Below are 144,179 nucleotides of genomic sequence, written 5' to 3' on the forward strand. Positions count from 1 at the left end.
GCCTGTTGCTCCGGGGTAGAAGTTGCAGATCAAGGAACGGCTTACCTGCCCAAATCCTATTCTTAACCATTCGAGAGAAAAACAAAAAAATAGCCATAGATCAGTGTCTAGGTGCAACTTCACTCGACTCAGCAGCTGGCTGCCGCACAGTGTATGCCACTAGGCCAATCATATCCCACTGAGCGGCTGAGAAAGGTCTTTGACTTCGTCTCACACCTGGCCTGCTCTACCTGTCAAAACGTATCGCACTCTGCCTTTTATCTCCCCTAGTGCCTCTACAGCTCTCTGGCACTCTAAATGTAATATAACAAAACAGCCGAGTGTACAAAATATGGCAGGCTAGCCTAGATGATGCTGAGGTGTTATTTGAAGCAAAGCATGGTTCACAAATCATGGCAGTGAACACAATCATGCCATACACTGAGGACTGATAATGTGGTTTCTTAACCACGATAGCAGGGTTAGCAGGGTTTACAATGTTTATATAGGTCATGTCTTTGGCTGGGTGTTTTCCGACCACCTACTGTACAGGCCAACGCAATTAATTGCATGACCTAAACCACATGTTACACAGACATTGAGCTAATGTGTATTGGCAAGATCATTAGGAGGATAACTAGAGGGTGAGTTTGCAGTGTTATCAGATCAAAGGCAGCGGTGGAGAGGGATGACACACATATGTACTTGTAGCAGCTCTCTGGTTCCCATGACGACATTACGTTTATGGTTATTAGTCACATCGGGAAACATCCACTCAGGCATGGTGAAAGAGAAAGAGAAACTCACTGAGATGACTTTTGAATATATTATTCAGCATATTACAGTGCCTTCAGAAACTATTCTGACTTTTTCCACATTTTGTTGTGTTACAGCCTGATTTCTTTTTTTATCACTGGCCTACCTACACACAATACCCTATTATGTCAAAGTGGAATTATGTTTTTGGAAATGTTTACAAATTAATTAAAAATGAAAAGCTGAAATGTTGTGCATCAATAAGTAGGCAAACCCTTTGTCATGGCAAGTCTAAATAACTTCAGGAGTAAAAATTTGCTTAACAAGTCACATAATAATTTGCAAGCAAATAATAGTGTTCAACATGATTTTAATTTGACTACCTCATCTCTGAACCTCACACATACCATCATGTGTAAGTTCCCTCAGTCAAGCAGTGAATTTAAAACCACAAAGATCAGGGAGGTTTTCTAATGTCTCGCAAAGAAGGGCACCTATTGGTCGATGGGTAAAAATAAACAATGTTCCTTTGAGCATCGCAAAGTTATTAATGACACTTTGGATGGTGTGTCAATACACCCAGTCACTACAAAGATACAGCTGTCCTTCCTAACTCAGTGAAGGAGAGGAAGGACACCGCTCAGGGATTTCACCATGAGGCCAATGGTGACTTTAAAACAGTTACAGACTTTAATTGCTGCGATAGGAGAACACTGAGGATAGATCAACAATATTGTAGTTTCTCCACAATACTAACCTAATTGACAGAATGAAAAGGAAGAAGCCTGTTCATTGTCATTATGGGTTATTGTGTGTAGATGGGTAAAATAATTTTAGATTCCATATAAAATTCAGTCCGTAACAAAACAATATGATAAATAAGTCAAGTGGTATGAATACTTTCTAAAGGCACTGTGTATATACAGTATATTTATGTTGATATATATATGTACTGTGTACTGTGTATATATATTTATATATGTTGATATTGTGTTTCTCTTTCTTAAAAAAAAACAATGCTGTATATAAATAAATATATCGAAAGCATACTATCTGTAACACCTGATCGACACCTGTCATAAAGCATGATAGCAATGTTATATGATTAATGTAAAAGCCATCATCACTCCTGTAACATGAACCATATACTGTACATTGTACTAATCTTGGTCAGTGTAAGACAGCATTGTGTTTAATACAGCTGGAATTAATTTACTAGATTTTAAGGAATACCCCTGACAAAAACAATGCCTGAGGGCTTAATTATTGAAATACTAGCTAGACTAAGCCTACATTTAATGTATATTATAGTCTGAGAACAATAATAAACTATTCCAGATTAGAAATAGAATAAAATAGAGACTGCCAGGGTTAGAGTAGGACAGAAAGTGCTGTGTGCCAAAGCAGTGAAGAGAGTAGAAGAAGATGGTATAGGGTGAGGGATACTGAGAGGATTCCTGTGAGTTGGCAGAGACCAAGAGAGAGTCATGGGAAGAATATGTGCTTCATTGGTAGTCAGGGCCTATTATGATGAGGGAGGACAAAAAAAATCTCATGAGCATGGCCTTACTTCTATTACAGCATTTTGGATGGCTGTCATTCATATTCCATTCTCCCAGTTCAATGTAACATCGATAGGTTTAGGCTACTACATGATACTCAAATTTCCCCTATACCCATCATGAGGTTGCTACAAAGAGAACCATTTGAGGTGACAGACAGTGACACATTCAATACCGCCTTGCACACTCTTGCATGCATCTAGCTGTTATAGGTGTAATCATTTGTCCAACCTTTGCAAACAAGAGTTTCTATTGGTCAAACTCAGGTATGTTTATCCCTGTTTCGTTACGTTTGCTTCAGTTTAAGAAAAGTTTTTCACCAGAATCGGCGGAATGAATACACCACTGAGCACACAGTTCACTTTCATAGCAGCCATGTTGAATTCCTTCTCACATCTATGCACTCTCCTCCTCTTCTCATCTTTTCACTTTCGTTTGTGGACTTCAATGCACAACACATCAGCTGTATGTGACCAGGTGAAGAAAAAAAATCCAAGCAAACCATATCATAACCGCTACACACGGCATACATTGTTGCCACCATATTATCTAAAATAATGTCATAGACAACATAGCTAGCTAATAGAACTAACTCGTTAGCAAACCCGCTACAATCATGCAGTAATGTTTCAGTGTATAGTCAGTAACCAGTTTAGCAGTTACATCGGTGGGCCCTGGTGGCAATATATTAGTGAAACCAAAAGCTTACACTACCTTGGCTTGGAAGATTTCAAAGTGTTGTGTTGAATAGTCATAGCCAGCTAGCTAACATAGCGTCCCTCTGTTTGAGCAGGGTGTTTGAGTAGGCTAAACTAGCTAGCGGCATTTGCTAGCTAAGTAAGTGAAACTGAAACTGAAAAAAATCGATCGCTCTCTTGCTTCTCCTTCATTTTGATCAAAACTGTTAAACTATTGTTTTTCTCTCTCTTTGAGTCAACTACTAACCACATTTTATGCACTGCAGTGCTAGTTAGCTGTAGCTTATGCTTTCTCTGATTATTTGATTGGGTGGACAAGTTCATGCTGCAAGAGTTCTGATGAGTTGGAGGACATGAATTTCCTCACACACCAGTATATTAGGTGTTAATTGAAATGCATTCCAGGTGACTACCTCATGAAGGTTGAGATAATGCCAAGAGTGTGCAAAGCTGTCATTTGTTTAACACTTTTTTGCTTACTACATGATACCATATGTGTTATTTCATAGTTTTGATGTCTTCACTATTATTCTAAAATGTAGAAAATAGTAAATTGTTTTTAAGAAAAACCCTTGAATGAGTAGGTGTGTCCAAACTTTTGACTGGTACTGTATATCTATATGGGGGGGTACTGTATATGTACCCTGTATATGTACCGCCCCCCCCCCGTAAAATCCATGTGCCCCGTGTGTGGGATCGAGACAGAGATAGTATGGCAGTCCACTGACTGTGGGGCTGAGACAATATTTTGCTCTTTCTCTTACTGGTTGGTGGCCACCCATAAAGACAAGAACATTGTGCACTACCTGGAGACCTGGCAGGTAATTATCATTGACAATGTTTCATCAGTTAAGTGAAATGGTCAGTGTCTGAGGCCCTTGCAGTTGCATTTAAACTGATCAACAAAATGTATTTATTCGCTGTCTTTCTCTATCTGATACATATTTCCACCCACAACTTACTTATTTTCACCAGGTCATGCTTTTTAGCCATTGCTAAATCATTGAAACCAAGCTCAAACTCTTAACCTCCTCTTAAGGATGGTCAATTTAAAAGGACCCTTCCGTTTGCTTTCGAATGGCACTGGAGGTGAAGAGAAGGCCATAAGTGCTCACTCTACCACAGTAGACTTCTGAGGGTATTTGATGTAAGTAATATCAAATCAAAATGAAATCAAATGAAATCGTATTTGTCACATGCGCCGAATACAACAGGTGTAGAAATTCCAATGAAATGCTTACTTACAAGCCCTTAAACAACAATGCAGTAAATAAAAATCGTTCAACTTAATCTCTACATAAGCTTTTAAGTGTTTTTCAAGGCAATTTTGTTCAAGGCTATTTTGTTTGCATTTCTAAATGATATACACCGAGTATGCAAAACATTCCATTTCTTTCCATGACATAGACTGACCAGGTGAATCCAGGTGAAATATATGATACCTTACTGATGTCAATAAATTGCAATGTCCGTACTGTGAGACGCCTAAGACAGCACTACAGGGAGATAGGACAGACAGCTGATCGTCCTCGCAGTGGCAGACCACGTGTAACAACACTTGCACAGGATCGGTACATCCGAACATCACACCTGCGGGACAGGTACAGGATGGCAACAACAACTGCCCGAGTTACACCAGGAACGCACAACTCCTCTATCAGTGCTCAGACTGTCCGCAATAGGCTGAAAGAGGCTGGACTGAGGGCTTGTAGGCCTGTTGTAAGGCAGGTCCTCACCAGACATCATCGGCAACAACGTCAGCCATGGGCAGTACTTAATGCAGCTGGTGGCCACACCAGATACTGACTGTTACTTTTGATTTTCACCCCCCCCTTTGTTCAGGGACACATTATTAAATGTATGTTAGTCACATGTCTGTGGAACTTGTTCAGATTATGTCTCAGTTGTTGAATCTTGTCATGTTCATATAAATATTTACTACACATGTTAAGTTTGCTGAAAATAAACGCAGTTGACAGTGAGAGGACATTTCTTTTTTTGCTGAGTTTAATTATGTGGTTGGCCACCCCTTTACAACTCGGAATAAAGGGTTTTGCAGATATTAAAAGTGAACAAGACAGTTTTGGTAAGCGATTGCCCTCAAATCATTAAAGGAGAAAACATAAAACATCCGTTTTGAGTTACAGCAGCAGATGTTTTTTATTTAATGCTGAATGCACCCATCAACTCAGTGGTCTTGTCGTTAGTGTCAGCCCTGAGATTGGAAGGTTGGGTTCGATCCCCAGTTTTGTCATACCAAATACTCTAAAAAGCGGGACCTAATGTATCTCTGCTTGGCACTCCACATTAAGCAAATGGATTCGGGGTAAGGCATTGCGGTAGACGAGCGTCCTGTCCAAGGGGTATACTGTACTTGTATATCAAGTTGCCTCACACTACTGAACAGGAGATAGGCTTCTGCCCTATGGGCTGTTAAGACTGGGACAATGCTAACGATAGTGCACTCAGAGGTAATGTTATTTCTCCATGTATTTTTCACCAACTAAACTTCTTAAGCTTGTTGGGTATGTTTACTTTGTGAAATGCAAAGTGTTCTATGTTGTTGACCACGAATGATGGTGAAACTGAATTCCTGACCGCGGATTGTGCCGTTAGGCATCACAAATATGTCAAAGAAAACAATTTATATTTACATTGGAAAAAGTGTATTATTTGCTCCATTCTTTTTATTGGAACTTTTCATGACTAACTATTTTTGTTCTTTCAGGCCGAGTGCATGATCAGCAGTGGTCTGCTCACTACTCAAGCGGATAACCAGCCTGTCATAAAATGTTCCTCATAGGACAATAAGTAATCACTTTTATAATCTGATTCTATACTATGTCTACTTTGCCTGCAAAAGTTAATAACCAAATTCCTGTTTTGATGTACAGATCTGTCACAGAAACCATGTGCTACTTGTATGTGAAGATGAATTTGCTATGTCGGAACTTGATATGTTGCACAGTCTGGCCCCAGAAATTGCAGATGGAACCCAGTACCCGCTCTGTCCCAAGGTTTGTTGTATGTTTTGGGCCTATTTAATTTGTTTAACCACCCCAAAAAAACACATTTAAGGCCTAATATATCAATTGTGATGTCTCCCTCTTTAATAAACAGAAATGATCTATTAGAAACATCTCTGTTCCATTTTTGTCAAACAATTATACAGACTAACAGACCTCCAGTCTTTCATTTTATTTGTTTACTGGGATCCCCGTGGTCTGTTACAAAGCAGCAGCTACTCTTCCTGGGGTCCAAAAACTATAAAGCAAGTATATTTGACATCTCTTTAAAGGACAATGGAACAGTGGTGGTAGCAGCGAAAGGGCTTTTAGGTTTGCCTAGGAAAAAAATAGTCTGGATCAAGTTATCAGCAACCAAAACATAAGGAAAAGTACTTTGCAAACCAAGCTGATGTGGATCGATTCATTTGTAAGCCCATATCACCAACAGGGGTACTGCCCGAACGTAATATGCACTACATTTTAAGGATAACTTCCATTGTTACTTTATGCACGACTGGAAGAGAATGTGACAAAATCTAGAATTATTTGAACTCATGATATAAAAGGTCGCCACTAATTCATATTTAAATGGTGCAGTTATCCCTCCACTTCATCTGTTTGGAGACAGTATTTTGGTATTGTGTATGTTGAATGCAATATAATCGGTTGTCTCATGCAACATCCATTTAGGCACTGAACCTGGCACCACTGTGTGTGATCTGCTTCAGGCAACAGCCCAGTGCGTTATACCTGTACTATACTTGATGATTTTTATTTTATTTTTAGGGTTGCCATGGATTTCAAGCAGACAGCGCCATCAGGTGCAAACCCAAATTGGACGAGACAGGAGTGTTGGGCGTTTCCTGCGAGCATGAGCACCCGGTTCACTTCTTGAACATGAAAAGAGGGGAAAGGTGGGATGCAGTAATGAGTTTTTTTTTCATTTTCCTTTCCAGTGTTTGATTAATTTAGTTTGCAAATAAAGGATATATCTCTTCTGTAGTTTGTCAAATGCAGTCTACCTGCTGCGAGCGATGAAGGAGCGGATGAGAGGCAAGAACATCAATCTCATCTTAATGTATGACATTGCATGCAAAATGAAAGTATATTTCTGTTGTTGAAGGTGCTGGCCTGGCAGATGGGGAGCAGATGGAGAGGCTGTGGTTGTATCTGAGGCGCTTTGGGAAGGTCCCCAAAGAAATGACGTCGTCCCATCGGATTGGCCTCCTGACTGATGCACTTCTTCACCGTGGGAAAAAGATACGCCAGAGGCAACGTCAGTACACCTGAAACTGTTATTAATTTACTTGATGCTGGTTGACTCTAGCGATGTTCCTAACATTTCCTGTTTTCTTTGTTTTAGTGGACACTGCCGCAGAGGCTTTCCCGAGCAACAGAAGTTGCAAAAGAGGCAGAACATAGAAAAACAAACAGACTGCCCACCCCAACTCACGCCCTGACCATACAAAAACAAAGACAAAACAAAGGAACTAAGGTCAGAACGTGACACCGACTAGACTACTATAACACTCTCCTCACCAGATCCCCACCAAACTCATCAATAGACTCCAACTGGTTCTGAACTGCTGACAGAATTCACACCAGCACCAGATCAACTGAACACATCAAACCAATCCTGGCTCCCTGTGGTATCCTGTATTAACTTTAAAATCCTCCTCCTCACCTACAAAGCTCTCCACAACCTACCTCTCTGATCTTCTCCGAGTCTATGCCCCCTCCCGCTCCATCCGCTCCTCCTCTGCTGGTCTCCTTGTCTCCCCCCATTCCACCATGGGTGCCCGGGCCTTTAGCTCCTATTCCAAACTCTACCACCTTAAACCAAACCCGTACCTTAAACTGGGTACCTCTACCACCGTAAACCAAACCCTTACTCTAAACTGGGTAGCCTATCACCTTAAACCAAACCCTTGCCCTAAACCAGGTAACCCACCACCTTAAACCAAATCCTTACCCTAAACTGGGTAACCGACCACCTTAAACCAAACCCTTGCCCTAAATCGGGTTTGTATCCTCTTCCCAACCCCTCCCTCCTCTTTTTATCTGTCCTATTTTGTCTGGTCCTTTGATTTTAGATTGTTTCTATTTTATATTGCACTGTTGATTGACACACTTCATTTTATGACTTTATGTACCACATTTCATTTGATGTAGGCCTACTTTTAATGTAAGATGTCTTTGAGTGTCCTGAAAGGCGTCCGCCAAATTAAAATGAATTAATACCATTGTTTAAATAAAACTCTTACTTAAAACCCCCTTTAAAAACATCCAGCAGGAAACAGTCTTATTTGAAATGAGGAATATATCATATTTTTCTGACTAAAATAGGACAACTGTGGAAAGACGCATTATGGAATTGAGAAGTGAAAGTGATAGAGCAATTCTCAACATTTCACATCAGAATGTAGGACTAGATTTTTATGTATAAACATTAATAAACATTAATCCGAGAATACATACCTTTCCCATTCAGCAGCTCTGCGCAAAACAAGTTATAGGCAGACACTGCACTTATAACCAGCAGCTTTGCGGCGCCAGGTGTTGCAGGAGGTATTAAGTGAACACCCATAGTTACAAATCCAGTTCTGTAATGTCAAAGGAAAGCATTGTCATTAGATGATAGTCAACTAAAAACATTCAAGCATAACACTGTATAACTTTTATGTTGATAAAATGCTGTTTACAGTACAGTAATTAAACATGAGTTAACACTGTTGCCTGATCTTCCCTAATCAGCAGTGTTTTAGGTAGTGGATTGGTCCCCCCCCCCCCCAATATTCTAATAATACAGGGGGTTAGGAAAGAAAAAAAATTGGCCTGGGGTCAGTCAGTAATTTTGTGTGCTATGGTGGAATGTCTCCCATTATGCTTGCACCAATCCAATGCATTTAAATGCAGTGGGTGAAATGAAAGTATGAACACTTCTGGATGCAGGGTATTTCTTTCCCCACTCTCCCCAAAATCAATTTGTCCCCCCAATCCCCTCTTGCCACTAACCCCTCAAAATCCACCAACCTTATAGTCACGTCTCTAATTCCACCTCCCTTCGTCTCACGCCCCACCTCTTCCCTCCATTTCATACCTTAACTAAAGACACAGGTAGTCCTGTAGCTGCAGCAGCCTCCATCACCAGGGCTAAGGACCTCCTTTTCATACCCTGTTCATGATAATACACAAGGATGCCCCTGATGTTAGCCATTATGAGGTGTCTTCCTACAACAACAACAAAGATATGAACTATTAAATTGTACCATGGGTATAAGTAAGTGTTTCCTAGTCTTTGAATAAGAGCCTTCAGGCCATTTGGTCTAACTGACAGGGGATTAGCCTTTGCCAGCAAGACCAACAGCCCTTGGCCAGGGTAGTTGGAACCAGTCTTTTCATTGTACTTCACTCACATAGATAGCCTACTGCAGGTTACAATATGAAGTTAATGAAAAGCACTAAAGCTGCAATTAAGTTTCTTCCATGTCTCTGTGTTGGTTAAAAAAATAATATATATACTGTATTTGACAGGGCTGGAGAAATGTTACCACTCTCAAATTCTTAGACAGAGCAATGGAAGCTAGGACTGACCATCCACGATATTGCTTGATGCTATACAGTGTTTTCATTTATTTTGTTTACAAACATTGGAGTAAAACAATCTTAGAATGGGGGTATGACAGTTGAACTAAACTCATAAGGCATTAGTTATATTCTTCAAGAATCAATGGGTACATATAATTCATTTATAAGTCCAAAGATGTATGTAGAAACTGCTGATTTCCCAATTAAAAGGCTAATGACAAGTAGCTAGCTAATCTGATTATATATTTCACCCGTCAGTGTTTTACTTATTATTTTGAGACAACATTGAAAGGAATTATTGAACACACCCGAGTGATGGGAGAAGTCAGAGTGGGCACAGACTAGAGTGGAACAGAGAAATTACATCTAACGTTAGCTAGTTAATCTTTAAAAAAAACAGTTTTTTTTATAGCGAGCTGCCGTAACTAACATTCTTTTGTCAATACTTGCTAATTTAGCTAGCTCAGAGACTACGAAACTATTACAATCAGGGTCTAAACAGCTCACCAATTCATAATTCAAGCATGCTTTTATAAAAATCATGCTAAATCTAAATATGAAAACCCAGGAAGTTGACACAAAATAAATCCCGGGAAATGTTTTGGCTTCTATGGTGAACATGCGCACGCGGTCTCAAGTTAAAATCACCATTGAAAGGGTCCCGTACAATGTGTGGTTGGTTCTGAATTACTATTCAAAAGGTAACGCGTATCATACATGCGGCGTGCCACATTCATCACGTGAATGGTATGATATTTCCCTCCTTTTAATGGAGGGATTGTAGTCTAATCCTGTGTCGAGAATGCTTTTCACTTCCTCACCACCGATAGCAGATATAATGGATGCAGCTCGCGTCGTGCAATTACTCGGTACTCTCTTGGCTGGGCCTGCGCGAGCAGAGTGGGGAGAGGGAGGGAGCGAATAGCGGCGGCAGCAAGCCTCCAGCCCCGTAATCGAGAAAGAAACGCGAATTTACGCAAGAACGAAGTGCTGTAATTTGCTTAGTTGGTGGGCTACATCGGCTAAACTAAGTCCACCAGAGGTTCAGGCGACAGAAGGGGCCGTTTGTGGTGGCAACCTAAGACATTTGGGAACTCCGTAGGAGCAAAACAACAACAGCACAATACAGGATTGCACACACAGGCAGTGACAATAAAACAATACTTACCGACAAGTAGACTGGTGGCTGCCGAGGGAGCAGGCAGGACTAGGGGAAAAAAGGAATTAAATACGTCATCTGCCTCTCCCTTCAGGTATTTAAACGTTATTTTCAAAACCGCAATTCTAGTAGAACTTTAAACTCATGAAAACTCGTGTCTTCATAGCTAGCTACTGTAGCTAACTAGCTTTGGCTAGAGTTTAGCTTACGAGTTTGCGTTATTAGCTAACCACTAGCTAGTGCTAGCTGGCTACCGTTAATGTGTTGTTTTCCAATAAACTTTTGGTGTTGTTTTTACCAACCCAAACAGTGAGGGGGTGCTGCAAGACTAGAGGGGAAGGGCAGGTTCCCTTCTCGACTTATTCCCCTCTACGTATTTTCCGAAAATGATGGCAGCGGAGGTCAGTAGCGACGATACGGGCTCTGTCTCGGCAGGGAAAGGGGTGGCGGGTGGTGGAGGCCCAGAGACGGCCCATTTTCCGTTTTATCCCAACCCGACCAGAATGCGGGTCACTGATTTGGGCCAGGGAGCTGCAACAAACCTCCGCCACCCGTTGAACACCTCCCCAGACTCCCCCCCTGATATAAGTATGATTTACCCCGTGTCTGGAGGAGATACTGCCGGACCTGCCTTGTCCGCTACAGGGAGTGGCGGACATGCAATTATTATAGGAACAAGTTCAGGGACCATTGGCAGTGTGTGCTACTCCCCCACCTCGGAGGGACCCGGCATCCGGATGTCACCCACCTCGGTGGGTCCCGACGGGTCAAGTGTCTTCCCCCCTCTGCCACCACCTCCCCCACCGCCCCCAGGCTACGGGGGACTCGGAACTGTGGATGAAAGCGACATGCAGGATGGACCTGAATACGAGGAAGAGGAGGTGGTCTTCCCCCTCTCAGCGCCGCCCACGAACCAGTAAGTATTTGTTTTATATACACTCAAATTGTTCTGTGTATTGTTCATTGACACTTAGTTCGAAAACCAAAATAGTATGTTTAAACGACCCGGGTATATTTCCTTCCTGCTGCGGCCATCACCAGTGCTCAAGTTTCTATTATACTTGTTGCAGCTGATGTCGCTAATGGCAGCAAGTCAAATTAAGGAGGCAGATGTCAGGGTGTTCCATTAACCTAGGTTGTTGTTAATCACAAATCTAGCGAAGTAATGAATAATGTATATACCTGAGAAGAATTACCATTAATCTCTCAATGTAGAGAAATATTTGCATACTTATTTTCCCAACTAAACCAGTTCGTTCACTTGCTTACAATTATGAATGCAATATGATTCCCGGAATAATTGTAATGCGTTTCTTTCAAGGCCACACTAAAGTTATTTGGCCAGCCTGTGAAACCTATCTAGCACCTGTCAAAAATATTTTTGCTTCATCATTCTGAGCACCGATTATGATCTTCTTTTAATCCACATTTACATTACATTTAAGTCATTTAGCAGACGCTCTTATCCAGAGCGACTTACAAATTGGTGCATTCACCTTATGACATCCAGTAGAACAGTCACTTTACAATAGTGCATCTAAATCTTAAAGGGGGGTGAGAAGGATTACTTATCCTATCCTAGGTATTCCTTAAAGAGGTGGGGTTTCAGGTGTCTCCGGAAGGTTGTGATTGACTCCGCTGTCCTGGCGTCGTGAGGGAGTTTGTTCCACCATTGGGGGGAACAGAATCATGTGGTCATCTTTTTTACATTTTTTTTATTGACTATGGTTTTCTAATTGGTGTTCTCATGAAATAATTAATCTCACATGTCCCCCTCCTGAATAAGGCTAGCCCATGCCTAGCCAAGAACTCCACAATGATTTCATCCAGAGTTGGGCTCAGACTACACACAAAATTATATTTGGATCGACAATAACATTTTAGGACAATAGTTTACACCTAATGGAAACGGATCATTTAATGTAAAAAAGTATTAATACAGATCTACTTTTTAAAATTCTGTTATTGAAACACAAACAATTGAGAAATAATAATTTTAAATGATTGTCCGATTGATAAAATGTATTCATGTTTCAACTCAATTAGAACCAGTACCTCCCAAATGAATGTTGTCAGTTTAGCACTTTGAGTTGTTTGTTCTAACTACTAAATGAAACATTCCCTTTACATTCAAAAGTTTTATTTCCAAATAACTGGTATAGTGAAGGGAGCTTTGTACACCCATCTGCTTATTTCTCTTCTCTGAGGTTCTCTGCCAACTCCTAAGCCAGCAGTAAACAGTGTAGTGCAGGGAACAAACCAACAGGCCAGTTTAACTACAGTGACAGTTACATAAACTTTCAACTTTTTACATGTGGTTGTTTATTTAACTTAGTTAAAAAATATATACATTTTTGACAGAAGGAAATTTGATTAGTTAATTTCTACATGAATTAATCTGCTGCACATCAAGTTCCACTGAGTTAAAGGGATAATCCACAGCCAGACATAAAAGTGATTCAAATTTTTTTTTACGCCTAGATTCAATCCCTATGATTTCACTTTTAAGTGGTCCATTTGTGAAATCAGGAAATTGTGTAGGAACGCGTCATAGCTACATGGTTCTCGTCACTGGAGATAACACACTATCACATTTCATAACGCTTTTAAAACAATTACCTGCACTACAGATCGCCAAATCAATAGAGGGTATGGGCATACTTGTCTAAAAACATCCATCGGTCTATATCATCTTGACAAAGTATATATTTCGCTTAGATGTGCTCAATCTAAACGGTGTCTAAACGGCTTCTCCTTCAAGTACCATATCGCACAGCACCCTGTGGGTAACCTGGGGAAGGGCCATTGTTGCATTAGCTGTGTATTGTGCACTGGGCAGAGGCGAACTGCAGTTGAACTCTTGTGAAATAGACGCCTAAATAGATAGTCCAGTTTGTTATGCGATTTTACAGCTCGCTAGCTAGCTACTTCACATGCTGATATTGACTTTGGTATTATTGTGTGTAACTACGTTTTGTAGCTAGCTAGCCACCCAGCCCAGAGAGAGCATTGCATTGTGTAGTTGAGCTGCAACAGATTTCTGCAATGATTTTCACATGTTGCTACCAACTTTATATAAAGACAAAATGAACAATTTCTTCACAAATAATTATTTTCACATATTAGTGTTATTTAAGGCTCTTTACCACTGTTAATCATAGGAATTAGTGGTTTGTGGTGGATTATCCCCTTAAGTAAATTCTACCACAGACAGTATAATTCCGCCATGAAACATACATTGATCGTGTAAAGGTACAAAATATGATGGCGTAGAAGTCCTTTTTTTTAAAATGTAGAGTTTAAAATAAAATAAAAACAGACTCTTTGAGTCAATATGCAGTCGATACTTCAAATGTAAATTATTTAAACTGTACATATGTTTGTTCTCTGTTGCGTGTCTGTTTGCTGAAATCCACATTTCTTAGATAAAACGTTAATCAATTAAAACCACTGACTATTTCCTTCTTGCAATTGAATTGGCATATTCACACTGAGTTTCTATCTTAGAGCAATAGCAATAAGAACAGTCGGTGGTTGTAATTTCAGCAAACAAAAAAGCACGCTACAACAGAGGACAAACATAGGTAGGCCTACATGGTAAATGTTTAAGAAATTTAAAAGTCCAAGTTTCCCTACACAATCATATAGCCCTATGTATATTTTCTTTGTAGTGTGTGTGCTTGTGGCACTCGCGTTTGTCACAGTCTCATTAGAGAAGTGCTGAGCTTTATCATTTCTGGCCTCACGCTGTGAGATATGGAAGTGACTGGGGCTGAAGTGTGGAATCAGCTCTTATTTTAGGAGCTACATATCTCCCTGTCAGATTGCAGAGGAAGGGGGAAGGCCAGCTTTTTAGCTCCCATTCGTCTCTACATTTGTGATGAACAACGCTTTGGAAGCAGCCCAACTGGAAATCCACTGCTTACAAGCAATGAAAATAAATGTTTAGCCCAACGCCAGTGGTTTCACCACAATTTCCTTTATATCCCTTTCTGTAGGGGCGCCAGTGACACAATGTCACGTGTAATGAATGGGACATTTTTTTTTTACCCTTGTTTTTTTTTTCCACAACGAGAGACGTCAGAATTGTTTTTTTAATTTATTTTTTAATCAACTACAGGGACATTTCACACAACTGGAATCTGCTGCAACACAAGTCCTCTTTATCTGGTCTGTGGGTTGAGTTGTGGTGACCTGGCCACTGTAAACTAGCATGTTAAGGCTTTGTGCCTGGTGTGACATGCTGTGCCAAAGGTTACAAATTACCCTACCGTACGTACACAGTCTCGTCAGACAAAACAAAGTGCGTTGCAATTCAACATCAAGACTCCGATAAACTATTTTGCATTAAGCATTATGGCTTCTTTGGCTAATTTCATATTTATTGTTGTCAATGTAGCATAGCACTACAGATCTGCTACAGTCAGCAATTTTCCATCATCACTTATCGTTGACACATAGTTGAGGCCCTAACACATTTTAGCTCATGCCTTAAAAGTCTCTATCTTATTCTGATAAAACATTAAATGCTACATGACCAAATGTATGTATACACCTGCTCGTCGGACATCTCATTTCAAAATCATGGGCATTAATATGGAGTTGGTCTCCCCCTTTGCTGCTATAACAGCCTCCTGGAAAGCTTTCCACTAGATGTTGGAACATTGCTGCGGGGACTTGCTTCCATTCAGCCACGAGCATAAGTGAGGTCTGGTACTGATGTTGGGCGATGAGGCCTGGCTCTGTCAGCGTTCCAATTCATCCCAAAGGTGTTCAATGGGGTTGAGGTCAGAGCTCTGTGCAGGCCAGTGAAGTTCTTCCATACCAATATCAACAAACCATTTCTGTATGGACCTCGCTTTATGCAGAGGGGCATTGTCATGCTCAAACAGGAAAGGGTGTTCCCCAAACCGTTGCCACAAAATTGGAAGCACAGAATTGTCTAGAAAGTCATTGTTTGCTGTAGCGTTAAGATTTCCCTTTACTGGAACTAAGGGGCCTAGCCCAAATCAAGAAACAGCCCAGACCATTATTCCTCCTCCACCAAACTTTACAGTTGGTACTATGCTTTCGGGCAGGTAGCGTTCTCCTGGCATCCATATTTGTCCATCGGACTAACACATGGTGAAGAGTGATCAATCACTCCACGGAATACATTTCCACTGCTCTAGAGTCTCTAGTTACGGTGAGGTTTACACCACTCCAGCCGACGCTTGACATTTTGCATGGTGATCTTAGGCTTGTGTGCGTCTGCTCGGCCATGGAAACCCTTTCATTAAGCTCCCGACTAAGTTCTTGTGCTGATGTTGCTTCCAGAGGTAGTTTGGGACTCGGTAGTGAGTGTTGCAACCGAGGACAGACAATTTTTACGAGCAACCTTCAACGGCATTGTCCCGTTCTGTGAGCTTACCGCTATTTGTCATTATAGGGTGTTATGAGGGGGACTATTTAATCAATTTTAAAATAAGGCTGTAACATAACAAAATATGAAAAAAGTCAAGGGGTCTGAATACTTTCCCGAATTCACTGTATAGTTCCCCCCCTAAAATGTAAGAGTTTTTTTTTTTTTCTCATGTTAAACTACCAGGAAGTCCGAAAAGACAGACTTGAGTGGGTGGTGAGCTAGTAGGCTGAGTGGATGGGGAGCTCGCCTTGACTGGTGGTTCTTTGAAGCAACATGGATGCAGTGTTGCAGTGACATTTTCTCAAACAATTTTGCCAATACACAAAGCAACTCAAACAACATTGAAATTGCATGCAACATCCAATCCTGTAATACATCACGGTTTCACCAAAACTGTTTTGTTGTTGTAACAGCATTAATAATGACAAAATGTTGTCTGTAGGCTAATTTAGCTATCTAGCCCAAGTGGAATTATCAGCACTGTTTATCAAGTTGATTGATGTGCACACCTTCGCTGATTGAAGTGCACACACTGTCGACCAGGGCCTTAGAGTGGTGACACACCATCCGTCCACACACCAGGTCCATAGGTGACTCCTTACACTGTCACTCTCAGGGCTGGACATCCTAACATCCCTGGCAGTGTAATCGACGCCTCTTGAGGACATTGTAGTTGAGAGGATTCCGCCCTTGCCACGAAATGATGACCCAGTTAAGACGCGGGTCTTATCCACATGCGCCACTAATCCACTGTGGAGAGGTGACTGTCTGAAGCAGTGGTGCCGTCCCATGGATGATGCATCATCTGAAAAACAGGCAGACAAGTGCACAGTTAAGATGCTATAAAATCTCTTATTCCATTTTCTCTGTTTTAGTTTTTCTAGGTTAACGTTCTTCGCGCTCAAAATATGTATTTTTTTTTAGAAAAACAACTAAATTGTTCTATTAAGTCCACAACTATGCTTAAACCACATCAGCAGACCAATTTTGAGCCCTGGAAAAATAAATGTTTGTGTATAGTTACCCTTTTAATGCAAGTGTGCACCAGCAAGAAACCATTGTTTCTGTAGTGTCATGTGATTGCAGAGTTTGAAAAACAAATGGCCACTGGATTGATGCAAAATTCTGGATATAATTCTGCCAAGCAGGCATAGACTACTTTGTAGTTACCATTTTAATTAAGAAGGTTTTTGGTAGAGCCTGACAAATATGGGATTTTTGGGTCCGATGCCGATTATATCTGAAGCTATATTGTAGAATGAAAAACACACTTTTAACACATTATGCTCCAAGGGGTTAACAAATACTCATGCAGGGAAATGCTTTCTGCTCTCGTTTTAGTTACACACATTGTTTTTAGCGAGCTAAATTAGAATCTTATCTCATCATGAACACATGGTCCAAATGATAGATCTGCGCCAACTGTCTTGCAGATTGCATATCTCGGAAAACTAATGAAATAAGCCCACTAACATAATAGGCCCAGACAGTAATGGTGTCTTTGTATCAAGTGCGTGTGTTCATTTTGGCACCAGTCCAGTGTTCGCACATAGCACTGGCTAGATGGAGACTAACTACATTCCTATACCGCCTTATGCGGTGGGCTCTTATTGTACAAGCATACAATGTACAGATTCACAATGTGAAGGGTTCGGCGAATGTGGTTGCTAATGCTCTATCACGGGTTTAGTAACTGAGGATTGTAACTGTTGGGTTTTGTTATTGCAAACTGTAAGTTTGCAGGTTTTGGGGTGGGCGTGTTAGGTTCCCCAGTTTCTGTGTTGTGGGTTTGTTTGTATGTATTTCAGGAAATGGCTTCCTGGATTCCCCAAGCAGCTGATTGGTTGGCCCCATTGCAGAGTGGAGCTGACCCCGCCCTCTCGTCAGGGGATACAGCTGTCTGCAATTACATAGTCTTTCGCCAGCTGTATAAAAGCCAGTGTTGCTTTGCTCAGAGAGAGCTTATTAGTATGTCCTGTGTTGGTTGTTGCGCACAGTTTTTTTTGTAAAGTATTTTGTAGCCGGTCCTGCTGAGTTATGTTTTTATCATAAGGACTGTGTTTTGATTATTGAAATTGTTCACATTAAGTTAGTATTATTCTCTTTTTGTTCCCAGGGGGGAAGGGGAAGGCACCTTGGGAGTGTTTAGGCAAGAGGCCTGTGGGCATACATATACCTTTATTATATACTCTGTCTATGCACCCTAGGTAAGACCTGGGCGGACCATCCCCTGTATTTTGGTTAGTGCGCCAGGTGGTGCTAGTTAGGTATGTTGTGGGTAGGTAGGAGAGTTTAGAGTCAGAGTCCTAACTTCTACTTTCTTTGCTTTGGTTCTGTCCATACCTCTTTTCCCCAAATTTCTGTGTGAAGGAATAAATTCCCTGTTAACGGTAAAATTCTCTGTCACCCTTACCCGTAACTACAGTCACATACCTCTTTCACTCCACGGGGAGTTGAGTGTAGCAGGGCATTGTGTTCCCTCCTCCAAGAGGCGTGCGTAACACTGATATTGACTTTGGTATTATTGTGTGTAGCTACGTTTTGGTTGCTAACTAGCCATCCAGCCCAGAGAAAGCATTGCATTTTGTAGTTGACTTGTGCTGCAACAGATTTCCTCAATGATTTTCACATGTTGCTACCAACCTTGTATAATGACAAAATGAACAATTTCATCACAAATATTGTTTACTAAGTAAGAACTTGATGAGGACAACCTTTGGAAAAATAAAAATAAATGACCGCAACTGAGCAGATGTATTTGTTCACTCTACGTATATAGACGGGCATTCCTGTGCTGTTTCAGAAAGTTGCAGGAAAATACAAAACATTTAAATCGACACATTGTGTGATATCTTAAGCCTCAAGCACTGAGATGCAGTGCCTTAGACCGCTGCGCCACTTGGGAGCCCCCAGTGCTTTCTCTCTATATGCAGTAGGCTTGGGCGATAAACCGTATACTGGAGTATTTCGGAATACCCACGGCATGATTTTCAAATAAATTATATCCAGGGCTCCAGCTACGCATTTGTCAGTGGCGCAAAGTACTTAAGTAAAAATACTTTAAAGTACTACTTAAGTAGGGTTTTTGGGGGGTATCTTGACTATATTTTTGACAACTTATATGTTTCTAAAGAAAATGATGTACTTTTTACTCCACACATTTTCCTTAACACCCAAAATGCTTAGCAGGACAGGAAAATGTGTCATTCACACACGTTTCAAAATAAAATCCACTGTTATCCCTACTGCCACTGATCTGGGGGACTCACTAAACACAAATGCTTAGTTTGTAAAGATGCCTGGGTGTTGGTGTGGCCCTTGCTATCTGTAAATTTAGAAAATAAATGGTGCCATCTGGTGTGCTTAATATAAGGAAATTGAAATGATTTATTTTTTACTTTTGATATTTTAGCAATTACATATACTTTTGATACTTATGTATATTTAAAACAATACTTTTACTCAAGTAGTATTTTACTGAGTGACACACTTTTTTGTGAGTAATTTTCTATTAAGCTATCTTTACTTTTACTCAAGCATGACAATTGGGTACTTTTTCCCACCACTGGCATTTGGTTCGCAAACTAAGTTGCTAGATATCAAGCTTCTAGGTTACAACAGAGACATCCAATCCCCTCCTGGATCAAGAGCCCTGTTGCCCTAAAATAGTTTTGTGCATAATTTTTTTAAAATTATTTTGTAGGATTTTGAAAATCATACCGTTGGCATTTTGAAATACGCTGGGAAACAGTATATCACCCAAGCCTAGTCTGGCCATGACCAGATTCAAACCCTTTGAGCCCCCCCTTCCGTCCACCATATGGCGGAACCAATCAACTTCCTCAGATAATCAACGAGTGGCACCTGTACTGGGCGCTGAAGTCAAATTATAACAATGGCTGCTCTTGAGGGGGTTGGTGTTGATGCTGCTATAGGAGCAGTTAATGCAAACAAGTTTCTATTGGACAAATTCAAATAAGGCCCCCCCCCTGTTTTGTTCCATTTGGTTCTTAAATGGTTTACGTAATGAATACGCCCCGGGTCTAGTGAGGGGGACCACAAAACAAGACCCCTTCTTCCTGTCCAACATACAGGATGCAGTAAAGGAGGGAGAGGTTGAGGTTTTACACTGTAGCTCTGTTCTACAAGGCCTATGGTCAAAGCCATTATGCCTACAGTACCCGTCTACTGACCTTGCAAGTCTTTGCCCTTGGTTGGCACAGTCTTACTTGGTTCTGGAATGGGAAGGGAAAGAATATCACTCTTGACTTGGAACACCTCAACTTCTTTTAAGTCAATTTTGAAGAGCCTGGGTCCAAACATGACTGAGCAAGCAGCAGACAGTATTAGCAAGTCCATTGGTGTACTCAATGACTTGATGGAAACCAGATGTTGAGTTGGAGGCATTCATTTTTCACCTCGTCTGCTCAGGGATTTGAACCAGAGACCTTTTGGTTAAAGGCTCAACACTCTTAACCATTAGGCTACCTGCTGTCCATCATGCTGCTTTACCGACCAGGGACATTTGAGCTTTTGTGGAGGTTGTCAGGGAGGCAGAGCTGTTCAAAACCAGACCTGGCAGATTTCACAGCATTTCCTGGTTTTAAAAGAAACATTCTCTCAAAAGTGAAGTACAGTGAGTTGTGGGGGTGGATGAGGTCCAACTTGGAGTGGAGAAATGCTCCCGTTGTGATTTGAAACAGCTTTAGGCGCCAGGCTAGCTTGGGATGTGGTTGGCTTAGTCTGACAGTCAAACCCTGTCAGGATTAGGCTCAATCAACTGTTGTCACTAAACATTTATTGTTCTGTTTGTATTTATCAGTACAACTTTTTATCTGCTTTTATCTGTAGAACTTCCCCATGTATCATTGTTCTACTGTAACAAAGTAAAAATAACTTTTAATTTAGCTTCTTGATGAATTAATAATTGGAAAAAAAATCCATAATGTTAACAATTGAAATTAAACACCACTGACTTACTTTTCTTATTCAGTTGCATTTGGACATGTAACACATATACAGATAGTAATAGCCTAATTTCTGAGCAGTCATTCTTTCATGTCCCTCACAGACCTAGAGGTGATTAACCCAGCAAGACATAGAGATATTGTCCTGTTACATGACGGGAAATCAGCTGGCTAGGTTTCTTCTTGAATTTGCTTGCTTCAGGATAGGGTTAAGAATGAAGTGAAAATTACCACAAACCATATTTAAGAAGTTACAAACGGGGGGGGGGTCTGATTCTTGATCAGCACTCCTACTTTAAGACGCTTTAGGAATATGGATCTAGAAGATGAACTGGCAATGGTTTTATTCAGTGACAATGTTTATTTATCCTATTTGGAAAGCTCTATTTGGAGACTGGCTCTCCCCTGGTTGAAATAAAATAAGATCCAACATAAGTCTATAAAAGAAAGTACAACAATATCCATATATATGGACTTGCAAACTAAAGTAACATTGTAACGTTAGGATAAGGCATATAGCTAGCTAAGGTTAGCTAGCTAGTTGAGAAGGTCTGTTTACTTGGCTAGCAACGTGGCCCTTAGTTCTGCACTGCCTGTCGTCAAGCTTTCCAATTTTGAGGTGACCTGCTATTTGCAGCTTATCTACTGTTCCGTGGTCTGTCACATTCTATGATTCTTAGCCCCCCCCCTCTCTGTGAGTCCTGTGATCAGGCTCCATGACTGGACGTGTAGGCTATTCCTCTGTGTCATGTTAGCTGGCACCAACATGCAGGCCGGGAGTGAGGTGGTAATCATTCACAGAGTTGGACATGGTTCCGTACTCTTTCTTCCAGAGTGTGAGTCTGCTAAACATAGCACTTTGTAGCACACCACGGAGAGGGCGACTCGATCACACCTCCTGTACAACAGAGGCTTATTCATCAACAATGGTGGGATCAGTGTTTCACGCTAACAACTGCTTAGCGAAGAAGGCAAGGGAGGCGTCAGGAGCCCTAATGCCACACTCCCCACCTCCGAGAACACCGTCCATGTGCCTGAACTAAAACAAATAGGGCACTAGGAAACATGCTGTTGATTTTGAGTTTCCATGAAGATTAAAGAGGATTTTGAGTCGTAAACTGTTTCCCCATAGGGGGGGGGGAGTGCCTTCAGAAGGTATTGGTACGACTTGACTTATTCCACGTTTTGTGTTACAGCCTGAATTCAAAATGGAATTCCATTTTTTTCTCTAAACCATCAACACACAATACACCATAATGATGATGTGAAAACCATGTTTTTGAAAATGTTTGCAAATGAAATGCAGAAATATATCTTACCTAAGTATTCACAGCCCTGAGTTAATACTTTGTAGAAGCACCTTTGGCAGCGATTATAGCCGTGAGTCTTTCTGGGTAAGTCTCTAAGCGCTTTCCACACCTTGATTGTGCAACATTTGCCCATTTTATTATTTTCAAAATTCTTCAAGCTCTGTCAAATATGTTGCTAGACAACCATTTTCAAGTCTTGCCATAGATTTTCAAGCATATTCAAGTCAAAAGTGCAACTTGACCACTCAGGAATATTCACTGTCTTCTTGGTAAGCACCTACAGTGTAGATTTTGCCTTGTGCTTCAGAAAATTGTCCTGCTGAAAGGGGTATTCTTCTCACAGTTTCTGGTGGAAAGCAGACTAAACCAGGTTTTCCTCTAGGATTTTACCTCTGTATTATTTTATCCTGAGTTTCCCCAGTCTTTAACGATTACAAGCAAACCCATAACATTATGCAGCCACCATTATGCTTGAAAATATGGAGAGTGGTACTCAGTAATGTGTTATATTGGATTTGTCCCAAGCATAACACTTTGTTTTAAGGACAAAATCATTTTTGTCACATTATTTTGCTGTATTACTTTACTGCCTTACATGATGCATGTTTTGGAATATGTTTCACTCTGTCAATTAGGTTAGTATTGTGGAGTAACTACAATATTGTCGATCCATCCTCAGTTTTCTCCTAGCACAGCAATTAAATTGTAACTGTTTTCAAGTCACCACTGGCCTCTTGGTGTAATCTCTGAGCAGTTTCCTTCCACTCAGGCAACTAAGTTAGGAAGCACACCTGCATCTTTGTAGTGATTGGGTGTATTGAGACACCATCCAAAGTGTTATTCTTAACTTCACCATGCACAAAGGCATATTCTGTGTCTGCTTTTTTAAATATATATATAAATAGGTGCCCTTTTTTGCAACGCGTTGGAAAACCTCCCTGGTTTTTGTGGTTGAGTCTTTTTTTTTTCACTGCACGGGGGAGGGACCTTACAATTATCTGTATGTTTAGGGTACAGAGACGAGGTAGTCATTCAGAAATCATGTGAAACCCTATTGCATACAGTCCATTCAACTTATTATGTGACTTGTTGAGCACATTTTTACTCCGGATCTTATTTAGGCTTGCAATAACAGTGGTTGAATACTTATTCACACAAGACATTTCAGCTTTTCATTTTTAATTATGTTGTAAAAATGTCAAACATTTCCTCTTTGACATTGAGCTATTGTGTGTAAACCAGTGAAATTTAAAAAGTATCTATTTTAAATCCAGGCTGTAACAAAAAATCAAGGGTGTGAATACTTTATGAAGGCATTGTAGATCAGCGGGTGTGTGATTGAGTTTGCCAGATAAGCAGTTGGTCATGAAAACGTTGCTTGCTGAAGGGCTAATTGAGCACCTACACTCTCTAATTGCCTTTTTGACATGTGGTGCCAGTGGAATTCCTAAAGGCGCAAGTATCCAGTCACATACCTATCCCCTTGTTGAGACAGTCCTTTATAACAATTCACTTTTTTGTCTGTCGTTGCAAAGATTTGGTGATTGGTAATCCCAACAATTAGAATTAGTGTAGGCCTCGGAGAGCCTTATTAAGAATGTAGCCTAATTTCCTGGGCCTTAGCGTTTGAAATTTCTGCAATGCCACAACTGAAAAACCACAAGCCGTGCCACTAAAATTAAATGCAGCTTGTATTGCAGTGTTCAGCTTTGTCTGGTTTTGCCTGGATGCTGGTTGAAAGTTCTTTAGTTGTTGCTAAATGAAGTTTGTTGTCTGAATAAACGGCATGATCATTACACAGATGCACCTTGTGCAGGGGACAATAAAAGGCCACTCTAAAATGTGCAGTTCTGTCACACAACACAATTCCACAGATGTCTCAAGTTCTGAGGGAGCGTGCAATTGGCATGCTGACTGCAGGAATGTCCACCAGAGATGTTGCTAGAGAATGTAATTCTCTTTTATCTACCACTTCCAGCGTTCTGTTAGGGAGTTTGGCAGTACGTCCAACCGGCCCCACAACCCCAGACAACGTATAACCACGCCAGCCCAAGATCTCCAAATCCTGCATCTTCACCTGCGGGATGGTCTGAGACCAGACAGCTAATGAACAGTCAACAGCCTGATAAACTCTATGCGAAGGGGAGAGAGTGCATTTGGAAAGTATTCAGACCCCTTGACATTTTTCATATTTGGTAAACTTACAGCCTTATTCCTAAAATGGAATAAAAATATGCGTCTTCCCTAATCAACACAATACCCCATAATGACAAAGCGAAAACACGTTTTTAGAATATATGTACAGTACCAATCAAAAGTTTGGACACTTCATGCCAGGGTTTAAATGTATTTTTACTATTTTCTGCATTGTAGAATGATGGTGAAGACCAACTATAGAATCATGTGGTAACGAAAAAAAGTTTTAAAAACAAATATATTTGATATTCTTCAAAGTAGCCACCTTTTGCCTTGACAGCTTTGCACACTCTTGGCATTCTCTCAATCAGCTTCAAGAGGTAGTCAACTGGAATGCATTTCAATTAACTTGTAACAAGGCACACTAATTTGTGGATTGGTAAAAGACCAAGTCCATATTATGGCAAGAACAGCTCAAATAAGCAAAGAGAAATGATAGTTCATCATTATTTTAAGACATGAAGGTCAGTCAATCTGGAAAATGTCAAGAACTTTGCAAAAACCATCAAGCGCTATGATGAAACTAGCTCTCAGGACCTCCACAGGAAAGGAAACCCAGAGTTACCTCTGCTGCAGAGGATATTTTCATTAGTTACCAGCCCGAGAAATTGCATCCCAAGTAAATGCTTCAGAGTTCAAGTAACAGACACATCAACTGTTCAGAGGAGACTGCGTGTTGAATTAGAGACTTGCTTGGGCTAAGAAACACGAGTATATGGACATTAGACCGGTGGAAATCTGTCTTTTGTCCTGATGTAACCAAAAATCTCAAATTTGGACTCAACTGCTATATTGACATACGTTTTCAGACCCTTTGCTATGAGACTGGAAATTGAGCTCAGATGCATCCTGTTTCCATTGATCATCCTTGATGTTTCTACAATATGACTGGAGTCCACCTTTTTGTAAATGTAAATGAATTGGTCATGACTTGGATAGGCAGACCTGTCTATGTACAGACCTGTCTCCGCTCTCTCCACTGGCTTCCAGTTGAAGCTCGCATCCGCTACAAGACCATGGTGCTTGCCTACGGAGCTGTGAGGGGAACGGCACCTCAGTACCTCCAGGCTCTGATCAGGCCCTACACCCAAACAAGGGCACTGCGTTCATCCACCTCTGGCCTGCTCGCCTCCCTACCACTGAGGAAGTACAGTTCCCGCTCAGCCCAGTCAAAACTGTTCGCTGCTCTGGCTCCCCAATGGTGGAACACACTCCCTCACGACGCCAGGACAGCGGAGTCAATCACCACCTTCCGGAGACACCTGAAACCCCACCTCTTTAAGGAATACCTAGGATAGGATAAAGTAATTGTTCTCACCCCCCTTAAAAGATTTAGATGCACTATTGTAAAGTGGCTGTTCCACTGGATGTCATAAGGTGAATGCACCAATTTGTAAGTCGCTCTGGATAAGAGCGTCTGCTAAATGACTTAAATGTAAATGTAAATATGTAAGGTCCCACAATTGACAGTGCATGTCAGAGCAAAAACCAAGCCAGGAGATCGAAGGAATTGTCCGTAGCACTCGGGAGGGATTGCATCAAGGCACAGATCTGGGGAAGGGTACCAAATCATTTCTGCAGCATTGAAGGTCCCGAAGAACACATGGGCCTCCTCCATTCTTAAATGTAAGAAGTTTGGAACCACCAAGACTCTTCATGGAGCTGGTCGCTCGGCCAAACTCAACAATCGGGGGAGAAGGGCCTTGATCAGGGAGGCAACAGAGAACCCGTTGGTCACTTTGACATGGCTCCAGTTCCTCTGTGGAGATGGTTGTCCTTCTGGAAGTTTCTCCCATCTCTGCAGCACTCCACTGATCCGGCCTTTATGGTAGTGGCCAGACGGAAGCCACTCCTCCAGTAAAAGGCACATGACAGCCGCTCAGAGTTTTTCGAAGGGCACCTAAAGGACTCTCAGACCATGAGAAACAAGATTCTCTGGTCTGATGAAGCCAAGATTGCATTATTTGGCCTGAATGCCAAGCGTCACGTCTGTAGGAAACCCGGCAGTATCCCTACGGTGAAGCGTGGTGGCAGCATCATGCTGTGGGGATGTTTTTCACCGGCAGGGACTGGGAGACTAGTCAGGCTCGAGGGAAAGATGAACGGAGCAAAGTACAGAGCGATCCTTGATGTAAACCTGCTCGGGACCTCCAACTGGAGCGAAGGTTTACCTTCCAACAGGACAACGACTCTAAGCACACAGCCAAGACAACTCAGTAGTGGCTTCGGGAAAGTCTATAAATGTCCTTGAGTGGCCCAGCTAGAGCCTGAACTTGATCAAACATTTCTGGAGAGACCTGAAAATGGCTGTGCAGCGATGCTCCCCATCCAACTTGACAGAGCTTGAGAGGATCTGCAGAGAAGAAAGTGAGAAACTCCCCAAATACAGGTGTGCCAGGTTTGTAGCGTCATACCCAAGAAGACTCTAGGCTGTTTTCGCTGCCAAAGGTGTTTCAACAAAATGCTGAGTAAAGGGTCTGAGTAGTTGTGTAAATGTGCTATTTTGATTTTGTGTGTGTGTATGCCACATACACAGTTGAAGTTTACATACACCTTAGCCAAATACATTTAAACTCAGTTTTTCACAATTGCTGACATTTTAATCCTAGTAAAAATTCCCTGTTTTAGCTCAGTTAGGATCACGTCTTTATTTTAAGAATGTGAAATGTCAGAATAATAGAGATTTATTTCAGCTTTTATTTCATCGCATTCCAATTGGGTCAGAAGTTTACATGCACTCAATTAGTATTTGGTAGCATTGCCTATAAATTTGTTTAACCTGGTTCAAATATTTTGGGTAGCCTTCCACAATCTTCCCACAATAAATTGGGTGAATTTCGGCCCATTCCTCCTAACAGAGCTGGTGTAACTGAGTCAGGTTTGTAGGCCTCCTTGCACGCACATGCTTTTTCAAATCTGCCCACAAATGTTCTATGTGATTTAGGTGAGGGCTTTGTGATGGCCACTCCAATACCATGACTTTGTTGCCCTTAAGCCAATTTGCCACAACTTTGGAGTCATTGTCCATCTCGAAGACCCATTTGCAACCAAGCTTTACACTGGTGTTTAACACTTGTATGATTTGTGAATTATAATGAGTATTTCTGTTCATGAATTTGGCACGCTGCTATTTCACTGGGTCTTGTCAAATCAATCCCGTTAACGGGATTGGCGCGTGAAGGGATCACTAAGTCGCTCTGGATAAGAGCGTCTGCTAAATGACTTAAATGTAAATGTACTAAGGTTTTAACTTCCTGACTGCTATCTTGAGATTTTGCTGAAATATATCCACATAATGTTCCTTCCACCTCGCCAACATCCAGTGAAATTGCAGGACGGCAAATTCAAACAAATCTCATAATTAAAATTCAAACATACAAGTATTGTACACCATTTTAAAGATCAACTTCATGTTAATCCAGCCACAGAGTCTGATTTCAAAAGGCTTTATGGCAAAAGCACACCTTGCGATTATATTAGGTCACGCCTAGCCACAGAGAACCATACAGCCATTTTCCAAAGAAGGAGAGATGTCACAAAAGACAGAAATAGTGTTCAAATGAATCACTAACCTTTGATCTTCACTGGATGGAACTCCCAAAATTCCATGTTAGACAAAAGTGTGTTTTGTTCGATGAAGTTAATCTTTATGTCCAAAAATCTCATTTGAAATTGGTGCGTTATGTTCAGAAATGCATTGTCTCAAACAAACATCCGGTGAAAGTGCGGAGAGCCACATCAAATTACAGAAATACTCATCATAAACATTGATTAACCTGTTAAGCCGACCCACACCGCATGCGGTCGCGTAATCATAGCCTCAAGCTCATTACCATAACGCAACGTTAGCGATTTCTAAAAATCGCAAATGAAATGAAATAAATATGCCTGCTCTCAAGCTTATCCTTTTCTTAACAATCCTGTCGTCTCAGATTTTCAAAATATGCTTTAGAACCAGAGAAAATCAATAATTTGTGTAAGAGTGGTGATAGCTAGCTTAGCATTTAGCGTTAGCATTTAGCACGCAACATATTCACAAAAACCAGCAAAGGGATCAAATAAAATAATTTACCTTTGAAGAACTTCAGATGTTTCAATGAGGAGACTCTCAGTTACATAGCAGATGTCCAGTTTTTCCTGAAAGATGCTTGTGTAGGACACAACGTTCCGTTTTGTTACTATGCATTTGGCTACCGAAACTGACCGAAAATTCAGTCACCTAAACGTCGAACTTTTTTCCGAATTAACTCCATAATATCGACTGAAACATGGAAAACGTTGTTTGAATCAATCCTCAAGGTGTTTTGTCATATCTCTTCATTGAAATGCCGTCCCTGGAAGCGTGCATTCTTCTCTGATTCGGATGGAAAAATACTGGTAGCTGATTTTTTGAGCACCAATTTCCACGCAGACACCGTGCGGGACACTTGGCAATTGTAGTCTCTTATGGTCAATCTTCCAATGATATGCCTACAAATATGTCACAATGCTGCAGACACCTGGGGGAAACGATAGGAAGTGTCCGTTCATTCCTGTCGCATTCACAGCCATATAAGGCGATCATGGAAAACGTGCCGTCAGAAATCCTGTTGATTTCCTGGTCACTCAAATATCTTGGTTTTGCCTGTAGATTTTGTTCTATGGCACTCACAGTGAAAATCTTTGCAGTTCTGGAAACGTCAGTGTCTTCTTTCCAAAACTATCAATTCCAAGCATAGTCGAGCATCTTTTCGTGACAAAATATTGCGCTAAAAACGGGCACGTCTTTTTATCCAAAAATGAAATACTGCCCCTATAGGTCTAACAGGTTAAAGATACGAGCGTTAAACATATGATTAAAGATCAACTTCTCCTTAACTTCTCTAGGATAGGGGGCAGCATTTGGAATTTTGGATGAAAAGCACGCCCAAATTCAACTGCCTGCTACTCATCCCCAGAAGATTAGATATGCATATTATTAGTAGATTTGGATAGAAAACACCCTGAAGTTTCTAAAACTGTTTGAATCATGTCTGAGTATAACAGAACTTATGTAGAAGGCGAAACCCAGAGGACAAACCATTCAGCTTTTTCTTTTTGAGGTCACTCTTTTCAATGGGTTTTCAGATGGGAATCAAATCAAATCAAATCAAATTTATTTATATAGCCCTTCGTACATCAGCTGATATCTCAAAGTGCTGTACAGAAACCCAGCCTAAAACCCCAAACAGCAAACAATGCAGGTGTAAAAGCACGGTGGCTAGGAAAAACTCCCTAGAAAGGCCAAAACCTAGGAAGAAACCTAGAGAGGAACCGGGCTATGTGGGGTGGCCAGTCCTCTTCTGGCTGTGCCGGGTAGAGATTATAACAGAACATGACCAAGATGTTCAAATGTTCATAAATGACCAGCATGGTCGAATAATAATAAGGCAGAACAGTTGAAACTGGAGCAGCAGCACAGTCAGGTGGACTGGGGACAGCAAGGAGCCATCATGTCAGGTAGTCCTGGGGCACGGTCCTAGGGCTCAGGTCCTCCGAGAGAGAGAAAGAAAGAGAGAATTAGAGAGAGCATATGTGGGGTGGCCAGATTTCTAAGGGACTTGCTTGCAGTTCCTACCGCTTCCACTGGATGTCACCAGTCTTTAGAAATTGGTTGAGGTTTTTCCTTTGTGTAATGAAGTAGCCCTTTTCAAAACAAGGGTCACTTCATGTGTACTGTTTGATAGAGGCGCATGACCAGAGAGCTAGCGTCAGTTTGTTTTCTTCCTGTATTGAACACGGATCAGCCCATCTTCAATTTTATTGATTATTTACTTTTAAAAAATACTTAAAGTTGTATAACAAAAGTAGTTCTGAAATGTTTTGGCAAAGTTTACAGGTAACGTTTGAGATATTTTGTAGTCACGTTGCGCAAGTTGGAACCGGTGTTTTTCTGGATCAAACGCACCAAATAAATGGACGGAATTAATCGAACAAAAGGACCATTTGTGATGTTTATGGGACATATTGCGGTGCCAACAGAAGAAGCTCGTCAAAGGTAAGGCATGATTTTATAGTTTTATTTCTGCATTTTGTGTCGCACCTGCAGGGTTGAAATGTGTTTTCTCTCTTTTGTTTACGGAGGTGCTATCCTCAATAGCATCGTTTGCGTTTGCCGAAAAGCCTTTTTGAAATCTGACATGTTGGCTGGATTCACAACACATGTAGCTTTAATTTGGTATCTTACATGTGTGATTTCATGAAAGTTAGATTTTTATGGGAATTTATTTGAATTTGGTGCACTGCATTTTCTCTGGCTTTTGGCCAAGTGGGATGCTTGCTACCTTCCTATATATATATATATATATATATATATATATATATATATATATATATATATATATATATATATATTTTTGATGACGTGACTCTCCGCCAATCATTTTAAATTAATTTAAAATCCACCAATCCTCTAAATCGAATTATTGGCAGAGAATCACGTCATTGAATTTGTGTATACACACACACACACACACACACACACACACACACACACACACACACACACACAGTGGGGCAAAAAAGTATTTAGTCAGCCACCAATTGTGCAAGTTCTCCCACTTAAAAAGATGAGGCCTGTAATTTTCATCATAGTTATACTTCAACTATGACAGACAAAATTTGAAAAAAATCCAGAAAATCACATTGTAGGATTTTTAATGAATTATTTGCAAATTGTGGTGGAAAATAAGTATTTGGTCACCTTCAAACAAGCAAGATTTCTGGCTCTCACAGACCTGTAAGAGGCTCCTCTGTCCTCCACTCGTTACCTGTATTAATGGCACCTGTTTGAACTTGTTATCAGTATAAAAGACACCTGTCCACAACCTCAAACAGTCACACTCCAAACTCCACTATGGCCAAAACCAAAGAGCTGTCAAAGGACACCAGAAACAAAATTGTAGACCTTCACCAGGCTGGGAAGACTGAATCTGCAATAGGTAAGCAGCTTGGTTTGAAGAAATCAACTGTGGGAGCAATTATTAGGAAATGGAAGACATACAAGACCACTGATAATCTCCCTTGATCTGGGGCTCCATGCAAGATCTCACCCCGTGGGGTCAAAATGATCACAAGAACGGTGAGCAAAAGTCCTAGAACCACACGGGGGGACCTAGTGAATGACCTGCAGAGAGCTGGGACCAAAGTAACAAAGCCTACCATCAGCAAGGGCATTGAAGATGAAACGTGGCTGGGTCTTTCAGCATGACAATGATCCCAAACACACCGCCCGGGCAACGAAGGAGTGGCTTCGTAAGAAGCATTTCAAGGTCCTGGAGTGGCCTAGCCAGTCTCCAGATCTCAACCCCATAGAAAATCTTTGGAGGGAGTTGAAAGTCCGTGTTGCCCAGCAACAGTCCCAAAACATCACTGCTCTAGAGGAGATCTGCATGGAGGAATGGGCCAAAATACCAGCAACAGTGTGTGAAAACCTTGTGAAGACTTACAGAAAACGTTTGACCACTGTCATTGCCAACAAAGGGTATATAACAAAGTATTGAGAAACTTTTGTTATTGACCAAATACTTATTTTCCACCATAATTTGCAAATTAATTAATTAAAAATGTGATTTTCTGGATAATTTTTTTCCCTCATTATGTGAGTCATAATTGAAGTGTACCTATGATGAAAATTACAGGCCTCTCATTTTTTAAGTGGGAGAACTTGCACAATTGGTGGCTGACTAAATCATTTTTTGTGTGTGTGTGTGTGTGTGTGTTACTATAGGCCGACATGAGTCGCATACGGTACTATTAGCAGGACAATAGATCATTTGCAAGGCAGTTGATCAGCAGTAACTTTGTGGATGGGGCCTTCTTAGTGGTTCAGTGGTCTAAGACACTGCATTGCAAACTGCATTGCTACAGATGCCGGTTCGATACCCGTGCCGGTCGCAACCGGGAGACCCATGAGGCGACGGTGGGTTTTTGGTTTCTCTCCCTCTAAAATCAGAAATAAATAATTCTAAATGACAAACTGGCTTTATTTACAAATTTAGGAATTGTCCCACCCCATTTTCAAGAATGATCTTTTCTCCCCTACTTTAGGTTATTTGAAAACGAAATCTCAAAATATAATTATTTTTAAGCAAAGTGATTATTATTTAATTAATTTAGAATTATATAAAAGCCCCTTACATATTCTCACAGATCAGATTTGCCCTAATGAAAAATACCCCTTGGATTTAGAGGATTGGAGGATTCTAAATTAATATCTAAGGGCATTTTTTGTTAGGGCAAATCTGATCTGTGAGAAAATCTTAGGGGCTTTTATATAATAATGAATGAATGAATTAAATAATAATAATCACTTTGTTAAAAAAAAGATATATACACTGCTCAAAAAAATAAAGGGAACACGAAAATAACACATCCTAGATCTGAATGAATGAAATATTCTTATTATTATTTCTTTACATAGTTGAATGTGCTGACAACAAAATCACACACAAATTATCAATGGAAATCAAATTTATCAACCCATGGAGGTCTAGATTTGTGGAAAACCACACTACAGGCTGATCCAACATTGATGTAATGTCCTTAAAACAAGTCAAAATGAGGCTCAGTAGTGTGTGTGGCCTCCACGTGCCTGTATGACCTCTCTACAATGCCTGGGCATGCTCCTGATGGAGTGGCGGATGGTCTCCTGGGGGATCTCCTCCCAGACCTGGACTAAAGCATCCACCAACTCCTGGACAGTCTGTTGTGCAACGTGGCGTGGTGGATGGAGCGAGACATGATGTGCTCAATTGGATTCAGGTCTGGGGAACGGGCGGGCCAGTCCATAGCATCAATGCCTTCCTCTTGCAGGAACTGCTGACACACTCCAGCCACATGATGTCTAGTATTGTCTTGCATTAGGAGGAACCCAGGGCCAACCAACATATGGTCTCACAAGGGGTCTGAGGATTTCATCTCGGTACCTAATGGCAGTCAGGCTACCTCTGGCGAGCACATGGAGGGCTGTGCCCCCCCCAAAGAAATGCCACCCTACACCATGACTAACCCACTGCCAAACCAGTCATGCTGGAGGATGTTGCAGGCAGCAGAACGTTCTCCACGGCATCTCCAGACTCTGTCATGTCTGTCACGTGCTCAGTGTGAAACTGCTTTCATCTGTGAAGAGCACAGGGTGCCAGTTGCGAATTTGCCAATCTTGGTGTTCTCTGGCAAATGAAAAACGTCCTGCACGGTGTTGGGCTGTTTCTGATCGTTTGAGCAGACACATGCACATTTGTGGCCTGCTGGAGGTCATTTTGTAGGGCTCTGGCAGTGTTCCTCCTGCTCCTCCTTGCACAAAGGTGGAGGTAGTGGTCCTGCTGCTGGGTTGTTGCCCTCCTACGGCCTCCTCCACGTCTCCTGATGTACTGGCCTGTCTCCTGGTAGCGCCTCCATGCTCTGGACACTACGCTGACAGACACAGCAAACCTTCTTGACACAGCTCGCATTGATGTGCCATCCTGGATGAGCTGCACTACCTGAGCCACTTGTGTGGGTTGTAGACTCCGTCTCATGCTACCACTAGAGTGAAAGCACTGCCAGCATTCAAAAGTTACCAAAACATCATCCAGGAAGCATAGGAACTGAGAAGTGGTCTGTGGTTATCACCTCCAGAACCACTCCTTTATTGGGGGTGTCTTGCTAATTGCCTATAATTTCCACCTGTTGTCTATTCCATTTGCACAACAGCATGTGAAATTTATTGTCAATCAGTGTTGCTTCCTAAGTGGACAGTGTGATTGACTTGGAATTACATTGTGTTGTTTAAGTGTTCCCTTTATTTTTTTGAGCAGTGTATTTTGGAGATTTCGTTTTCAAATAACCTAAAGTGAGTGAGGAAAAAGGCCGTTCTTGAACATGGGGTGAGGCATTCTTACTCATTTGTAAATAAAGTCAGTTTGTTATTTAGTTGTTTGTTTCTGTTTTTAGAGGGAGAGAAACCAAAAGCCCACTATTTGCCTCATGGGTCTCCTGGTCGCGGCAGGCACAGGTATCGTACCAGTATCTGTAGCAACTCAGTTTGCACCGCAGTATCTTAGACCGCTGCGTCACTCGGGAGGCTCCATCCACAACGTTTTTAATGCTGATCAATTGCCTTCCACAAAGTATCAAAATACAGGGAGGTGTTGGCAAGAGTCTATTGTCCTGCTGATGGCCCATAATGGGCTATTATTATACATGGTGTCCAGGTCTATTTTGATCCAAATCCATGAATGAGTCACTCAACTTTATGTAGGTGCCGAGGCTATATCCCTGCGCCGTCAACTTTATGTATTTAGCCGACATATATATCTTAAGAATATAATTGAACATTTTAGTTTCTCTTAGAATAAAAACCTTAGTGTAACAGTTTTTTTTAGTAAGTAATACTGACAAGTAGAAATACCATTTATTTTTTATTTTTCAGGGTGTGTGCATGCCGGACAGAGGAATTGCAATTCTTACATTATTGTTCTAAATACAATTACCTTCATCCTCATCATTCAGTTAATTGAAATTCAATTTTGAAGTCATGCACAATTATCAGTTTCTTTTTGGTTTATGTCATCCATTCAATCATTGTCAGTTAGACACTTGCGCCTTCGGACCCAAAAGCATAATCAGTGCTCTAACTCCACCTTGCGCTGGTCTGGAGCAATGAAGCAGTGACGCAAGGTACCGTACTAAACCACAAATGACCTAAGTCGCGCAGCATAATCTCAATCTTTAGTTGAGCAACCACTGTAGTAGGTGCCAGGTGCACCGGTTTGAGCCATTAACTGCTATGCTTCTGGGGGTTGCCTCTGTAGTAGTAACAACTTTATCATAATCCCACAGTTCTTAAAGTACTAACAGTACTAAGCAGGTTTTGGTAGGACTTGTAGTTTTGAAACCATAATGTACCTGGAGGGTAGTATACAATATTCTGCGTTGTTTAGAAAATGCCATCAAAGTGGGTCAGAGTTCAACAGGTTAAATCCGATGGAACATGATTGCTAGTCATTTTTGAGGAGCAAAGCAGTCAGAATTCCCATAATGGCCCTCTGATTAAATGAGTAGCTTTTGTAAGGAACCTGATTGGCAACCATAAGGTTGGAGATTTGTTCTCTGTGTGGGCACTGTGATGGAGATGGGGGAACATTCTGACTGGGCTTTAAAGTCTTGGAGGATGCCCTTAGCCCTCCATCTGTATGCGTCAGCTAGTCCCTGTGTGCTGTCACTCTCTCCCTGACTGAGGGTAACAAGCTGTGACACTCCATCTGTGAAGACAAATAGAGCCGTAATCAAGCCTTTGCTTTTTCCAAATGTTTTGTATGTGAAGTGGTTGAAAAATGTACAGTGCCTTGCGAAAGTATTCGGCCCCCTTGAACTTTGCGACCTTTTGCCACATTTCAGGCTTCAAACATAAAGATATAAAACTGTATTTTTTTTGTGAAGAATCAACAAGTGGGACACAATCATGAAGTGGAATGACATTTATTGGATATTTCAAACTTTTTTAACAAATCAAAAACTGAAAAATTGGGCGTGCAAAATTATTCAGCCCCCTTAAGTCAATACTATGTAGCGCCACCTTTTCCTGCGATTACAGCTGTAAGTCGCTTGGGGTATGTCTCTATCAGTTTTGCACATCGAGAGACTGAAATTCTTTCCCATTCCTCCTTGCAAAACAGCTCGAGCTCAGTGAGGTTGGATGGAGAGCATTTGTGAACAGCAGTTTTCAGTTCTTTCCACAGATTCTCGATTGGATTCAGGTCTGGACTTTGACTTGGCCATTCTAACACCTGGATATGTTTATTTTTGAACCATTCCATTGTAGATTTTGCTTTATGTTTTGGATCATTGTCTTGTTGGAAGACAAATCTCCGTCCCAGTCTCAGGTCTTTTGCAGACTCCATCAGGTTTTCTTCCAGAATGGTCCTGTATTTGGCTCCATCCATCTTCCCATCAATTTTAACCATCTTCCCTGTCCCTGCTGAAGAAAAGCAGGCCCAAACCATGATGCTGCCACCACCATGTTTGACAGTGGGGATGGTGTGTTCAGGGTGTTGCTTTTACGCCAAACATAACGTTTTGCATTGTTGCCAAAAAGTTTGATTTTGGTTTCATCTGACCAGAGCACCTTCTTCCACATGTTTGGTGTGTCTCCCAGGTGGCTTATGGCAAACTTTAAATGACACTTTTTATGGATATCTTTAAGAAATGGCTTTCTTCTTGCCACTCTTCCATAAAGGCCAGATTTGTGCAATATACGACTGATTGTTGTCCTATGGACAGAGTCTCCCACCTCAGCTGTAGATCTCTGCAGTTCATCCAGAGTGATCATGGGCCTCTTGGCTGCATCTCTGATCAGTCTTCTCCTTGTATGAGCTGAAAGTTTAGAGGGACGGCCAGGTCTTGGTAGATTTGCAGTGGTCTGATACTCCTTCCATTTCAATATAATCGCTTGCACAGTGCTCCTTGGGATGTTTAAAGCTTGGGAAATCTTTTTGTATCCAAATCCGGCTTTAAACTTCTTCACAACAGTATCTCGGACCTGCCTGGTGTGTTCCTTGTTCTTCATGATGCTCTCTGCGCTTTTAACGGACCTCTGAGACTATCACAGTGCAGGTGCATTTATACGGATACTTGATTACACACAGGTGGATTGTATTTATTCATTAGTCATTTAGGTCAACATTGGATCATTCAGAGATCCTCACTGAACTTCTGGAGAGAGTTTGCTGCACTGAAAGTAAAGGGGCTGAATAATTTTGCACGCCCAATTTTTCAGTTTTTGATTTGTTAAAGTTTGAAATATCCAATAAATGTCGTTCCAATTCATGATTGTGTCCCACTTGTTGTTGATTCTTCACAAAAAATACAGTTTTATATCTTTATGTTTGAAGCCTGAAATGTGGCAAAAGGTTGCAAAGTTCAAGGGGGTCGAATACTTTCGCAAGGCACTGTATATGCCTTAATTTATAAAAAAAAGTATAGACTCTTCGCTTTCATTTGACACAATGTGACATGCTCCTATAAACTTCATGTTGGTGCACATGGGTCATTTTTAGATCACATTTTGCATAATGATCCGGTTGGTACATAAACCCATGTAGTGTTTACATTTGAAGATGTTGTGTTTTTGTACATTTACCAAAATAATCCTGGAGTTTGTAATCAATATGGAATTTAAGGGTGAGTGTGTCTTGAATCACGCGCACAGCTAGTTACAGGTGACATGTGGTTGTATGTAAGACCCCCACAGAAGCCCCACAGAGGTTATGGCAGCATGCTCACGGCTCGACATACAGGGCTGCTCACCGTGCCAGTGGAGGTTTGGGAATCCCTCTGGGCCAGTCAATCATCCACATCAGTGGTCTGCTTGGGCCAGTGGGGGAAAAAAGATTATCACAATGCTATTTTTAATCTGGGCTATATAATTTATAATTTAAAAAATATTTAAAAAAATCCCAAAGCTGTTCGTTATATAGATTATTTATCACATGCGCACATACCCGAGTTTGAGCGGAATAATCTGTCAGGCAGCAAGAGCGCGCAGCTCTCAACTGGTTGTTGCATGACAGAGCTCACAGAATGAAGAATGACAGCGGTAGGTAGGAAATACATTTAAACTTATCTACCAGTAAATGCTTAGACAACAATCGGTATTCTAAAAGTTTAGTCTGAAGTCATAATAATAATAATATATGCCATTTAGCAGACGCTTTTATCCAAAGCGACTTACAGTCATGTGTGCATACATTCTACGTATGGGTGGTCCCGGGGATCGAACCCACTACCCTGGCGTTACAAGCGCCATGCTCTACCAACTGAGCTACAGAAGGACCACGCGCCGTTTGAATTAGAGGTCGACCGTTTGATTTTTTTTCCTACATCGATACTGATTTATTGGAGGACCAAAAAATCCAATACCGATTTTTATTTTTTATTTATTTATTTTATTTTTTTCATCTGCCAAATTTTTAAAATGTATTTGTAATAATGACAATTACTACAATACTGAATGAACACTTATTTTAACTTTAATATACATCAATAAAATCAATTTAGCCTCAAATAAATAATGAAACATGTTCAATTTGGTTTAAATAATGCAAAGAGAAGAAAGTAAAAATGGAATATGTACCATGTAAGAAAGCTAACGTTTAGGTTCCTTGCTCAGAACATGAGAACATATGAAATCTGGTGGTTCCTTTTAACAGGAGTCTTCAATATTCCCAGGTAAGAAGTTTTAGGATGTAGTTATTATAGGACTATTTCTCTCTCTACCATTTGTATTTCATTAACCTTTGACTATTGGATGTTCTTATAGGCACTTTAGCATTGCCAGTGTAACAGTATAGCTTCCGTCCCTCTCCTCGCCCCTACCTGGGCTCGAACCAGGAACACATTGACAACAGCCAGCCTCGAAGCAGCGTTACCCATCTCTCCACAAAAGCCGCGGCCCTTGCAGAGCAGGGGGAACAACTAATCCAAGACTCAGAGCGAGTGACGTTTGAAACGTTATTAGCGCTCAGCCCGCTAACTAGCTAGCCATTTCACATTGGTTGCACCAGCCTAATCTCGGGAGTCGATAGCGAAGAGCTGCTGGCAAAACGCACGAAAGTGCTGTTTGAATGAATGCTTACGAGCCTGCTGCTGCCTACCACCGCTCAGTTAGACTGCTCTATCAAATCATAGACTTAGTTTATAACATAATAACACACAGAAATACGAGCCTTAGGTCATTAATATGGTCGAATCCGGAAACTGTCATCTCGAAAGCAAGACGTATATTCTTTCAGTGAAATACGGAACTGTTCCGTATTTTATCTAACGGGTGGCATCTAAGTCTCTAAATATCCCGGTTACATTGCACAACCTTCAACGTTATTTCATAATTACGTAAAAGTCTGAGCCAGGCGGCCCAAACTGTTGCATTTACACTGACACTGCGTGCAACGAACGCAAGAGAAGTGACACAATTTCACCTGGTTAACATTGCCTGCTTACCTGTGTTTCTTTTAGCTAAATATGCAGGTTTAAAAATATTTACTTCTGTGTATTTAATTTTAAGAAAGACATTGATGTTTATGGTTAGGTACACATTGGAGCAACGATACGCACCGCATCGATTATATGCAACGCTGGACACGCTAGATAAACTAGTAATATCATCTACCATGTGTAGTTAACTAGTGATTATGATTGATTGTTTTTTAGAAGATAAGTTTAATGCTAGCTAGCAACTTACCTTGGCTTACTGCAAGGCAGGCTCCTCGTGGAGTGCAATGTAATCATGTGGTTAGAACGTTGGACTAGTTAACTGTAAGGTTGCAAGATGGAATCCCCCTAGCTGACAAGGTAAAATTACGTCGTTCTGCCCCTGAACGAGGCAGTTAACACATCATTCCTTTGCCGTCATTGAAAATAAGAATGTGTTCTTAACTGACTTGCCTAGTTTAATAAAGGTGTAAAAAAGAAATCGGCCAAATCGGTGTCCAGAAATACCGATTTCCGATTGTTATGAAATCGCCCATAATTAATCGGCCATTCCAATTTAATCGGTCGACCTCTAGTTTGAATGAAACTTTTTATAGGCTTTCCCTGTAAACCTTAACAATTTTAAATGTTAACTGCAAAGTAGGCCTACCTGGTGGAGTGATATCATGTGGATTTGTATCAATTTGTTTTGCAACCTGCCGTCACACTTAGCCTATGCTGTACATTGTACAGAAACGCTGCTCGCCAAACCCAATTTTCTCTTGGTAAGTGCACAAATTAATTAGAGGGCAACTTTTTTCAGACCTTATAAGTGGTCCAATGTGGTGTAAGTATTGTTGTGGACTTAGAACATCAAATGTGTATTTTTTAATATTTTGTATGTATGCATGTATGCAAAAGTGTGAGAGTGAACTTGAAAAAAACAAACTCTTGAACCGGGAAAATCAAATCTGGAAAAATTGAACTTAGCAAAAATAAAACTGACTTTATAGGGCCCTAAAATGGGGCCCTAAAATATAGACTGCTGATTTGTTGAAAATCGCTAACAATAACACCCTTTTTTAGATCGTTTGAGGGGGGAAAATAAAACATTTGCACCATCAATGTAAAAAAAGATGCATTGAAATGATGCGTGTGTCACCAGCTTTCTTGGGCCAGTATTTTCATTCTGACCAGTAGCATTGTTGGCACAGGCCCAGTGTGCCACTGGCAAATTTACCTGGATGTCAAGCCCTGATGTGTTGTTGCTTTCCAACCATACTCGTGTGACGTCACTCCCTATCTACACTGCCCCACTTTTCCTAAAGCCAATTGGCTGCCTGATCATGATGCGTGGCTTTATTTTAGACTCCAGAGAAAGGGAGGGAAAGAGACGTTCTTTCTGCTTGCCTTTAAGATGCAGACTGACTCAACGTCCTCATCCTGTAAGAAAAAAACTTTCCCTCAAACCTTCTGGACGATAATAAAACTGGACAACTTATCCGAATATTTTCAAATCGCTTAGCAAGGCTTCCAGCATATGTGAGGTCTGGTCCAGTCCAGCAGCCCCCTTCGGTTGCTGCTCACAGACCCTAGAGTGCGGACTGACTTTATCGGGACAGCAGGTTTATAGCATCATGGCACAGACTGATTTAGAGTTGTGTTTGAGTTGCTTTCCGTGCCGGAGCATTCAGACCCTAGTCACTCCGACTCAACATTCTCCTCAGCAGCAGAATAAGTAGCGTCAGTGGAGCGGGCACACCTTGTGAGAGAGCGGGACAAACATCAAAATGCAGCAGAGAGCCAACTCTGCGTAAGTGGGGCACCTAGCCAGCCAGCTCTCCTTTTACTCTCCTAACAGGCTGGTAGGACAGGATATATAGGATTTGCATGTTCTATCTCTTTGTCTCACTTGGGTTTTTGGAATTACCCATACCTTAAAATATATTTTCGTAATGCTTTGCTTTTGTTTGGAGCTGTGTTTGGGTGAGTTATTGCTTTGATTCTAGTTTACATTCATATATTTGTTGATTGAGTCCACATTAATTGGATTCATTGATATAGATTAAAAAGCTGGTGTGTGTGTGCATATAATGGTGTAGAAATGTGTCCCCAATGTTTTCCTCCTGTAGTTACAACTAGATGCTCCTCTAGAATTTTTGTAGGCCAGTGTCAATAAATATTAGGACAAGCTTCATTATCTCCAATTTAGGGCTATGTGGAATATACATTTAAATATGGACTGTTTGGCTAAACATTGTTAGTGACAGAGGACAGTCCTATCCGTGCAGAGAAGACACGATGAGCTCCATTTCCCCTCTGACAGTTGGCAGCTCCTCCGAGGCATATTGCTAATGTAAAGTGGTGGTGCAGTTTCATTATTTGTTGACGTTGATGAGCAGTGACTGGACGACTTCGGAGATGTTTTTGCATGGCGGAGGGAGGGGAAAAACAGCAGAGGCAAATGCACAAGGGAGAATTAGTGAGCGAGAGAATAAGACTCAGTCCTCATTCAAGCAACAACAAGCCAAGTGCCCTCTAAGCCTTAGAGACGTAGCCCTTGCAAATCGAGAGGTCTCAGTCCCGCGCTCTCCCTCCATCCCTGCTCGCCAGCCGTCCAGGTCTAACCAGAGGTCACGTCCTGAATACTCAAACAACACCGAAGCATTTTTGCTTCATCTCAGGAGGATCCTGGGGGGGGGGGCAGTACATGGTATATAGGCTTTTGCCTTGTGTTCAAACCAATTCAGGGTCGAAGTTGTCGCTCAAGCGGTGAAAAGCTCATTTCTAAACCTGTTGCTTCTAATTGGCCATTTTTACATACTGAAAATAACATTCAGTGTGTAGAGAAATCTGTAGAGAAATCACACACAAAATCAGGTAGCCTAAATGCTACAATGTTTCTAGGGCTGACCACATTTAGTCGTTTGGTCGATAGGCTGTTGGTGGACCAAGATTTCTTTAGTTGGGCAGTTGCAATTTTGTTGTTTTTATGGTGCACAAGACACCTGTCTGATTTGTGCCTGTCTCAGTGGACTATTCCATTGCGGAACTGCACAGTTATCGCTCTTAAGATGTGAGACTGAATATTGTGTATCTTATCTACAAATAATGGTGAAACTCTAATAAATCCTCCCCCAAGAAAATGTATAACAAATGCGCTTTCTCCAGTGTTGGTTACGGTCACAGTCCGCGGTTCTGAAACGTAATCTTCAGTGTGCCGTAGGATTGGTGCCTTTACCCATGTTGCTGTGTGCATAATAGCAAATTTAACCAGCATATTGGGATTGAGAACAATGCGGCGGAGGCTGCAGCAGCAAAGGTGAGGAAACAGCCCTTGCCTTACCCTAATTGTCTAAGAAAATTGAGGAGACATGAAACATCAACTTAAGCTATTGATTGTAGACCTAATTAACTATTACATTTGCCTGGCTTTAAATTATCCATATACAGTATCAGTCAAAAGTTTGGACACCTACTCATTGATGTTTTCTTTTATTTTTTCTACATATAGACTATTATTCTATAGAATAATAGTGTAGACATCAAAACTATAAAATGTAGTAACTAAAACAGTGTTAAATAAATATATTTGAGATTCTTCAAAGTAGCCACCCTTTGCCTTGATGACAGCTTTGCACACACTTGGCATTCTCTCAACCAGCTTCATGGGGAATGCTTTTCCAACAGTCTTGAAGGATTTCCCACATATGCTGAACACCTGTTGGCTGGTTTTCCTTCTTTCTGCTGTCCAACTCTTCCCAAACCATCTCAAATGGGTTGTGGTCGGGTGATTGGAGGACCGGTCATCTGATGCAGCACTCCATCACTCTCTCCTTGGTCAAATAGCCCTTACACAGCCTAGAGGTGTGTTTTGGGTCATTGTTGTGTTGACAGACAAATAGTCCCAGTAAGCGCAAACCAGATGGGATGGCAATTAGCTGCATAATGCTGTGGTAGCCATGCTGGTTAAGTGTGCCTGGAATTCTAAACATCACTGACCGTGTCACCAGCAAAGCACCATCACACCATCTCTTCCATGCTTCACGGTGGGAACCACATGTGGAGATCATCCGTTCACATACTCTGCGTCTCACAAAGACACGGCGGTTGTACATTTGGACTCGTCAGACCAAAGGACAGATTTCCACTGGTCTAGTGTCCATTGCTTGTGTTTACTGGCCCAAGCAAGTATCTTCTTCTTATTGGTGTCCTTTAGTGATTTCTTTGTAGCAATTTGACCATGAAGCCCTGATTTGTACTCCCCTGAACAGTTGATGTTGATGTCTGTTACTCTGAAGCATTTATTTGGACTGCGATCTGAGGTGCAGTTAACTCTGAAGAGCGTATCTATAGCAGAGGTAACTCTGGGTCTTCCTTTCCTGTGGTGGTCCTCATGAGAAACAATTTCATCATAGCGCTTGGTTTTGTGACTGCACTTGAAGAAACTTTCTTGAAATTTCCAGATTGACTGACCTTCATGTCTTAAAGTAATGATGGACTGTCATTTTCTTTGCTTATTTGAGCTGTCCTTGCCATTGCTTATTATTAAAAGCATTAAGAAGGAAAGACATTTTATAAATTGACTTAACTTTGCACATCTGTAAATTAAAATGACAGGTGATTACCTCAAGAAGCTGGTTGAGAGAATGACAAGAGTATGCAAAGCTGTCATCAAGGCAAAGGGTGGCTACTTTGAAGAATCTCAATTGTAAAATGTTGTGATTTGCTTAAGTTTTGTTTTGGTTACTACATGATTCCATTTGTGTTTTTACGTAGTTTTAAAGTCTTCACTTTTATTCTTCAATATAGAAAATAGTACAAATAAAGAAAAACCCTTGCATGAGTAGATGTCAACTTTTTGTGTGTGTACAGAACATTAAGAACACCTTCCTAATATAGATTTGCACCCCACTATTTGCCTGCAGAACTGCCTTTAATTGTCGTGGCAAGGACTACAATGTGTCGAAAGCGTTCACAGGGATGCTGGCCGATGTTGACACCAATGCTTCCCACAGTTGTCAAGTAGGCTTGATGTCCTTTGCATCAAGAATAGTCTACTCTTCTCTCATGTTGTTGTTGTGATTGTGTCTTGGTTGCCTTCTGTCATGGGGTGAATTTTGGTCCATTCCTCCTGACAGAGCTGGTGTAACTGAGTCAGGTTTGTAGGCCTCCTTTCTCGCAAACGCTTTTTCACTTCTGCCCACAAATTTTCTATAGGATGGAGGTCAGGGCTTTGTGGTGGCCATTCCAATACCTTGGCTTTGTTGTCCATTAGCCATTTTACCACAACTTTGGAAGCATGCTTGGGGTCATTGTCCATTTGGAAGACCCATTTGCAACCAAGCTTTAACTTCCTGGCTGATGTCTTGAGATGTTGCTTCAATATTTCCACTTAATTTTCCATTCCTTGTGATGCCATCTATTTTTTGAAGTGCACCAGTCCCCCCCTCCAGCAAAGCACCCCCACAACATGATGCTGCCACCCCCGTGCTTCACTGTTGAGATGTTCTTCGGCTTGCAAGCATCCCCTTTTCCTCCAAACATAACGATGGTCATTATGGCCAAACAGTGCTATTTTTGTTTCATCAGACCAGAGGACATTTCTCCAAAAAGTACAATCTTTGTCCCCATGTGCAGTTGCAAACCGTAGTCTGGCTTTTTTATGGCAGTTTTTGAGCAGTGGCTTCTTCCTTGCTGAGCGGCCTTTCAGGTTATGTTGATATAGGACTCGTTTTACTGTGGATATATATACTTTTGTATCTGTTTCCTCCAGTATCTTCACAAGGTCCTTTGCTGTTGTTCTGGGATTGATTTGCACTTTTTGCACCAAAGTACATTCATCTCTTGGAGATAGAACACGTCTCCTTCCTGAGTGGTATGACTGCTGCGTAGTCCCATGGTGTTTATACTTGCGTACTATTGTTTGTGCAGATGAACGTGGTACCTTCAGGCGGTTGTAAATTGCTCCCAAGGATGAACCAGACTTGTGGAGGTCTAGTTTAAAAAAAAAAAAAAAAAATTTTTTTTTTTATAAATCTGAGGTCTTGCCGGATTTCTTTAGATTTTCCCATGAAGTCGAGCAAAGAGGCACTGAGTTTGAAGTTAGGCCTTGAAATACATCCACATGTACACCTCCAATTGACTCAAATTATGTAAATTATGTCAATTAGCCTATCAGAAGCTTTTTTTTTTTTTTCCCAAGCTGTTTAAAGGCGCAGTCAACTTAGTGTATATAAACTTCTGACCCACTGGAATTGTGTTACAGTGAAATAATCATTGTCATGCACGAGTGGATGTCCTAACTGACTTGCCAAAACCATAGTTTGTTTACAAGAAATTCGTGGAGTGCTTGAAAAACAAGTTTTAATGACTCTAACGTATGTAAACTTCTGACTTCAACTGTGTGTGTATATCTATCTCTATCGTTTTTCAACCACTCCACAAATTTCTTAACAAACTATGGTTTTAGCAAGTTGGTTAGGACATCAATTTACAACATAATATAGATATAGTGCGATTGCTGTAGCCTATGTTTACCAATGTATTTCCATGTTGAAGCAATGCAATTAGAACAATGTTAACTGCAAACACAAAATATTTAGCTAAAATGGTGCAGGCTATTTAAAAAACTTGTCCATAAACAGACTAAAATTATATTTTTAGTTGATGACAGCACACTACATTAAAGACCGTAAATACATAACTTGAAGCAACCACGTATTTAGCCATGGAGCACATTCTGATTGGCCAGTGAGGGGCTTCAGACACACCCACAGCTTGTTTATTTAACAAAACCCAGCTCTTTCGCGCTACTCCACCCATAATTCCGGTTGTGAAAATGGCACATATTTTGGACACCCCCGATCCTGTAACGCTACTACCAGGGCTAAGATTTAACATTGTGTTAGGTTTGTTAAAATAGAGCCCTATGTCAGATCAGGTCTGCATTGTATGTTTGTGCAGAAGTTTTCTTTGGTTTTTAACTAGCCTATTGATGCAATTATTTTTTGCAGCATGACCAATCAGTTTTATTGTTGACAAGTTTCGGTTGTTGCTCTTTTGAAGTGCCCAGTATGCAGGATACAGAGGGAGCAGCCTTATTTCAGAGTAGTGCTTGAGTGTTATTAAACTAGTAGCAGAGCAGAATAGAGCGTCACTGCTGCTCTCGGTTCATGCACCGACACGACAAGGCATTCCTCAGACTGATAAAACCAGCGTGTCCTATCGCTGTCATGGGTTATGGTCATACTGCACATATCACAACACCCTGGCTAACCCCTCCACCCATCCTCCAAAATGTTCTACCGTACACACAGGCCTATTGAAAATAAGCTCGTACATTAGTGAGGACTGCGTTGCTCGTAGCCTTCAACTTATTTTAATGTTGATAAGACATCTCGTTTGGTTGCCATGTTTTTGTTGCTTTTAAAGTTATTGTGTGCAGTAGCTTGTTGAGTAACTTTTAGCTGGTTAGGGATATTGCACATAGGTCGGTGGAATATTTATCTCACTGCAGTTCATTAACTTGCGCACACACAAGCGTTTTCAGACATGGTGGGGTTGGAACACTTATGACAGGTGGCGCAATTAAATATGACAAACATCTCATATGATTCAGTAAAATCACATCTGCAGTTTTCGAATATATGCAAGAATACAGTATGAGCCAAGAAACGTTCACAGCTAGACTCACATCCTCTATCAGACATCATAGTGACCAACAGCTATTGACAGTTCTGATCTAGGCGAAATGAATTCACTCAGATGCAGTTGCAATATGATTTAGCCCATCAGTTGATACAGTAGCCTATACCTGGACATCTGTCTAACCCATAGCAGGCAGTACACCTGAGCTCCGGAAGACAAACACAGCCTGGAGGAGTTTCTCTGCATGGAACTCATCTTCTGCTGCCTTAGTGTTTCCACTTGACTCAGTGTAAATCTGCACACTGTTTACTGTGGACCTTCTATAGAACAGGGCTTTGACCCCCAACCTTACTGGAAGGTTTAATAAGGAAGCCCATAAGTGCACAGCGCTCTCTCTGCTGCCTCAGGATGGACCCCCACTGTCTTAAGTCACCTAGGCCTACTATGCACACATCTCACGGCGCAGGTAATATGTGAGTTCCCTATACAGGCTGGTGTCGTTTATTTGCTGCAAGCAAACGTTGGGTGAATGTAGCCTAATATGGTTCTCTATACTGGACAGATATATTTGATGCAATTTCTTCAGTACTTTCAGAGTTCGAAATTGCAGTAGGCCTAGGCTACTTAGACACTTGACAAACCCGACTTTTCAATCAGGCACATAATGTATGTTCCAAAACAACAAAAATACCCCTTTACGTGAGAGGCAGAAGTGTTGGGAAGACGCTATGTCAGCAAAGCTCTAACTGACAGAGTCCAGGTTTTCCTGGGAGAGAGAACGAACATCCAATTCAGCAGCAACACTGTCTGAGGTGGGAGGAGAAGGCCCCCTTCTGCCTGTGCCTTCCCCCAACCCCTTGCCCATCAAGGCCTATGCCACAGGGATGTCTGCTTTTCTGTAACTGGGAGCCGGCCCTGCCATCAGTAGTTGAGGGCAAAATGTTCAATGTTTTAAACGTCAACTTCCTCGATGACATGTAATTTAACCACATCTTGACCAACATATCTATTTCACTACCTCTGACAGCCACTGATTGACCTCTCTTATAGGTACTACACTCTGGACCTTAAATCCTCACATAAGCCTACTGCTGAAAACTGCTTTGAAATGGCCCTGGCTTGGGTGTCACATGTACACCATTAGCCTATTCTCACTTCACACACCTAGTTTATTCTCATGCACTCCACCCGTAAGCTACATATTAAGCGTAGTCCACACACAGATACACTTGTACTCACTGCTCTCAATCATTCTTTAAGTCATAAGGCCCCACTCCTTAGCGCTTCTCTCAATCACACACTCACTTCTCACATCTGTCCTCCTCAATACTCTCTCAATCACACAAATCCTTTAGCCAGTCCCCTGACCCCCTCCAAGGAGCTCCACTGGCCCATTTCCTCCTTCACAGCACGCCTGCCTCCACACCACAGACTTCACATTCTCATTATTATTTTACAAGTGCAGACCCTTGCTCTTCAAAGCCAGATGGGAGCCCTTAACGTCCTGTGTGAAAAGAGCTACTGCAGCACCTCATGCATCCCGCCTCCCCAGGCCCCCTGTCCTGAGGTCGCTAGCCCAAATCTGGGCCAGCGAGTACACCCCCCACTCCCACCTGCTAAAATTTTAACCAGTGTTGTTCGAAAAGCTACTGTTTAATTAAAAAATCCGCCTGGTTTTAATGGTGAGGTGGAAGCTTAAAAAGCTTTTAGCATTTGCGCTCCGTTCCACTCTCCTCTCGCCTGTTTTAGAGTGAATGCTCTCTAGGTACACTAAAGGGTAAAATCTTAAAATGCGGTTTCTTACTGGCTTAATATTTCAGAAGATATCAATGTAATGTTTTGCTCACACCCGCAGTTTTTATTTTATTCAAGTCAAGCCCACAGCACTCCCAGTCAAGACTCAGCCTACTAGGACTACAACGTAATTTTTTAGCAGTAGGCTATTTGAATCCGTCCCCCAAAAATCGGTGTATTATTATGAATGAGTGTTAAATATGCACTATGTAGAAATCGCTCCGCCATTTCCTGGTTGCTAAAATTGGAATCGTATGCCTAATTTCAGTATAGTGTAGAGAATCGTTGTACCATCTAAATCGCTGTGAATTTGTTGTTTTTACATATCCAAAAATATTGTATTTTCAGCTGTTTGAAGCTGGTGTACAAAACCCAAAAGTAAGACTAAAACAAAACTTAAGACCGGGAAGCATAGAAATATTGCACGTACAACAGATCTACTGCTTCTTAGACTCGCTTTCAATGAGCATGACAGATCTATAACTCGCATTTCTATGCGAATTTAGCCAGGTTACCCAGAAAGTTAAATATTGCAGCTTGAATGAACGAATGAACAAACGTGTGTAATGTCCATTGAGTCTATGCATGTGAGGGAACAAGTCTGACAAACAGAGTGGTTGATTTGAGAACTAGTGAATAGTCGAGTAGTGATAGTTAATTTGACTGAAATGGAGTAGCCTAAAATAATGGGCGAACAAGGGAGTGGGTGTTTGGGTGAATGAGGGAAGTAGGCTATTTTATTTATGACCCCAACATATTTATTCATCAATTCAGTGATTTTAATTATTCATAGTGTTTACGATGTGAACCAAATTTGAACTTGCATGGCTATTAGGCTGAAGTGTGTTTGAATAATGTCATGCCGTGTAACAAGCCTACATGAAGACCTTGTTTGTGTGTAACTGTGCACATGTCACTCCCTCCTGGAATCCTCTCGGATGGTACGCTAAATAGATCTCATAGTCTTCGTGTTGACAACGTTTTCCCGAGAGGGAAAAAACCAACGGAGTCCAATATAATGTAAATGCAGGTCTAGTCACCCGAGGCTAACTAGCTTTCCCTCCCTGTCTGTGTGTGTCAGGTGGTACCATGGGAAGCTGGACCGGACCATTGCTGAGGAGCGGTTGCGGCAGGCCAGGACCCCCGGCAGCTACCTCATCAGGGAGAGTGACCGCCGGCCCGGCTCCTTTGTCCTGTCCTTTCTCAGCATGACCAGTGTGGTCAACCACTTCAGGTCAGTACCCAAACAGACCGAGAGAGACACTGAGCATATAAACACTTGATCATGAATAGGGCTGTTTCGGTGACCATATTACCTCCACACCGGCAGTCATGAGTCATAAAGGCAGTCAAATTCCACATGACCGTTTAGTCACGGCAATTCTCTAAGCTCTGATGCTGCTGATTTGCCATTAGTAGCCGACCAAACTTGCTAACTGCCTGGTACTCGGCACGCTATTGTCCCTCTAATCAATCTGACATCAATGCAAATGTAATCAAACAGTTCACGAGAGCCCATGAGCTCATGTTGTGCAACATTTCTATAGGCTATGCAATTGTGGAAGAAAACATGGTGATGTCTGCTAATAAAAAGACAAGGCCTATGTTTATTTCTCAACTTTCCTAATATTAAGTGAAATGCTTATATTTAAAACAGGAGTATAGCCTACCTGGCTGGCATGACAATAAACCGTGGGCAAAAGTTTCTGCCATTCGCTACTTAAGTGCCCCTGTTTCGATACAGGTGCATGATAATGGTCCATTCTAAATTGAAACAAATGTCACACATTATTTAGTATATGTAAAGATCAGATTTAAATCAAGAATAGTCAAATGGGTGACAATATTAGCCTTTCACTTGTGAATGATATATTATCTCTTGTGAATGATGCCCAGCACATGAAACAATGCCTTTTTTTGTGACTTTTTCAAATCATAGTTACTCGTTAAAAAAAATATTGTCTGCTAAATTAACTATCTATTTGGCATAGCCACATAAGGACAACTCGGAGTATGCTATTCTTTTCTTCTGAAATAGACTACATTGTCTTTGTCTTCTTTAGACCTGTCTATAATAAATAATGGATTTATTGGGAGGGTGTAGGCTATATTACATGGATTTATTGGGCTTTTTAAAATGGATTTATTGGTCTTTTTAAAATGGATATATTGGGCTTTTTAAAATGGATTTATTAGCCAAAAAGTCATTTTAAAAAGCCTATGTGTGGAAGCTGGGAGATGCTAAATATGTTTGTTAATTAATGGTCAATTACCTTGAGACTGACCAGTTATTTGCTTAACAATCACTGTCTGACAATTCTGTGATCACAACAGCCTTAATCATGACTCAGTTCCATTAAATTACACATTAAGTCATTGGACAAAGGTGTCTTCTGTAAGGGGCAGTTTTAAGATCCCCTGACACTCTGTCTGAACATTAACATGCATCGCTTGCATGTACGGTTTTGGATCTTATCTTTCATTTCAGTAAGAAATTAAATTGATACACACCTTAAAACGGTTAGGGTTAGTGTTCCCACACGGCCATATCTCCATGTTACAGCACTTGTTTATGGAAAACAGACGGAAGATGAGCCGACCACCTGTGCTAATTAGTTCATTTGAGAACAAGGCTACCTAAATTCTACCAGCACGTTGACTGTGGTACCTGCTCAAGCAAAACACTGGATCACTGCTACTCTAAATTCTGCAATGCATACAATGCCCTCCCCATTCTCCCTTCGGCAAATCCGACCACGACTCAGTCTTGCTCGTACAGTCCTATAGACAGAAACTCAAACAGGATGTACCTGTGACTAGAACCATTCAACGTTGGTCTGACCAATCGGAATCCATGCTTCAAGATTCTTTTGATCACTTAGACTGGAAAATGTTCCGGGAAGCCTCAGACAATGACGCGGCTAGGGATACTGTCTGGACCAGCAGCCTTGCAAATGTTAACACGTTTGAATATCTTACTCACGTCGGGCACAGAGGAGAAGAGGTAGGGGCCGACGTAAGTAAGACATTTAAACGTTTTAACCTTTGCAAGGCTGCTGGCCCAGACGGCATCCTTACCCGCGTCATCCGAGAATGCGCAGACTAGCTGGCTGGTGTGTTTTTTACGGACATATTCAATCATTCACTATCCAAGTCTGGTGTCGCTAAATTCAAGATGGACACCATTGTTCCTGTACCAACGAAGGCAAAGATACCTGAACTAAATGACTCGCTCCGTAGCACACACTTCTGTCATCATGAAGTGCTTTGAGCGACTAGTCAAAGATCATATCACCTCCACCTTACCTGCCACCCTAGACCCACTTCATTTTACACACCGCTCCAACAGGTCCACAGACTATGCAATCGCCATCACATTGCCCGATCCAATGTGGACAAGAGGAATACCTATGTAACAATGCTGTTCATGGACTACAGCTCAGCATTCAACACCATAGTACCCTCCAAGCTCATCATTAACTCAAGGCCCTGGGTCTCAACCCTGCCATGTGCAATTGGATTCTAGACTTTCTGACGGGCAGCCGTCAGGAAGGAAACACTGTGTGCAGGTAGGAAACATCTCCACTTCGCTGATCCTCAACACTGGGGCCCCACAAGGGTGCGTGCTCAGCCCCTCTCTGAACTACCTGTTCACCCATGACTGCGTGGCCATGCACGCCTTCAACACAATCATCAAGTTTCCAGACACAACAGTAGTGGGCTTGATTACCAACAGGCAGCCTACAGGGAGGAGGTGAGGGCACACGGAGTGTGGTGCCAGGGAAACAACCTCACTAAACATCAACAAAACAAAGGAGATGATTGTGGACTTCAGGAAACAGCAGAGGGATCCCCATATCCACATCAACGGGACAGCAGTGGAGATGGTGGTAAGTTTCAAGTTCCTTGGCGTACACATCACGGACAAACTGAAATGGTCCACCCACATAGACAGCGTGGTGAAGGTGTAATGGCACCTCTTCAACCTCAGGAGGCTGAAGAAATTTGGCTTGTCACCTAAACCCCTCAAAAGAAATTACAGATGCACAGTCGAGGGCATCCTGTCGAACTGTATCACCGCCTGGTACGGCAACTGCTCCGCCCACGACCGTAAGGGTCTCTAGAGGGTAGTGAGGTCTGCACGACGCATCACCGGGGGTGATCACCCGATGTAACAGGAAGGCCAAAAAGATTATCAAGGACAACAACCACCCAAGCCACTGCGCCTGTCCACCCCGCTATCATCCAGAAGGCGAGGTCGGTGCAGGTGCAACAAAGTGGGGACAGAGTGAAAAAAAAAGCTTCTGTCTATCTCAAGGCCACCAGACTGTTAAACAACCATCACTAATGTAGAGAGGCTGCTGCCAACATACAGACCTAAATCACTAGAGACTTTTTAATAAATTTACTTAATAAAGGTATCACTAGTCACTTTACATATAATGCCACTTTAATGTTTACATATCCTACATTACTCATCTCATGTGTATATACTGTATTTCATACCATCAATTGCATCTTGCCTATGCCGCACGGCCATCGTTCATCCATATATTTATATGTACATATTCTTATTCTGTCCCCTTACATTTTGTGTATGATGTAGTTATTGTGAATTTGTTAGATTACTTGTTAGATATTACTGCACTGTCAGAACTAGAAGCACAAGCATTTTGCTACACCCACATGTCACATGTGTATGTGACAAATAAAATGTAGAGTTGATATAGCGTGCTCCAAACACCTTTGTATAAACGTAACCCGGGAAATGGAGCGGAACATCCGTTTTGTCGGATGGAGGCATCCATAGCTGCGTGGATTGGTGCAAAACTGCTACAGTAAGTCAATATAATTGACAGAGTGTAAAGAAGGAAGCCTGGACAGAATAAAAATATTCCTAAACATGCATCCTGTTTGCAATAAGACGCTAAAGTAATACTACAAAGAATGTGGCAAAGCAATTCACTTTTAGTCCAGAATACAAAGTGTTACGCTTGGGGCAAATCCAATATAACACATTACTGAGTACCACTCGCCATATTTTCAGCATAGTGGTGGCTGCATCATGTTATGGGTATTGCTATAAACGTTAAGGACTGGGGAGGTTTTCAGGATAAAAAAGAAACCGAATGGAGCTAAGCGCAGGCAAAATCTTAGAGTAAAATCTGGTTCAGACACTGGGAGATTGATTCGCCTTTCAGCACAATAACCTAAAACACATGGCCAACTCTATCCTGGAGTTGCTTACCAAGAAGACCCTGAGTGGCAATTTGACTTAAATCTACTTGAAAGTCTTTGACAACACCTGAAAATGCTTGTCTAGCAATGATTAACAACCAATTTGACAGAGCTTGAAGAATTTTGAAAATTATAATGGAAAAATGTTGCACAATCCAGGTGTGGAAAGCACTTAGACTTACCCAGAAAGACTCACATCTGTATCGTGATAATCACAGGACATATTGTATCGGCACCTAAGTATCGTGATAATATTGTATCGTGAGGTCCCTGGCAATTCCCAGCCCTAGTGCATACTGTTTTAAACTTTTTTTAAATCTTATTCAACTGTATTTGTTCCAATGCATTTGCTAGACCTGTCAATGAGGTCCGATGTTCATTGATGACCAATACCTCCTAGACCTGATCAACACCAGGCACTTCAGTAGACGATTGATAACATACAAGGAAATGATGACATCTCATTCACAACATTGCTTTATAGGAACCTGTGTGGATTGGTATTAGGAAGGCAGGGTTAAACATGTAGCCAAACCATAAGAAGATGTATTTGAATGGTGTCTAGTCTACATTACCGCATAGTCAGACTGAGATGTGCTCCCCTCTGTTCGCTGCCTCGCCAAGACTTCAATCATGTAATTTTCATCATTACTCGAGCAATTTCACACAAGACTATTATCTGATGAGTCATGGTGGTTTAATGCATGTCTTTTCCTTTTGTTTCATAGATGCCAGGGCAACTGGGCCTAATTTTAGCACTGTGCTGCTCTGCTCTTGTACTCTTTGATGTTTTGGGTCATTGTGGCAAATGCAGACCTGTTGTCTGCTGATAAATTGTTCAAACTGTCAATTTAGCTTTGGCCTATTTGTATTTTCATACATTCTGCAGTCTGTGCATGCATTGTGCTGATCAGTTAATCATTCTTAGTGTTGTGTGTGTTTACAGGATAATCGCCATGTGTGGAGATTATTACATAGGCGGGCGGCGGTTCTCGTCCCTGTCGGACCTGATTGGTTATTACAGCTTCGTGTCTTGCCTGCTGAAAGGTGAAAAGCTGCTATCGCCCGTGGCACCCCCAGAAGTAAGATTTCATTGCACTCGAGTAGAAATGGAAGTTAGAATTTCTTAGACACATACTCAATATATCTGGGAAATATCTACTTCCCCCTACACCCCAGGCCATATATCATAACCACTCTCAGGAGAGAAGCCAGGGAAAATGCTAATGAGTGGTGTGAGGCTGTGAAATCATCCTGGAGGGTGTCTGGTGGAATACTTTTAATTTGGAATTCCGAGGGGGGTTGAAGATATGGAGATTTTTGTGGAGGCATGGGTTAATGTGCAGTTCTGTGTTTTTATTGTCTGTGCTCGTGTGTGTAGCCTGTGGAGGACAGGAGGAGAGTGAGAGCCATTCTTCCATACACCAAAGTGCCAGAGACCGATGAGATCAGGTAAGCCCTACAAGAAGCGTAAGACATTTGTGGAAGGTGAAAGTGTGTGTTTGCCCTGTTTGAGATCACATTATCTGAATAGGACAAAAACAGACCTCTCCCTTTCATTTAGCAAATACCAGCATGTGAACAGATGAGCCTGGCTATTCTTCATATAGTCAGATCTGAGAAAATGTCTGAACAGACACACTGCTAGCACAGACTTAGCTGGCTGGAAAGAACCATGCTATCGTTCTTCACAAAGGTGTTTGGTAGCCTACATGAGACACCTTGTGGAGAATGGCTGGTACGACACCCAAAGACTACCATATGTAAAATATATATATATATATATATATATATATATATAATAGTTCAGTCGGGAATAAGCTGTAAAGCCTCAAGCGTCCGCACTGCCTTTAGATCTCATAACTAAATAGTTAATTGTAATTGAGAAGAACAAAGACTGTTTCTAGTGGGTTTTGTGAAACAGAAGATGCAGGTGTGAGTTCATGTGTAGCAGCACATTAAGATGGTAACACATATTTTTTGCCCCCAGTTTTTATTTTTCTTCTCTCCATGTCTGTTAGCTTCCTGAAAGGGGACATGTTTATCGTTCACAATGAACTGGATGACGGCTGGATGTGGGTGACCAACGTGAGGACGGAGGAGCAGGGCCTCATTGTGGAGGACCTGGTGGAGGAGGTGGTGAGTTGAGTACAGCACAATGTCTGCTCTGCACAGGTCTGGGATCAGCCCTAACCCGTAACTAAATTGCACTATTCCCTATGTAGGGCACTACTATATACAGGAAATAAGGTGCATTTTGGGACAGTCATGGTTTGCCATTTAAACATTTATTTTCTCAACCTTTTCTACTCAGCTGGCAATTGGAGTCTTTATGGGTCTATTCAGGTGTTTTCTTTTTCATTTGTTGTTACGTCTCCACTGATTTGTTCGTGCTTATTTTCAGGGACGGGAGGAGGACCCACACGAGGGCAAAGTGTAAGTTCTGATTTGGCTTTTTCCTCTTAGGTTGCCATCAACACTTTTCTCAATACCCACCATTATCCACCATTATCCAACCCCCCACAAAACATTCACTCAATAGGTGATATTAATTCCAGAAAATGGCTGTTTGGATATTTTTAGACAGCCTATCATTTGAGGTTCATTACATCCCTGCCTTCTGGCTGCCTCGACATACGCAACCCATGTTTACCCTATCCTCTAGCCAAATTATGTTTTCATGTGGTGCACGAATGGGTAGGGAAGCTTGATTGAGAGCATACTGTATACAGTATGTGCCGTTACTGACTTTGACATAATCCATGTTTGCATCTACACGGCTCAATGAATCTCTAACAATAATGGTGTGACTCTGACCCAACACACAGTAAGGCTGTAAATGTGTGCTCATTTTGTTTGCCGGCTTCCCAAAGACAGACATACAGTTGAAGTTGGAAGTTTACATACACCTTAGCCAAATACATTTAAACTCTGTTTTTCACAATTCCTGACATTTAATCCCAGTAAAAATTCCCTGTTTTTGGTCAGTTAGGATCACCACTTTATTTTAAGAACTTGAAATGTCAGAATAATACTAGAGTGATTTATTTCAGCTTTTATTTCTTTCATCACATTCCCAGTGGGTCAGAAGTTTACATACACTCAATTAGTATTTGGTAGCATTGCCTTTAAATTGTTCAACTTGGGTCAAACATGTTGGGTAGTCTTCCACAAGCTTCCCACAATAAGTTGGGTGAATTTTGGCCCATTCCTCCTGACAGCTGGTGTAACTGAGTCAGGTTGGTAAGGCCTCCTTACTTGCACACGGTTTTTCAGTTCTGCCCACACATTTTCTATAGGATTGAGTTCAGGACTTTGTGATGGCCACTCCAGTACCTTGACTTTGTTGTCCTTAAGCAATTTTGCCACAACTTGGAAGTATGCTTGGGGTCATTGTCCATTTGAAAGACTCATTTGTGACCAAGCTTTAACTTCATGACTGATGTCTTGAGATGTTGCTTCAATATATCCATATAATTTTCCTTCCTCATGATGCCATCTATTTTGTGAAGTGCACCAGTCCCTCCTGCAGCAAAGCACCCCCACAACATGATGCTGCCTCCCCCGTGCTTCACTGTTGGGATGGTGTTCTTCGGCTTGCAAGCCTCCCGCTTTTCCCTCCGAACATAACGATGGTCATTATGGCCAAACAGTTCTATTTTTGTTTCATCAGACCAGAGGACATTTCTCCAAAAAGTACAATCTTTGTCCCCATGTGCAGTTGCAAACCGTATTCTGGCCTTTTTATGGCGGTTTTGGAGCAGTGGCTTCTTCCTTGCTGAGCGGCCTTTCAGATTATGTTGATATAGGACTCGTTTTACTGTGGATATAGATACTTTTGTACCGGTTTCCTCCAGCATCTTCACAAGGTCTTTTGCAGTTGTTCTGGGATTGATTTGCACTTTTCGCACCAAAGTACGTTCATCTCTAGGAGACGGAACTTGTTTCCTTTCTGAGCGGTATGACTGCTCTGTGGTACCATGGTGTTTATACTTGCATACTATTGTTTGTACAGATAAACGTGGTACCTTCAGGCATTTGGAAATTGCGCCCAGGATGAACCAGACTTGTGGATGTTACATTTTTTTTTTATCTGAGGTCTTGCCAGATTTCTTTTGATTTTCCCATGATGTCAAGCAAAGAGCCACTGAGTTTGAAGATAGGCCTTGAAATACATCCACAGGTACACCTCCGATTGACTCAAATGATGTCAATTAGCCTAAATTGAAATAAAATTTCAATAAAAAAGAATGAATGACTTGCTGTTTGGTGTTCACCAATAGGATCTATCAGGTTGTGATTCATCATCGTAGACTCTGATCTGACCTTTCTAAAACCCCTCAACCCCCCTTTAAACCCAGCACATTATTGATCTGTCGGTTTTCTTTTCCCTCCTCTCTCCCTTTTTTTATCTCTAATGGTCCATCCTCATCCTCTCTGTAGTTGGTATCACGGCAAGATCAGCAAACAAGAGGCCTACAACTTGCTGATGACAGGTAGCAAGCACTATATTCTGTCTTTAGATTTGACATTCTCCTCACGATTAATGTAGTACAATGGGATTATGCTCCCATATCTGTGATCTGTTATCAACAAACCTTTTCTGTTGCTAAAATATACACTACTAGTCAAAAGTTTGGACATGCCTACTCATTCAAGGGTTTTGTTTATTTCTACAATTTTATACATTTGTAGAATAATAGTGAAGACCTCAACTATGAAATAACACATATGGAATCATGTAGTAACCAAAAAAGTGTTTCTTCAAAGTAGCCACCCTTTGCCTTGACAGCTTTGAACACTCTTGGCATTCGCTCAACCAGCTTCATGAGGTAGTCACCTGGAATGCTTTTCCAACAGTCTTGAAGGAGATCCCACATATGCTAAGCACTTGTTGGCTGCTTTTCCGTCACTGCAGTCCAACTCATCCCACAAAATCTCAATTGGATTGAGGTTGGATCGAGGTCAGGTGATTGTGGAGGCCAGGCCATCTGATGCAGCACTCATCACTCTCCTTGGCCAAATAGTCCTTACACTGCCTGAATGTGGGTTTTGGGTCATTGTCCTGTTGAATAACAAATGATAGTCCCACTAAGCGCAAACCAATGGTAGCCATGCTTCTTGTTAAGTGTGCCTTGAATTCTAAATAAATCACTGACGAGTGTCACCAGAAAAGCACCATCACACCACCACCTCCCCATGCTTCACGGTGGAAACCACACATGCAGAGATCATCCATTCACCTACTTTGCGTCTCCCCAAAACACGGCGATTGGAACCGAAGAGCTCAATTTTGGACTCATCAGACCAGAGGAAATATTTCCACAGGTCTACTGTCCTTTTGTGATTGTTTCTTGGCCTATGCAAGTCTCTTCTTATTGGTGATATTATTTATTTTACCTTTATTTAACTAGGCAAGACAGTTGAGAACAAATTCCTATTTTCAATGATGGCCTAGGAACAGTGGGTTAACTGCCTTGTTCAGATTTCGACAGATTTCGATCTTGCAACCTTTCAGTTACTTGTCCAACGCTCTACCCATTAGGCTACCTGCCGCCCCTGAACATGTGTCCTTTAGAAGTGGTTTCTTTGCAGCAATTTGACCATGAAGGCCTGATTTCAGTCGCCTCTGAACAGTTGAGGTTGAGATGTGCCTGTTACTTGAACTCTGAAGCATTTATTTGGACTGCAATCTGAGGTGCAGTTAATTGCTGATAACTAACTTATTATCTGCTGCAGAGGTAACTTTGGATCTTCCTTTCCTGTGGCGGTCCTCATGAGAGCCAGTTTCATAGCTCTTGATGGGTTTTGCGACTGCACTTGAAGAAACTGTCAAAACTCTTGAACTGTTCCGTATTGACTGACCTTCATGCCTTAAAGTAATGATGGACTGTTGTTTTATCTTTGCTTATTTGAGCTGTTCTTGCCATAATGTGGACTGGGTCTTTTGACCAAATATGGCCATCTTCTGTATACCAACACAACTGATGGGCTCAAATGCATTAAGAAGGAAAGAAATTCCAACAATGCACAACTGTTAATTGAAGTGCAGTCCAAGTGACTAGCTCATGAATCTGGTTGTGCAAAGCTGTCATCAAGGCACAGGTGGCTACTTTGAAGAATCTCAAATGTAAAATATATTTAGATTAGTTTTGGTTACTACATGATTCCATGTGTTATTTCATAGTTTTGATGTCTTCACTATTATTCTACAATGTAGAAAATGGTCAAATAAAAACCCTGGAATGTGTAGATGTTTGTAGATGTCCAAACTTTTGACTGACAGTATTGGAACATACAGTACCAATGTCAACAATCAATGTGATTTCTCTCTCCCTTATTTAGTTGGCCAAGTGTCCAGCTTCCTGGTCCGGCCGTCAGACAACACACCCGGGGACTACTCCCTGTTTTTTCGCACCAATGAGAACATCCAAAGGTTTAAGATATGCCCCACACCCAACAATCAGTACATGATGGGGGGGAGATACTACAACAGGTATGTGTAGCAGGGGCACGTACTGTCTCCCAGTGCAGTAGTGATGAATCAAGACTTTTAATAGAATCAGAAAATAACCTGGCCTGTAAATAGTGCCGAGAGGTTTTCCTGGTTGTGGGATGTGGTCAGGAAATCCTTTTTGGCATTACCTGTAATCATACAGTATAAAGCTGTGGTGATATCCAGGTATACAGTTCCACATAGAAGTGGAGGTTATATAGAAATGACTATATAAAAGTCTGATGCGTTAGGAACGAGTATGGTGGTTTGTGCTGGTCATTAGAAATAACTGCTGTGCTCTGTCTGTTCTCTCTCTGGCAGTGTTGATGACATTATTGAGCATTATAAGAAAGAGCAGATCGTGGAGGGCTACAACCTGAAAGATGCTGTTTCAGTGCAGGTAAGCCTGAGTCCATTAACCTCCGTTGTGGTGCTACTCCTGTCCATAACAGTTTGAGACGGCTATAGATGTACAGGTATTTAATGGTGTTGATGTGGGGTTTTATTGACATTCGTGTATTTCAGCAACAGGAACAAGTGCTTTCAGACTTGGTGGACGGCAAGGAGATCTATAACACTATCAGACGGAAAACGAAAGACGCTTTCTACAAAAACATTGTCAAGAAAGGCTACCTCCTATTCAACAAAGGTACCCATATGTTTTTATGCTCAAATGCCTGTAAATGTAATCTTCTAGACCGTAGCCCATTTCTCTCTCTCCCACTTCTCCCTGAAGTGGTCACTGGTATACCACCCCTCATGGATTTAAAAGGCACGGATTGGTGTAATAATAAATATGATGCAAACTCCCCCCTGAACTTGAGAGGGAGTGAACAAGTGCAGGCAGATGGGAGGGAATTGGCCTCATGTCTTCTCCCCTCTCCTCTTCCTACCCCCAGGCAAAGGCAAGCGCTGGAAGAACCTCTACTTCATCTTGGAGGGGAACGACGCCCAGCTCATCTACTTTGAGAGTGAGAAGAGGGCCACTAAACCCAAAGGCCTGATTGACCTGAGCGTGTGCTCGGTGTACGGCGTGCACGACAGTCTGTTTGGCAGGTGAGACATTTCACCCGTTTACCATTGATCCTAGATCTGAGAGAACATTGAATGGGACAATAACGAATCATTGTGACAGATATAAGCCTATGGTTGTTTATTAGTCTTTTCTTTAAGTTCTTCTGTCTGAGTTTGCTAGGAGTGCATACATTCGATTGGGCACGTGCTTGTTGAGTCACAACTATGCTCCTGTTTTTGTTTGCAGGCCAAACTGTTTCCAAGTTGTGATCCAGCACTTTAGTGAGGAACAGTACATATTCTACTTTGCTGGCGAGACCCCTGAACAGGCACAGGTTTGTACTGATCTGTCTCGCACACTCTTTCTCTCTTTGGGACATTCTTCAATCACACCTTTCTTTAATCTAACAGTGTTTTTTTCCCTCTTTGTAGGACTGGATGAAATGTCTGCAGACGTTCTGCAGTAACCTTAGGAAACCCACCCAGCCCACCCCCAACAAGAGGCTCCGACAGGTACAAACGCACTGTCAAGTATCATTTTTTTCCCTAAATATTTTTACTTAAATATATGCTTTTTATTTTTAACTGCGCCAAATGAAATTCCTTTGTTTGATATGGCAAAAAAAGTATTGAATCTTGAAATCCAAGTTGGGCCTTCACTCCCCAAAGAAAAAAGTTTAATTACAGATTTAGACATTTTAGCAGATGCCATTATCCAAAGCGTCTTACAGCGAACACATGTAGGTGGCCCATGCGGGATTCAAACCTACTAATTTGTAGTTCCAAGCAGCTGAGTCATCAGAATCCCTGGTTGTGACTGACTGCCTGACTGTTGACCTGGTATGTGTCCCATCAGGTGAGCAGTCTGGTCTTGTACGTGGAGGAGGCCCACAAGCTGCCAGTGAAGCACTTCACCAACCCCTACTGCAACATCTACCTGAACAGTGTGCAGGTGGCCAAGACCCACCCTCGAGAGGGCCAGAACCCAGTCTTCACTGAGGAGTTCATCTTTGAGTGAGTTCTAATTCCATCTTCATTCAAAGTGTTATTGGCAATTTAGGGGGAATTGGGACATTTTTATTTGGCTTCCATACTGCACTTACTGATCATTGCCATCAGCTGTCAAATCATGTTTGGGTTCACTAAATTGACAGACAATATTGTTCTATTTTTTTCCCCCCTTCAGTGACTTATCGAGTGAAATCAACAGGTTTGAAATCAGCCTGAGTAACAAGACAAAGAAGAGCAAAGAAAGTGACATCTGTGAGTCTCTGTTCTACTTAGACTAGAGCTATGTCACAAAATCTAACAATCTCTTTATAATCCCATTCCATATTGATATGAGAAAAACAGCGTTTTATTGTCTGTTCCACTAAATGTCTCTCCCTCTGCTTCAGTATTCATGCGTTGCCAGCTGAGCCGACTGCAGAAGGGCCAGATGATAGACGAGTGGTTCCCTCTAAGCTCCCACGTGCCTCTGAAAGGCATCGAGCCGGGCTCCCTGAGGGTGCGAGCCCGCTACTCCATGGAGAAGATAATGCCTGAGGAGGAGTACAGCGAATTCAAAGAGGTCACACACACACTTATTAATGAAGATGATGATGGAGTCATTCATTAACTTCTCTAGGGTAGGGGGCAGTATTTGGGATTTTGGTTTAAAAGCATGCCCAAATTAAACTGCCTGCTACTCGGGACCAGAAGATATGATATGCATATAACTGGTAGATTTGGATAGAAAACACTCTAGTTTCCAAAACTGTTAAAATAGTGTCTGCGTACAACAGAACTGATTTGGCAGGCGAAAACCTGAGAAAAATCCATTCAGGAAGCAGGGTTTTTGTTTTGTAGTTTTCTATTCAATGCCATTACCGTATCCATTGACTTAGGACTCAAATTGCAGTTCCTATGCCTTCCACTAGATGTCAACAGTCTTTAGAAATGGTTTCAGGCATGTATTCTGAAAAATTAGGGAGTAAGAGCAGTCTGAATGAGTGGACCCTGCTGTGTCACACAGCTTTTTCATGCGCGCAACCAGAGAGTGCCTTTCTTGTTTACCTTTTTATATTGACGACGTTATTGTCCGGTTGAAATATTATAGATCATTTAGGCTAAAAACAACCTGAGTATTAAATATAAACATCGTTTGACATGTTTCTATGAACTTTACGGATACAATTTGGATTTTTGGTCTACCTGTTTTGACTGCGTTTGAGCCTGTGGATTACGGAAGAAAACGCGCAAACAAAATGGATGTTTTCAGGTATATAAAGAGACTTTATCGAACAAAAGGAACATTTATTGAGTAAATGAATGTCTTCTGAGTGCAACCATATGAAGGTCATCAAAGGGATTCATTTTATCTCTATTTCTGACTTGTGTAACTCTTCTACTTGGCTGGTTACTGTTTGTAATGATTTGTCTGCTATGTTCTCAAATAATCGTACGGTATGCTTTCGCGGGTAAATCATTTTTAAAAATCTGACAGTGGTTGGATTCACAAGAAGTTAATCTTTAAACCTATGTAAAATATGTTTTGTTTTCTGAATTTTTATAATGAGTATTTCTGTATTTGAATTTGGTGCTCTGCAATCTCACTGGATTTTGGCCAGGTGGGACGCTAGCACTCCACATACCCCAGAGAGGTTAATTAAGGATTACCATTCGTCAAGGTACAAAGACCAGCACTCGGTTGCAATAAGTGAGACACCAAAACATGGATCAGCAGTTAGTAACAAATACTGTATTACGTGTGAGGTACATAGTATGTGTCCTGGAAAAATACATGTCAAAATGATGGCCGCTTGTTTGACCATAGGTCACCGACATTGACTCTGTCTGGTTGTCTGTGTATCCCCACAGCTGATCCTGCTGAAAGAGTTCCATGTGATCTATGCTCTGGCCCATGTGTGTGGGCAGGACCGCACCCTGCTGGCCAGCATCCTGCTGCGCATCTTCAGACACGAGAAGACAGAGGCCCCCTTACTCAGGACACTCAATGACCGAGAGATCAACATGGAGGGTAAGACAAAGACACACCTCTGCATGTTGTAGCGACATTGTGAAAGCCTACTTCACAATGATAAAGAGCCAATCTCCACTTTTTGATGCTTTGTGTTTATGATTCCAACATGAAAGCTATGACACACACACACTTGGCTGATGAAGTCCCCTCTCTCTGGTGGTTCCCAGACGAGGCGACGACCCTTTTCCGAGCGACCACGCTGGCCAGCACGCTGATGGAGCAGTACATGAAGGCCACGGCCACACCCTTCGTCCACCACGCCCTCAAAGACACCATCCTTAAGATCATGGAGAGCAAGCAGTCCTGCGAGGTAAACACACAACACATATACATTTTCTGACATGCAGAAAGGCTTTAGCCTTATTTCGTTTAGCCCAAGCTCTACCTACTGTCAGTTTGGCAACATCTTACGTCTGTAAAGTTACTTTAGTCAACTCTTTCAGCAGAGAAGTGTGTGGGCAACAACTCAGCTATTCTTCACTTTATCTCCCGAGTGGTGTGGAACACTTGGCATTTATAACATCATATCAGTATTTTGGCTACACAGAAGACAAAACAGTAACTCATGTCACAATGACACAGATTCACAGTGCTGTTGTGATCTCACAGGACTCTTCATACTGACTGTCTCCTCCAGTGGAACAGAGGGCATTACACATTATCTTCCACAGTTGCTTTCAACAGTAAATCCTACTCTAGTGAAATAATCTTATGTGGCCCATCTTGTTTTTGTTCACGAGCACACTTCTATCTGTATAATGAAACATCTCACTTTCCTTTCCTGTTTTTCTGTGTCCCCCTCACTAGCTGAATCCCTCAAAACTGGAGAAGAACGAGGATGTGAATCTAAACCTAGCCCACCTCCTCAACATCCTGTCTGAGCTGGTGGAGAAGATCTTCATGGCTGCTGAGATCCTGCCCCCGTAAGCACACACCAATCCACGTTGCACATACCAACAAACTAACACGGGAACCATCCACATAGGGTTGGGGCGATGTATGAACTTTTGGCATATCGTCGATCGGGACTCATTGATTTGGACTAACAAAAGGGCGAATCAATCCGTGAATTTGACTAGAATTCTGAAATGTCACTGTCTGTACTGTTCTGCTTTGTCAAGTGTAAATAGGCTATCATCTGTCATCGACGATGACGTCCCCATCGACGATGGCTGTCAATCATTATCGTCACCCGATGACATCATTCATCGGCCCAACCCTAATAAGTAAGGAAGTGTATATCCGACCGGCAGAACGAAAACTTAAGTTTAGGCATAGGGGTCGAAATTGAGGTTAAGGTTAGGAATAGTTTCAGTGAGGCATAAAAGTAACATTGGGGTTAGCGTAACGCCGCCATTCATTTTCTGCCGGTTAAATATACACTGCCATTTTAAATAACCATCTCCATAGTTTGAACCCTGTATATCATGACATGCTCCTGCAGTACAGTCAATCTATTATGTCATCAGACAAACCAACAAATGAACTGAACACATTAAATACATCCATAGGCTAGCTTGAAGTTCATAAATTTCTATTTAGTCATGTTCCAGTAAATTCAGTCTCACTCTCTCTTCCATGACCCTTCCAGGACTCTAAGGTATATCTATGGGTGTCTGCAGAAATCAGTGCAGCAGAAATGGCCGACCAACACCACCATGAGAACCAGAGTCGTAAGGTAACTAACTGTACACACCATGGATCTACTTTGCCATCTGCAACCCTCATGGATAGGCAGCTCACAGCATTAGATCATTAGAAACCATTCTAGTGTTATGGAGCCTTTGGTCAAGGGGGGCCTATATCAGGAATTTTTGGGAAGCATTGATCTAACCGATACTTGTTTCGCTCTTCCAGTGGCTTTGTGTTCCTGAGACTGATCTGTCCTGCCATCCTCAACCCAAGAATGTTCAACATCATTGCTGGTGAGCCTTTAACCTTTGTATTTGTTATTGCATAAATTGATTATTTCTTAGCATGGAATGAAGTGTGTCCATACATTACTTAATTTACTTGTTCATCTTTTTTTTGTAGACCCTCCCTCTGCAACAGCAGGCCGTACCCTCACATTGATTGCCAAGTCTGTCCAGAACCTGGCTAACCTGGTGGAGTTTGGTGCTAAGGTACGACCACCTTAAAGCTCCTACACTGTTCCGTGTAGGGACATTTGCATCCCTGTTGTCTAAGCGCAATCCTCCATAGCTGTGCGTTGTACCTTGTTTCCATCCTTCAGGGAACAGTATTTATATCTTTACTTTCTGACATAATGTTAATTGAGTGTCTTCCTCTTTTCAATCCAGGAGCCCTACATGGAGGGTGTGAACCCCTTCATCAAAAACAACAAACATAGGATGATCATGTTTCTGGATGAGTTGGGGGTAGGTTACTTGTTTCCATTTATGTTAAGACACCGTTGGAAGTCTTTAGGAACCTGCAGACATGTGGCAGTTCTGTTCCAATGTCTAGGTCAGATGTTAACATGTGTGTCCTTCACAGAATGTCCCTGACCTCCCTGAAGTTACAGAGCACTTTAGGACAGACCTGTCCCGTGACCTTGCAGCCCTGCATGAGATCTGTGTCTCTCACTCAGACGATCTCCGCACCCTGAGCAACGAGAGGGGAGCACAGCAGGTGTGTGTGTGTGTGTGTGTGTGTGTGGCAAGTGCATTCAACCAGTGATTCAAAAATACTTTTTGGCCTTTTAATCTGTTAATGACATTTTACCAAACATGCCATGATTGTAAACCATGGCTGTCTCATGTTTCTCTTTGTAGCACGTGCTGAAAAAGCTGCTGGCCATCACTGAGCTCCTTCAGCAGAAACAGGTTCACTATGCCATGTCCAACAGCAACAGGTAGTACAGCACTCCTCCCCTCTCCATCCATCCCGCCTTTTCCTTCGCACGGAGTTGCACACGGGAACCGACCAAGCATGCTCCACTCATCACCATGGCAACCCACCCCTCATCTCCGAAAGCCCCGCCCACCATCCCGCCAAAATGTCCCATGCCATGAGAACAGCAGCAAACAGAACCAGTACCTAAAAAAAACTTGCACCAGTGACAAACTGTTCATGATTCTGTATGTATCGTACCCCTTTTATTACAAGGGTCAAAGATTTTATTTCAAAGCAAAGCATCACATACCCAAGACATGTTTGCCATCTCCATTATGAGGAAAGTCAAACCTGTTTCTTATAACTGGATTATGAGCGATAATGCTTTTTATACTGTAATTTGACTGATTCCTTTTATGGTTGTGACAATAGTGCTGAAACTAGCGTTTCTTGTATGTCGTTTTATTTTTATTTTTCGGTTTTAGTTTGGAAATGTTAATACAGAAAGTGTCAAATTCTCTTGCTGGAATCATGAGTATAATTGAGACAAACTGAATTGTTTTGTTTTCCAACTGTATCATGTTTAGTTCAGTCTCAATGCCAGACAAGATACATAATCAAAGAAACAGCAGTACAGATTGTATCAGACATGCATGCACTTATTAAACTTTTTTGTAAAGTAGATAGTGGAATCTTTTCTTCCCCAGGTAACTGGTGTATTTCTCCTGAGAACACATGTCTGAGATTTAGAAGTGCAGCTCTGTATCATAGCGCACTGTTAAATAGTGTATTGAAGCTCTGCACAGACACAGGATGCCCACCTAAACTTTTTCCATGGAATATTCAAGCATACAGATACCACGTTATCACAAGAGAAACACATTTGGTATTTAAAGGTTGACACCATAAAACAAGTACAAAAATAGGTTTATTATATTACAAGACCATAATGTATGGCCTGCTAAGAACAAGGAAAAACACTAATGGCAGATTTTCCCCCCCCCACACTGGGTAGACCACCTGTGAGGCCATGAGACAATATTGCTTATCTTTCAGTGGCAAAATGGTTGGGTGATCTATTCAATCCATATGGCAGAAGTTCAGCGTTAGTGATTTAAAGGCAATGTTAGCAGAGCGTAAACGCTGCATATGTCGGCTGAATCGGAAATTCAGGGATACAGATTGAATAAAGCACTAATTGTTTTCACAAGTCATCCAAATCTTCATCCGTCCACTCCTCCTAGAAAACACAGCAAGCTATTAATGACATGAAATGTAGAGGCACTGGTAGCCAAAATGTGGTTCCACTCACTTCTTCTGTCATGCGGGGCTCTTTCGCTACATGATCGTCATCCTCATATCCTCGTTTTCTTTTCCTGTAGAACGGATTAAGATTTAACTGTCAGATGAAAGCGCGCACAATTTTTTGTTTGGGTGGTATGAAGTATTGGTAACCGGTAGGCTAAAACTGACTGGATTTATGGAAGGTAAAGAATCATGGAGATCAGTCTGCTGGAAGCTGTTTTAGCAGGCCACATTTGTTAAGCATGTTATCCCTTCCAGTCATGCACATCTCCAGTCCCATGTCATCTGTCATGACACCACGGTGAACACCCTGCAAAGTGACTCTCCGGAGTTCATATCCGATTGTATGGATATAGAAGGGGTAGGGTGGCAGTCTTAAATAAATGGCATTAAGATGTAACTGATCAATGTGAGGCCTTTTCAACAGCGTACACTTTGTCTTGCAGGACCGAGTGCACCATCATGGCATTGGCTGCCACCATCCAGGTAATGTGAATTCTACAAAGACTGGATGGGTTGGTCAGTCAACCAACATCAAGCCCTGGACCGGAGACTAGGTGAATTTGTATTGAGCATGTAGCTTTCTGGATGTGTCAGTCCACTATAGCTAACTGGATCTGGGAATCTCTTGCCAGTCCCAAAGCCCTGGAACAGACACTGGTGAAATAAGGAAGAACTCCTTACCCAATGCTAGGTTGAACTATATTCAAGCTGAGAGGGCCAGACTGACATGAACAGGACACTGTTAGCCTATTTTGCCAGTTATATTATAGCTTACAGACAGCTAAAGAAAACTGAACTGGATCACCTATGTTGATTGGCTTGGCCATTGTCCTGAAATTGGGAGGGGGCCTGACTTGAACCCTAGAGACACTGCCTTTTCAACAGTGGAACCTTCCCAGAGGGCCTCGGGGCAGCGGTGAGCCAAACCATCGTAGCGATAACAACGATCTTCAGGGAAATCTAACATAGCACCTCCAAGACACAAGCCTTAACTCACTTTACACACCACTTGATTTCATAACCCTAACTCCAAAATGTCAGTTTCCAATTCACACTAGCTTCTTATACAGGTAACTGCCAAAATAGTGGAACCCCCTGGGTAAATGAGGGTTCTGGAGGCTCTTATGGTGTGGGGTGCATTTTCCTGGCATGGTTTAGGTCCACATCCACAGAGTACGAGTGGTCACAATGGTTTGATGAGCTTGTAAACGATGTAAGCCATGGTCGTCTCAGTCACCAGATATCTGGGAGATTCTGGAGTGGCGCCTGATACAGCGTTTCTACCACCAAACAAAACACCAAATGATGGAATTTCTCATGGAAGAATGGTGTTGCCACCCTCCAATAGAGTTCCAGATACTTGTAGAATCTATGCCAAGGTCACATTGAAGCTGGTGGCTTGTGGTGGCCCAACATCCTATTAAGACACTTGGGGTTATCTTTATTTTTTCAGTTACCTGTATATAGCACTGAAACTAGCTATATATTTTGTATGCTGCTTTGCCTGTTATATGACAAAACCAGTGTTTATGTATGACAGCTTATCATACAAATGTTAGGTTAACAGTTTGTAAGAACTATTTGTAACATGTGCATGTATAACCCTATGGAAACTGCCGATGACTGGGCCTACATACAGTATGTGCTGCTCTGAGAAACTAAAGGAACTGAGAAATCCTCCCTTTAAGCCTGGGCACATCAACTGAAGCCTTCATATATTTGCAACTTCAAAATGTAACCCTCACTAACCCAATTTCCTTGGTGATAACAAGCCAACACCACACTGACCAAGATAATTGATACATTTTGTGCAGGCCATATACAGATTCACCTCTGTCGTTTGAATGAGAACTGTCTGACTTAGTACTGCTCATAGAAACCCCTCTAAAAGTCAGACTCAATTTAGATGCACTGAAGAGTATACAGACTTTACAAACCTCACCCAAGTGTTCATAGACTTGAGATATGGGTGAGATTAAACCCCACTCTTCAAATATATAAATGTCAGCTGTGCTTCATGGAGCGTGAAACTGTTCTGCTTCCTCTTTATTTCATATAGCTGATGTGTTTATTTTTCTATCTGATAGACAGAACCGTGAATCTTTTGCATCTTATATACACTTGATCGACCTGGCTAAATAAAAACTTAGTATGTATGGAGAAAGGTATTGCTGCTAGACTATTTATTATGAAGGGAGTTTGGATGAGTCCTGATTGTTATAGTAGTCTCAGAAGCCGGAATATCCTCTCGTTACCGGTCAGCCATTCCTATCACACAATATTAACCTGTTACTCAAGTCAGCTGATCATTTCTACCTTGAAATTCACTCCCTAGTTGTGCGGTAGTGCACCATGTAACCATACACTCTGCACAAATACAATCTAACAATTGTGTGCGTTTGTAACTGACGGATGCATGCACTCAAGAAGGCTATACGTACATGTTGGAGTTTGTGCCAAAGTCAGCATGGACCCTCTCCAGTTTCACTTTGTAAGCGTTCACCTCGTCTGGTTTTGGAAGTTCATACTTTTTCATGAGACTTTTTATCCCTGTATGAAAAGGAAAAACCCATTTTGATGTTTGTCACTGAAACAACATGTTAATGTTGCTTTGTAGAATGTTGATGTGCTGTCAAACAGATCAAACTTGCCACCAAGTGGTTGTAATTGGTAAATGCAACAATGCAGGCAAAAACTACTCACGTCTCATCGCGTCGTACATCTTTAAGAGAGTTTCTTTGTCCTCCTTCAGTCCCATACATTCGGTCAGATAGCTATAACAAAAGGGACAGCAAAACTAGTTCAAGACTAAATTGATCATAATTCATGAAAACAGATTGTGAGAATACTACCCTGTCTACAATACACTATGGAAGAATGTTTTCACTTGCTGCTCTCTAGGCCATGTTCAGTCCATATCCCCTGGAACATGGCCTTGCTCTAGTCTTGAACACAGAGACCTGTTAGTGGCCTACCTCTCCATGCTGAGGCCGGCCCGCGACGCACTGTTCAGGATGGCTGTCATGGCTATCTGAGATGGGGGAAACAGCAGCCCACTGTCTGTCAGGGTGACCCGCGTCAGGAAGTCATCAACACTCTTCCTCAGAGACTCTGGGTTCTCCAGAAGAGGGTATCTTGTCTGCGGAAAAGGTCACCAATAGACAGAGCTGTTGACTGAAGCCTTAGTTGGCACATAACCTGCTGGGTTTTCTATTCTTACAGAATCAACTAAGTCCACAACATGGCTCTTTCAATCTCAGCAGCATATAATTGCACAACACTCCACCAGGTTTATGTTCATCTGCTGTATCACTACTGCGCATCATTGACCAAGTAAGTATCTCCATTTCCATCTACCCACCTTGATGTCTATGAGCAGGCCCTCCATAGGTCTGTAGGGGGTGTGCACCACCAGGTGGAAGTTGAGCTGCTGAATAAGAAGGAGCTCATACTCCAAAATCTGTTCAAGAGCCCTCTCCTGCCCGGCCGCACTCTCCTGCACAAGATTCCCCACAAACTGGGTGCTGGACACATTAAACTCATCCACCTTACAGGACAGGTAGGCACAGATCAGCCTGAAAGAAAATAAAAGAAAGCAAGAAGACGGAAGAGGTGGGCCAAAAAGAGATAAGGGTGGCAAGGAGATTGGGTGAGAGAAAAAAAAGAGCAGAGGAAAAGAAGGTTGGGAGAAGGGAAAAACGTGACGAGAGAATGAGGGCGAGAGAGGTTATGTACAGGGAGTTCAGAAATCAAATGTGTATCTGTATCTAAATAGGAGTTTCTCAACATAAGGCTCTGGGACTACTGGTCAAAGACAAGCCCTTTACTACTCACATGATTGTTCTGGGGTGGTATTCCATCAGTGAGTTGTTCAGGTAAAATCTCCGGAAATACATGATAGCTGTACCCTGTTGAGATGATTGCACTCGTAAGCCCCTTATATAAATCCAGGTGGTCTAGATCTGATTTACAGTGTATCCTTACAAAATACATACCACAACAGACTTGGGCATCACAGGCTTGAAAACATTACAGAAGTCAAGGAGTCTCTTCTCATAGTGTCTGAAAAGGACATTCTCCTCGTGAGCCTCCAGGAACACGGCGTCACTAACCCCAGGCTTTATCAAGGCAGGGTCAAAGGAAAGGATGAGAGGGGGAACAACAAGGGCATTAACAAACTCAATGTTGGAAGCAGGTGGCAACTATAATCAAAGTTAAAAGATCCAATGAGGCCATTTTTTAAAATGTCTAAATCAAATCATTTCTGTGCAGCAAGTACCAAGCAAAAATGTTGCTGGGAGTGGAAAACTTAAAATGAGCTTTTATTGGCAGAGAAGTTTGGAACTCTTTCTTATTGGTCTGTTAACTAGAACTAATTCACCAGGCTGTCCAAAGCCAAATATTTATTATAACTTACCCAAGACAGAACACAGCCTGTTTTACAATAGGAGCAAATTTATCAGTGTGCAGAACAAGCGAGTAGGTGGGAAGAGCCAAGCACGAGATCCTATTTTTCACGTTCTAGCATCTATTTGCATAATTCCGTTACGGAACGCATACTCTGAAGTGTGCAATAACTCAATTCGCCATTGCACTCCTAAACAGATTTTTTATTTTTTTTTAACTTTGGCAAGGGGTAAAGTCTACTAAACTTAGTCCATTCTGTTCGTAAAAGATTTTAGCTCGGGGAACAGAAAATTGCATTGAGATCGATAAGAAAAATGTGTAGAATTTTGGAAAGAATCCATCTTTTCCCACTGGCTTTCTCACATCCGAGTGTGCAAACGTCAACCGGATGCATACACCATTATTCTCACAGTATTATTCCAACCTCCAAGTTGGAAGTTTACATACACTTAGGTTGGAGTCATTAAAACTCGTTTATCAACCACTCCTTGTTAACAAACTAAAGTTTTGGCAAGTCGGTTAGGACATCTACTTTGTGCATGACAATACATTTTTCCAACAATTGTTTACAGAAATTATTTAACTTATAATACACTGTATCACAATTCCAGTGGGTCAGAAGTTTACGTACACTTAGTTGACTGTGCATTTAAACAGCTTGGAAAATTCCAGAAAATTATGGCATGGCTTTAGAAGGTTCTGATAGGCTAATTGACATCATTTGAGGCAATTGGAGGTGTACCTGTGGATGTATTTCAAGGCTTACCTTCAAACTCAGTGCCTCTTTGCTTGACATAATGGGAAAATCAAAAGAAATCAGCCAAGACCTCAGAAAAAAAATTGTAAACCTCCACAGGGTTGATTCATCCTTGGGAGCATTTTCCAAACGCCTGAAGGTACCAAGTTCATCTGTACAAACAATTGTACACAAGTATAAACACCATGGGACCACGCAGCCGTCATACCGCTCAGGAAGGAGACGCATTCTGTCTCCTAGAGATGAACGTACTTGTGTGAAAAGTGTAAATCAATCCCAGAACAACAGCAAAGGACCTTGTGAGGATGCTGGAGGAAACAGGTACAAAAGTATCTATATCCACAGTAAAACGAGTCCTATATCAACATAACCTGAAAGGCCGCTCAGCAAGGAAGAAGCCACTGCTCAAAAACTGGCATAAAAAAAAGCCAGACTAGTTTGCAAATGCACATGGGGACAAAGACCATACTTTTTGGAGAAATGTCCTCTGGTCAGATGAAACAAAAATAGAACTGTTTGGCCATGATGACCATTGTTATGGAGGAAAAAGGCTTGCAAGCCAAAGAACACAATCCTAACTGTGAAGCACGGGGGTGGCAGCATCATGTTGTGGGGGTACTTTGCTGCAGTTCACAAAATAGATGGCATATATCCAAAATGATGTGGATATATTGAAGCAACATCTCAAGACATCAGTCAGGAAGTCAAAGCTTGTTCGCAAATGGGTCTCCAAAATGGACAATGACCCCAAGCATACTTGGCTTAAGGACAACAAAGTCATGGTATTGAAGTGGCCATCACAAAGCCCTGACCTCAATCCCATAGAAAATTTGTAGGCAGAACTGAAAAAGCATGTGTGAGCAAGGAGGCCTAGAAACCTGTCTCAGTTACACCAGCTCCGTCAGGAGGAATGGGCCAAAATTCACCCAACTTATTGTGGGAAGCTTGTGGAAGGCTACCCAAGTTCAACAATTTAAAGGCAATGCTACCAAATACTAATTGAGTGTATGGTAACTTCTGACCCACTGGGAATGTGAGGAAGTAAAAGCTGAAATAAATAATTCTCTATTACCCTGACATTTCACATTCTTAAAATAGTGGTGATCCTAACTGACCTACTACAGGGTATTTTTACTAGGATTAAATGTCAGGAACTGTGAAAAACTAAGTTTAAATGTATTTGGCTAAGGTGTATGTAAACTTCCAACTTCAACTGTATGTCTGTCTTTGGGAAGCCGGCAAACAAAATGAACACACATTTACAGCCTTACTGTGTGTTGGGTCAGAATCACACCATTGGGTGTATGTCAACTTCGGACTTCAACTGTATATACACTAGCCTAATGTCAAATGTTTTAAATCATTTTACCTTCCCACTGGCAAGCATTTTGTTGCGATATTTCCGGTTGGCTTCATATCTCAGTTGTTCCAGACTTTCTTCATTGTCGAATGTCCAGTACTTTTTCTGTGAGCTAATGTGAAACATGGTGAAGCTCTGACTGCACATAACAGAAAATTGATTGTCAAATACTGTTACTTGAATAACAGTTACACAACATCACATGTGCATGCTACGTTAGCAAGCCAACAAACGGATTAGCCTATGCTATAGCATTTGATAGTTCGTTGCCTGTCCAATAGAAAATATTATAGCTAGTTTAAAGAAGCAAGTGACGTTAAGCGGTAGCGAGTATTAAGCAAGCTGGTTGGCAACATTGAAGAACAAGAGGCCCCATTCTTTCCTTACCTTTTAGCTAGCCGGCTGTTGCTATCTAGTCGGTCGTTGCTGTTCGACTTGTTAGCGAAGCTTCTACTAGCTGTCTAATCAAACTCCAGATGATCCGTACAAACGTTATGATATAACTAACTTGCTAGCTCGATACACTATTAATACCTTTATGATTTTGAAAGTAACTAACTATCTTAGCAAGTAGCTTGCACATTCATATCAACAGCATGTCCATTGCGTAGTTGTACCGTAATATATGGTAAAGTGCGCAAATTGATATGCGCATGTAGGTGGGCAGGGAGCATTTATTGTCATGAAGCTTGACCCAGAGGCAGCTGGTGGTGAGTAGCTAGAACAGCCACAAAGTTAAAACAAACAATGTAAAACTGAACCTTAACCACACTGCTAACCCTAATGACTAAACCGAACCAAAATCACATTTTTGTTTTCATGAATTTTATCATATATACAATTTTGACTCAGCAGCTGGCACATCAAATGGAAATTGCTCAACCTGCTGTACTGTACAGTGGGGTGCATGTATGGGTTAAAGTCAAGATCACCTAGGATGAACAATTAGACTACACCTTTATATGATTTTTTATCATCACAGCTGGGGCTCTTTTGTTCAGGGCATAAAGCTGTGGTAGTGTGATTTTGATAACGGATTATATCAAAGGCAAACAGCTCTTCAACATAACTCTCCATATCTGTCTAACACACACACACACACACACACACACACACACACACACACACACACACACACACACACACACACACACACACACACACACACACACACACACACACACACACAGAGAGAGAGAGAGAAAGAGAAAGAGAAAGAGAAAGAGAGGGAAAGAGAGCGAGCGGAAAGAGAGAGAGGGAGAGCAGCAATTAAATTCATTAAAAATCCCACAATGTGATTTTCTGGATTTTCTTTCCTCATTTTGTCTGTCATAGTTGAAGTGTACCTATGATGAAAATTACAGGCCTCTCTCATCTTTTTAAGTGGGAGAACTTGCACAATTGGTGGCTGACTAAATACTTGTTTGCCCCACTGTAAGTACAATTATGGGTAGGGCTTTATGCTGAGAAGAACGTCAGAAATTGAAAGACCAAGGTTGGTGTGGATACACAAGCTGGCATTTTGGCCATAGGATAACATTTAGCTAAATTTGGGCATCATTGTTTAGTTGTTGTTATAGGCACTGTCAGCACATAGTGATGAGTTTTTATTAAATATCAAATAAATGTCCATTTAACAACCCGTTGAGTTCCATTTTCTCTTGACATTTGAAGTAACAAGTATGCAGAGGCTTGCTACAAGCTAAAGACAAGACATTTCTTTGGAATCACTGAAACCCCCACATCTATTCACCAAACTAAAAGCCATGTCATCTCCTGCCAATTTTATTTGTATATTTGTCAGATCCGTCCCACCGAAATCATAGGCTATGGCCAAAACATAGAAGGGGATATTAATTAGCCTTTAGACAGTCAATGGGGTGGCAGGGTAGCCTAGTGGTTAGAGCGTTGGACTAGTAACCGGAAAGGTTGCAAGTTTATATCCCTGAGCTGACAAGGTACAAATCTGTCGTTCTGCCCCTGAACAGGCAGTTAACCCACTGTTTCTAGGCCGTCATTGAAAATAAGAATTTGTTCTTAACTGACTTGCCTAGTTAGATTTTAAAAAATCAAGGGCAAATGTACTGTTTCTGAGAAAGGTTACTAATTGAAATATGAAAACCAGCAACTGAATCAAATGTTTACTATAACAGACAAAAAAGGTTTACTCAACCCCCACTCTACCTAGTGGTTCCGTATTGCCTTATTTGCATAAACATTAGTAATTTATGAATAATAAATGTCCTTGTGTTCAGTGGGAGCCAATCATTTGAATATCATCATAGCACTACAGTTGTATGTCATGTGTGCGGTGTTATCAAGAAGCCCTTAAAGCCTGCATATTGAAACAAAAGCAAAGGAAATGCTATAGCAGGTATGTAAGACTTTTCAATATTTTTATTTCTTGCACACGCTGTCAATCGGCAGTACATTTTCAGTCTGAGCGTTTTAACAGATATGGTTTTATTATGGCATGCTATGTACAGGGAGCTTGTATCTAGCCTTCAATACCGACCGCTCGTTCTTTGCCCTGTGAATTGCATAAACATGAAGCGTCAATGCATTATTGATGAGACCATAGCAACGTATATAAGCTATGGTGTGTGTATGTGCATACTCCATGTGTGCATATGTGCGTGTATGTGGGTGTGTTTGTGTTCGCTTCTAGGTGGTTTTACCCTGCAATTGATAACATGCAGCTAGGCATGTATATAGCATAAATCTACACTTTCCTGTTGTTGTCAACCAGATGTAGCCTAGTTTCCCTATTTGCATTATTGTCCCCCTGTGTATGGGTGTGTGTGTGTGTGTGTGTGCGTGTGTGTGTGTGTGTGTGCGTGTGCGTGTGTGTGAGAGAGAGAGAGAGAGAGAGAGAGAGAGAGAGAGAGAGAGAGAGAGAGAGAGAGAGAGAGAGAGAGAGAAATACAGACAGACAGAGAGAGAGAGAGAGAGAGAGAAAGAAAGAAAGAAAGTGAGAAATACAGACAGACAGAGAGAGAGAGAGAGAGAGAGAGGGAAAATATTGATACATATTGCTATCTGTGTGACTAAGGGCTGTGTTTATGTGTTCTGACAGAATGTGAGTGGTGGGAAATCACGCAGGGTTGCTTTGGCATCAGCAGATCAACCAAATGATCTGAGCAACACCCTGATCGAGTTACTCTTATTTAGTCTAAAATGAACTGCATTCGCACTAGCCTGTGCAGCACGATGCAAAAATATTGCTTCCTCTAAAAAGCTTCAGGCATTGACACATTACTGCTACTTCCAGAGATTCACATAGAGATTGTCTTTGAGCAGCAATTTGGATATGAAATAGGAATGATAGTGTGGAATGGGGATTGCCTTGTTGGCTGTACTTTACTGTGATGATGCTTTTTGTGATGTCGTCGTCATGATCTGATTGTAGTGCATGTTGCTATCTGAGTGATTGATTGACACTTTTCTTTTTACAAGCATTACACTGTACCACATACGGAATACCAGACACTAAAGGATTTCCATTCAACTTGAATATATGTTTTGTGCAATTAAAATTAGCGGGTCCAATACTAGCCTACTGTTTATTATTTCTTGTGAATCTAGAAGCTCTCAATGTTCTCTAAACACACTACACACCTGTCCTCTGTAAGGTGGTTACCATGATGAGGGACAAGACAGGCCAAAGGGAAGGCTACTTGCTCTACCAATCAACCTTATATGTTGTGGACCCAGTCAGTATGATTAGGATTATGATGAAGAAAACTGATTAGAGCCATGATGACCATGAAACAATGATGATGATGATGGTTATGATGATGATCATGAGGGGGTTGACCAGGTTGATGATGATAATGATGGGTTCCTACCTTTGGGTTTGTTTTTTTAATTTTCATGGTTGTCATTAACTTTTCTCAGAATCATGTTGTGGCATTCAGGTATTGGCAGTGGTCATGGACAGAAAATGACATAACATTTGGGTTGAGATTGGAGTTAAAATGCTGTTTATTTGTACAGATGTGTGTATCAATTCTTCATGATGCATGTTATTTTTATGACCCGTTAGTCTACATTACATGTGACAATCAGTGTCACTTTTTGTTTTATCAATGTGTACTCTGGCTTAGACACACTCAGGTAATTCCTTATTTAAATCCCCATCATGCCAATATTAATTATTGCTCTCCACAATACCCACCCCTTTTAATTTCTCTACCCACCCTTGATGCAGTGGTTGCCATGGTGACTAGGAGTTGCTGTGGTAATGTCAGTAGCTCCCCCAAGGACATGCATTGGGTCAGGTGAGTACTGACATAGAGCTCCCTCAAGAGCACACCTCACCACCACTAGAGTGTGTGAATGGAATTACACTGGTACAGAATCGACTCCTTTGCTTGATCAGTAATGAAACCAAATTTGTTTTTTTGAGTTATTAATTTAGTCTTTTTTATATATATATTTCCCACATACATCATGTCACCAAGCTTGTTGATCTGACAATGTAAGTGCTCTCTGTTGAATCAGATTAACTTGTGAGAGTGCCCGTGTGTATATGTGTGTGTGTGTATGTGTGTGTGTTTGTCTGAGTGTGTATGGGTTTCTCCAGCCAGCCAGGTTGGCACTAAACCTCCTCCCTCCCCTCCCCCTCTCTCTCAGACAGCTAGCGCTCCCCTTCCACCCCTCTCCCTAATTGAGCTTTGTGTCTACCTTCTCTCCATTCAAATCCAGACACATTTGCATACGCTGTGCGCCAACTCCACAGCTGTACAGTAGCGCACTAAATGAGGAACACGGACCTGCTTTACGTGATGTGCATTCTTAACAGGCAGGGAACCAGCTCTACTCCTCTTCCCTGGAAACACATCAATTCATCCATCTATCCATCCACACTGGGAGGAGCAAAGAAAGAGGAGGAAAAGGGCAGAAATAAATTGCTGGTTGTTTAGTTCCATAAATGTATGGTGATATATCACACACACGCACACGCACACGCACACACACACACACACACACACACACACACACACACACACACACACACACACACACACACACACACAGAGCGAGGTAAGGAATTCTGACAGAAGTAAGTGTTTCTATTAGTACAATATTACTTATCTGGTCTGAATTACAACCCCAATGTACCTTCCAAGCTACATTAAAGATGTATGCACATCCTTAAGGGGAATGTTAAGACCCCAAGGCCAATATTTTATTCACCTATTGGCTGGATCTTGCTCACATTTCAACTCATTTCTGTATTCATTCAAAAGACTGACTTGAAGGTTCGCTGAAATCAGATGCTCCACAGTCTAATAGAAGTCTAACAGAGATGTCCTTGGTAGACAATGGTTGGGCTGCACTCAAGAATCCCTCCTCGGATATACCAATGGAAAAATTGGATCAAATTTATCAACGCATTCACCAGGAATACAAATCTGCAATGGCAATGTTTCTGCTTTTGTTGTTTTATGGATCCATTAGTGTGTGAATGTTAGCTGCAAGTGTAGACCGACTACAAAAGTTTGGGTAAGAGGCTGTGTTTCAAGGTTGGTACTGTATGTCTTTGTAAATATTGATACATATGTGGACACAGTCTGAAGACCCATATTGTGCTCTGTCACTCAGACTGTCTCCATCCCGAGGTGAAAAGGGGAGAGAGATGTGAAAGTGCAGGCATTCATGTGAAAATCCAATCCTTCACAGTACACAGCCCCTGCAAAGTCTTCCAAATGACCCTTTATATCAATGTGCCATGTCCGCACCTTTCCAAATAGCCAGCCCATTTCACCGACATGGATACATGTAGGCTGCTGCTTGAGTAATGTATGACCTGTCTGTGCAATGTGTTCTCTGTCTGCCCCTCTGGTGTGTGTGTGTGTGTGTGTGTGTGTGTGTGTGTGTGTGTGTGTGTGTGTGTGTGTGTGTGTGTGTGTGTGTGTGTGTGTGTGTGTGTGTGTGTGTGTGTGTGTGTGTGAGTGAGTGAGTGAGTGAGTGAGTGAGTGAGTGAGTGAGTGAGTGAGTGAGTGAGTGAGTGAGATCGAATAGAGAGAGGAGAGAGAGAGCATGTGAGAATGAACATTTCCATGGACAGCAGTGTAAAGTATGGAGAAATACATGAGATGCTCCATTGGAAAGATGCACAAGGTTGACTGAATGAAGATAGGTTGTATAACCTACCTTTACAGTATGTCCTACTACTCGTGGTTTGGTGCAGAGGTTTTCCTCTGATTTTCTTGTAAGCTAGTAGCTACTGGAATTGAGATGGGAACTGGATATAAGCTATACATAGCTTGCGCCATTGAAAATATATCCAAGTCATGATGGGCATATCCCAAATCAAATCAATGAGTAGCTTAAATATCTGAAAATCTCACTGTATGCTAGTGGTGGATGTGGAGCTGTTTCCGTGTTGGGAGATTGTTTGTTTGTTTGAAAAAATGAACACATTAGCCTCTTAATAACGCACAGCGAAAATATTTTGTTCCATTTTGTTAACCTTGTTTGTATTGTCATATAATATAGCCTAGTGCTTAATGAAATATCAACGCTTCAGTGCTTCAAATAGGCCTACCGGTGATAAACAAGCCATATTTGTTCCATGTTTCCATTGGCCTTCTGTCTCATATTGTAATAGTTGTGCATTCCATCAATTAGCCTACATTGTGGTGAAGCTTAGATTTATTTGAGCTAAATAAATATATATATTTTTTTAAATACTAGTAGGCCGATCAGGGATGTCCTGTCATTTTCAAATAGGCTAATCTAAGACATGAGATAGGCTGTACGGGAAAAAAATACAGCAATATTTGAGTTTCTGGAGGCTGTTTTAGTTTTTATTACTGATTGGAAATTCGAGGGTTAGAAGCTGGGTGTTGATTGGCTGAAGTGCTGCACTATAATCACGAGGTGCCCCTATGATCTATGCCGTCTTTAATTGCCTTCCCTCACAAGAAAAGCATTAAATGGCCAGTGATGATTCACCGCTGAACGTGTCAAGCCTTCCAGGTACTTCAACAAAATGCATGGCAAGTGGATCAGGCATCGCAGTCACAAGTTCCCTGTTTTCCCTGACAAATGTGCAGTTTAAATCACACTCAAATCATTTGAAAACACTCTAGTAGTTTAGCAATTACAAGCATTTTATTCTATAAATATTGCAAATGGAAGTCCTAACCTTTTAGTGAACACCTAAAAAGATTGGGGTTTGACATGAGACTGAGACAAGTTAAACAATAGCATCCCTCTGGGCACAGACGTTAACTCAACGTCTTTTCCACGTCGGTTCAATGTAATTTCCTTGAAATGATGTGGAAACAACATCGATTCAACCAGTGTGTATCCAGAGGGGTATGGTATACTGGGAACAAGTTAACAACTGGCATATAATACAACATATATTTGCATTAGACCTGTTTTTAATTGAACACTTTCTAACTGAGGCATTTTGATCATGCTGCTCATGCAGGGATTTTAGAATTTTGAAATAAGCCATATTCATTTCCAAAAGTGCACAGCATATTGCTCATCATTTTTGTTCGTCTTATTTTTGGAACAAATTAATTTCTTAAATCATTATTTAGAGAATAGACAATAACATTTGGTATGTGCATGTTGCATTTTTATTGTAGGCTATATAAAGCATCCCTTTTGCTATCTATAAAGACAATTTGATTAAGCCCATAATGCCTATGGGTCCATGAATTCTCTTTAATTTTCTCTCACATTTCAATTCAACAGCACTCTAATTATTGATTTGATTCAATCAATTTCCAAGGTATGGATGGCTTGATTCATGTGCACGGTCAATAGCAAAGGCTTTGGGTTTCTGTGTAGGAAGTGCTTTCGCCTTAAATGGTATGCTATTTTATTCGGAATAATGCATTTTAAGGATCTCTCTATCTCTCTGTGTGTGTGTGTGTGTGTGTGTGTGTGTGTGTGTGTGTGTGTGTGTGTGTGTGTGTGTGTGTGTGTGTGTGTGTGTGTGTGTGTGTGTGTGTGTGTGTGTGTGTGTGTGTGTGTGATGCACCTACAAAAATACCAATATTACCCAGCTTGAGTGATAACAATAGTATAGTTAACTATAGTCTAGTTATAGTAAATATAATATCCACTAGATGGTGCCAAGGTACTATCACGTGGGTTTCTGATGCTTTGGACAATACTCTTGGTAAAGGAATGCAAGGATGCATTTGTTAACTTTCGTGGGAAATGTCTTCAGTGTGGTGTATATTTAAATCATATGGTTATTGTTCACATAGAAGTTAATAAGGACCGCCCAGAAAAGTAATGTTCTTACTGTTTAATTTATAGTTTAGATCATCACTATGCGTTATTAACAGGCTAATGGGTTCATTTTTCAACCTAACAATCTCCCAACACAGAAACTGCGCTACATCAACCACTAGCATACCATGGGTTTATTATAATATTTACGATATTAATTGATTTGTGCTGGGATATGCCATCACGATTTGGCAATATTCTTAATGGCGCAAGCTATGTATAACCTATCTCCCATTCCCTCTTTCTCGCTCACACTTTTTCGCTCTCTTTTCCACACACACAAATTAGAGCAGCATATTATTAGCTCATAGTTGTGTTATGGGCCACCTTGTTTGTCTTGTCTCAGGTTCTCTGTGGGTCTGAATAGCCATGGTAAAGAGAGTGGGGGGAAGCACTGTAGACGTACAAACCGCCAGCACTGTGAGACACTATGGAGATTACAGGTAGCCCTTCATTAAACCATAGTCCAGTCTAACGGACCCCTTTGCCTGTTTTCTCTATTCATTTCCCCAGTCCCTTTCTCTCTGAAAGAGACCCAATAGGGCCCAGCAGGTGAATGTAAAGAAACACCAAAGGACTCCCCTCCGACCAGCCTTTCACATGTGGACAATACCCTGCCCACCTCTTGTACCACCACATTAAAAACATGATTAAAGCACTTCCTGTTAGGTATTGATTGAGGGTGCAAAACTAAAACCAACACAAATCCTGCGCCAGAATCCCCCAAAAGAGAATAAGGCCCTCCCCCAAAGGCTGGGGATGAAATGCTTTGTGAGGTTTGTGTGTGTGTGTGTGTGTGTGTGTGTGTGTGTGTGTGTGTGTGTGTGTGTGTGTGTGTGTGTGTGTGTGTGTGTGTGTGTGTGTGTGTGTGTGTGTGTGTGTGTGTGTGTGTGTGTGTGTGTGTGCTTGTGTCTATGCCAGAGATGTATAGAGGAGAAGGCTATAATTAATTTGGAGGTTAGGTTGCTCAGGAAACGAGGAAAGAAAGATCTCACTGTACATTCTTTCTCACAAGTACAATGTCAGACACAACGACTCTAAAGACAACCGTGTGTGTATAGCTTGATGTGTTTCCCATGCCCTGTTCAATTTGCTATTTTTGATTGCATTAAAAGTAATAATATCTCATTCACAATTAAGTTCTTAATTTTTCTGTGTTTCATCTCAGTTAGTATTTTTGTAAACCCATCTTTCAATGCAATATGAGCAAATGCACAGTTTCTTTGTATACTGTATACCAAAAGAAACTGTCTCTGTTGTCTTGAAGGGATTTGCATTGAAGGTAATTGAGATGAATAAGTGAAGTCAAGTGTTAAACCACGAAGCAAAAACTGGTTGATTCAACGTTGTTTCCACGTCATTTTTACCAAAACATTCCATGTGATGATGTTGAATCAACATGGAAAACTGATTGGATTTGATATAATTTATAACTAATACTTTTAACCAAAATCCAATGACTGTGAAATGTTTTGTTGATTTCAAATCACATCAAGTTTTTTGGTAGAATTTCACATTGATATCACGTTCGTTGACAACTCAACCACATGTAAATCTAAACTACAGTGCCTTGCAAAAGTATTCACCCCCTGTCACGCTCTGACCTTAGAGAGCCTGTTTATTTCTCTATTTGGTTAGGTCAGGGTGTGATTTGGGTGGGCATTCTAGTTTTCTATTTCTTTTTTTGGCCAGGTATGGTTCCCAATCAGAGGCAGCTGTCTATCGTGGTCTCTGATTGGAAATCATACTTAGGCAGCCTGTTTTCCACCTGAGTATGTGGGATCTTGTGTTTGTGTGTAGTTACTTTCTGCACTGCATATAGCTTTACGTTCATTTTGCATTTTGGTGTTTTTTGGTGTCATTTAAAATAAAAGTATAATGTACGCCTAGCACGCTGCACCTTGGTCTCGTTCCGACGACGGACGTAACAGAAGATCCCACCACCAAGTGACCAAGCAGCGTGCCCAGGAGTGGAAGAAATCATGGACCTGGGAGGAGGTAATGGCAGGGGACAAGACCCTGCCATGGAAGAAGGCGGAGGCAGCGAGAGAGGAACGGCAACGAGATCAGGAATCTTGCACGAGAGGCAGCTCCCCCCAACATTTTTGGGGGAGGCACATGGAGTGGTCGGCGGAGCCGAGGGTTGAACCAGAGCCAGTCAGGGAGTCGATTGAGGAGCTCGGCGCAAGATTCCGGAGAGAAGTGCTGGATGAGAGCGCTGCAGAGCGGGCATGCTGTGGAGCGTGACACCAGTCTGGTGTCATGTGCACCACATCTGGCCTCCGGTGTGCCTCACCAGTCCGGTGCGTCCTGTGTCTACTCCGCGCACTCACCCTGGGGTGTGTGTTGCCGTTCAGGCACCATGTTATGCGGTTATACGCACCGTGTCTCCAGTGCACTTTCATAGCCCAGTACGTCCTGTGCCAGCGCCCCGCACTTGCCGGGCTAAAGTAAGCATCCAGCCAGGACGGGTTGTGCCAGCTCTATGCTCCAGACCTCCAGTGTGCCTCCACAGTCCAGTACGTTCTATGCCTCCTCCCTGCACTCGCCCTGAGGTGCGTGTCATCAGCCCGGTGCCACCTGTACCGGTCCCACGCATCAGGCCTCCAGTGCGCCTCCACATTCCAGTACGTCCTGTGCCTCCTCCCCGCACTCACCCTGAGGTGCGTGTCATCAGCCCGGTGCCACCTGTACCGGTCCCACGCATCAGGCCTCCAGTGCGCCTCCACAGTCCAGAGCTTCCTGCGACAGTTCCCAGTCCAGAGCTTCCGGCGACGGTTCCCCATCCAGAGCTTCCGGCAACAGTTCCCAGTCCAGAGCTTCTGGCGATGGTCCACAGTCCGGAACCTCCTGAGACGGTCCACAGTCCGGAACCTCCTGAGGCGTCCACAGTCCGGAACCTCCTGAGACGGTCCACAGTCCGTAACCTCCTGAGACGGTCCACAGTCCGGAACCTCCTGAGACGGTCCACAGTCCGGAACCTCCTGAGGCGGTCCACAGTCCGGAACCTCCTGAGGAGGTCCACAGGCCGAAGCCTCCAGTGACGATCCAGGATCCATGCGCCGAAGCCTCCAGTGATGATCCTTGGCACAAAGCCTGCAGTGATGATCCATGGCCCGAAGCCTGCAGTCAAGATCCAAGGTCCGGAGTCTCCAGCTATGGTCTGCAGTCCAGAGCCTCCAGCGATGGTCGGCAGCTCAGAGCCTCCAACGACGGTCGGCAGTCCAGAGCCTCCAGCGACGGTCGCCAGTCCGGAGCCTCCAGTGACGAGCTACGGTATGGAGTACTTGGCTATGATCCAAGGTCCGGCACCTCCGGAGACGATCCACGGTCTGGTTCCTCCAGCAACGAGACGGTCCGGAGTCCCCGGCGACGATCTACGGTCCGGAGTTCCCTGTGACGATCTACGGTCCGGAGCTTCTAGCGACGATCCACAGTCCGGTTCCACGGAAGTGTAGGGATCAGCAAGCGGGTCTACGCCCCGAACCGGAGCTGTCACCGAGGCTAAATGCCCACCCGGACCCCCCCTCATAGAGTCAGGGTTTTTTTTTTTTTTGAGGGGGGTACTGTCACGCCCTGACCTTAGAGAGCCTGTTTATTTCTCTATTTGGTTAGGTCAGGGTGTGATTTGGGTGGGCTGGGCTATATGCACTGCATATAGCTTTATGTTCGTTTTGCATTTTGTTGTTTTTTGGTGTCATTTAAAATAAAAGTATAATGTACGCCTACCACGCTGCACCTTAGTCTCCTTCTAACAACGGACGTAACATCCCCCTTGGCATTTTTCCTATTTTGTTGCATTACAACCTGTATTTTAAATAGATTTTTATTTGGATTTCATGTAATGGACATTCACAAAATAGTACAATTGGTGAAGTAAAATGAAAAAAATGACTTGTTTCAAAAAATGCACAAAAAAACAAGAAACAGAAAAGTGGTGTGTGCATATGTATTTACCCACTTTGCTTTGAAACCCCTAAATAAGATCTGCTGCAACCAATTACCTTCAGAAGTCACATAATTAGTTAAATAAAGTCCACCTGGGTGCAATCTAAGTGTCACATAATCTGTCACGTGATCTCAGTATATATACACCTGTTCTGAAAGGTCCCAGAGTCTGCAACACCAAGCAAGATGCACCACCAAGCAAGCCTCACCCTGAAGACCAAGGAGCTCTCCAAACTGTTCAGGGACAAAGTTGTGGAGAAGTACAGATCAGGGTTGGGTTGTAAAAAACAAGTATCAGAAACTGATAAAGCAACACTCAAGTGTTTTATTAAGCAAAACATTTAAATGTCTTGGAATGGCCTAGTCACAGCCCAGACCTCATTCCAATTCAGAATCTGTGGTATGACTTAAAGATTTCTGTACACTAGCGGAACCCATCCAACTTGAAGGAGCTGGAGCAGTTTGCACGCTCAAGTTTTCCATTTTTTTGTCACATTTCTAACTTGATTTACAATAAAAAAATATTTTGCATCTTCAAAGTGGTAGGCGTGTTGTGTTACTCAAATGATTACAACCCCCCCCCCCCAAAAATCTATTTTAATTCCATGTTATAAGGCAGCAAAATAGGAAAAATGCCAAGGGGGTGAATACTTTCACAAGCCACTGTAGACGTTGAACTGACATCTGTGCACGGGGGGAAAGAATGCTGAGCTATAATTTGAGGTTTATACTGTATCTATAAAGTGATTTTCAATTTAATTGATACCATTCAATCAGCTTCTGTAAAATGCATCATTAATGCATATTAAATTGTCATTCATCTAATTCAACTGAGGACGGTTTCTGGTGTGTCTTTCTCTCTTTGCTTCTAAAAAGAAGTAGAGAAGGACTTAACTCAGAATACATACTTCTGGTTTTATTCAGTCTATGCATGCTTTCAGTATACTTTCGGTGACAGTTTTGCTATTTTGCATTTGCCTCCATTAATAACATAATTAGGATGATTTTCCACACTGTATGGTGTTGCCTTATTGAAAGGACTCTTGTCATTGTTATGTAAACGAGTTTTTTTTTGCCTGTATGACGACATAGGAAAGGCTTTGGAATAGAAAGGAAAAAGCGGGGGTAATGAGCTTTTTGCATATCTGGGAATATGTTTGTGTATGTGTCTAGAGAGAGAGAGTCCCAAAAACAGCATAAATATTGTATTTCTTTGTTTGACGGAAGTTTGACACATATTCATGTTTCCCCAACAAATACCCGTGTCATATTGTTCCTTTGTAAGTCACCTTCCAAACAATGTATCCTGACAATTATCCAGGGGAAATTCCTGATCAAAACTGATCATCCTTTTCTCTGTCTTACATCTCACTGCCATCACGTTCTGTGCCATAGCAGACCTCTCCCTATATTTTAATTTGTTTTTTGAATTTTGTGTTGCATCGCTCATAATTTGAAATGCTAAAATCACTTCTACGAAACGATTTTAAGTCATACGATATATTTAATGCGTTACAATATTGTGTATTTTTATTGATAATATACAAGGTTAAAAATATATTATGAAAACTTGTGCTGTAGCCTACTACTGAACATTTTCAATAATTTAACAGCTTGTTCCCTATTCCAACAACAGAGGGCGATGTGCATTGGACTAAATAATATAATGTGAATTGTAACAAACATGTAAAGGGACTATGGTTTGTCTGTGTATGCTTTTGTAATAGTTTGATGATCACATTATTGCTAATTCTAAATCAACATCTTAATCATGCTGGTAGGAATCTAAGTTGGCCTCATTCCATTAGAAATCATTTGAATAGGCAATAACTAGTTATACCTTTGGCATAAGAAAATAAAATAAAAAGACAACCCCGAAATCAAAATGTGTCTTGATTTAGAGAATGAATGTATTCTTCACAATGACACTAGGTTGCAATGGAGTGCAATACATTGCAACCAAAAAAGCGAGGAATAGAAAAAGCTTACATTGAAAGAGGTTAGAAATCCTCATTCAGAGGAAATTGACATGTTTGAAAATGAGGTGAAGGACGAAGAGAGAGGGGGGACCAGAGAAAGAGGCCCCTCAGGCTATCTCCTATGGTAAAGTGGCTCTAGGCTGTGGCTGAAGTGTATTTAACACAGCCTACGCAGTATTCAGAGAAGGGTTAGGGTACCACGCCTACACCAAGACCCTGCAGCCCCCTTGATTCAGTGAACTCTCTCTCACACACACACACACACACACACACACACACACACACACACACACACACACACACACACACACACACACACACACACACACACACACACACACACACACACACACACACACTCACATCCCTCCTGTCAGTCAATGTGTCTGAATGAATGACTTTATGTTGACAACAACAGGAGATTTATACTATATAAATAGCTTTAAGCAAAACAAAGCCTACTATTTTTTTGTTAATAGAATGTTAAGAATATAATCAGTGGTGCAAAGAACTTAAATAAAAATAATTTTAAGTACTACTTAAGGATTTTGGTGGGGAATAAGAACTTTACTTTACTATTTATAGTTTTGACAACTTTTACTTTTGCTTCATTACATTCCTCAAGAAAAGAGTGTACTTTTTCTCCATGCATTGTCCCTGACACCCAAAAGTACTCGTTACATTTTGAATGCTTGGAAGGACAGGAAAATGGTCAAATGCACACACTTATCAAGAGAACATCCTTGGTCATCCCTACTGCCTCTGATCTGGCGCACTCACTAAACACACATGCTTTGTTTGTAAGTGATGTCTGAGTATTGGAGTGTGCCCCTGGCTATCCATAAGTTAAAAAAAATACAAAAAATCAATGGTGCCTTCTGGTTTGTTTAATAAAAGGAATTTGAAATTATTTATACTTTTACTTTTGATACGTAAATATATTTAATAAATCCAAATACTTGACTTTTACTCAAGTAGTATTTTACTGGGTGACTTTCACTTGTGCTTGAATAATTTTCTATTAAGGTATCTTTACTTTTACTCAAGTATGACAATTGGGTTGTTTTTGCACCAATGGAAATCACACTTTGAAAATGTGCAATAGACGTGGAATAGATGTTGAATTGACATCTGTGCCAAGTGGCAGGCCACCTGCCGCTGCCTCTCTGCATGCATGACTCACACCTGCAGCCTCAGTAGCCTCAAGTTATTTTACACGCGCTTGTACACATACTGTAGGTATTAGACAAAGCTCCACCCACATAGTATTTATAAAGAAGATCAGAGCGATACGTACATTCAGAGACGTACACTGAGTATACCAAACATTAGGAACACCTTCCTAATATTGAGTTGCACTCCCCCCCCCCTTTTAGCCCTAAGAACAGACTCAATTCATTGGCCTATGTACTCTTCAAGGTGTCAAAAGTGTACCAAAGGGATGCTGGCCCGTGTTGACATTGCAGGCAATCTCAACGCGTTACAGGGAAGACATCCTCCCTCATGTGGTACCTTTCCTGCAGGCTCATCCTGACATGACCCTCCAGCAAGACAATGCCACCAGCCATACTGCTCGTTCTGTGCTTGATTTCCTGCAAGATAGGAATGTCAGTGTTCTGCCATGGCCAGCAAAGAGCCCCGATCTAAATCCCATTGGATCGGAGGGTGAGGGCTAGGGCCATTCCCCCCCAAAATGTCTGGGAACTTGCTGGTGCCTTGGTGGAAGAGTGGGGTAACATCTCACAGCGAGAACTAGCAAATCTGGTGCAGTCCATGAGGAGGAGATGCACTGCAGTACATAATGCAGCTGGTGGCCACACTAGATACTGACTGTTACTTTTGATTTTAACCCCCCCCCTTTGTTCAGGGACACATTATTCAATTTCTGTTAGTCACATGTCTGTGGAACTTGTTTAGTTTATGTCACAGTTGTTGAATCTTGTTATGTTCGTACAAACATTTACACATTAAGTTTGCTGAAAATAAACGCAGTTGACAGTGAGAGGACATTTCTTGCTGAGTTTTACAATCCAAGGCTCAATTGTCTCAAGGCTTAAAAATCCTTCTTCATCCCTGGCTCATCCCCTTCATCCACACTGATTGAGGTGGATGTTGCAAGTGACATCATACCATAAGGGATACTGGTCAGTCTACGTCATGGAAAGAGCAGATGTCCTTAATGTTTTGTATATTCCGTGTATATTGCCGTGTCTGTGTCTTTATTGCTGTTATTTGCAAAATATGAAGCAGGAAAATCCAGACAAATGAGAAATACATGCATTTCCGCTCCCTGATAGAGTCTAAATAAAGCTCATATCTTATATCCATGCGCTTTAACAATTATCAGCCAAATAAACTCAGGTTTAATATAGTGACCTTTGCATCAGTCATGCCTGAAAATGATCTGTCATGCCTGAAAATGATTTACATAATGCAGAGGCAAGATATTTTTCTTGAAACTAAAACCATTGTGGTTGATGTAGAGTTTATTTTGTATACTTTTGTATACATGCTTAATGCATGTTTAAGTCCCATTACGTCTTTGAGTTTGCAAAGACGGTCAGACTTTTGCTATTAGTCCCTGCTGAGGTTAAGGTGCCCTAAGGCAACAGTAGAGAGAGTATCAACATCAGAATAAAGGACTATCTCTCCCCGATGTGCTCCCTGTATCTCACTCTATGGCAGTTTTCTCCAATGGAAATGGACTGGTGCATTAGCCGACAGGTTTTTGGTGGAATAATAGGGTGTATGTGTTTTGATGGGATAACAGTTTGTGTGTGTGTGTGTGTGTGTGTGTGTGTGTGTGTGTGTGTGTGTGTGTGTGTGTGTGTGTGTGTGTGTGTGTGTGTGTGTGTGTGTGTGTGTGTGTGTGTGTGTGTGTGTGTGTGTGTGTGTGTGTGTGTGTGTGTGTGTGTGTGTGTGTGTTAGATAGATAGATAGATAGATAGATAGATAGATAGATAGATAGATAGATAGATAGATAGATAGATAGATAGATGCGTACGTGTGTGTGTGTGCGAGTGTGTGAGCGTGTGTGTACATGCGTCGCTCCGTTTTTGTTTGTGTCTTTGGGCACATGTCTGGGAATGCACAATTTTGGTCACCAACTGAGGTGGACTTTGAGTAAAGGGAGAGCCAGAGAGTAGGCATATCCATGAGTGACTGAGGGCAGGAGTGAAGGTGGTAAAGAGTGGATGATATGGTGGAGGTGGGGACTGTGTGTGTTTCCACCAGGCCCAACCCTGTGTGGAGTGACTGGCAGCCAGGACATGGCCCCTGCCACCCCCTCCATCCCCACTCCATGGGAGCACAAACAGCGACACACTGTCACACACTCAACCCCCAGTGACAGCCGACAGGGCACAGAGGGGGACGACAAGGTGTGTGGAGACCTCTGAACACACGTCACAGTGAAGGAGAGTCAGAAGTGTCAGTAACTCCTCTCCTCCTCACACAACCGCATCCTATGGCCCAAAAACTGGGCCTGATCTGGGATGACCCTGCCGGACACGGATCAGCGCCACGGCGAGTTCTCAGGTCAGGAACGTTGGTGTGGGCATGGTGCTGATGAAGTGATGCACTGAATTAAAAAGGTGTAGTTCGACGCTAAAGAGGGTCTAACCTGATTTGACTTGCTAACTCGATTTGACTGGGCTCTGATAGTGAGCGAGAGAGCACTATGACAAGAGAGATGGACTCCTGCCAGGTTTGCATAATGGCAGCAAATGAGCCAAATGAGCCAAAGGGTTAGCATTAGGTTAATCTGAAATGCTAATGTCTGCGAATGTATTCAAACTCTGCAAAGGTTGATCATTTTGATCATCTAATACACTACGGCATGCCAAAGGTTTCGCATTGCAATCATCAAAAGTATATCCCAGGCCATTTTCAGTCATGTCTGGATGGCTCTTAATTTCTCCTGGCCATCAATGCCAATGAGGAACACAATATCTGGCCTACATTTTTAATTTGAAGATAACTTTGAAAGGTCCATTGCAGCCATTTTATTTGAATATCAAATAATTTCTGGCTAACAATCAAGTACTTTAAAGTGATTTGTTTTCAATTAAAATGGTCAACAAAGAAAGCAAAATTTCTCAAGCAAGAATTTTGCTGGGACTGTCTGGGAGGGGCAGTGGCATAGGAAGAAATCCATTGATGGCAGAGCTAGCAAAAATGTATGTGGGCCAAAATTCGGGCAATAAAAACATGAACCTTTTCATGTGTTAGTTCCAAATATCTCTCACTGTCCCTTTTGGGCACTCAAATCATCGTTAACCTTTTTACATGTCAGTTCCAAATATCTCTAACTTTCCCCCCAGACTGAATTTTTACATGTGTGTAATATCAGAATGCGCTCACTGTTCCAAAATGTGATTGTTATTCAACAGAACAGTTAACCCTTCACTGCCCGTAAACCAAGGCACACTGCCTGCTAATTATCTATAGGCTATGTTACAACTTCAAATTATTTTCAAAAAAAGTTTATTTTCAAACAGCAGTTTTAAATTATGTGTGTTCTGCCTCCTCATTAATTAACGTGCCCATTTCACTGTGGCAGACCAATTTATGTTTGAGGCATGCTATTCTATTGTTGGGCTAGATGAGCCGGACAAACTTCTCTCTTCGATGAGAGCCCAAGTACTCCCCCAGTAATTCCCCAGGTCAAGTATGCAGATGTATTAGTTTGTGTTGTTTCCTTTGAAGCTGCCCTGGCCTCATCATGACCATGGCCTGTGTATCCACGTGGCCTGTTAAGCATAGCTCTGCTCTCAGCTGCCCTGCCCCCTTGTGGAGTTCTTCAGTTACTGTTTCTTACTGTGTTTTATATCATTCTAGTTGTGATTTTGTCAGTGCAGCTTATGTTTATAGCAGCGTTATTGTGTCACGTCACTGTAATATTGTTTTATTGCTGTATCCTGACATTGTATTTAAATTACTAATAATTCTGTTTTACTCTGTACTTTGGAAAATCACATACACAAACCATAATGAACACTATTTGCCAACATCGTGACTGGAGGCGGACATCTTTCTTGCTGAAGATTGAGGCGAGCTTTTATTGAGGCGAGCCACATAATGTTTGAACATACACGCCTTTACGGTTTTACCTGAGGAAAAAACTGCAAGAAAAGACCATACGTAATGGTAACAAAAACAAAAGCTAGTTTTGCTAGAGAGAGAAAAAAAAACGCAAGAAAAGACTGATGACTTCTTAATACGCATAACCCAGATTTCAATGTTCGTGTAGTGATTGAACAACAAAAACTTCATTCCCATCCCGAATCCTAAAGGCATAGTATCATGGCAGGTCACTATTCCCATGAGAAGGACTGTCACCAAGAGTATACGTTTCACTATTTTTGGTTGTCACCCATTTAGCGAGCTTCCCCCTCACTCCGGGCTCTCTCTTCTCCTGTCGCTCCAAGGTATAGCGATTGGTCTTCTCCACAATGTCTCCCACCAGCTCTTCTGTCAGAAACAGCTTCGAAGCATTCTGCCTCAGAGGGAGATGGCAAGGGGCTTTTCACTCCAGACTGGAACTCATCAAAGCCCGGAGGGGTGAAATGGCTGGAGGCCTTACAGCTACCGCAGACCTTCCATTCTTCACCAACTGTTGTTCTGACTTCATAACCACCCGCATTTTCAGAGGAACCTGGGACTTCATTGGTGGACAAGGGGTCTTCATATTCAGGGTTCTCAAAGGCCAGCAGGTTGGGGGGCAGCTCCTCACTGTCACTGTCAGAATCTGATTCCTCACTTTCATACTCAGACTCATTGTCAGAAATAACAAAATCTTCTGAATTTCCACATTTCTGAGTTGTCTCCTTTCGAAAGACATTGCTAATGCTACAGCATAGTCCACTAACTACATGCATAAACAACAACACTGAATGGTTCCGAGTGGGTGTCAGCGGTTACGTGATATACTTCCGGCACGCGGCACTAGTATTAATAAATCGTTATCAGAAAATGGTTTGTGTGGTAATAATTTATTTATATACTGTTTTATTCACATTTTCAAGTACTGGTGACAAATCATGCATTCCGATTATTGCACAGATTGTAATGGACACATACAGTTGAAGTTGGAAGTTTACATACACTTAGGTTGGAGACATTAAAACTTGTTTTTCAACCACTCCACACATTTCTTGTTAACAAACTATAGTTTTGGCAAGTCGGTTAGGACATCTACTTTGTGCATGATGCATGTACTTTCTCCAACAATTGTTTACAGACAGATTATTTAACTTAATCACAATTCCAGTGGGTCAGATGTTTACATACACTAAGTTGACTGTGCTTGGAAAATTCCAGAAAATGATGTCATGCTTTAAAAGCTTCTGATAGGCTAATTGACATCATTTGAGTCAATTGGAGGTGGACCTGTGGATGTATTTCAAGGTCTACCTTCAAACTCAGTACCTCTTTGCTTGACATCATGGGACAATCAAAAGAAATCAGCCAATACCTCAGAAAAAAAGGTCTGGGTAATCCTTGGGAGCAACTTCCAAATGCCTGAAGGTACCACGTTCATCTGTACAAACAATAGTACGCAAGAATTAACACCATGGGACCACACAGCCGTCATTCCGCTCAGGAAAGAGATGCATTCTGTCTCCTAGAACTGAACGTACTTTGATGCGAAAAGTGCAAATCAATCCCAGAACAACAGCAAAGGACAGTGTGAAGATGCTGGAGGAAACAGGTACAAAAGTATCTATATCCACAGTAAAACGAGTCCTATATCGACATAACCTGAAAGGTCGCTCAGCAAGGAAGAAGCCACTGCTCCAAAACTGCCATTAAAAAGCCAGAATACGGTTTGCAACTGCACAAGGGGGCAAAGATTGTACTTTTTGGAGAAATGTCCTCTGGTCTGATGAAACAAAAATAGAACTGTTTGGCCATAATGACCATTTTTATGTTCGGAGGAAAAAGGGGGAGGCTTGCAAGCCGAAGAACACCATCCCAACCGTGAAGCACGGGGGTGGCAGCATCATGTTGTGGGAGTGCTTTTCTGGAAGAGGCATTGGTGCACTTCACAAAATAGACGGCATCATGAGGAATGGAAAATGATGTGGATATATTGAAGCAACACCTCAAGACATCAGTCAGGAAGTTAAAGCCTGGTCGCAAATGGGTCTTCCAATCGACCATGATACTTCCAAAGTTGTGGCAAAATGGCTTAAGGACAACAAAGTCAAGGTATTGGAGTGGCCATCACAAAGCCCTGACCTCAATCCCACAGAAAACTTGTGGGCAGAACTGAAAAGGCGTGTGCGTGCAAGGTGGCATCCAAACCTGACTCAGTTGCACCAGCTCTGTCAGGAGGAGAGGGCCAAAATTCACCCAACTTATTGTAGGAAGCTTGTGGAAGGCTACCCAAAACATGTGACCGAAGTAAAACCATTTAAAGGCAGTGCTACCAAAAACTAATTGAGTGTATGTTAACTTATGACCCACTGGGAATGTGATGAAAGAAATAAAAGCTGAAATAAATATTTCTCTCTACACATTTTCTGACATTTCACATTCTTAAAATAAAGTGGTGATCCTAACTGATCTAAGACAGGGTATTTTTACTGGATTAAATGTCAGGAATTGTGAAAAACTGAGTTTAAATGTATTTGGTTAAGGTCTATGTAAAGTTCCGACTTCAACTATATGACGTGCGTGAAATACATTTTTTTTTGATGGTGTACTAATTATCATGAGCTAATGCTAAGCTTATTGACAGCTATGTGTGGAGCTATGTTTGTTGACGTCATACAATGCATTGTGGTTGTCAAACCAAAGAGGTTATAACAAAACAAGGTAAAGGGATGGTTCACTCGTCTTTTGAGTAAATTTCCAGAAGTGAGTGATGGTAGATGACACACCCCCTTCAATATTCATACTGCAATCAGACCCAACTTATCTTGTCAACTCTTCTTATCTTTGGTTGACACAGAAAAACAAAAATGGCTGCGTGCACAAACTCTACCCACAGTCGGATTACTTTATACTTTTAGAAAGTGTTTTACTAAATTATTTCAATCTCTGGTGAGCTCACCCGGGATTTTATGAATTGTAGTAGCTGCTATTAGCTAATTCATATTATGATTTCTATCAGCTGAAATGTATCTAAATATGACCGCTTGTGTTAGCTCGCTCTTTCCTCGATAAGCATTGGGACGAATGTAGACTACATATTCCGATTTGGATGAGCATTTTGTTATGCTGTTACTACTTCTGTGAATGTCTGAACATTGCATCCAGAAATTAACTGCTCATATCATTCGCATTACAGACCAAAGTGTTGTAGGCCTACGTAAATCCTTGACTTGCATTTAACATGTAATTCACATAGACCTACACATAATAAACCCTAGGCCTATAGTTAATAAACTTTGATACCAGAACATAATTCCCCGATATAACAGTAATAATCACAATAACCAACCATAGCCGAAATAGACTAGAACAGTTATCACTTACCTTTTCTTAGTTGAGATCACTTTAGGAGTCAAAATGCAAACTGGGTCAGGCAGAGTGGTCAGGCAGGTGGGTTCCGAGTGAAGACAGGCAAGGGTCAAAACCAGGAGGGCGAGAAAAAGAGAGACTGGGGAAAAGCAGGAGCTAAGACAAAACGTTGGTTGACTTGACAAACATTACGAACTGGCAACAGACAAACAGAGAACACAGGTATAAGTACCCAGGGGATAATGGGGAAGATGGGCGACACCTGGAGGAGGGTGGAGACAAGCACAAGGACGAGTGAAACAGATCAGGGTGTGACAACAATGTATTGTGTGATATCAATGAAATGATAAATAGCCTATAAGGCCTAACTATAGTGCATGGGCAAAAGAACACAGGGCAAAGTTATATTTCCAATTCAATGTAATTTCTAAAATGTATAGGCTATTTTCCTTGACTGGAAATAAATATTGTTTCATGTATTTGCCTATTTTCAAATATAATAAGAGAGGATTGATTTTCTCCATGTAGGCCTACCCTTTATTATAAATAATGCATAATAATTTCTCCATGTAGTCCCATTATAAATCAAAACTAGAGTCTCAAGCTACAATATATGATAACACTGGTAAGAGGGTAGTTCTTGTTGCCTATTACTTGCAAGGCACATCGGAGCATAAATTGAAATATCCGATTTTTTTATTACACTGGACTGATAGTCATGTCTCAGTGGAGGTGTGAGTCGAAGTGAAGAAGCGTGTTTCATGATTTCTCACAGTGTTAAATAAAACATTGTTGTAGTGCTGATCATTGTCTCTGAATGTACTGAAACTGACATTAAGGTCATCGATTAGATCAATGCAAGCAGTGATTTATTTGGAGGGGGACTTAGCCCTTCATGGCGGAATCACTGATATCAATTAACTTGGCAAATTCTTCAATGTCCTCTTCTATACATGGCCTCTTGAAAAATGTTAACAGTGAGCTCTGTTTGGCTTTTTTGCTAGTCCAATTTTTATTTATTTTTTTAACTTTATTTTACTAGGCAAGTCAGTTAAGAACAAATTCTTATTTTCAATGATGGCCTAGGAACAGTGGGTTAACTGCCTGTTCAGGGGCAGAACGACAGATTTTGTACCTTGTCAGCTTGGGGATTTGAACTTGCAACCTTTCGGTTGCTAGTCCAATGCTCTAACCACTAGGCTGGCTAGTGAGCCTTAACTAGCTGGCTAATGGTGGGTAGCACATGTGCCAGAACCTGCCCATTATTTTGAAATTGATAAGCCATTTTTTTATTTTTTTTTGCAACCTGTTTTTATTTTTTCCCCCAGTAAATAATCGAGCATAATTCAAATTCATTACATAGGCCTAAATGAAATAGATTTGATTTACACCAGTGGATTTTATGTAAGATGTCCTTGAGTGTCCTTAAAGGCATCTGCCAAATAAAATATATAATTATTATTATTGTTAATTTATATCCCTTTAATTTCCCCACCCCCTCGCTAATGCTTGCTATCAATTCTATCTGATGATGTATGAATGTTTAGGCCAGTGCTTGACTTGGAGTCTATTAATGGTGCAAGATCTGTAACTCACATTTCAATATGAATCTGGTTGGGTCATCCAAAATGTTAAATATTGCAACTTTAACTAATTTACCACTTGGTGATGTCGCCAGTCAGGCCAAAACTCTATCCCACCAAAACAGGCAGAAATTCCAGGCGGTCTTTTCAAACAGCTCCTACGCTAAAAAAAGGCATTATCATCAACGCATGGTTTGGAAATATATATAAAACACAGGAAAATCACATTTGTGACAGCACTGCGCTTTTAAGATATGTGTTGAGTGCATTGCAATTCTATATTTCTTAACCTCTTTTTATTCATTCTTGAAATAGCTATCATAACCCATACTGTGGCTAATTTTGTCACAATAAATAATTTGAATGATACTGGATTACCAAAGTGTTTGGAAAAGTGAGGTAGTGTCAAGAAAGCCAGCGGCGAGATATAAAACACACAAACATCTGATTGAGACCATGTGTGGGGAAGCGATCGGGAGAGAAAAAGACTCGACCATTAGGCGGCCATTTACCTACATTAATATGAAGTGCAAGCAAGGGCTGTATATGTCTGCTTTTCATTTTCCTCCGTGGCATTGATGTTTGTGTAGACAACAGGGTCTCTTTGCTTTGTATGTAAAATAGGGGAGGTGTTGTTGCCTCTCGCCTGTCCTCAAAGAGCATTAATCAGTGGTGCTCAAAGACAGAAGCCTCTCTGAGGAGCAGCCGCTCACCTTGCAACGACAAGCCACATGAAAGCCAGCGAGGGGTTTTAAAGATAAGGTATAGAGAGAGAGCCCGTGCAGCAAAAGGGGGCAGGGGGGAAGAGCAATTCCCCTCTCATTAAAGATCAACCGCTCAGCGCCCGACTAACGAGCCCTTCTCCCTGGAAGAAAACAAACAAACACTCGGAGGTAACCATAAGACACAGGCACATGATTCTAGACATTTAGCAGAGACGGACCCCGAATGGATGCTTTGAAAGAGGTGTGACTCGCTGTCAATCTTGTAGGGCTGTGGTGTATAGCCTGAAGTGTATTATAGGTCAGAGGTCACAGGTGGTGTCAGGAGAGGGGGCTGAGCACGTCTGTCCTTTCTTAAGGGTCCTATCTGTAGTCTTCTGTATGGTCTCTCTGTGGTCTCCGGCATGAGTCCAGCCTCCTGAAGACCCACCCCTGCTGGGCCTGTAATCCTGTTTTAAGAATGAGGAGGATGGACTCCTCTGCTCTGCCTTGACCTTTGGGTCTGCTCTGTGTGAGTGGATTAGCAGAGAAGGCCCCAAAAATCCCCACCGTCGCAGTCTGGAGCTGACCAAGTGACCCTGCACTCTATGAGACCAGGTGGAGCTTCACTATGGGTGGGCACCGGAGGCTGCATTAGCCCTTCTGTTCCCCCGTAAATGAGGTATGCTGATAGACACCAGGTAAGGGAGGTCACTTGGGTAGATGGACCCCCACAGTGCTACACAAAATGAGCCAGGATCACCTGCCACTCTCTAGGTCAAATGAGGGCTTAGAGAGGCTCCCCTCTCTTCAAATCTCCCCATGAATACTTAGACAGGCCAGACAGGTGTTACTGGGTGAACTCTCCCAGCTACAGCTCCTGTCCAAGACGCAGGTTGACGTTTATTGTCCTGGATGGGGTCTGAGAGATTTCCCATTATATAGGCCAGGTGCAATGTTAAAATGGCCTTTATTGTAAATATTTATGAAAACAAAATTAATGTAAGGTTATGGTTAGGTATTGGTGTTAGCAGTGTGGTTGAGGTCATGGTTAAGCTTAGGGTTAGGTTAAAAATCAGATTTTCTAACTTTGTTACTGTGCCAGCTTGTGACCACTTTGCAGAGCTACCTCCAGAACAAGATTCATGACTAAAAGGATTAGGGTTAGGCTATTGCCATCAAGTAGGCTTGGGTTTTGCTAGGGCGTTGTGGATGTGCGCAATCCCATGACTCCGAATCCGAGTGTTTGATGTTCATGCCTAAATGGAATGTTTTAACCATATCCAAAACCTTAACACTTCACCTCGAAATTATACGGATTAGCAACTGAGGGTGTCAAAAACACTTTGAAATTTGATATTTGGAGCAACTTCAAAATTGTGTGTTTGTAGAAACGTGGATAAGCGTCAGACTCTGAAGTCAAACTAGTAATACCGTGAGATCGTGTCGACACCCACACTCCACCACCAAGCCCCTCTCGGTTCCCATACATTTCTACTCTTAGCCAGTCACTAATTACAATCAACCCCATGGCCAATTGGCCTTTTCTCTGCCCGTAGTCCTCATGTTGAGCAGGGCTGGTGAGTAGCAATGATTATTATATCTGTGGGCACATTCAAGTGCACTTAGTCTATTCAATATGAAATCTCTAGGTACAACATGTTTTTTAATTTTTTTATACAGTAGAAACTATGGGTGTGTTAGGTAGTTTTGGAATTAAGAAATTAAACATTTTGAACACAGAACAAAGTCCCCAGACAAGTGTGTTGACGGATGTAGATGGTTGTTCAGAACCAGGTTTCTCCTCTAAATAACCTCATCAAACAGGAGTGGATGACAGGGTAAGTAAGGGGTGTGACGAGCTGGGTACCTCACACAATGTCCATTGTCAGTCAACCCTACTCCTGGGGGTGAGGAGGGGGGCGGACAGTGGCCCTTAGGTCTCTGCAATTGCCCTTAATCCGGCAGTTAATAAGTTCAGAGCGGGGCCATATGCTCCTATGCCGTGTGTGAGGAGGGGAGTGTTGCCCCATGCTACTTACACCAGGCCGGTGCTTTCTCAGGTACCGCCCCCCTATGGCCAGACCCTTTGTACTGGAGGATCAGCCCTCTCCATACTGTGAATGGGCCCAATTGATTAAACTCCACCGTATAATTGTCAGCAAATCCCACCGAATCATTTCCCATCCATTTGAAAAGCACAATGCACGTTTCTCCTTTTCTCCCCTTTCTCTCTCCTCCTCCTCTTTCCACGGCGCCAGGTTTGTCCCTGCGCGCCTCAGCTCTCTATCCCCCTGTGAGAGGAGAGGTAGAGGGAGGATGAGGTGGAGGAGGAGGGGGAGAGAGCGAAAAGAGAGAAAGCGGATCCGTCTCTTGTCTGTACTCTGCTGGGGAGCTGGCTGTGGATGAAAGCGGGTGGCGGGGGGACGTGTTCTAATCTGTAGGCCTGGTGAGAGAGCGACGCACTACACTGGCCTGGCCTGAGCCCCTACCTGCCTGGACACAGCCAGTGCCTGGCCACAGCACCAGCACCGGCATTAATCTGGGCCAACAAAATTTTGTGAGGGGAGTGGCTACAAAACAGGGATTATTCTGTTTTTAATACATATTGTTGGGATATCTGGCATTTGTAAATTCAGAATAATCACTCTATGATTAGGACTTCCATCAAATTCAGGTTTAATTAGCACTACAATTGTCCATGCTTACAGTTTAGCCAATTGCCAATCCCCCCCAAAAAAACATACACTTGTCACTATCTCAATCTATCTCCCAATCTAAGTACACATGTTCAACACCCTCTCAGTGATCTAAGGGTTCCCCACACAGAGGGCCATTACCCCCTGACATCAACCATTTAACCCTTGACATCAGCCATTTAACCCTTGACCACGGCTGTGTACATCCCGCCCCAAGCAGACAGCAAAAATGCTCTCCACTGGAGACCGCATACCCGCATACCCAGAGGCAGAGTACTTTAACAAAGATAATTAGAGGTCCGTCTCCCAAATTATTACCAACAAATTAACTTTCATACTTGTGGAAATTCGAAGCTTGTTCACTGCTACAGTACACGCCTTTTAGACACAGGTATAAGGCAGTCTGTCTCCTGTCCTCCATTCGGTAAATCTGATCACGACGCCATTTTGCTTATCCCCGTCTACAAACAAAGTCTCGAGGGAAGTTCCAGGGGTCAGGTCTGTACAGCGCTGGTCTGAAGAATCAGAATCCACGCTCTAAGATTGTTTTGATCACTGGACTGGAATATATTCCGGGTTGCCTCTGTGGATAACATCAATGATTATGTTGATTCAGTCACTGGTTTCATAAAAACATGCATAGACGATGTGATACCGATAGTGATCAAAACTTACCTGAATCCAAACCGTAGATTTATGCCACCCTTATAGGGAACCTGAAGGAGAGAGATGCTGCTTATGAACATGGCAAGGTGACCGGGAACAATAGTTTGGTTAATTAAACAGGGAAATTACGATTTACGCAGATCGATCAAGATGGTGAAACACAAGTATAGGGATTAAAGTGGAGGAGCATTTCAGCGGGTCAGACACGAGGCGTATGTGGCAGGGGCTCCTAATGATCCAGGAGTACAAAAAAGAAAGCCAGCCACATTGTGGACATCAACGCTGCCCTACCAAACGAGCTAAACACCCTCACAGCACAATAAAGACTCTGAGCTGCCTAGGAGAGCCCCAGAGGACAACTAGGGCTACGTACGTACGGTATCCGTGGAGGACGTATGTAGGTAATTCAAATGTGGTAACCCTCGCAAGGCTTCCGGCCCAGACAGCATCCCAAGCCGCGCCCTCAGCGTACAGTATGTGCAGACCAGCTGGCTGTTGTGTTCTCTGACATTTTCAGTCTCTTTCTAGCTCAGGCCGCTACCCCCACCTGCTTCAAGATGTCCACTATCATCCTTGAGACTAAGAAAGACAAGTAACTGAACTGAATGACTACCGTCCCGTAGCACTCACCTCCATCATCATGAAGTACTTCCAGACGTTGGGTCAAAGACCACATCACCTCCTCCCTCCCCAAAACACTTAACCCTCTCTAATTCGCCTACCGCCCTGACAGATCCACAGACGACGCAATCGCCATTGCACTGAATACTGCTCTTACCCACCTGGACAAAAGTAAGGCATATGTAAGGATGCTGTTAATCGACAACAACTCGGCCTTCAATACCACAAGCTCACCGCAACTCTCACAGCCCTGGGACTGAACTCCTCCCTTTGTAATTGGGTCCTGGTCTTCCTGACGGCCACCCCCAGGTGGTGAAGGTAGGCAATGCTAACAAGGGTGCATCCTCAGTCTCCTCCTGTACTCCCTGTAAAACCCATGACTGAGTGGCCACACACAGTTCCAACTCCATCATCAAGTTTGCTGACGACATGACAGTAGTAGGCCTGATTACCAACAACAATGAGATGGCCTACAGGGAGGAGGTAGGCACTCTGACGGTGTGGTGCCAGGTAAGCAATCGCTCCATCAACGTCAGCAAAACAAAGGAGCTGATTGTGGACAAGTTCCTTTGCATGCACATCTTGAGAAGCTGAAATGGTCAAACTACACGGACACCGTGGTGAAGAAGGCACGTCAGTGACTCTTCAACCTCAGGATGCTGAAGAAATTCATCCCGTCCCAGAGGGCATCACGACCTGGTATGGCAACTCCATCGCCACGGACGACAAGGAGCTACAGAAGGTGGTGCGTTCAGCCGAACGCCCCTTTGGGTGCACACTGCCTGCCCTTCAGGACACCTACAACACCAGGTGTTGCAGGAAGGCCAAGACGATTATCGTGGACCCCAGCCACCCGAGCCATGGCTTGTTCTCCCCGCTTCCTTCACTCAGATGGGGTAGTGCAGGAGCTTCAGGGCAATAACTGGAATACTGGCCAATAACTTCTATTATTCTATTATTCTGCCCCCAAATGGGTGGGGGCATAATAATAGAATAATAGTGAAGACATCACACTATGAAACAACACAAATGGAATCATGTAGTAACCACAAAAGTGTTAAACAAATAAAAATATATTTTGGCAGTCCAGCAGTCCATCATGAAGGTCAGTCAATAAGGAACATTTCAAGACAGTTTCAAAGTTTCAAAGTTTCAAAAGTCTCTTCAAGCGCAGTTGCAAAAACCATCAAGCGTTATGATGAAGCTGGCTCTCATGAGGACCACCACAGGTGGACCACCTCAGGTCGCAGTGATGGGTAGTATATGGGGCTTTGGTGACAAAATGGATGGCACTGTGATAGACTGCATCCAATTTGATGAGTAGTGTTGAAGTATATTTTTTAAATGACATTGTGAAGTCGATGATAGTTTACGGACATATTCAATCCATCCTTATCCCAGTCTGCTGTTCCCACATGCTTCAAGAGGGCCACCATTGTTCCTGTTCCCAAGAAAGCTAAGGTAACTGAGCTAAACTGAGCTAGACTACCGCCCCGTAGCACTCACTTCTGTCATCATGAGGTGCTTTGAGAGACTAGTCCAGGACCATATCACCTACAACATACCTGACACCCTAGACCTACTCCAATTTGCTTACCGCCCCAATAGGTCCACAGATGACACAATCGCAACCACACTGCACACTTCCCTAACCCATCTGGACAAGAGGAATACCTAAGTGAGAATGCTGTTCATCGACTACAGCTCAGCATTTAACACCACAGTACCCTCCAAACTCGTCATCAAGCTCGAGACCCTGGGTCTCGACCCCGCCCTGTGCAACTGGGTACTGGACTTCCTGATGGGCCGCCCCCAGGTGGTGAGGGTAGGTAACAACATCTCCACCCCGCTGATTCCTCAACACTGGGGCCCCACAAGGGTGCGTTCTGAGCCCTCTCCTGTACTCCCTGTTCACCCACAACTGCATGGCCATGCATGCCTCCAACTCAATCATCAAGTTTGCGGACGACACTACAGTGGTAGGCTTGATTACCAACAACGACGAGGTGGCCTACAGGGAGGAAGTGAGGGCCCTCGGAGTGTGGTGTCAGGAAAATAACCTCACCCTCGACGTCAACAAAGCAAAGGAGATGATTGTGGACTTCCGGAAACAGCAGAGGGATCACCCCCCTATCCATATCGACGGGAAAGTAGTGGAGAGGGTAGTAAGTTTTAAGTTCCTCGGGTGCGTACACATCACGGACAAACTGAATTGGTCCACTCACACAGACAGTGTTGTGAAGAAGGCGCAGCAGTGCCTCATCAACCTCAGGAGGCTGAAGTAATTCTGCATGTCACCAAAAGCACTCACAAACTTCTACAGATGCACAATCGAGAGCATCCTGTCGGGCTGTATCACCGCCTGTTACTGCAACTGCTCCGCCCACAACCGTAAGGCTCCAGAGGGTAGTCAGATCTGCACAACGCATCACCGGAGGCAAACTGCCTGCCCTCCAGGATACCTACACCACCCGATGTCACAGGAAGGCCATAAAGATCATCAAGGACAACCACCCGAGCCACTGCCTGTTCACCCCGCTATCATCCAGAAGGCGAGGTCAGTACAGGTGCATCAAAGCAGGGACCGAGAGACTGAAAAACAGCTTCTATCTCAAGGCCATCACTAACATTGAGTGGCTGCTGCCAACATACTGACTATAAGGGTTTTCGTCTTCCTCCTCTGACGAGGAGTAGTAGGAAGGATCGGAGGACCAATGCGCAGCATGCTAAGTGTTGATTATACTTATTATAAACTCAGAACACTAAATAATAAAACAACAAAGCGAACGAAATGAAAACGAAGCAGTCCTGTACGGTGCATACATAAAACACAGAACAGAAAGTAATCACCCACGAAACACTGGTGAGAAAAGGCTACCTAAGTATGATCCTCAATCAGAGACAACTAACGACACCTGCCTCTGATTGAGAACCATACCAGGCCAATCGCAAAATACAACATAGAAAAACTAACATAGACAACCCACCCAACTCACGACCTGACAATACTAAAACAAAGACATAACAAAAGAACTAAGGTCAGAACGTGACACTGACTCAACTCCAGCCACTTTAATAATGGAAATTGATGTAAAAAATGTATCACTAGCCACTTTAAACAATGCACTTAATATAATATTCACATACCCTACATTACTCATCTCATATGTATATGTATATACTGTACTCTATATCATCTACTGTATCTTTATGTAATACATGTATCACTAGCCACTTTAAACTATGCCACTTTGTTTACATAACCTACATTACTCATCTCATATGTATATACTGTACTCGATACCATCTACTGCATCTCGCCTATGCCGTTCTGTACCATCACTCATTCATATATCTTTATGTACATATTCTTTATCTCTTTACACTTGTGTGTATAAGGTAGTAGTTGTGGAATTTTTAGGTTAGATTACTCGTTGGTTATTACTGCATTGTCGATTTGATTTTGATTTGATTCAACTGGGCATATCTCAAGGTTTGTGGAACATGATGCTGTGAGATGGTGCTACGCTTAATTCAACTGATATCAAATATTCACATATCCAATTTGGTACTGTAGGGTTCCTGACAATACCTGGTCTGAAATGTAGAGCCCTCAGCCCCTATTTACACATGGCATCGTTAACCTTGAGTTTAAAGTGTCAGACTTCAAAGAGTTCATTATCATCCCCAAATTACACATCATAATTTTCCCTCTACATACCTTTCCACAGAGAATTTTCATGTTCCCGTTATAGTGGAATTATACTACCAGCCATCAAAACATTGAGGTGGATTTCTCCTCATCCCTGTCCTGCCTGAGTTGTTTAAAAATGATGTCCACTAACTGAACGTGAAGTCAATTGCCATGATCCCCCCTGGGAACCAGGTCTCAGCCTCTGACCCCGAGCCACCACAGTGACCTGACCCAGACATGTGTTGGTGTCCAGATGAGGTCACCAATGGGATGTTGTCAGGGATAGTGAGCAAGCAGATAAGGCCATTGAGTGTGAATGGGACGGCCAACCACCACCCTGTCCAACACCATCATAGGCTGACCTCTGAACCTTGATAACTGGCACGTGGCCTGCTTTAATAAGGGCTCAGGTCACGCTACTGGTGATAATACCACTATTAAGGGTCAATGGTTAAGATGCCTGTTCGTCAAATGCACAACAAGAGGTTGGATTCGGTTGATTCCTTGGTTGACCATAACCACAATTGTTTTGAGTACACACATTTTTTTTTATTGAAAGATTCCAATTAACAGCACAAGTAATTTCCAGATGTATTTTCCATTGAGTTATAATAAATGATTTACAGATATTTTATTTGTTATATAATGAAGGCTCCAACACAATGACAACCATTAAAACCACTATACAAATTACCCAAAATGAAGCTCTCTCTTGGGGTAACCCCATCAACAACACATAAGGTCAGAGGTCAGTGTGGGAAGTGACCAGCACACCTTCAATTAACTGGTCAAACATCCCACACCACAGTGGAGTGTCTATCCCCTTTACATCTCCCTAATCTTCCTCCTCCTACTCCTCCTCCCCAACCGACTGTCCTGCCATCCCTATTTGACCTGCATCTCTATCTCCCATATGGAAAGACCAGCGGTCTAAATTAGTCATACCCAAAGGTCAAAGGTTAAATGACCAGGACTGTTAACAAGGAGATGAGATTGTAAACACCACACCGCTTTTGAGCTAGTGTTCTCCCTCTTTGCTGATGACTATGAAATAGTGGAGTCTCTTCAATATTGTCGCTTGAATCCCTTCTGTTGGCTGATGCCTTGTTTAGCCCCAATGAATATAAGTTAAGACCTTTGATTACTTTTTGTTGTAAATTAATGTGTATAACTTTTTTGGTGTAGACAAGAAAAGTTTGCCAAGATTAGGATGTTATCAATAAATGATCTGCAATTTGTGGAGCCTGTTCCACAGACCGGTAGAAGGGCATGTTCTGCCACATTCAGGACAGCTTCATCTCTATCATGAGCTGTCCATACACAGCCTCACTCACCTCCTCAGCTCTATAGCTCCTCATAAGGGTTATGAATCTAATTAACACGGAGGCTTGCTTTGTTTGGCCAACCTCTGTTTACATAAAGGACCCTCATGGGACCAGGCCTGGGGGTCAAGGGGTCGCATTGTCGCTGTCAGAGAGCCTTATGACATTTCTTTCCCACGTTCTCCAGCCCCCATTGTCCTGGGCGGGGAGCCTTCTTTAGCGTTTGGCCCTAGGAGGTGGTGTGGCGTGAGAGGAGGGCCTGGGGGAGCTGGCCCCTTAGCGGATCCCTGGGAAACAGGCGGAACCAGGCGGGGCCGAGCCGAGCAGGGACAGCATGGGGTCATTTTACGGCTTGCTGCCCCTCTAAAGGGGTCTGGAGCACAGAATAGGCCCCCAGAGGAGTGCTGGTGTGGGAGAGAGCACAAAGGGCTGTGTGCGTGTGTGTGTGTGTGTGTGTGTGTGTGTGTGTGTGTGTGTGTGTGTGTGTGTGTGTGTGTGTGTGTGTGTGTGTGTGTGTGTGTGTGTGTGTGTGTGTGTGTGTGTGTGTGTGTGTGTGTGTGTGTGTGTGTGTGTGTGTGTGTGTGCGTTTGTGGAGTGGGGGGATTGTGAGTTTGAAGATTGAGAGTATTTGTGAATGCTTTAACCGGATGGTTATTTTATGTACGTGGGTGTTTGTGGCTCTACAAACATATGAGTGTAAATAAATAAGTGTAGGCATGAGATAGCAATGGGAGGGAGAGAGAGAGACCGATAGACCGACAAACTGAGAGACAGCGTTACAGCGAAAGAGAGAGAGAGAGAGAGAGAGAGAGAGAGAGAGAGAGAGAGAGAGAGAGAGAGAGAGAGAGAGAGAGAGAGAGAGAGAGAACGGTGGCCTACCAAGGCCCGAGAGATATGTGCTGATGACACTGCTGTGATGTTGTGCTGTTGTGAGGCATGGATCTTGGTCTTCCACATCTCCAAGTAGACAATGGAAAACAGGGTCATGTTCATAGCAGAATCCATTTGAGGGGAATCTTACCAATATGTAAAACAATACATTAAAAAGGGGGGGTTTTAAATCTTATTTTAAAATCTTATTTACATTTTTTGCGGGGGAAATAATGAATCACTCATGACATGATATGATATGCTGTAGATTAAAATACAACTTTAAATTTGGTGGAAGTAATACAATGTTTTATTATGTATGGTTCTGCTTTGAAAAGAGGAACATGACTGAGGCAAGATAACTTCTTCAGCTGATAATGTTAAGGTGTATTATCTGAAATGGTTTTTCACAAGGCTCGGGACATAGCCGTATTGACACTCGTGAAACCACAAACCAAAAGAGTACATTGTTAGATTATTTTCACATTAATATTCTATGCTGTTATTTTCTATGGAGTTATATTCATGTAAATATTATGCAATATATTGATTGCTACTGTACAGAGGAACATGATCTTGCAATATTAATATTGTGAGTTGCTTCTTTGTTATATTCATCCCTGCTAAGTAGATGGCCATTTGCATTATACCGCTTGTAGTCTTACGACGTCATTTGAAGCTTACACAGTGAGCTATTAAATTATGAATAGACGTCAACAAATGAATAAATAAAACATTTGATCCTGCCATTATTACCTTTACTGCCATTACATACCAGAAAAATATATCCTGTTTTTCTACCTCATAATAAGGTCATCCTTTTTTAATGTACCCGTATCTTTCGGGTCTCTGACAGGTTTGCAGAGCCGGGTAGAGCCGACACATAATATGTTACTGGGGCTTTGTTGATCTGAGAGCAGAGCACACTCGCTAGCATTGAGAGATGACAGGGGAGAAAACCTCCCTCATGCCTGCCTTCCACCCTCTCTCGCATTCCCATGGAGAGGAAAAGGGGAAAAGGAATAACGTTTCAGTACTTGAGGGTGAAACACATTCCCATGTGTGTGAGGAGAGGTTCCTTGGCACTCCATCAGCCCTTTCCCTTTAGAGCAGTAGTGCTTATTTCTATTGAAGAATGGAAGCCATTTTGTTTGCATGCATTAGAGATCCCCAGTATCTCACAACTCCCCCAAGTAAAAAGAGTCATCTGAATTTCTCTTGGAATTTCCCCTACAAGTAAGCATAGCTCTGTATTTCGGGACACTCATGCTTTATAACTTTGCATGGTTTCGATACTATTTAATTTGTAACATTATAAATAATTTATCAGGCATTTAGTGAATTATAGAAAGTTGGAGGGTTGGGGAAATTATTTTGATGATTGGACTATGAAACTGCAGTATCTGGTTCGAATCCAGTCTGCGTCACATCCGGCCGTGATTGGGAGTCCCATAGGGCGGTGCACAATATGCCCAGCGTCGTCCGGGTTTGGCCGTCACTGTAAATAAGAATTTGTTCTTAATTGACTTAGTTAAATAAAATAAATGAAACATTTTTAAAAAATATATCAGACTGAAGTTTAATGAAACTTTCAATGTTCTGCTTGTTTATATCCAATTGACCATGCTGACTGCTGTGTGTTACTTATAAACCCTTAAGCAAAATGTGTTTTTACTCTAAAATAGATTCATCTACACTGTCCTTGTTTTTGAAAGAAAATCAAACATATTGTCCATTAAAATAACATCAAATTGATCAGAAATGCAGTGTAGACATTGTTAATGTTGTAAATGACTATTGTAGCTGGAAACTGATTATTTTTAAGGGAATATCTACATAGGTGTACAGTACAGAGGCCCATTGTCAGAAATGAAGGCTATTCCATGCAAGAAATTGCTAAGTAATTGAAGATCTCATACAACGCTACTCCCTTCACAGAACAGCGCAAACTGGCCCTAACCAGGATGGAAAGAGGAGTGGGAGGCCCCGGTGCACAACTGAGCAAGAGGACAAGTACATTAGAGTGTCTAGTTTGAGAAACAGATGCCTCAACAGGCAGCTTCATTAAATATTACCCGCAAAATGTCTCAATGTCAACAGCGAAGAGACGACTTCGGGATGCTGGCCTTCTAGGCAGAGTTCCTCTGTCCAGTATATGTGTTCTTTTGCCCATCTTGATCTTTTATTTTTATTGGCCAGTCTGAGATGTGGGTTTTTCTCTGCAACTGAAGATGGAACTGGAGAATAAAATTGGAGATTGCATCAATGGTGCTGCCCGTGCGCTTACAGTCAACATAATGGAAAGTGCATAGGGATGCTCTCTCTATCATTTTCTATGTGTTAGCCTCAAGGCCCATTCAGGTTCAGTTAATTAGGAGATAGTTCCAGCTGATGATCTCCCGCTCACTAGCGTCAGTGAGTGAGATACACGTTGCTATCCAATGTGTAAAATAGTGTAACCAGCACAGGTTAATAAAAATAACAGATCCCCTCTGTCTATTCAGATGTCTTTGTTACAGCTGGCAATTAAATGCTACTGTTTCCAAATAACGAGCTTTCATGTTATGTGTCTTACAATTCAGTCATTGATTAACCAACAATGCACTTCAATAAATAGAGTTAAGAAAATATTTACTAAATAAACTGAAGTAAAAAATTAAATAACAACACCGAGGCTATATATGGGGGTACTGGTACCAAGTCAATGTGCAGGTGTACAGGTTAGTCTAGGTCATTTGTACAGGTAGGTCGGGGTAAAGTGAATATGCATAGATAATAAACACTGAATAGCAGCAGTGTAAATGTAATAAATGTGGCCATTTGATTAATTGTTCAGAAGTCTTATCAAATCAAATGTATGTATATAGCCCTTCGTACATCAGCTGATATCTCAAAGTGCTGTACAGAAACCCTTATGGCTTGTGGGTATAAGCTGTTAAGTAGCCTTTGGACCTAGACTTGGCGCTCCGATACTGTTTGCCGTGAGGCAGCAGAGAGAACAGTCTATGACTTGGGTGAGTGGAGTCTTTGACAATTTTTTGGGGCATCCTCTGACATTGCCTAGTATATAGGTCCTGGATGGCAGGAAGCTTGGCCCCAGTGATAATATAATAATAATAATAATATATGCCATTTAGCAGACGCTTTTATCCAAAGCGACTTACAGTCATGTGTGCATACATTCTACGTATGGGTGGTCCCGGGGATCGAACCCACTACCCTGGCGTTACAAGCGCCATGCTCTACCAACTGAGCTACAGAAGGACCACTGCGCCGTACGCACTACTCGGTCAGGATCCTCAATGGTGCAGCTGTCAAACTTTTTGAGGATCTGGGGACCCATGCCAGATCTTTTCAGTCTCCTGAGGGGCAAAATGTGTTGTTGTGCCCTCTTAATGACTGTCTTGGTGTGTTTATTGAATAGTTTATTGGTGATGTGGACACCAAGGAACTTGAAACTCTCAACTCACTCCACTACAGCCCCATCAACATGAAGGGAGGTGTGTTCGGCCCTCCTTTTCCTGTAGTCCACGATCAGCTCCTTTGTCTTGCTCACGTTAAGGGGGAGGTTGTTGCCCTGGCACCACACTGCCAGGTGTCTGACCTCCTCCCTATAGACTGTCTTACAGTCGTGGGTGAACAGGGAGTGGAGGAGGGGACAAAGCACGCACCTTTGAGGGGCCCCCGTGTTGTTGCCTATATTTACCACCTGGGACAGTCAGGAAGTCCAGGATCCAGTTGCAGAGGGAGGTATTTAGTCCCAGGGTCCTTAACTTAGTGATGAGCTTTGTGGGCACTATGGTGTTGAACACTGAGCTGTAGTCAATGAACAGCATTCTCACATAGGTGTTCCTATTGTCCAGGTGGGAAAGGGCAGTGTGAAGTGCGATTGAGATTGCGTCATCTGTGGATCTGTTGGGTCATTATGCGAATTGGAGTGGGTCTCGAGTTTCCGGGATGATGGTGTTGATGTGAAGCGTTAATATCCTTTCAAAGCATTCATGGCTACCGGCAGGTTGCCTTTGCCTTCTTGGACACAGGGACTATGGTGGTCTGCTTGAAACATAGGTGTTACAGACTCAGTCTGAAGCGTGAAAGGCATGTAGTTCATCTGGTAGGCTCACGTCACTAGGTAGCTTGTAATAGTAGCTTGTAATAGTAGCAAGCCTGCCACATCTGACGAGCGTCAGAGCCGGTGTAGTAAGACTCAGTCTTAGTCCTGTATTGACACTTTGCCTATTTGATGGCTCGTCTGAGGGCATAGCGGGATTTCTTGTAAGTGTCCGGATTAGAGTCCGGCTCCTTGAAAGCGGCAGCTCTAGCCTTTAGCTCGGTAGAGATGTTGCCTGTAATCCATGGCTTCTGGTAGGGAACGACGTCCCCAGCCACTAGGAGCGCTGCTTTTTGATGAGCTTTTCTTGTTTGCTTATGGCCATATACAGCTTGTTGAGTGAGGTCTTAGTGCTAGCATCGGCTTGTGGTGGTAAATAGACGGCTATGAAATATATAGATGAAAACTCTCTTGGTAGATGGTGTGGTCTACAGTTTATCATGAAAGGAAAGGGGAATACCTAGTCAGTTGTACAACTGAATGCCTTCAACTGAAATGTGTCTTCTGCATTTAATCCAACCACTCTGAATCAGAGGTACTCTATCTCAGGTGAGCAATACCTTAATATTAGACATCGCAGACCAGCTGTTATTGATGTAGGATAGTCTCGAATGGAGATCATCCAGTTTATTCTCCAGTGTTTGCAAGTTGGCCAATAAAACAGATGGTAGAGGTGGGCTACCCACTCGCAGACACATTTTCACAAGGCACCCCGATCTCCGCCTCATGTACCGCGTCCACCTTTTCTTCACGCAAATTACGGGGATTTGGGCCTGGTCTCTGAGAAGCAGTATATCCTTCGCGTCAGACTTGTGAAATAAAAAATATTTGTCCTGTTCGAGGTGGGTAATCGCTGTTCTGATATCCAGAAGCTATTTTCAGTCATAAGAGACTGTAGCAGCAACATTGTGTACAAAATGGTGTTAAGTTTCATAGTAGAGTAGAAATAGTCTAAAACAGATCTTTAAAACTCTTACTTTCTTTTAATTTGGATTTTGTGGGTCTGAAAAGCAATCTTATCACTGTGTTTCCTCCAATGGTGCTCCCTCCTACACCCATATACCTGGCTGTGCATCTCTGAGTAATCTCTCCTCCATAGACAGCCATTGCCTATTCATCATTTCCCCCAGCATCCCTCCTCTCCTCTTCCTTCATAAAGCCTGATCCTGAGCCTCCAAACCTGGGTAGAGATTTATATGCATGCTCCTCCTTTGATGAAAGGGTAAATATTCACACAGACAGCCAAGGTTTCCCCACCATTACTGGAACGCTCTGTGTTTGCCCGCCAGTTAAATTCTTAGGAGGGTGGTTTGGCGAGATGAATGGGGCCAAAGTGTTGAAGGACGTCTCAGAGTTCGTGCCAACAAAACTTACCCTGATTGGCTCAGCAATGGCTCGGTCCAATGAGCAAGTTGGGGGAGAGTGTTGGGCTGTGCACACTGTCTCTCTGCCCCCTTTCTTCCGTTCACCTCGAATAGGAAAGATCCTGTCAATATTAATCTATTTAATAACCCCGAATGCACTTCTCAGTGTGCCTTTTTGAAGACTGTGGAGTCTGCATCTCCCTTTGATGTATGTTCATTGTCAGCCTCTCTCTGAGATATTCGGGTAGGGACTTGGTGACATTTCCTTTTTTCATTCATTCAATCCAACCTCAAAGCTATCCAACTGTATTTCTCTTGCCCAATATGCTTTGTTATTAGCTAGATTGGGCTGTTCAAGTTGTATGTAGTTACCCAGTAGGATGTCTATCACACTGTAATGGAACACCAGGAGAACTGAGTAATGATCTAACAATAAAAATGTACTCCCCCCCTCCCCCACATTTTTTGCGCACTACAACCCGATGTCTACAGTGTAGTTTTGACACTTGTTTCTAATACTTTATTTCCATCCACAGTCAAGCGTGAAGGTGCAAATGTTTTTCAAAGGTTGTACAAATACTGATTCTTCAACATTCGAGCGAGCACAAACAGGCACGCAGGGACACACACACACATGCTAACCTCCTTTGTGGAAAAAGTATTGGAAGTCCTAGGCTTTATTTACGAGGGCACATAAAGTTGTTCAGATGGCCATTTCATTTCCACTCTGAATATAAATGAGGGCCTTAATTATAGCCCTACAAAGGGCCCATGGGTGTGACTGACTTCCACCAAGGGTCACCACAAGGTTGTTCACATAGATGCTCACCAATCCTCACCCTTTAGGACACCAATCGTGTAACACAATCTAACTTTGAACAGGTATAGTTCATACTCCAACTGAAATATACTGGTTTCAATTACAGCAGGGATGGGCAACTTTGATGGGGTTGGGGGCCACAAAAAATCTGAACTCATCATGATGGGCCCCAATGGCTCGCGGGTTTGCATACCCACATCAATACCCACACATGCAGTCAAAGCTTGCCATAGACTTTGGGGGGTCCTAAGCAAACATTTGAGCCCCCGCAGCTCCCGCCTTGACAGCGAAGAAAACAAATTAAGTTTCACAGTCTATTTCCTGCAATTCTGTACATTTTGCCATGGAGCATAGAGAAAATGTTTCAGTTAAAAAGCACATTTACTGGAATTCTACACATTTTGCAATGGGGCGGAGAGAAGATTTAGCAATTTAATATCTAATTTCATGCAATTCTACAAATGTTTCCATGGGGCAGATACTTTTTGGGCAGTTTTAACATCTAACTTCCTGCAATTCTACACATTTGGCCATAGGGTGGAGAGAAGTGTTTGCAGTGTTTAATATGATATTTGAGTAAGAGTGACTAACAAAATCAATGGGGGCCACCCGGTCAGTAAATTTGACCATGATTACTACAAGTTTAGATAGCTGCCCGCTAGACTAACTCACCAATCTAAAACATGTTTGCTGACATGGGCTAATTGAGTGACTGTCAATGACTGTCATAACAAGAGAAAAACTGCTGATGCACAAGCAAATGTCTAAATTGCACTGTATTCTACTATTCTAACTTGCAACAGTAAGTTGGGACCCGAACTGAGTTCCAATATCAATTCGGAAAAGTTGGCCATCCCCTCACTACAGTTACTACAGTTACATCCCTTCACTACAGTTACTAAAGTGCCTGTACAGATCTGAGGAAGGAAGAACACGGACAGAGGCAGGTAGAACTGTACACTCCTCACCAAGGACAGAGCTGTGTAGCTATGTAGGCCTCGATCAACTCCCTGGAATTCTCCTACCTCATATGCAGCGAATTCAGCTAACTTCCCCTGTATCCACGTGTTCATGCAATTAGAGCTGAAAAGGTACAGGAACGTTCAATAAATTCCCTGGTTTTCACGAAATTCCGGTTGGAGGATTCGGGATTAAATAAGCAGGAAATCCAGAATCTTCCAAACAGGATTTCTGGAAAACCAGGAAATTCATTGAAAGTTCCTGGAATTTTCCACCCTACATGCAAAACATCCTCCCCCATCATTCCTTTACATCTTCACTTGCACTCTGGAGGACCTATGCTGTGGCAGATAGGAGGCGATGGAGTCTCGTCGGCTTGATTTGAAGCACTGCTTTGAAGCAGGATATGGAATAAAAGCGGCCGCTGGAATAGGGACCCTCTCATAAGAAGCACTTTACCTGTGCTCTCGCTGTGGATCATTGCACTCATTAAAGAGATTCTGGGTTAGGTTCAAATCACAGCCCCTGACTGTTAATGGGCAAAACTGTTGAAAGAGAGAGAGAGAGAGTAATTGTCTGCCATTTATTTTTTATGCCTCTCTTTGAGTAAGAGTGATGACACATCGGGAGGTGTAAAGTGAAGCATGAACTAAGCAAAAGTTTGAATTAAGCATTGAAATAGTGCATCGTAACACACCATTGAAAAACCCATGACTTACTGTAAATGTTCATCTTACTGTAAGGCTATAAAGTTTAGGTCCATCTTCGAGTATTAACTCCAACTCTACCATAACGATGTCACAACCTGATACATTGCCCTGTGAGGGAATTTCAAAGTTATTATATGGCTACCTGAAAACTAGAATAAACTAGCACATAGTGCACTGATGTGACCTTTGTGGGTTCTTTGTAAGGCAGGCTGTAGTATATATAGAAGGTTGTTTTACATGTGTGTTTGTGTGTCCGCCCCACTCCCACCAGGGACACTGCAGCTGGAATGCTTTCATCGCCTCAGGCATGTCGCTATTGTGTGTGTGTGTGTATGTGTTCAGTCTATACAGTGCATTCAGAAAGTATTCAGAACCCTTGGCTTTATCAACATTTTGTTACGTTACAGCCTTATTCTAAAATGGATTAAATTAACAAAACATCCTCATCAATCTACACAAAATACCCCATAAATGACGAAGTGAAAACAGGTTTTTAGACAGTTTTGCAAGTGTTTTCAGTATGAAAACTTTGCTATCAGACTCAAAATTGAGCTCAGGTGCATCCTGTTTCCATTAATCAGCCTTGAGATGTTTATACAGCTTGATTGGAGTCCACCTGTGGTAAATGCAATTGATTGGAAATGATTTGGAAACGCACACACCTGTCTATATAAGGTCCCACAGATGAAAGTGCATGTCAGAGCAAAAACCAAGCAATGAGGTCAAAGGAATTGTCCATAGAGCTCCGAGACACAATAGTGTTGAGGTACAGATCTTAGGAAGGGGACCAAAAAATGTCTGCATCATTGAAAGTCCCCAAGAACACAGTGGCCTCCATCATTCTTAAATGGAAGAAGTTTGGAACCACAAAGACACTTCCTAGAGCTGGTTGCCCGGGACAAACTGAGCAATTGGGGTATAAGGGCCTTGGTCAGGGAGCTGACCAAGAACCCAATGGTCACTCTGACACAGCTCCAGAGTTCCTCTGTGGAGATGGAAGAACCTTACCGAATGAAACCATCTCTGCAGCACTCCACCAATCAGGCCTTTATGGTAAGGTGGCTAGATGGAAGCCACTCCTCAGTAAAAGGCACATGACAGCCCGCCTGGAGTTTTACAAAAGGCACCTAAAGGACTCAGGCCATGAAAAACAAGATTATCTGGTCTGATGAAACCAAGATTACATTATTTGGCCTGAATGACAAGCATCACATCTGGAGGAAACCTGGCACCACCCCTACAGTGAAGCATGGTGGTGGCAGCATCATGCTGTGGGGATGTTTTTCAGCGGCAGCGACTGGTCAGGATGGAGGGAAAGATGAACAGAGCAAAGTACAGAGAGATCCTTGATGAAAACATGCTCCAGATCACTCAGGACCTCAGACTGGGGAGAAGGTTCACCTTCCAACAGGACCTTTATTTAACTAGGCAGGTCAGTTAAGAACTCATTCTTATTTACAATGAAATCCTAGGAACAGTGGGTTAACTGCCTTGTTCAGGAGCAGAACAACAATGTTTACCTTGTGAGCTCAGGGATTTTAACTAGCAACCTTTTGGTTACTGGCCCAACACTCTAACTACGAGGCTACCTGCTGACTTCAGGCACTGTTCGTGGCAGAATGGGCTCCAGCCCATGATGCCACCAGCAGACCAGTCAATAAGGGGATTGTGTTGCTGGAGCCAAGAGAATCCCAATAACACAGGAACATGAGGATACTTAATGAGCAGCAATTCGAACGTCTCGCTGTGGTTCCCTGATACTCGTAGGTTGATGGAAGTGGTAGTGTGGATGACCCAGCCTATAGAGCGCCCGTTCAGTGCTCTAACGTCCATGGGAATGGTGAGGGGCTGTGTGGGGATGCCCAGCTTGGACGCCAGGGCTGCGTTCATAAAGGTCTCGTCGGCCCCAGAGTCAATGAGCACCCGGAGGGATTTAGACTGGTTCCCCCACAGCAAAATGCAAGTAAGGGGAGAGGAAAAGTTCTCCGTATGGCCCACCAGAGTACTCGCTACTATCAGTGAGCCTGGTCTTTTAGTGGACAAAATTACCAGTAATCCCGCAATACAGGCAACTCTTAGTGTGAACCCTGTATTGCCATTTGGCAGGAGACAGCCTAGCTCTGCTTAGTTGCTTTGGCTCGGGGGAACTCGGGTAGCCTCGGGTTCTCCCGGCAACACAGCCATCGGGGACTTCCATGATGCCTCTGAGGATAGGTGGAATCCTTGGGCGGGTGAGTGAAATCGAATCTCCTCTGCTTCCTTCATTCCTGTAGTCGCCCATCGATCCAAATGGTCAAGGCGATGAGCTAGTCGAGATCCGTTCGTCGTTCCCGGGCTGCAATCTCATCCTTTACATCCTCTTATACTCCGTGCAGGAACATGTCGAACGCTTCCGGGTTCCAGGCACTCCCAGCTGCCAACGTGTGGAAATCCACCGCATAGTCTGCCACACTGTGGGAGTCTTGCCAAAGCTGGCATCCTCTCTCCCGGCAATAGAGCATCGAAAACGTTCTTTACCTTTGCCACGGACTCCTCCACACTGAAGCATACGGCCGACAGTTGTTCCCATACTGCCGTAGCCCAGGCGAGAGCCCTCCCTGACATCAGTGTGATGAGGTGCACTATCTTAGAGCGGTTCGAGGAGAAGGAGGAGTGCTGCAGCTCTATGACGAGGGAACACTGAGCGAGAAAAGCCCGATAGGTGCCCGACTCTCCATCGAAGCGTTCCGGGGGAGGTAAGCGGGGTTCCCGGGAAACCACGGTGGCACTGCAAACACCCGGGTTACTGAGGGGCTTGGAGGTTACAGTTGTGATGTCAAATCAAATCAATTTTTATTGGTCACATACACATGGTTAGCAGATGTTAATGCGATTGTAGCGAAATGCTTGTGCTTCTACTTCCGACTATGCAGTATCTAACAAATTCACAACAACTATCTTCTACACACAAATGTAAAGGGACAGAATAAGAATATGTACATATAAAGATATGGATGAGCGATGGCATGTGGCATAGGCAAGATGCAGTAGATGGTATGGAATACAGTATATACATATGTGATGAGTAATGTAGGATATGTAAACATTATTAAAGTGGTGTTATTTAAAATGACTAGTGATACCTTTATTAAGTCCATTTATTTAAGTGGTCAGAGATTTGTATGTTGGCAGCAGCCTATCTATGTTAGTGATGGATTTTGAACAGTCTGATGGCCTTGAGATAGAAGCTGTTTTTCAGTCTCTCGGTCCCTGCTTTGATGCACCTGCACTGACCTCGCCTTCTGGATGATAGAAGGCTGAGCAGGCAATGGCTCGGGTGGTTGTTGTCCTTTGTGATTTGTTTGTCCTTCCTGTGACATCGGGTGCTGTATGTGTACTGGAGGGCAGGTAGTTTGCACCCTGTGATGCATTGTGCAGACCTCACCACCCTCTGGAGAGCCTTGCGGTTGAGGGCGATGCAAGTGCCGTACCAGGCATATACAGTGAGTGATGACAAGCCAAATTTATTCAGCCTTCCTGAGGCACTGTTGTGCCTTCTACACCACGCCGTCTGTGTGGGTGGACCATTTCAGTTTGTCCGTGATGTGTACGCCAAGGAACTTCAAACTTTCCACCTCCTCCACTACTGTCCCGTCAATGTGGATGGGGGGGTGCTCCCTTTTCTGTTTCCTGTAGTCCACGATCATGTCCTTTGTTTTGTTGACATTGAGTGAGAGATTGTTTTCCTGACACCACACTCCGAGGGTCCTCACCTCCTCCCTTTAGGCCGTCTCGTTGTTGTTGGTAATTAGGCCTACCACTGTAGTGTTGTCAGCAAACTTGATGATTGAGTTGGAAGCATGCATGGCCACGCAGTCATGGGTGAACAGGGAGTACAGGAAAGGGCTGAGAACGCACCCTTGTGGGGCCCTAGTGTTGAGGATCAGCGGGGTAACGCAACGGAAATGAATATCCATAGAAAATATTCCTATTCATGAAAATCACGAATGAAATATATTTAGACACAGCTTAGCCTTTTGTTAATCACCCTGTCATCTCAGATTTTCAAAATATGCTTTACAGCCAAAGCTAGACAAGCATTTGTGTAAGTTTATCGATAGCCTAGCATAGCATTATGCCTTGCTAGCAGCAGGAAACCTTGTCACAAATCAGAAAAGCAATCAAATTAAATAGTTTACCTTTGATGAACTTCAGATGTTTTCACTCACGAGACTCCCAGGTAGATAGCCAAAGTTAATTTTTTCCCAAAATATAATTTTTTGTAGGCGAAACAGCTCCGTATGTTCTTCACATTTGGCTGAGAAATCGCCCGGAAATTGCAGTCACGAAAACGGCAAAAAATATTCCAAATTAGCTCCATAATATCGACAGAAACATGGCAAACGTTGTTTATAATCAATCCTCAGGGTCTTTTTCTAATATCTATTCGATAATATATCCGTCGGGACAATTAGTTTTACAGTAGGACCGATTGGAGCACTGACTACCTCTGTATTTTACACGAGAATCTCTCTCGGAGCCACCATGTGACCACTTACGCAATGTGGCCGCCTACGGCTAATCTTCAACATAAATGCGTAAAACTACGTCACCATGCTGTAGACAACTTGGGGAATACGTAGAACGCGTAAGCTCGTTGATGGCACATTCACAGCTCAATAGGGACTCATTGGAACGCAGCGCTTTCAAAACCTGGGGCACTTCCGGATTGGATTTTTCTCAGGCTTTCGCCTGCAACATCAGTTCTGTTATACTCACAGACAATATCTTTACAGTTTTGGAAACGTTAGAGTGTTTTCTATCCAAAGCTGTCAATTATATGCATATTCTAGCATCTTGTCCTGACAAAATATCCCGTTTAAAACGGGAACGTTTTTTTCCCCAAAATGAAAATACTGCCCCTAGAGTCGCAACAGGTTTTAAAGCACTTGATGATGACAGAAGTGAGTGCAATGGGGTGATAGTAATTTAGTTCAGTTACCTTAGCTTTCTTGGGAACAGGAACAAAGGTGGCCATCTTGAAGCATGTGGGGACAACAGACTTGGATAGGGATTGGTTGAATATGTCGGTAAACATACCAACCATCTGGTCTGTGCATGCTCTGAGGACGCGGGTAGGGATGCCATCTGGGCCGGCAGCCTTGGGAGGGTGAACACATTTAAATGTTTTACTCATGTTGGCCACGGAGAAGGAAAGCCCACAGGCTTCGGTAGTGGGCCGTGTCAGTGGCACTGTATTGTTCTCAAAGCAAGCAAAGAAGTTGTTTAATTTGTCTGGGAGCAAGACATCGATGTTCACAATGGGGATGGTTTTCTTTTTGTAATCCGTGATTGGCTGTAGACTCTGCCACATACGACTCGTGTTTGAGCCGTTGATTTGCGACTCTACTATATTTCTATACTTACGCTTTGCTTGTTTGCCTTGCGGAGGGAATAGCTGAACTGTTTGTATTCTGTCATGATTCCGGTCGCCTTGCCATGATGAAAAGCGATGGTTCACACTTTCAGTTTTGCGCGAATGCTGCCATTAATCCACGGTTTCTGGTTAGGATAAGGTTTTAATAGTCACAGCAGGTTTGATATCTCCGATGTCTGAGGCTATCCGGAAAAAATCCCAGTCCACGTGATCGAAGCAATCTTGAAGCATGGAATCTGATTGGTCAGACCAGCGTTGTATTGACCTGAGCATGGGCTTTTCCTGTTTTAGTTTCTGTCTATAGGCTGGGAGCAACATGCATTCATGGTCAGATTTGCCGAAGCCAGGGCGCGGGAGGGCTTTGTATGCACCGCGGAAGTTCAAGTAGCAATGATCCAGAATTCTTCCAGCTCGCATTCGATATACTGATAGAATTTAGGGAGTATTGATAGGTTAGCTTAGGTCAGCGTTGTTAAAAACCCCAGCTACAATAAATGCAGCCTTAGGATGTATGATTTACAGTTAACATAGAGTCCAGTGAAGTTCTTTCAGGGCCGATAAGGTATCTGGTTGGGGGGGATGTACATGGCTGTGACTATAATTGAAGAGAATTCTCTTGGAAGATAATGCGGTCGGCATTTGATTGTAAGAAATTCTTGGTCAGGTGAACAAAAGGACTTGAGTTCCTGTATGTTGTTGTGATTACACCATGAGTTGTTAATCATAAGGCATACACCCCCGCCCTTCTTCTTACCAAAAAGATGTTTGTTTCAGTCGGCACGATGCGTGAAGAAACTGGGTGGCTGTACCGACTCTGACAACATATCCCGAGTGAGCCATGTTTCCATGACACACAGAATGTTACAATCTCTGATGTCTCTGTGTAAGGCAACTCGTTCCCTAATTTTGTCCACCGTGTTATCGAGAGATTGGACATTGGCGAGTAATATGCTAGGAAGCGGTGGATGGTGTGGTCACCTTCTGAGTCTGACCAGTAGGCTGCTCTGTCTGACTCTCCTGCGGCGACCGCGTTGTTTTGGGTCGGCCTCTGGGATAAGATCGCATGTCCAGGGTGGAGGTCCGAACAAAGGATTCGCTTCGGGAAAGACGTGTCCCTGGTCGTAATGATGATAAGTTGACATCACTTTTATATGCAATAGTTCTTCCCGGCTGTATGTAATAACGCTTGAGATTTTCTGGGCTAACAATGTAAGAAATAGTACATGAAAAAAACTAATAAATGCATAGTTTTCTAAGGACCTAAGCGAGGTGACCATCTCTGTCGTCGCCATCTTGCGGTAGGCTGCCTAACAGACAACCCGTGGAATTGCTCCAGCAATGTCTTCAACGCTCAGTCATGCCGTTCAGCCAAGGTCTGGAACCCTCGTTCCTTCCAATGTTGGCTCTTTGGGAGTAGATGGCGTTGTGGAGCTGGTCAGAGTCTGCAGGGTCAGTCATGGCCAGTTAGCGCTCATGCATTTCAGGGAAAACCCAGATGCAGACAGTGTCGAAGTAACAAAAGTTTATTACTGGAACAGGGGCAGTATCACGGATCGCATGTCCATGAATTGTAGACAATGACGCTGAAACAAATTATTGGTTGAAGGAAGACTCTTTATTGTGTCTCTTCAAGGTATAGCTAAGAATCCTGAAACCAAAGCAAATGTTGGATTGAGTAGCACATTCCATTTGCAAACAATAATGCGCCAAAGTCTAATGTTTGTTGCGCACGCCAGTTACTAAAACAATGTAACTTGCTAACAATGTTTCTACTGTGTATAAAGCTGCCCATTTAAATGTACATGCTCTAGCATTGTGAAATGTATTATTAGAATAACAATTGAAGTATTAGTAGAGTGTAACCATATCATTTAACCTACCTCTGTTTGTCTGAAGCGCCGTGCTGTTTCCTTGTTGAAGTGTCGGTGTGCATTAAGCATGCATGAGGCAAATTAGTCTACAAGTCATCAAGGAACATTTATTGGTTGACGGGAATAACAAAAAGGGATGAATTATCGTGGCGGTGAATTACTTCATGAATGTGTATTGTGTGACTTAAAGTAGAAGTTATGGCACAAGTTATTGAAGAGTGTGTTTATGTAAAACTATTGTTTATGATATATGTCCATGGGAAATTATGCATTATGGTAGAAATGTGTTTTGTGGCTATCATGATGGAACATTCTTAGCTGAAGAGAGTTCCTGGAAAGAGTACTTAGGTGCTCATTTGGCTTTTCCCTGGGGGAGAGCAGGCAACAGGTTGGCTAGAGCTATAGAGTTGTTGCCGGAATAATTTATACTGAGAATATGTTTGATTTATTCAAGTCTTTGTCAACGTCCCATTTGTTATTTTCTGTACAAGGTTTATTGGCCAATTATTCGTACACTTGTTAATATTGTAAATGAAAGCCCCTAAGAGAGGTGAGCACCAGGACATCCTGTCTGTTTCCTCACTGTCCGATCCTCCGCTTTTGTTACTGCTTCACAGGCAGGCAAAACGACAGGTCAAGAGCAGGCAGAGGTCAGTAATCCAGATCATTCCTAAAGGTACAGAATGGCAGGCAGTCTCAGGGTCATCGCAAGCAAAGGTCAATAATCCAGTGTGGTGTGACAAGGTACAGAACGGCAGGCAGGCTCGGGGCAGGCAGAATGGTCAAAACTGTGAAAACTAGAAAACAGGAACTAGAAACACACAGGAGCCAGGGGAAAACCGCTGCTAGGCTTGATGAACAACACAAACAGGCAACAGACAAATAGAGAACACAGGTATAAATACACTGGGGACAATGGGGAAGATGGGCAACACCTGGAGGGGTGTGGAGACAAGCACAAAGACCGGTGAAACAGATCAGGATGTGACAGTAATGATATACACTGAGTGTACAAATCATTGAGGACACCTGCTCTTTCCATGACATAGACTGACTAGGTGAATCTAGGTGAAACCTATAATCTCTTATTGATGTCACTTGTTAAATCCACTTCAATCAGTGTAGATGAAGGGGAGAAGTAAAGTTCAAAAATTATTTTAAAGCCTTTAGACAACTTTAGACAACTTTAGACATGGAATGTGTATGTGTGCCATTCAGAGGGTGAATGGGAAAGACAACATATTCAAGTGCCTTTCAACAGGGTATGGTAGTTGGTGCAAAGTAAACCGGCTTGAGTCTTTCAAGAAATGCAACTCTTCCTGGTTTTTCACACACAACAGTTTCCCATGTTTATCAAGCATAGTCCACCACCCAAAGGACATCCAGCCAACTTGACACATCTATTTGGAAGCATTGGAGTCAACATTGGCCAACATCCCTGTGGAACGCTTTCGAAACCTTGTAGAGTCCATGCTCTGACAAATTGAGGCTATTCTGAGGGCAAAAGGGTGGGTGCAACTCAATATTAGGAAGGAGTTCTTCATGTTTTGTACACTCAGGGTATTCCCATTGATTCTTAAAGAATATAACATACAAATGTATCATGAGCTTAGTTCAACTGTCGTACCCCATCAGAACCCGAAATACAATATTTGTAAAAAGTTTTTATTTTTATTTTTTATTTCACCTTTATTTTACCAGGTAGGCTAGTTGAGAACAAGTTCTCATTTGCAACTGCGACCTGGCCAAGATAAAGCATAGCAGTATGAACAGACAACACAGAGTTACACATGGAGTAAACAGTTAACAAGTCAATAACACAGTAGGAAAAAAAGGGGAGTCTATATACATTGTGTGCAAAAGGCATGAGGAGGTAGGCGAATAAATACAATTTTGCAGATTAACACTGGAGTGATAAATTATCAGATGGTCATGTACAGGTAGAGATATTGGTGTGCAAAAGAGCAGAAAAGTAAATAAATAAAAACAGTATTGGGATGAGGTAGGTAAAAATGGGTGGGCTATTTACCGATAGACTATGTACAGCTGCAGCGATCGGTTAGCTGCTCAGATAGCAGATGTTTGAAGTTGGTGAGGGAGATAAAAGTCTCCAACTTCAGCGATTTTTGCAATTCGTTCCGGTCACAGGCAGCAGAGAACTGGAACGAAAGGCGGCCAAATGAGGTGTTGGCTTTAGGGATGATCAGTGAGATACACCTGCTGGAGCGCGTGCTACGGATGGGTGTTGCCATCGTGACCAGTGAAGTGAGATAAGGCGGAGCTTTACCTAGCATGGACTTGTAGATGACCTGGAGCCAGTGGGTGTGGCGACGAATATGTAGCGAGGGCCAGCCGACTAGAGCATACAAGTCGCAGTGGTGGGTGGTATAAGGTGCTTTAGTGACAAAACGGATGGCACTGTGATAAACTGCATCCAGTTTGCTGAGTAGAGTGTTGGAAGCAATTTTGTAGATGACATCGCCGAAGTCGAGGATCGGTAGGATAGTCAGTTTTACTAGGGTGAGTTTGGCGGCGTGAGTGAAGGAGGCTTTGTTGCGGATGAGAAAGCCGAGTCTTGATTTGATTTTCAACTGGAGATGTTTGATATGAGTCTGGAAGGAGAGTTTACAGTCTAGCCAGACACCTAGGTCCACATATTCAAGGTCGGAACCATCCAGGGTGGTGATGCTGGTCAGGCGTGCGGGTGCAGGCAGCGAACGATTGAAAAGCATGCATTTGGTTTTACTAGCGTTTAAGAGCAGTTGGAGGCCAAGGAGTGTTGTATGGCATTGAAGCTCGTTTGGAGGTTAGATAGCACAGTGTCCAAGGACGGGCCGGAAGTATATAGAATGGTGTCGTCTGCGTAGAGATGGATCAGGGAATCGCCCGCAGCAAGTGCAACATCATTGATATATACAGAGAAAAGAGTCGGCCCGAGGATTGAACCCTGTGGCACCCCCATAGAGACTGCCAGAGGACCGGACAGCATGCCCTCCGATTTGACACACTGAACTCTGTCTGCAAAGTAATTGGTGAACCAGGCAATGCAGTCATCCGAAAAACCTAGGCTACCGAGTCTGCCGATAAGAATATGGTGATTGACAGAGTATTTAAGTAAAAATACTTGAAAGTACTACTTGAGTCATTTTTTGGGGTATTTGTACTTTACAACTTTTACTTCACTATACTCCTAATAAAATAATGCACATTTTTACTACAAACATTTTCCCAGACAAGCAAAACTATTCGTTACATTTTGAATTGTTAGCACTTATCAAGAGAACATTCCTGGTCAGCCCTACTGCCACTGATCTGGCAGACTCACCAAACACATGCTTTGTTTGTGAATTATGTCTGAGTGTTGGAGTTTGTCCCTGGCTATCTATAAATTAAAATATTAAAAAATATATAATAATGGTTTGCTTAATATAAGACATTTGAAATGATAGTTAAAAAATTTGATAGTTAAGTATATTTGTGAGCAATTACATTTACTTTTGATGCTTAAGTATATTTTAAACCAAATACTTTTAGACTTTTACTCAAGTAGTATTTTACTGGATGACTTTCACTTTTACTTGGCTGATTTTGTATGAAGGTATCTTTACTTTTACTCAAGTATGACAATTGGGTATTTTTATTTTTTTTTGTCAATCAATCAAATGTACTGTATTTATAAATGCCTTCTTACTTCAGCTGATGTCACAAAGTTCTGTACAGAAACCCAGCCTAAAAACCCAAACAGCAAGTAAAGCAGGTCTAGAAGCAAGGTGGCTAGGAAAAACTCCCTAGAAAGGCCAGAACCTAGGAAGAAATCTAGAGAGAAATTGGGCTATGATGGGTGGCCAGTCCTCTTCTGGCTGTGCCGGGTGGAGATTATAACAGAACATGGCCAAGATGTTCAAATGTTCATAGATGACCAGCAGGGTCAAATAATAACAATCACAGTGGATCACAGTGGATGTCGAGAGTGGATGTCGAGAGTGCAACAGGTCAGTTGTTGTCAGTTGACTTTTCATAGCCGATCATTCAGAGTATCTCTACCGCTCCTGCTGTCTCTAGAGAGTTGAAAACAGCAGGTCTGGGACAGGTAGCATGTCCGGTGAACAGGTCAGGGTTCCATAGCCGCAGGCAGAACAGTTGAAACTGGAGCAGCAGCACGGCCAGGTGGACTGGGGACAGCAAGGAGTCACCAGGCCAGGTAGTACTGAGGCATGGTCCTAGGGCTCAGGTCCTCCGAGACAGAGAAAGAAAGAAAGAAAGAAAGAAAGAAAGAAAGAAAGAAAGAGGAAAAGAGAGAATGAGAGAAAGAGAGAGAATTAGAGAGAACATACTTATATTCACACAGGACACCGGATAAGACGGGAGAAGTACTCCAGATATAGCAGACTGACCCTAGCCCCCCGACACATAAACTACTGCAGCATAAATACTGGTGGCTTAGACAGGAGGGGTCGGGAGACACTGTGGCCCCATCTGACGATACCCCGGGACAGGGCCAAACAGGTAGGATATAACCCCACCCACTTTGCCAAAGCACAGCCCCCACACCACTAGAGGAATATCTTCAACCACCAACTTACCATCCTGAGACAAGGCCGAGTATAGCCCACAAAGATCTCCGCCATGGCACAACGCAAGAGGGGGGCGCCAACCCGGTCAGGAAGATCACGTCATTGACTCAACCCACTCAAGTGACGCACCCCTCCGAGGGACGGCATAAACGATGTAAATGTAAACAAGCACTGTATAGCCTCAGAACATGGTTAAATTTGATGATTTTGAGATGATGGATGGTCGGTCGGTCAGCCCTTGCATCCATAGCTCGGTCTATGAATTTGAGAGTGGTTACATTTCTCAACGCCCATCCCTCAGCTTTCTAACAAAATGTAGGTGGGGTGACCGCTTTGTTATTGTTTCAATTAAAGATTTGAAATGTAAATAATCAGATATAGTAAGCCTACATCGTAATACCTTTAAATCATTAGTACCTGGAATTAATGTGATTCCGACCATTATTACCCCACTAAAACACAGCTTGAACGTATCCTCCCAGAATCACCACCCGTTGACAAACTCAGTGAAAACCTGATAAAGGAAAGACTCAATGAGATCTGTGTGTGTTTTCTCTGATCATTTGCATTCCGAGTGGGGGTATCTCAATGATGAGCCTACTCTCCCCTCCACGAAAAGCTACATGCGTGTGTGTGTGAGCAGCCATGCACCTCTGGTAGAAACTGCCTACGGTGACAGCGCGGTATGCTAATCCCGTATCTGCCTCCCGGTCTCTCAGCTGTCTTGGCAGATGTGGAGGAACGTTTTAGCCCCTGCAGTGTGCCGTAGGGCACAAATGCTCGCCAGCGTTTGTGCTATTCAGAGGGTGAAGGGAAAGGGAAAGGGGATACCTAGTCAGTTGCGCAACTGAATGCATTCAACCAAAATGTGTCTTTCACATTTCACCCAGCCCCTCTGAATCAGAGAGGTGCGGGGGGCTGCCTTAATTGACATCCATGTCATTGCTGCCCAAGGAGCAGTTCTTGTTAAACTGCCTTGCTTAAGGGTAGAATGGCAGATTTTCCCACCCTGCCGGCTCGAGGATTCTAACCATTACCCTTTCGGTTACTGGCCCAACACGCTCAACTGCAAGGCTACCTTACAAATGGGCATGAGAAAATGTTAAGTGCCTTTGAACGGGGTATGGTAGTAGGTGCCAGGCGCACCGGTTTGAGTGATGGGCTTTTCACGCTGATGGGTTTTTCACGCTCAACAATTTCCCTTGTGAATCAAGAATGGTCCACCACCCACAGGACATCCAGCCAACTTGGCACAACTGTGGGAAGCATTGGAGTCAACATAGGCCAGCATCCCTGTGGAATGCTTTAGACACCTTGTAGAGTCCACGCCCCATTGAATTGAGGCTGTTCTGAGAGCAAAAGGGATTGCAACACAATATCAGGAAGACGTTCCTAATGTTTTGTACACTCAGTGTAGATAATAAAACACACATATACTGACATTATAAATAGTCCATTGATTGAAAAGGAGAGCAGAGTTTCTACATACCGAAATCAAGCTCCGTGATGGGCAATCAAAATACATTCAATGAATGAATTCAAGAACTGGCAATACTTGCATAGGTCTATTTACTGCGAATTTGGAAATCAAATCACACAATTTTTGGGAAGACTGAAAAGTCTAAATGGATTTGTCTAAATGGATTATACAATTAAACACAAACACTATATCTAAGAGAAAGGTTATATCTGCAACCAAGGTTGTCCACCACCTTAACCATTTCAGTTCATCAGTCTGTCTGGCAAAGAACAGGTCTTATTCCTTTGGTCCTCCTCATGACAACCCAGCCCCTGGCCCCCTGAAGTGTTTATTAAGGGGTCTGTTGAGGGGGTAGCGGATGGGTGACAGGTGGTCAATAAATACCCCCGTCCACCTTAACGACAGAGGGGTGGCCGGAGAGCAAACAGCAGGATAGTTGCTACCACACTCTAGTTGTGAGCACAGAGAATGTCATTACACCGTAAGGTCTGTACCAATTGACTGATATACCATTTGGACTCCCAGGCTTTGCATCTTTCCTTTGACTGGATCATAGCTTTGGCAATAATCCAAGGAACACACACCCTTTTCTGTCTCATTGCTTTATGAGATGTTGGACATTCATCATGGAACCAGCAGGCCACCAAGACTCCCTGGGTGCTTCCTATAGCATCAGCTAATCACAGTTATAAGCTCACTTGGAGGACTGGAAAGAGGAACGTCTCTCCTCTCTGGCTGTGGTGTTGTTTCACCTCCCTGGCCCTGCCTCCCTTGACTGTCCTCTCTCTGAGAAAGTCCTCATTTGAAGAAACCCAGTTCCCCCTGCTGTATTCCAGCATATCAGTCTACATCATTAGTGACAGAGGTAAACGACTACCATGGCTATGTCCGTGCTCATGGCTATAGGCGGGAGGGTTTCAGACCAGCATTCTAAGAGACAATTCTGAACCAGGACGGGTCCAAACTTACCCAGTTGCCACAGACTGGAGGTTGATCCAACCACTCAGCTTATAGCTATGGTGCCACTATGGCACTTAATATCAAATGTGTCTGGGCACAGTGCTCTGTAGGCCGGGGCTGGGGCTAGGGCGAGGGTGACTGGATCAAGGCGATTCCACCTTCCTGCTTGTGACAACAGGGCAGAGTGGTGAATGGCTGGGAGGGCATTTTAGATTCATATTATTTATTTAAATACTAGATACCGAGAGGGACTTGTACAATGGGTCACAGTCTTTCATTTAAGTACATGGGTAATTGATATATTGCTGCTCTGCTTCACAGTACTCTTTATTGGAAGGGTGAATAGAAAAAGTAGAGTTTATTACACTGTCAGACCACTGACCAATTCTGCTTTGCTCCTTTGAATAGAGAAATGTCACCCTTTGGATGAATACACAATTAACACCATTAACACACAATTAGTTAAAATTATACTGTATCCAATGCACTCATTATATGAGATACTAAAAGAATAGGCTTTTATCCAGTCTATAACATTCACCTCAGATTGCAATTTCTCACTATGTCACAATTCAACTATGCTCAGACCTTTCAATGTGGCATGGGAATCCAACTCCACACAAACCACATGTTTATCTCTCAATAGCTTTATTGTCCAGGAGATCCTCACAGAAACTACATTAGAATATGTCTCCTACCCAAGGTGACAATGATGGCATGAAATCACTGTAGTCTCAGCAGACTGTATTCCCCCTCAACTCTCTCTCTCTCTGTCTCTGTGTTGAGCCCATCTCTCACTATTTTCCCCCCTCCTCTTTCTCTCCCCCATTCTCCTTTTCCCTCCATTCAAAGGGAATGTCTAACTGAATTTGAAATGCAGTGCCCCATCTTTCAAGGAACTGAGCTAATGAGACGTTTTGCCTTGAATTCCACTCTGGACAAGAGACCCTGTTGGACAGAGCCTGAAAATGACATCCCAGTCCAGATAACCCCCAAGACATATGCATCTCATAGAAGAGTGAGAGAGAGAGAGACAAAGCATTTACTATCTCATCCTGGAATAACCATGGCCTGAGGTCATCTGCCTTTGGCCTAAAGAGCAGGAACCTGGACTTCATCAAATAAATCAGAAATACAGACATTGTCATACTACAAGAAATATGGTATAGATTAGACGGACCCACTGGTTGCCCTCTTGGTTACAGAGAGCTGGTAGTCCCATCCACTAAACTACCAGGTGTAAAATAGGGAAGGGACTCAGGGAGTATGCTAATTTGGTATAGAGCAGACCTAACTCACTCTATTAAATTAATCAATACAATAACATTTTACATTTGGCTAGAAATTCAAAAGGAAATGATCTTAACAGAGAAAAACCTCCTACAGTGTGCTACCTATATCCCCCCATTAGAATTCCCATACTTTAATGAAGACAGCTTCTCAATCCTGGAGGGGGAAATCAATCATTTCCAGGCCCAAGGACATGTACTAGTCTTTGGCAACCTAAATGCCATAACTGGACGAGAACTTGATACTCTCAGCACACGGGGGGACAAACACCTGTCTGAAGGTGACAGCAATTCCCTCCCCCATATATGCCCCCTAGGCACAAATATGACAACATAACCAACAAAAACGTGTCACAACTCCTGCAGCTCTGTCGCATGCTGGGTATGTAAATACTCAATGGTAGGCTTCGAGTGGACTCCAATGGTAGGTACAACTATAGCTAATTTCTTGGCAGTAGTATTGTAGACTACTTTATCACTGGCCTCTACCCAGAGTCTCTCAGAGCGTTCACAGTCAGCCCACTGACACCCCTATCAGATCACAGCAAAATCACAGTCTACTTGAACAGAGCAATACTCAGTCATGAGGCATCAAAGCCAAAGGAACTGAGTAATATTAAGAAATGCTATAGATGGAAGGAATGTAGTGTGGAAACCTACCAAAAACAATTAGGCAACAACACATTCAATCCCTTTTAGACAACTTCCTGGTCAAAACGCTCCACTGTAATAGTGAAGGTGTAAACTTGGCAGTAGAAAATCTAAACAGTATATTTGACCTCTCAGATTCCCCATCAAATCTAAACATTTCAAACAGAAAACTAGGACAAATGGTTTGATGAAGAATGCAAAAACCTAAGAAAGAAATTGCGAAACCTGTCCAACCAAAAACACAGAGACCCAGAAAACCTTTGTCTATGCCTTCACTATGGGGAATCATTAAAACAAAACAGAAATACATTACGGAAAAAGAAGGAACAGCACATCAGAAATCAGCTCAACGTAATTGAATAATTCCATAGACTCTAACCACTTCTGGGAAAATTAGAAAACACTAAACAAACAACAACACAAATAATTATCTATCCAAAATGGAGATGTGCTGTAGAACCCATTGCCCTTTATGGTTGTGAGGTCTGGGGTCCACTTTACCAACCAAGAATTCACAAAATGGGACAAACACCAACTCTGCATGCAGAATTCTGCAAAAATATCCTCAGTGTACAATGTAAAACACCAAATAATGCATGTAGAGCTGATACCAGCTAATTATCCATATCCAGAAAAGAGCCATTAAATTCTACAACCACCTCAAATTAAGCGATTCCCAAACCTTCCATAACAAAGCCATCACCTACAGAGAGATTAACCTGGAGAAGAGTCCCTTAAGCAAGCTGATCCTGGGGCTCTGTTCACAAACAGACCCCACAGAGCCCCAGAACAGCAACACAATTAGACCCAACCAAATCATGAAGAAACAAAAATATAATTACTTGACACTTTGGAAAGAATTAAGAAAAAAACTGAGCAAACTAGAATGCTATTTGGCCCTAAACAGAAAGTACACAGTGGCAGAATACCTGACCACTGTGACTGACCCAAACTTAAGGAAAACTTTGACTATGTACAAACTCAGTGAGCATAGCCTTGCTATTGAGAAGGGCCGCTGTAGGCAGACCTGGCTCTCAAGAGAAGACAGGCTATGTGCACACTGCCCACAAAATGAGGTGAAAACTGAGCTGCACTTCCTAACCCCCTGCCAAATGTATGACCATATTAGAGACACAAATTGTCCTCCGATTACACGGATTCACAAAGAATTAAAAAACAAACCCGATTTAGTTAAAGTCCCATATCTACTGCCATCACAGCAGCAATATTTGTGACCTGTTGCCACAAGAAAAGGGCAACCAGTTAAGAACAAACACCATTGTAAATACAACCCATATTTATGTTAATTTATTTTCCCTTTTGTACTTAACCATTGGCACATCGTTACAACACTGTGTATATACAGTTGAAGTCGTAAGTTTACATACACTTTAGCCAAATACGTTTAAACTCAGTTTTTTTCTAAATTCCTGACATTTAAATCTAGTAAAAAGTCCCTGACTTAGGTCAGTTAGGATCACCACTTTATTTTAAGAATGTGAAATGTCAGAATAATAGCAGAGAATTATTTATTTCAGATTTGATTTCTTTCATCACATTCCCAGTGGGTCAGAAGTTTACATACAACCAATTAGTATTTGGTATCATTGCCACAATAAGTTGGGTGAATTTTGGCCCATTCCTCCTGACAGAGCTGGTATAACTGAGTCAGGTTTGCAGGCCTCTTTGCTCGCACATGCTTTTTTCAGTTCTGCCCACAAATTTTCTATAGGATTGAGGACAGGGCTTTTTGATGGCCAATCCAATAGCTTGACTTTGTTGTCCTTAAGCCATTTTGCCACAACTTTATGGATACTTGGGGTCATTATCCATTTGGAAGACCCATTTGCGACCAAGCTTTAACTTCCTGACTGATGTCTTGAGATGTTGCTTCCATATATCGACATACTTTTTCTCCATCATGATGCCATCTACTTTGTGAAGTGCACCTGTCCCTCCTGCAACAAAGCACCATGATGCTGCCACCCCGGTGCTTCACATTTACATTACATTTAAGTCATTTAGCAGACGCTCTTATCCAGAGCGACTTACAAATTGGTGCATACACCTTATGACATCCAGTGGAACAGATTGGGATGGTGTTCTTTGGCTTGCAAGCCTCACCATTTTTCCTCTTAACATGATGATGGTCATTATGGCCAAACAGTTTCATCAGACCAGAGGACATTTCTCCAAAAAGAATGTTTTTTGTCCCCATGTGCAGTTGCAAACCATAGTCTGTTTTTTTATGGCAGTTTTGTAGCTGTGGCTTCATTCTTGTTGAGTGGCCTTTCAGGTTATGTCGATATAGGACTCGTTTTACTGTGGATATAGATAATTTTGTACCTGTTTCCTCCAGCATCTTCACAAGGTAATTTGCTGTTGTTCTGGGATTGATTTGCAATTTTTGCACCAAAGTATGTTCATCTCTAGGAGACAGAACGCGTCTCTTTCCTGAGTGGTTTAACGTCTGCGTGGTCCCATGGTGTTTTTACTTGCGTACTGTCTTCAGATACAATATTTTCAGGTCAGCTCTTAGCTTTACAATGGCAGCCCATAGTGACCCCTCCACTATAAAGGGTTGAATTATCTCGCTCTCTCTCTCTGGCAGGGTAGCCTAGTGGTTAGAGCGTTGGACTAGTAACCGAAAAGTTGCAAGTTCCAATCCTTGAGCTGACAAGGTACAAATCTGTCCTTCTGCCCCTGAACAGGCAGTTAACCCGCTGTTCCTAGGCCGTCATTGAAAATAAGAATTTGTTCTTAACTGACTTGCCTAGTAAAATAAAAATAAAAATAAAAAATATTGTTTGTACAGATGAACGTGGTACCTTCAGGCGTTTGTAAATTGCTCCCAAGGTTGAACCAGACGTGTGGAGGTCTACTATTTTTTTCTGAGGTCTTGGTTGATTTATTTAGTTTTTCCCATGATGTCAAGCAAAGAGGCACTGAGTTTGAAGGTAGGTCTTGAAATACATCCACAGGTACACCTCCAATTTACTCAAATTATGTCAATTAGCCTATCAGAAGCTTCTAAAGGCACAGTCAACTTAGTGTAAGTAAACTTCTGACCCACTGAAATTGTGATACAGTGAATTATAAGTGAAATAATCTATCTGTAAACAATTGTTGGAATATTTACTTGTGTCATGCACAAAGTAGATGCCGTAACCGACTTGCCAAAACAATATTTTGTTAACAAGACATTTGTGAAGGGGTTGAAAAACTAGTTTTAATGACTCCAACGTCAGTGTATGTAAACTTCCGACTTCAACTGTACATAATATGACATTTGAAATGTCTTTATTCTTTTGGAACTTCTGTGAGTGTAATGTTTACTGTTCATTTCATTGTTGTTTATTTCTCTCTTTTGTTTATTACTTCTACTTCACTTGCTTTGGCAATGTTACTATATGTTCCCCATGCCAATAAAGCCCCTTGAACTAAACTAGAGAGAGAGAGAGAGAGAGAGAGAGAGAGAGAGAGAGAGAGAGAGAGAGAGAGAGAGAGAGAGAGAGAGAGAGAGAGAGAGAGAGAGAGAGAGAGAGAGAGAGAGAGAGAGAGAGAGAGAGAGAGAGAGATCATTCAACCCTTTATAGTGGAGGGGTCACTATGGGCTGCCATTGTAAAGCTAAGAGCTGACCTGAAAATATTGTATCTGAAGACAGAGTGTTCTATACATACATTAGGGCTTATACTGAAGAAGAAAAAACACAAGGGTCTAGTGGGGAAAATGAAGTGACAATTAGATTGAGCAGTAGGTGGTGGGCTGGAGTGGAATGGCGTGAGGTGAGAGGGATGAAGGGCGGAGAGGACAGAGATGGGAAGGGGTGGGGCCCGTGGAAACAGGTACACTTGACAGTTTTCGGTTTGGGCGAGGGATCAGCCGAGAGGTGCAACACGTGAGAGATGATGAAAGAAGATGAAAGGTTTGCGTCCGAGAGGTTCTCCTTTTAATCAGGGGCCCTGTGGAGAGAGCACTGCTGCCTGTGGTCCTGTGGCCGCTGCTACCCACTGTCATGCTAATGAAAGGGTCTTGGGGTGTGAATGGAGGGAGCTAGCTTGTTACCGAGTGCTAATAAATGCAGGCGATAGAGATGTGAGGGGTTTTACTGGTTTATTCAGATCCTCACTAACTTTTGCTGAAGCAGCATAAAATATGAAATGTAACAAAACACTGATACACTGACAGACAAGAACACTCTACTCAGCCAACTGGATGCAGTCTATCACAGTGCCATCCGTTTTGTCACCAAAGCCCCACATACCACCCACCACTGCGACCTGTATGCGCTCGTCGACTGGCCCTCACTACATATCCGTCGCCAGACCCACTGGCTCCAGGTCATCTATAAGTCTTCGCTAGGTAAAGCTCCGCCTTATCTCAGCTCACTGGTCACAATAACAACACCCACCCGTAGCATGCGTTCCAGCAGGTACAGTATATCTCACTGGTCATCCCTAAAGCCAACACCTCCTTTGGCCGCCTTTCCTTCCAGTTCTCTGCTGCCAATGACTGGAACGAATTGCAAAAATCGCTGAAGTTAGAGACTTATATTCTCCCTCACTAACTTTAAACATCAGCTATCTGAGCAGCTAACCGATCGCTGCAGCCGATCGCTACACAGCCCATCTGTAAATAGCCCATCCAATCTACCTACCTCATCCCCATGTTGTTTTATGTGTGTGTGTGTGTGTGTGTGTGTGGTGTGTGTGTGTGTGTGTGTGTGTGTGTGTGTGTGTGTGTGTGTGTGTGTGTGTGTGTGTGTGTGTGTGTGTGTGTGTGTGTGTGTGTGTGTGTGTGTGTGTGTGTGTGTGTGTGTGTAGCGGCAGGGTTTTGAAGCATGGGGCTGAGTGGGATGTGAGGATTGGGTATGTAGTAGTGGCCCAGCTGCAAAGGGTAATAAACCATGATGAATAAATATTCCTGTCTGATAGAACGGTTTTTCATGTAATTGTTGACAAGCTGAGACACAACCTTCCACCATAAAAAATAACCTTTGACCATCGTTAAAAAGGCATATTCTTTGGATTATTCAACCAATGTAATTGTCCTGGTTAAATTAGGATATTCTAGGGCAAAATAACTATCATTATAGGGTTGAAATACTATGGGTGGCAGCTATTCTGTTCCATTATATAGCATTATGGCATCCTAGGGATTCATTGGAGTCATCCAATACATGTTCTTCACTACAATTCTTGATCAGTACAATGGGAAGGCACCTCCCCCTGACAAAAGTTAACCACCACTTCATAAAACCCTTACCAAAAAACAGCCCAGTACAGCCTGTCTGTCAGACAGATTCTCATGTCAGTAGTATTTGCTTGGGAGACCCATACTGCCCTATCAAGCAAAAAAGGCAGTAACTGCTCATAGTGTGGAACTGAGAAAAATGGCTTCAAAGTTTCTTAATTGTCCAGCCAACTGAATTCTAGGGATATCATTGGAGATGTAGTGATCTGTTGCTTTACTATAAGTAAATGTTTTATTCATGTTGACCCTGACCTCGGACATGACATTTGACCCTTAACTTCTTCAAGATAGGGGGCGCTCTTTTAATTTTTGGATAAAAAACGTTCCCGTTTTAAACAAGATAGACTCTGACGTTTCCAAAACTGTAAAGATATTATCTGTGAGTGCCCCAGAACTAATGCTACAGGCGAAACCAAGATTAAGTTTCATACAGGAAATGCCCCAGATTCTGAAGGCGCTGTGTTCCAATGTCTCCTTATATGGCTGTGAATGCGCCGGGAATGAGCCTGCCCTTTCTGTCGTTTCCCCAAGGTGTCTGCAGCATTGTGACGTATTTGTAGGCATATCATTGGAAGATTGACCATAACAGACTACATTTACCAGGTGTCATAATAATCCCCAGGTCCATTCTCGTTCCATTTGTTCAGAGGAGAAAGTCAACTGCCACGAAGGATTTATCATCGATAGATATGTGAAAAACACCTTGAGGATTGATTCAAAACAACGTTTGCCATGTTTCTGTCGATATTATGGAGTTAATTTGGGAAAAAAGTTTGCGATTTAATGACTTAATTTTCATTTTTTTTCTTACCCAAACGTGATGAAGAAAACGGAGGGATTTGTCTACACAAATAATCTTTTTGTAAAAACTGGACATTTGCTATCTAACTGAGAGTCTCCTCATTGAAAACATCTGAAGTTCTTCAAAGGTAAATGATTTTATTTGAATGCTTTTCTTGTTTTTGTGAAAACGTTGCATGCTGAATGCTACGCTAAATGCTACACTAAATGCTATGCTCGCTATCAATAATCTTAGACAAATGCTTGTTTTGCTATGGTTGAAAAGCATATTTTGAAAATCTGAGATGACACTGTTGTTAACAAAAGGCTAAGCTTGAGAACTAGCATATTTATTTCATTTCATTTGCGATTTTCATGAATAGTTAACGTTGCGTTATGGTGATGGGCTTGAGGCTGTATTCACGATCCCGGATCCGGGATGGCTAGAATCAAGAGGTTACGGCAGTTACTGCCTTCTTCCTTGGCATGATATGTTATAAATTGCAGGGTAATACCAAAGCAAAGAGCAGTATCTGCCATTTTCATTTGTTAGTTTACTATACTTCTCATTTATGCTATTAATAAAAGAGTAGTGTAGTTACTGACAGTGTAACAGAGATGAAACTGCATCCTTTGTGTGTCTTCCACTAAGACACCAGTTGCATTTACATAGCGATGTAGGTTCTGCATCAGTCACATCACATACGGTGTTTGACAAGTAGCCCATGTCTTGTAATAAGAATACATGTGAAAAGCAGCCCTGCAATTGTTTGAATTACATGAAATGATTACCTGTCTTGTAATATATAATGATGGAACATGATAGAAGTATGACATAGGGTAATACCAATTATTTTAAAAATACCATGAGATTGCTAATAAAAACATGTTATTTTTATTTTTTCAAATGACACTTGAATAAATAAATAACAGCTTTAAGAAAACATTTTAAACATATTGACATGTTCATACTCATAAGAGGACATAAATGACATTCAGCTACAATTGCTAAAATGTGAAAAGCTACATTAAAATTTTCAGTAACATTTCAATTTTTAAGTAAAACTTCTTCAGTGCTCTTCCATATCACTCCTCATCCTCAGCAATGCTGTTCACACCCAAGGTGTGACCGGGATCAGAGGACACATCTTGGTGATTATGTCCATCTTAACTAGCTAGGGAGTTTTATTCCTCTGCTGGTAGCGTGACTACAGCTCAAGCTCATTACCATAACGCAACGTTAGCAATTTCTAAAAATCGCAAATGAAATGAAATAAATATGCCTGCTCTCAAGCTTATCCTTTTCTTAACAATCCTGTCGTCTCAGATTTTCAAAATATGCTTTAGAACCAGAGAAAATCAATAATTTGTAAGAGTGGTGATAGCTAGCTTAGCATTTAGCGTTAGCATGTAGCACGCAACATATTCACAAAAACCAGCAAAGGGATCAAATAAAATAATTTACCTTTGAAGAACTTCAGATGTTTCAATGAGGAGACTCTCAGTTACATAGCAGATGTCCAGTTTTTCCTGAAAGATGCTTGTGTAGGACACAACGTTCCGTTTTGTTACTATGCATTTGGCTACCGAAACTAACCGAAAATTCAGTCACCTAAACGTCGAACTTTTTTCCGAATTAACTCCATAATATCGACTGAAACATGGAAAACGTTGTTTGAATCAATCCTCAAGGTGTTTTGTCATATATCTCTTCATTGAAATGCCGTCCCTGGAAGCGTGCATTCTTCTCTGATTCGGATGGAAAAATACTGGTAGCTGACTTTTGCGCACCAATTTCCACGCAGACACCGTGCGGGACACTTGGCAATTGTAGTCTCTTATGGTCAATCTTCCAATGATATGCCTACAAATACGTCACAATGCTGCAGACACCTGGGGGAAACGATAGGAAGTGTCCGTTCATTTCTGTCGCATTCACAGCCATATAAGGCGATCATGGAAAACGTGCCTTCAGAAATCCTGTTGATTTCCTGGTCGCTCAAACATCTTGGTTTTGCCTGTAGATTTTAGATTTTGGTTTTGGCATTTTTCACAGTGAAAATATTTGCAGTTCTGGAAACGTCAGAGTGTCTTCTTTCCAAAACTATTCCAAGCATATTCGAGCATCTTTTCGTGACAAAATGTTGCGCTAAAAACGAGCACGTCTTTTTATCCAAAAATGAAATACTGCCCCTATAGGACTAACAGGTTAATGGACTCTTCTATCCCTCTATCTTGTGTATCGGCTTTGGTGCCGCTGCCTTCTTCAGCTTGACGAATGAATGGCCAGCTTTCCATGCCAGGATGTTTTCCCTTTAAATTTCAACCACCTCCACCTTGCCTGGCGACCACATGGAGGAAGTCCCCGAAGTTGTTCCCCGAAGTCGTACACCACACCTTCAGGATGAGATTTAATTTCCTGTTCCACACCATGACGAAAACTGTCTGCATTCATGAAGGTGTGTCCCGGCTCGAGAAACTTGAGGGTGATGTCCTGCATCAAATTTGAGTCAGCATTGACAACACTCACCAGTGATGTTAGGAGGCACCAGCTTTTGTTTTGAGAAGTGCAGTAATCCACCCAATACACGGCTTGCTTCACATCCCTCTCTCTCTCCAGTGCTGTTACGTAAAATGAAGTAATCTCCTCTGCCTTCTGACCAGCTGTTCCTTCATGCCATACAGCTGAAATTGTTTTCTTCTTCTTTTGAAACTTCTTTCCAACGGTGGCGAATGTCTCATGATAGACAACGATTCTTCTTGTGAACACTGCTGTTTTCACACCTGGCATGCGAGGGAGCATGGCGACTTTTTGCATATCAACGTTCCTCACAGACCAGTCCTCGGGCCAATCTTTCTGTGCATCAGTCTGGTAATGGCTTCTGCTCTGCCCTGCAGACTTCGTATGTTCCTCATATTTCCTACATTGCATGCAATCGGGGTTGGTGATGGTGAATTCAGGTGCTGCATGGCTGTGGTCTTGAACCAAATATTGACATCATTTGGGAAGTAGAGGCGACGTGTGGCATGGTCTCGTCTGTAGTGGCTGATTTTGGGATGAAAGGACTCAACGTGTTGCGGGATTGGATTCATGTTCAATCAGAACCGCTCTGGTTTGGAAGGTGGTACCGAAACGACCTGCTGCGTCGACTGTCAGCGCCAGCAGTGATATTTGTCTCAGATTGCTGTGCCACCATGTGGAAGATCCATGACCTCTTCTCTTTATATTTCATCTCCCAATACCTTCCCATATTTCCTTTTGCCTACCCTCTGAAATATTCCTAGTACATTCCCTCTTGCATTTGGGACCACATGGCTTGCCCATTGGTGGAATTTGGGATTTCTTGTTTTATAGTCGGTCTGGAGTTGTGTCCACGGGCTCAGCTGCCACTTGGAACATTGGAACATCCAACTCTAAACGTGGATGATAATCCTCATTATCATCATCAGCAATTGATTTCTCATCGACTAGACGGATGTCTAAGGAGTCAGAGACCACCCACTGGTTCTCTATCTCTTCAGATAGTGTTGACACTGTGACTTCAGTTGAAGGGGGCAGATCAGGAATCTTTGTTGGAATGTGGCCCTCAAACTCGACTGCAATAAATAGAGCAAATAATCAGGGACGTGCATCCTAATGATTCTAT

At 42.3% G+C, this 144,179-nt stretch overlaps 2 protein-coding genes and 1 long non-coding RNA gene across 7 annotated transcripts; 1 reads left to right on the forward strand and 2 right to left on the reverse strand.

Annotated features, from left to right (window-relative positions):
- Positions 1-6,083: 6,083 nt before the first annotated feature.
- On the reverse strand, positions 6,084-11,201 carry LOC118358031 (uncharacterized). 2 transcript variants are annotated; one of them, XR_008078802.1, is made up of 5 exons: positions 11,053-11,201; positions 10,760-10,798; positions 9,104-9,178; positions 8,482-8,606; positions 6,084-7,245 (listed from the first exon to the last, which is right to left on the reverse strand). It is a non-coding gene; the product is annotated as an uncharacterized LOC118358031 (long non-coding RNA). The 2 variants fall into 2 exon arrangements; XR_004820404.1 differs by lacking the exon at positions 11,053-11,201 and having other exon boundaries at positions 10,760-10,895.
- On the forward strand, positions 10,209-68,325 carry LOC118358029 (ras GTPase-activating protein 1-like). Of its 3 annotated transcripts, XM_052478528.1 has the most exons (27): positions 10,209-10,844; positions 11,061-11,666; positions 50,120-50,272; positions 55,223-55,358; positions 55,658-55,728; positions 56,298-56,415; positions 56,681-56,712; positions 58,720-58,772; positions 60,622-60,772; positions 61,094-61,172; positions 61,298-61,421; positions 61,672-61,828; positions 62,034-62,121; positions 62,219-62,299; positions 62,643-62,800; positions 62,973-63,049; positions 63,184-63,356; positions 64,646-64,805; positions 64,976-65,118; positions 65,616-65,731; positions 65,930-66,034; positions 66,400-66,486; positions 66,666-66,733; positions 66,843-66,931; positions 67,109-67,186; positions 67,305-67,439; positions 67,583-68,325. In XM_052478528.1, exons 2-27 carry the CDS (start codon positions 11,137-11,139, stop codon positions 67,664-67,666), a joined length of 3,246 nt encoding a protein of 1,081 aa, XP_052334488.1. In that variant the 5' UTR covers positions 10,209-10,844; positions 11,061-11,136; the 3' UTR covers positions 67,667-68,325. The 3 variants fall into 3 exon arrangements, with proteins under 3 accessions (XP_052334488.1, XP_035591292.1, XP_035591293.1); XM_035735399.2 differs by having other exon boundaries at positions 10,209-11,666; XM_035735400.2 differs by lacking the exon at positions 65,930-66,034 and having other exon boundaries at positions 10,209-11,666.
- A 228-nt stretch (positions 68,326-68,553) lies between these two features.
- ccnh (cyclin H) lies at positions 68,554-76,122 on the reverse strand. 2 transcript variants are annotated; one of them, XM_035735402.2, is made up of 10 exons: positions 75,863-76,120; positions 75,485-75,614; positions 72,947-73,069; positions 72,786-72,859; positions 72,313-72,526; positions 71,927-72,090; positions 71,655-71,725; positions 71,393-71,501; positions 68,956-69,019; positions 68,554-68,883 (listed from the first exon to the last, which is right to left on the reverse strand). In XM_035735402.2, the coding sequence occupies exons 2-10, from the start codon at positions 75,599-75,601 to the stop codon at positions 68,848-68,850; spliced, it is 972 nt and encodes a 323-aa protein (XP_035591295.1). In that variant the 5' UTR covers positions 75,602-75,614; positions 75,863-76,120; the 3' UTR covers positions 68,554-68,847. The 2 variants fall into 2 exon arrangements, with proteins under 2 accessions (XP_035591295.1, XP_035591296.1); XM_035735403.2 differs by lacking the exons at positions 68,554-68,883; positions 68,956-69,019 and adding an exon at positions 70,899-71,219 and having other exon boundaries at positions 75,863-76,122.
- Between the last annotated feature and the right edge of the window lie 68,057 nt (positions 76,123-144,179).

Source organism: Oncorhynchus keta, chromosome 25 (genome assembly GCF_023373465.1).
Source record: "Oncorhynchus keta strain PuntledgeMale-10-30-2019 chromosome 25, Oket_V2, whole genome shotgun sequence".
Lineage (NCBI taxonomy): Eukaryota > Metazoa > Chordata > Actinopteri > Salmoniformes > Salmonidae > Oncorhynchus > Oncorhynchus keta.

Coding starts and splice junctions, on each gene's coding strand:
- LOC118358029 (XM_035735399.2), top strand. CDS start 11,137: ATGATGGCAGCGGAGGTCAGTAGCGACGATACGGGCTCTGTCTCGGCA. Junction 61,173..61,297: donor AAGATGCTGTTTCAGTGCAG/GTAAGCCTGAGT, acceptor CGTGTATTTCAG/CAACAGGAACAAGTGCTTTC. Junction 61,829..62,033: donor CACGACAGTCTGTTTGGCAG/GTGAGACATTTC, acceptor TTTTGTTTGCAG/GCCAAACTGTTTCCAAGTTG.
- ccnh (XM_035735402.2), bottom strand. CDS start 75,601: ATGTTTCACATTAGCTCACAGAAAAAGTACTGGACATTCGACAATGAA. Junction 73,070..75,484: donor AAATGCTTGCCAGTGGGAAG/GTAAAATGATTT, acceptor GCCTTGATAAAG/CCTGGGGTTAGTGACGCCGT. Junction 72,860..72,946: donor TGATGCCCAAGTCTGTTGTG/GTATGTATTTTG, acceptor TCATCTCAACAG/GGTACAGCTATCATGTATTT.